This window comes from Manihot esculenta, chromosome 11 (genome assembly GCF_001659605.2).
Source record: "Manihot esculenta cultivar AM560-2 chromosome 11, M.esculenta_v8, whole genome shotgun sequence".
NCBI lineage: Eukaryota > Viridiplantae > Streptophyta > Magnoliopsida > Malpighiales > Euphorbiaceae > Manihot > Manihot esculenta.
The window spans coordinates 1,639,033-1,778,278 of NC_035171.2; the positions used below are offsets into that span (position 1 = coordinate 1,639,033).

The window sequence follows — 139,246 nt, forward strand, 5'->3', positions numbered from 1 at the left end:
TATTAATCGATAGAAAGTAAATCATAATATTTTATTTTATTTTTTAAAATTTAAAATAATATAAAAAATTATTAATTAAATATGTAATTTATTACCATAAAATAAAAAAATAACGGTTAAAAAAATTAAAAATTCAATCAATATGCATAATTTTTAATTTTAAAATAAAAATTTAAAAATCTCAAATATTAATAAATATAAATATCGTTCATCAACAAATTTAATTATATAAAAAAATTTAGTATTTTTTAAAAAACTATATTTTTTAAAAAATAAAATTTAATAATTTTCGAGTGGAGATAACAGTGGTGGCGGCATTAGAGTAGGAGAATCATTTGAATCAAAGAATCTCAATATTTAAATGCCGATCAACTTTTATATACGAAAGAGGATTGAATGTTAGTAGATTTGATATAGAATAATTGTATGAAGATTATATTTTTATAAAAATTGAAAAATTAAAATCACAATTATTAATATAATAAATTTTAATAATTCATATTTAACAACTTAATTATTTAAATTTCGTTATATTAATTTAGAGTATTAGAAACATTATTTTAATTTTTAGCTAAAATATCATTTTAGCCCTTTAACTATTAGTTAATAATTAATTAAGTATTTAATGTTTTTTAGGTTCAATCAAGATTCTTAACTTTTAATTTCAACCTAATAACTCCAAATTTAACGGTGTTAACTAATAGAGTTACATAGATTAATAAAAATAAATTTTTAATGATAAAATATTAATTTTATATTTTAAATAATTATAATAAAAATAAAATAAATTATAGACAAAAAAGAAAATTTCTTCAAATATAGTTTCACAATAAAACTCACTAAATTTCTAAAACCTTTCATGAAAAAAAAAAAAAATGAAGAGTGATATAAAACGATGTGAAAAAAAATGAGTATCATTGAAGTAAAAGATTTCACTGTGGAAATAAAACTTAAGTAGATTTGGATTTAGAATGTGGGAGAAACAAGGAAAGAAAGAAGAGGAAGAAGAGCAAAAAATTGTTCAATATTTTTCAAATTTAACACTTTAAAAATATTTTAAAAGGAAAATTTAACAGAATTATTTTTCATGTTATTGATTTTAGCTTAATTAGTTTAAATTATAATAAGTAGGATTAATTAGATCGAAATTAAAAGTTAAAGAGCTTGATTAAAATCAAAAAAATTGAAGGATTTAATTGATTATTGGCTAATAGTTAAGGGGTAAAATAAACCTTTTGCTTACTTTTTATTATACTTTAATTATTTATATTTATTTATTTTTTATATAAATTATTTTTATAATATTTTATATATTTTAATTGTGTTTCATTATGCCACAATTAATATTTTTATAATAATTTTAATCGATTATATATATTTATTCTATATAATTACGCATGTTAATCGAACAAAAATATATAATATTTATTAATTAAATTATATTAGATATAATTTTTAAAAATTATCAAATTATAAATTAATACTATTATGAAATAGTAAAAACATCTTTTTATATGATATATTTTTAATATTTTATTTATTATTAAAATAAAAAATACAATAAAACTTTATTATAATATTAGTAATATATTATATTAAAAGGTGGAAGAGAATAAAAAAATAAATAATTATCAATATAATAAATTGTATTTATTATATTAAAAAGTAGAAAATTAAAAAGTCGTACTTTAATAGTTATATAAAAATATATAAATTATATTTAATATATATATTAATTATTATTTTATATAAAAATAAAATTAAAAATATATAAAAAATTATAAATTTATATAATATAATATAAATAATCTCTCATATATTTATTATTATTTATATAAGAAATGGAAAACATGCATGTAATGTCAATTAATTAATAATGTTTGTTATAAATTTTTTTTGTAGTTTATTTATTATTAAAAATAAAAATAAAAATAAAAATAAAATACATATATTAAAGTTTTTATTTTATTGTAATTAATATATTATATTAAAAAAGTTTTAAGAAATAATAAAAATAATAAATTATATTTATTATAAATATATTAATAAATAATATTATTAAATATAAAAATATAATTTAAAAATAAAAATAAAACATATTAATTATACGACTTGATATAAATAAATAAATTTAAAAATGTTACTTAACTTAATTATATAAATTTAAGTATTCTATTTACCATTTCTGCATAACCTATTATATATATATAGATTAGAACTGATTGGAAGCTCAAACCAATTGGAATGGTGGCCAATCAATCTGATTTTGGTTCAGATTTAGGGTTGGTCTGTTGGCTAGGACTAAATGAGTTTCGATGCGATTTAAGGTTGAAGACTTGTAATCTCCACTTCTGCAACTATTTTATTGGGATATTCATCTGACAGATTGAGCCAGATGGATTTGTCTGTGTTATTGTAATCTTCAAATGTTAGAACCTCGTTGATCACTTCATCAGTGGACGACGGACTGCGACTAATTTTTAAACCTTTGCATTTCAGATAATTTTATTTATTTATTTATTTTAAAAAAACCCATTTCTGTTTGATCATTACAAAGTGCCATGCCCCTTAAGATATAGGCTTAGAGGATTAAAATAGTGTAGAAAATGTCCAATTAGTATATGCTGGTCAACAAGACCAGCCATTAATGGGTTTGTCTTGGCAGGATGAGAATCTGTCAACAGTTATTTCTTAGATTAATGATGGTCCAAGAATCACAAAATATATTATAAGAGAATTTTTATTTCTTTTAAAAAAACAGTAACTACAATTTGACCAAAGAATTAGGGATTAGGTGCCTGCAATTATTATGTAGATATTCAAATGGCCGGCCTAATACAGCTCTTGTACACTGTCCAAATGTAGACCATTCATTACATTAACAACCCAGCTGATGTTTGGAAATAAATCTTAGAAGTTAGAACTCTCTTCTCACCTGTTGATGTTTAACACATGAACATGAATCTCTTTGTCATACTATTCTGTCAATTGTGTTTGAAAAAATCAACTTTAAACTTATTCATAAGTCATAACCTAGGCAAATGCAAAAGCAAGGGGACAAATACAAGGGCTAGCCCAAAACAATAACTAAAATTAGTATTCTTGTTGCATCTTGCAAGTTATGTAGATATACGGTGTTTCAAATGACTATTCTCTCTTGTATATGCATGATGATGCTACAAAACAAGCGACATAATCAAAGTTCATTATCTCAATCAAACATTCATTACTAAGTTGAACCTTGTTCTTTTCTCTCATGGCCTAACATCTTTCACTCGTAACACTCTCCCTCGCAGTTCCCATTAAACACTTTCAATACCAATGGCAGATTCCTCCTTCGAAGTCGATCACTACTCCTCCTCTGGTCGCTCTCGTAACCATCATCACCGTAGACAACGTAGGCACAGAACAACTCCTGCCACCTCGCACTATGCTTCACCTTCATTTACACAGTTCAGCTCTACTGAAATATCCAATATTTCTACTCCGCGAAGGACTCCTCGTGATTTCTTACCGTCTCCGTTTGCCTCGGACAATGATATGTCATGGCAAGGTGACCTTTCATGGCAGTTTGAGCCCTCAGGGTGGCAAGATAATCGAAACTTCGGTGCATTGTTTACCCCGTGGGCACCTGGTACACCATCAAATCACAGTCGAGTTTTTAGAAGATCAGCTAATGATTATTACCTTTCTCGCACTTACTATGGTGGGTTTAGAAGATTTGCAAATCCATGTTATGATCATAATTCTAGCTACAGTTTAGTGACTTCTGGTAGGCTTGAGCTACAAAGCCATGTTGATGTTGCTAGAGACAATGATCAAAGTTTAGTAGTCCATGTCAAGAATTATAGTTCAAATGGTTATGGCAAATCCCATGATGGGGTTTCAAGATTTGATGCCAAAAGAAAAGATCCATTAGTTGGTTTTAGTCCTTTGGCTACATTGGATGAACTTAGTGTGATTGATTATCACACAGCTGAGGATGCCAAGAGTGAAGTGGCTGACGTATCTGAGACTGAATCTAATCTCCATGGAGGTAAAAACTCTCGTTGGCATTCAGTTTCTCATGCTCGTATGGATCTTCAGCATGATGGTACCAGTCAAGTTAATCATGGCATGTCGCATGGAGGGCATTATCATCATCATGATCATGGGATATTACATGGTGTAGTACATGAACATCACCATTCCGGGAAGCATCACATGAGGCAACAAAAGCATGATGATTACAGATTCACTAGCCATCATTATAGTGCTGAATCTGATAATGGACACCATGGCATTGATCGGATTTCGAAGTATAGCGATGATGATGATGATGAAGAAGATGATGAGGATGATGATTATGATGAAGAACCACCAAAGCAAGTTGGGCTATTTGGTCTGTTCAAGTATTCAACAAAATGGGATATTGTCCTTGTGATTCTGGGTTGTTTAGGAGCTCTCATAAATGGGGGTGCTCTTCCATGGTATTCTTATCTTTTTGGAAATTTTGTGAACAAGCTTTCCAAAGATGACAAATCCCAAATGATGAAGGATGTAGAGAAGGTACACTTTTTCACTCTCTGCTTCTTAAAATAACTAGTGGGAGCCTTTGCAGTGGGATTCCCTTTATATTCATTCCCTTTGCTTATTTTGAGAGCTTTAATGGTTTTGTATAAGCTGAATAGTGTTAATTTAATCTCTCTGTTTACTGTTTTTTTTTTTGGGTGTAATTACAGATTTGTGTGCAAATGACTTTACTAGCAGCAATAGTTGTGGTTGGAGCATATTTAGGTAAGAAAGATTGTAGTGTTATCACTGAACTCAAAATTAAAAAAAAAAGCATTTTATGTTCAAAATAAAGAGAAGCATTTTATGTTTTTCTCTGCATAAAATGTATGAAAGCCTCCCAAATTATGTTAAATTTTACTGCAGAATTTTAACGACTAAATTGACAGAATCAAAATCACTAAGTAACAAATGTTATATGAAACAGAGATCACTTGTTGGAGATTAGTGGGCGAACGATCAGCTCATCGAATTCGTACCATGTATTTAAGAGCAGTTCTAAGGCAAGATATCAGTTTCTATGACACTGAAGTAAGCACAAGTGATGTTATGCATGGAATTTCAAGTGATGTTGCACAAATCCAAGAAGTGATAGGGGAAAAGGTCAATCTTCATTCTCTTCTAACTATTTTCTCCCCCTAATCTAATTAATAGTACTTCCTTTTCATTTGAAAAGAAGTATACTACATTTTCTAATCGTGATTAAGCGTGCAATGTGTTTTTCTAATTTTAATAGGTCAGCCATTGAATGAGCTTACAGTGGCTGATAACTGGAAGTGCTGTTTGTGAACTTCTTTTACTTAACTGCAGATGGCACATTTCGTCCATCAGATATGCACTTTCATCTGTGGATATACTGTTGGGTTCTTAAGGTCATGGAAGGTATCACTGGTAGTTTTTTCAGTTACTCCATTGATGATGTTCTGTGGCATGGCTTATAAGGCCATTTATGTTGGTCTAGCTACAAAAGAAGAGGTATGGCACCAACCTAAAAAGAATTCTGCTGCGCATTTTCTGCTCATAGCTCAAAGAAGATTGTTTAACCTTTTGTGTTTCTTTCTGATTGTTACATATTAAAGGCTTCATATAGGAAAGCTGGTGGTGTTGCTGAGCAAGCCTTTAGTTCAATTAGAACTGTAATTTCTTTTGTTGCTGAGGATCATTTGGCTGAAAAATATGCTGATTTTTTGGTCAAGTCAGTGCCTATTGGGGCAAAGATTGGGTTTGCAAAGGGTATAGGAATGGGAGTAATCTACTTGGTTACATACTCGACGTGGGCGTTGGCCTTCTGGTATGGGGCTATCTTGGTTGCAAGAGGTGAGATCACTGGAGGTGCTGCCATTGCTTGTTTCTTTGGTGTCAATGTAGGAGGAAGGTAATGAGTTCTTTCCTTTTTATGACAGTTCAAACTTTCCAGCCACTAGCTCTTTATGCAATGAACTGAAATATTATCTTCATGTTTGTTAACAGGGGCTTGGCGTTGTCACTGACATATTTTGCACAATTTGCACAAGGCACTGTAGCAGCAGGCAGGGTGTATGAAATAATAGACAGAATTCCTGATATAGATCCTTACGGTTCCCAAGGAAGGACAATGGCAATTGTTCGTGGAAGGATTGAGTTTAAAGGTCTTACTTTTGCTTACCCATCTCGTCCTGATACTCTAATTCTCAACTCTCTCAATCTAGTCATTCCATCTTCAAAGACTGTTGCATTGGTTGGTGCTAGTGGTGGTGGCAAGTCCACCATTTTTGCTTTGATAGAGAGGTTCTATGACCCCATTAACGGTAATTCCTCACCATCAAATCAATTGCACTTCTATGTATGATGGAATTCAATCAACTTCCTAATAAGATTGTTTCTTTTTTTTTTTGACATTATTGCAGGAGTGATTACCTTAGATGGTCATGATTTGAAAACATTGCAAGTGAAGTGGCTGAGAGATCAAATAGGTATGGTCGGGCAGGAGCCTGTTCTTTTTGCCACTAGCATACTAGAAAATTTGATGATGGGGAAGGAAAACGCCACCAAAAAAGAAGCAATTAATGCTTGCATTTCTGCCAATGCCCACAGCTTTATCTCTTCCCTTCCATATGGCTATGACACTCAGGTAATCCTAGCATAGTTCTTGTAGAATTGCAGGCATAAGATTATAAACAAAACATACAGATTAACTCTTGCTACTTTTGGGCAGGTTGGAGATAGGGGAACCCAACTTTCAGGTGGGCAAAAGCAGCGAATTGCACTGGCTCGAGCCATGATTAAGGACCCTCAAATCCTTCTTTTAGATGAGCCCACAAGTGCCTTGGATGCAGAGTCTGAGTCTATAGTGCAGCAGGCCATTGATAAGATTTCTAATGGCAGAACAACCATTGTCATTGCTCATAGGCTGGCAACAGTAAGAAATGCTAACACCATCGTTGTTCTTGACCGTGGCTCTGTAGTAGAAATTGGTAACCATCGCCAGTTAATGGAAAAGGCCGGTGCTTACTATGACCTTGTTAAGCTTGCCTCTGAAGCAGTTTCAAAACCTACAATGAAAGAAATGGGTGCTGACAGGGAGGCAGAATATTCCATGCATGGAAAATCAATTGATGATTCAAGATCAAAGAATGTGGAGAAGACATCAAGATCAAGGCACTTGAAATCTTTGGATTTGGAGAACCAAGCAGAAGAGAAGAAGCAAGAGAAGCCAATGCCAGGAGAATATCAACTCTCAGAGATTTGGAAACTCCAAAGACCAGAAATTGTCATGCTTCTTTTAGGCTTCCTGTTTGGTATACATGCAGGTGCAATTCTGTCGGTCTTTCCTTTCCTTCTAGGACTTGCCCTCCAAATCTACTTTGATCCAGACTCTTCAAAATTGAAGAGAGATGTTGGACACATCTCTTTGGCTCTTATGGGTCTTGGAGTAGGATGTATTCTTGCCATGACAGGCCAGCAAGGTTTATGTGGATGGGCAGGAACCAAACTAACAATGAGAGTAAGAAACCTCTTATTTCGATCCATACTAAAACAAGAACCAGCTTGGTTTGATTTCGATGAAAACTCCACTGGTGTACTTGTTTCAAGGTTGTCAATTGAATGTATCAGCTTCAGATCAGTTCTTGGTGATAGAATCTCAGTCTTGTTAATGGGTTTAAGTTCAGCTGCTGTTGGTATTGGGGTATCATTCTACTTGGAATGGAGACTTACCCTTTTGGCTGCTGCTCTAGCTCCTTTCACTCTTGGTGCTAGCTACTTGAATTTGATCATAAATGTTGGCCCAAAGCTAGATAATAGCGCTTATGGCAAAGCTAGCAGCATTGCTGCTGGTGCTGTTTCAAATATAAGAACAATAACAACCTTTTCTGCTCAAGAACAAATAGTTAGGTCCTTCGACGAAGCCTTAGATGAGCCAAAGAAAAAATCTGTGAAAAGATCACAAATTCTAGGATTAACACTTGGTTTATTCCAAGGAGCAATGTATGGTGCGTATACCTTAACGCTTTGGTTTGGTGCCTACCTCGTAAAACAAGGCAAGACGGACTTTGGTGAGGTATATAAAATTTTCCTCATTCTTGTGTTGAGTTCTTTTTCAGTTGGACAATTAGCTGGCTTAGCACCAGATACTACCATGGCAAGGACAGCAATTCCTGCCATTTTTGATATTATTTATCGCAGGCCATTGATAGGTAATGATCAACAAAAACTCAGAAAGATTGACAGATCAAAACCATTTGATATTGAGCTTAGAATGGTATCATTTGCATACCCTTCTAGGCCTGAGATTACTGTGTTGCGGAATTTTTGTTTGAAGGTTAAAGGAGGTACTATGGTGGCATTGGTGGGTGGTAGTGGGTCAGGGAAGTCCACAGTCATATGGTTGATACAGAGGTTTTATGATCCTGATCAAGGGAAGGTGATAATGGGAGGAATGGATTTGAGGGATCTTAATGTCAAGTGGTTAAGGAGACAAATTGCTTTGGTGGGACAAGAGCCTGCTCTATTTGCTGGAACAATGAGAGAAAATATTGCATTTGGGAATCCCCAAGCTTCATGGGCTGAGATTGAAGAGGCTGCAATGGAAGCTTACATTCACAAATTTATCAGCAGCCTCCCTCAAGGATATGAAACCCAGGTAAGCTCTAAAACAAACCAGTCCTAAGTGACCCAAAACAAATTCCCTGGTAATCACAATTTTGCATTTCTTGATTGTCAGGTGGGTCAGAGTGGGGTTCAACTATCAGGTGGCCAGAAACAGAGAATAGCAATAGCAAGAGCAATATTGAAGCGATCAAGGGTGCTACTACTAGATGAAGCAAGTAGTGCATTGGACTTGGAATCAGAGAAGCATGTCCAGGAGGCACTCAAGAAGGTCTCAAAGCGAGCCACGACAGTAGTGGTGGCTCATAGGCTGTCTACAATTAGAGAAGCTAATATGATTGCTGTAGTGAAAGATGGTGCAGTTGTTGAGTATGGAAGTCACGATGCTCTCTTGAATTCCCATCTCAATGGTGTGTACGCTGGCTTGGTTCGAGCAGAAACTGAAGCTACTGCATTTGCTTGACTCATCTGCTCATAGAAATTCCGGTACTAATTTATTTTTAAATTCTCGGCACCGGGGGATCACTAAGGCTGACTTTCATCCCTGCCTGCTGCCATCTCGCTCGCCGCTACTACGGGGATAGCTTTCGGCTTTTTCTTCATTTAAGTGATGGGTTTCTTGGATTTGTTGTGCCTCTGCTTCTGCAGAATAGAGCTTCTATTGTATTGGGTTATAAATGTTAACCCTTTTTGCCAGAGCCCATTGAACCTAGATCTGTTTTGATTGTTTCTAAATGGATCCATAAGATCTTGAATATTGAACCTTCGCAGGAGTTCAGAGTTCCAGTCCAGAGCCACAGAATGGCCCCATGAAAATGAGTAAAGTTTACTTCTTGATTTTTCTTTTTGTTTGGTGAGACATAATTCTTTATACCTTTAAACGAAAAGATAGACAGTTCCAAGATTTTATCCAATTAAAGGAGAAAAATCAGTATAAAAAGATTTATGATTGTTAAAGTAAGCTTAATTATGATTGGTCAATATAATGATTAATTTTGGCATGCAAGAATAAGACACTTAATAAAAGAATAGACATCGAAATTTCCTCACCTTCCCAAAAACTCCATCCCCTCTAACTCCAAAAGTGAAATGCGACCACAAAGAGACCCACCACCCGTCGACCAAAATACCCACAGAATAGGCCAATGATTCTATGAAGAAAGTATTTGATAGTTGAGGTTACATTTGTCATTTCCTATCAAACAGAAATGAGCGCAATTTTCTCATATGTAATTAATAGCACTTAAAATTCATCTCTTGGCTTGAAAGCCAAGAGAAGATGATTACGTGCCTGTCATGCAAAGTTATAGAGATTTCGGAGCTTGCCAATGAGTTCTACCTCCAACACAACAACAGAGCCTTGAGTTGAAGTTGTCTACCATCCCCTTCATAAAAGAATCCTTCATCTTTCTCTGCCACTTTCTTTCTCGGAGTTCTGTGTTTCTTCTTAGAGGTATTCCTTTTGTATCTCTCAATCTCTCTATCAAATTTTCTGCTTGTCTATACTTCAGAATCTTTTTGAACATATGTAGCTTTGCTGTACATGCAAGTATCTCAATATTTTACGCTTTATCATCAACATGATTTAGCTGTCAAAGTAGCCTTCTGTGTTTATGCAGCAGTGTGCTCTGAATTGATATTGTTAACATCCAAGACCAAGAAGATAATTTCTGAAACTTGTAGTTAATTTGATTATCATATGAAGTCTAGAGGCAGCAATCGGCTGTGCATCTTTAATATTTGAACTGATTAAATATCTAAAAGTTGCTCTTCATGGTTCTTTTAGTAGTGTATAAGATATGACTAGTTCCATATATGCACTGTGAGAATCTTCTAGTCTAGTGTTTGAGTTGATTCAATTTGCAAGGCATTAGACTAATAGTTCAGTTGTCGAGTTCTGGGAATTGGGATTTTGATGCCTGACACCCCGCCCTTCAAAAAATTTTGATGTACCGAAAGAAATATGCAGTCCTATAAATTGTGAGGCCCTTCAATGTGTACTTATAATTATGATCTAACACTAAGTTTGGTGCATCATTCAGCTTTTCAAATTTGGGATAAAGAAAGGAATTTGGTAGGGAAAGTTCATATAAGGGAACGAAAGAGTATGGCATCTCTTACACCAGGAGTGCTTCTGAGGCTTCTTCAGAGTATGAACTCCAATGTAAAGGTTCGGGGAGAGTATCGGTCTGTTCTATTACAAGTTATCAGCATTGTTCCTGCCTTAACCGGCTCAGAACTATGGCCTAACCAAGGCTTCTTTGTAAAAGTATCTGATTCCTCCCATTCGACCTACGTGTCACTATCCAAGGAAGATAATGACCTAATTATGAATAACAAGTTACAACTTGGACAATTTTTCTATGTTGATAGAATAGAAGCTGGAACCCCAGTTCCAATACTAGTTGGTGTTAGACCAGTTCCAGGGCGAAATCCTTTCGTGGGGAATCCAAAAGATTTGATGCAAATGTTAGTGCCATCTGAGGGTCCTGTACCAGTTGAAAGTGAAGGAACTAATGGATCAAAACTGAAGGAGTTATTGGAAGGGAAAGAGGAAAGTCCAAGACAGAGAATTGTTATCAAGGAGGAAAAAGCTGCTGTTGCATCTAGATATATGCAGGGTGTTTTGACAGCAAGTCCTAAAGTAAGTGGAACGGAATCGAGTGGAGGTGGGAGAATCAATGAGATGGAGAACAATGGTGCAGGTAATAAGAAGGTTGGCTTAGTGAAAGAGAAACAACAAGAAAACAAAGGTCAGGTACGAAAAAGCTCGCCTAACATTTTGATCTTGCAGATATAGATAATAGGTTCTGCTACATGATTTTCTTTTAGATTCTGCCATTTTCTTTTCTTTAACAATATTATGTTGCTACTAAATTACATCTAGGAAGCACATTAAGGTAGTAATTAAGAAAATATCCATTAGTCCATTGTGCTCTTATGTGATAGATCAGTAGAAGTTTTCACCACAAATTCTAAATGATCAATGTTTTTGTCTGGTAAAGACAGCATTCATATCTTTTTATGGACGAAAAAATGTTAATCCTACAGCACAAAGATGTAAATGTCAATCAAGTGAGAGATATTACCATTAGCATTGCAGGCACAGCCAACTACTCCTCATCGAAATCGACCTGACTCAGTTTTGTTAAAGCCAGATGTTGGTTTATCAAACGCCAAGGAGACTCAAATGCTTTCCAGGAGCATGTCTGCAAAATGTTCGTCAAATAAACAGGAAACCACAAGCTTGAATGCAGACAAAAAATCTTCTCCTGAGATTTCAACATCATGGACCTCTCTCCCTCCAGGCCTCTTGAAGTCTGGAAAGGTTCACTTTTTTCTTTTCCTTTTCTATTTTGCTTTTTCAGTCTTTTAAGTTGGCTTTATATTGAAGGTAATTTTTTCTTTTCAATCTTTTGCATTATGATAATAATTTAGGCATATTCTTCAAAAGGCTTCTTGATAGTATCATGCATTGATTTTGAGAATGAATATAGGAAAAAAATATTGATGCAGCATTTTTTGTATCAGCTGTTATGTATGATACAGTTTTTTCTTCAATCTTTCTCCTCATTATTTGTTGTCATCTCATAAGGGAATGGTTAGAAGGAGATATTTAGCTTCTTTGGTTGCAGCAGAAGCTCAGAAAGAAGCATCTACAGCTGCAGTTCTTATCAAGTGCCTCAAGTAAGTACATATCTGACATGCCAAAACACAGTTCTTTTCAAGTATTTTATTTGATGTAATGATAATACTTTTTCTCATAAATATCCCTTCTCCGTAGCATGTTTGCCGATCTCCGCGCCTCTGCCTCACAAGAGAACCCCCATCTCTCTCTGACCAAGTTCTTCACACTGCAACAGCTCATCGACCAACCAAACGTAACAATCCCATTAAAAGATAAATCACTCAAGATATCCACTCAATTTTCATTTTCTGACACAGAAAAAACAAGCAAAAAGACAGGTCTAAGTCATGTTAAGAGTACATTGAAGTCTCCAAAGTCTTCAATGGAGTTAGGTGTACCTGAGAAGCTGGAGTGGGCTAAAGGAGATGGCACAAAAGAAATCAAGGAATTAAGGGAGACTGTCTTGAGTGAAACAAGAAATTGGTTTTTGAAATTCTTGGAAGGAGCCTTGGATACCGGGTTTCGGGTTGCTATCCAGGAGAAAAAGGGTAAGGACATTGCTGGTCGGAGAATGGAACCTGAGAACAACCATATTGCTGTGACATTGTCACAGCTCAAGCATGCAAATGAGTGGCTAGATAAACAAAGAAACAACTTGATCTCTGAAAATAATAATGGATTATTGGAGAGTGTTGATCGGTTGAAGCAAAAGGTTTATGCTTGTTTGCTTGCTCATGTTGATTCAGCTGCATCAGCTCTAGAGAATCGATCTGATCGAGTTCGATAGAGAAAGGGCGTTTAAGTTCATGTTTTATGCATCTCCATTGTCCAAAAATAACTTATTAGTGACATTGATTACTGATCCAGGATAAACTGAGCCAAACAATATTGCAGGTTTGCCAATCTTATTTATAAAGGGAAAGTATGTATGGAGTTTTATGTTCATGAAATAAGAGACCATTTGAAGGTCTACGGACAGATTTTTTTAAAGAGTAACTCCTCACTATGAGTAGCCATCAATATAACCAACTTATCAGAAGATTAATTAAAATTCTTACCTTGCAGCGGTAGTCCCGTGTCCATCTTTTGAACTTTATGCTGCTTGTAAGAGATGAATCCAAGCTGGAGAATCAGGGCACATGCGAAATTCTCAGATTATAATGCTGATAGATTTAGCATGTGCCCTGCTTCTCCAGCATGGCTAAACCCCTTCACTTTCTGCCATTTTGAATTTGAAACAGTGAGATCTTGGTTTAAAAAAACTTCCAAAACAGGTACACTTTTAAATGATGAACAGGGGAACTGCACTTGATTGGCCGTTATAGATATGTTGCATAATGCTGCAATCTGATTTGAATCCCACAAATGTGTTTAAGAAGCATTTTATTGGTGGAGTGGTTGATCTTTGTGGCTTTTGGAATAAGCATTTAATTTAATATATAATATTCTTGAAGCAAGATCCAGTGTCATGGTGAGGTGAACCACACAACCTTTGGTTATGTGACTGTTGGAAGTTAGGCTGCCAGAAAGGTGGTCAATTAATTAGAAGCAGAAACACGGACCTTTTATGGGATGAGGCCTACCAGATGCCAACAGAAAGGGGCCATCACAATCTATGGCAGCCACCCACCATGAACTAGTAGGAGATCTAAAAGAATCACAAATGAACACCTTTGCAAAGCCGATCTAAGATAACACCTTGATCACTTGACATATTTCATGTTGAGCGAAATTAATTCAAAAGAGCAGAGTTCCCTCAACAGGATATTTCATGTTACGCAAAAAAAAATAAATTTAAAAGAGATTCCTCACGAAAAAAAAGGATTATATTACATTTCCCCAAAATATGTTATGTCAAATAACAACAAAAAGCTTCAAGCATATCGAAGATTTCAATACTCTCTGAAAGTTAGATTTAAACGGCCTGGACGAAGATTTGTTTCTTCAAGCAGAGACTTCGGGGTAGTGTTGGGGTGAACTGATCTTACCCCATGAAATATATGTCTAGACTTCCCACCAAAAATCAGAACATCTCCTGATTCTAGTATAACTTTCATAGCATTCTTTTCATCTCTGTTATCACCATATAGGAACTCTCCTTCATCTCCAATTGAAAATGAAACCACAGGCAATCCTTTCCTAAGACTTCTTTCACTTTCATCTTTATCCTGCATGCATAAACAATCATGAGTATTTGCAACCTTAACTAAGAGACAGAGATCAAAAAGTGTATTAATCAATCTTGAAAGGAGGAAGAACATTTTTTATTTAACGGCAGAAGGCATCATGTTTAGCACAATTTAAAAATTCTGGTCATGCAAAAAAAGCGATGCAATGCAAGTTCAATTAAGACAGAAAACTATTTAAGTCTGTTCTCTACAATAAATTTTAAAAAATCTAGATCATTTCACATTCAAACAATTAAAAGAAATAATATTTGAGGTGAAGTATATCTAGACAATTGCAAACACATCACTGGTTGAGCACATTTGGACAATATTGAACTTGGAGAAGTAAGGTCCTAACAGGAATTATATGAAACTCCATTCACAACATCAACTAATTCACTCGTGTCTTCACTCTATGCAGTAATCCATGAAATTAGCATTCAGTCAAAATTCCACCCATGAAACAAAGTTCTTGATTCAAACCTGATGGAGACCAAGCCGCCCGCTTGCTGAGTAAAAATTTACAATACAGATGTCTGGTGACATCCATGGAAAAGTATCTTCTACACTGCTTGCTTCAGGATTTCTTTCTATAAGAGCACAGGTGTCTTTCATAGCTTTCTCAACCAAGCTACAAAATTCATGAGGAATCTTGGGTGGTTTAGCACCATCAATTGGTCTACGTTCTCCATACGAACTAGTATTAGGGTCCCAATTCCTACCAAGGCACATCATTCTTAAATGCATTTTTGCACCATCATGGTAACTAGGTTGGCAGAAACCTCCAGGGCCTATGCCAAGTTCTCGGCATAGCTTTACCATTTTAACCTAGAACCATATCAAGCACAAATAAATAGACGACCAAGAACATGAAGAAAATTAACGATAATACATGTTCCCAAAAGAGAAAAGATATAAAAGGAATAATAGAATTGCCAAAGAGAGATAATAAGAAAACATCAAGTGAAACCTGATCATCCATAGACAAGTATCTTTTCAGAAGAACCATCCCAGGTCTTAATATTTTTCCTTCAAATTCTATAGCTCGCTTGATCTCATTCCGCTTTTCTCTGTTCTTCGCAAGCAAAGAAGGCTTCAAAATTACTGGAGTACCAGTCCTTGGCAGAAAAATGTCAAACGTTTCAACCGGTGTTTGATGCTCAGAATCTCTGTTGCATTCAGTACTCTTAGCACGCTCTTGTTGCAATAGGTGGTCTTTAACATTAGAATTCAAGGACGGCAGAGGATGATTTTGCAGGGTAGAACTATTAACTTTGGAAGAGAGATCATGACACAATGTCCCCTCATTCACAGCTCCCGCTGTTGGCACTTGTCCAGCCTGAATTTTCATCACGTTATCATGCAAACTTGAACAAGCAGACAAAAAGGCAGAACTACCTTCAGGACCAGAATTGCAAGCCATAAAAGATTCCAGTTGTTTTGATTCACAATCACTAGCATTTGAATCATTTTGATCCTGCTGGAGCATTTCCGAATGGATACTCCCATCCTCTAAAGGCTTCTTTGGTCGATAAACTCGGGCAGGCCGATAATTTGAACGCCCAGTAAAACTACTGGGCGAAATAGGGTTTGCACTTCTCCTTCTGCTATGTGAGGTTCCATTCCTTCTGCTAAATGAGTCATCCGAGAAATCACCATCTGCAACAGCCATCTAGTTGGCAAAATAAAAGACAACAGGGAACTTGTCCATCAGACAATAACGTCAATGGGATACATAAGAACTACTAATTTATCAAAAACAAGCTAGCAGCTAAAAATAGGAAAAACAGTATTGTGGGTTTGATACAAGAATTTGTACATGTATAGATAGTGCATTTCGCTATTTTTTCAAGCTTGTAAGAACAATTCATACAAACGAAAAGTTCAGTTTCACAATTGCAATAAACATCTACAACTACAAGAAAAGAACGAAAATTGAATGAAGCCCAAAAGCTTGTGTGTTAAAATTAATCACTTACAAGTATAAAAGCAAACTGAATTAAATATAAAACCAAACATTAGAGATTACATACATGGCGGCCACGATGAGAAGAATGATCAGCGGCACGGGAGGATCGCCCTCCGGGAGAGGAATAATTGCTGAAGGAAGGAGCTCTGCCGCGATTCATGATTTGGCGAAGGAAGTTTTGGCGGTTAAAAGGAAAATCAAGGAGTGAGATGAATCGGTGAATTGCAGGTATGAATTCTGAGAATGGCGAGGCAACAGTTGCATGGAAGAAGGAGATGGAACATTTAACATATGGCATCTTTATAATTTCCAAGCGACTCATCCTTCGCTTTCCTACTCCTTTTAGGCTAAGGAATAAGAAATATTAATTGGCTATATATTTGGATTGAAATTGCTACAAAATTAATTTATTAATTTGGTTTTATAATTTTTAAATCTAATTAAAAAAAGTTTCTTATTATTTCTTTAGTATTTTTATCCATTGAAAGACCAAGTAATTTATAATAATAAAATGTAAAAACTTATAATAGTTTGTTTAAAATATTAGATATTAAAATTAAAAGGAAATTTATCAAATCATTAATAAAATTTATAATATATAATAGAAAGATTAAATAGTTATATTTTAAAAGAGTATGAAAATTTTTAATTGAATTTAAAAATTATAGAGATGAATTAATAATTTTTTTAACTAATAATAACTTTTTTAATTTTACTTTTATTAATACTAAAAATAATAATTTGTTTTTATTATTTTTATCTCTTTTAATTATTTCAGTTTCTTACATAGTGATAGTGCGTTAATATAAAATTATTTAATATTAAAATAATAAAATAAAATAAAAGATAATATAATCAAATTTATAAGTATTTAAAATATTTCTTAATTTAGCTAAATTATTATTTATTTCATTTAATTATTCAAGTCTTAATAAATATATTTTCATAATTTTTACCTATCATTTCTTTTAATATTTCAAATTATTATTTATTTTTTACATATAATTAATTAATATATATATTAACTATTATAATTCTATTTAATTTTATTTTATTTTAAAATAATCTCTTATTAATTATTAAATTTTAATAAAATTTAATATTTTTAAAATAAATTTAATTAAAAAATTATTAAAAAATTATTTTTTAATACATATAAAAAATAAAATATATAAAAATTATAGGACAGAAAAAATATATTTTTTAATTTAAAAAATAATTCACTAATGTAACAATATAATTAAGGAATATATTAAAAAAGGTAATATAAAATGTATTACTATTTTTACTATATTAATTTAATTATATATTTTTGAATATAGATAAAAAATAAATAGGATTGGATGGAGTTTGATAATAAATTATTAGTATCTTATATGAAAAAAAAAAAAAAAAAAAAAAAAAAACTCAAGGGACCTTAATTGAAAGCTATTTGGATATTGTACCTTTGGCCGTTTCAGTCTCAGAGTACAACCTCTACACAGCACCTGTTTTTAATTTACCATTATTATTTTTTTTCAAAAATATAATAAATAAACCCCCACTATACTTTTTCCATTTTACCCCAATCTCCGTTTTTGCTCGAGCATTTCACCATCGGCTCTCTCTCTTCCCCAGATCTCTTGCATCATCGAAACCATAATTCCAGATGCTGTAGTCAGGTACTTCTCATGATAAGCGTCTGTGATTGGATAATTACGTGTTTAGTTCCACATTGATTTGATAGTTATTTTGCAAATTTGCAAACAAATGCTTAAATGATTTTATCTGTTAGTTATTTCATCGGAGATAGATCACAGGTATCTTGTTTTATTGCTTTATTTCCTATTGCATTAGTCATGGTTAGCTTCAATGATTTTGTCAAAAAGAAGAACTGGGTCTCTCTCTCGCTCATTTGGGATTCTTTGCCATTCGCGTATTCAGCGTGTGGTTTCTTATCTCAGTTGAATGTTTTGCCAATTGCAAGTGATGCCAATTGCTAGTGATTCTTGATAATACTAAATAGAGAAGCTTAGGCTTCTTATTCTTGCTAAAACGCCAGTTTGAAAGAGTTGTTTTTTTCAAATTCATCTTGTTTGCCATCTCATGTATCTGGGTTTTCTATGTTTAACGAAATGCAGTTATTCTGTATATTTGAGGAAGATAGAAAGTAAAAATGGTGAAGCTGACAATGATTGCCCGTGTCACTGACGGGCTTCCACTAGCTGAGGGATTGGATGATGGTCGTGATGTGAAAGAAATTGAAATGTATAAACAACAAGTGAAGGCTTTGTTTAAGAATCTCACTACACGCCAAAATGAGCCTTCAAGGATGTCCATTGAAACTGGTCCTTATGTCTTCCAGTATCCTGCTTTGCTTAGATTTATTCATGGGATTGCCTTTTGAATTTTGGACTTATATGCTTTCAACACTTGCACACGGAAAGTATCTGTGCTAATGAGATCAATTATTTCTTAATGAGCTAACTTAAATCTCACTTTATTTATTGTTAATTTAACATTGTTTGTCCCTGGCTTTGAGCTGTGTGTTATCCTGTTCTAATGTTCATATGTAGTGCAATTATTCCATTCTATCTGTTAACTTATTAAAATATGCGTGTGGAAGTTCATCTGTGTCATCATTTCCTTTGACTTTAATTCTTAGTTATATTATTGAAGGACGTGTTTGTTACCTCACGATGTGTGACCGTACTTATCCTAAGAAGCTGGCCTTTCAGTACTTGGAAGACCTGAAAAATGAATTTGAGCGTGTTAATGGGGTTCAGATTGAAACTGCTGCTCGACCTTATGCCTTCATAAAGTTCGGTAGGTCTTTTCACTTCATTAAACTTATTTTTCATGCTTAATATTTGTTGATATTGTTTTCTATACCTCTGCTAGGCTTGACCTTTTGTTTCATGTTTATTTTTTGAAGATACTTTCATACAGAAAACAAAGAAATTGTACCAGGACACCCGTACTCAGCGGAATATTGCAAAGTTGAATGATGAACTCTATGAAGTTCACCAAGTAATGACTCGCAATGTGCAGGAAGTACTTGGTGTTGGTGAAAAACTAGACCGTAAGATACACCCCCTTCTATTTTCAGTATCACTTATTTTCTGTAGATTATGTTGTTCTTCTTTTGCTTAATGAATCTCTAAATAATAAAATGCTGGATATCATAATTAGGATGTGGGGAAGATCTCAGATTAAAATAAGTATCCGATATTTTTAATTACCCATGCTTGCAAGATTTGATGAGTTGATCAATGCATGCAGATGAAAACTGGTTTGACAGGTTAACCAAGTCGTGTTTCTTTGCATTATGATAAATAATTTAGACCTCAAGCTTGTTGGGTCTATTAACATAAACACCTTTGGTTTCCAGAATTGAAGGTAATAGAAACTGCAATTGCATGTATGACATTCTCTATAGGGGGAAAAGTCAAACAGCTTCCTTTAGTTACATTCGTCTGTTGTGATATCTTTAAGAGGAATACTATTTGCTGTATACATGTTTCTTTGGAAAATTCTGGAGGTGTTTGGTCTTGCTAGGGAAAATATTAGAAAGCTGAGTTCTACTGTATTACCTTCTTTGTTCGACTTTCATCACTCTCAGCCTTTGCAGTCAGTTCATTCAAATCACATGGGTCAAGGTTGGGTAAGCTAGAATACCATATATATCACATGTTATGGGAATTATTTTTTCGAAAACCTTGTTGCATGTGTTCTTTACAAGTAGATTTGCACTTGAGCTGTCCTATGTTATGTTTGTATTATTTTGTGTATTTGATGTTGGTCATCTGCTTCTGTTTTCTGACATTTTTTGAGAGCCATTAACAGAAAACACATGATGTCGTACTGAACAAAATGCACCTTACATGTTTTACTGATAATGCAGAGGTCAGCGAAATGTCAAGTCGGTTAACATCAGAATCTCGTATATATGCTGACAAGGCGAGGGATTTGAATAGACAGGTTAGTTATAGTGATCTAGTATTTATATTGCATGTGTAATACAACTGGCTGCTTTGTGTTTATTGGTCATGGATATGTGAATGTCTTAGGCCCTGCATGAGTACTTATGAATTTGAAACTTTTCATATCCAAAAGAAAGAAAGGTTGTGCACGAATTTTTGTAATGCCGCTTTTAAGCATGTACAAATTCTCGTGAGAAAATGAATGGAATTCAATATTAATGCCCCTTTCCTTTTACTACATTCTTGGAAGCATGAAAGAATGCATTATTAACCCAATGATAAATGGTAGGTCTATAATGGAAAAGGATCCTTACCAATTGCATTAATGTGGATCATGCGCAAAAATTTAAGTTAGATATTGTGCTTTTGCAATGGGATGGATTAAACTCTTTTCAAGCGTGCTTTTTGTTTGGTGGTGGTGTTCATTGTTTTGTTTAGTTATGCTTTGTGTCTTGCAGGAGATAAACATCTTTGATTGGAAAAGATATTTGAAATTTATTTGTCATGTTCTTCCTTTACACTGTTTGAGTGCAGGCCTTAATTAGAAAGTGGGCTCCTGTCGCTATCGTGTTGGGAGTTGTCTTCCTCCTTTTCTGGGTTAAAACGAAGATCTGGTGATCCAGTTGCCTTCCATGGTTTCTGAGAATTGTTGCATCATTTTCCTGGGTTTCTCTGTATTGCTGTCAATTATTTGTGTTCATGGGAATCATTTTGAACTTGAGGGACTTCTGATTGGGGCTAGATGCAGGTAAAGACTTGAATCATGTTTCAAGTTGAGCTGTAGTTTTTGTTCAGGGGACACTCTGTTTAAAAGGACTTGTACTTTAAGGAGCCCCGACAACCATTTGGAGCTGTTAAAGAGAGACCCTTTGATTTACAAGTTAAGGAGCTAAAATACATTGGACACAAGCAAATTTATATATTCTCAATGCTTTATAGAGACTATATATTGGTCTACATGGTTATGGCCATCAGTATGTGATCTACAATTACATTTATACACTTCCTAGAAGTTTTAAATTACGTCACGATTTATGTGTTGCCGCAATCTTTTATTTATTATCTGTTGGTAGTATTCCAGAAGCAAACAATTTGCCTTTTTTAGTTTTTGGGTGCTATCTGCATTAGTTTTTGTCACGAGCTTTGCTTGATCAGGAAATGTATTGCAAAAAAAGGGGCAGCCCTACGTGCTGTGTGCTGGTGAATAGGATCGTCACTGAAAAGCCTGGCAATATATTGTTTATGAGACTGCATACCATGTTTGATGTTTTTAAAACTGATTGCAGGCATCATACTTTTTTCTGACCAAGGCAAGGTGGGTGATAAATTTGAGAATGTGAAAATAGAGAAGGATTCGGCTAGGAATGTGATAAGAAGGTAGCAAAAGCTGTTGATGGAGCTACCACTGCAGAAACTGTCAAAAAATCCAATTGTAAATGACAAAAAAGCTGCTAAGTAAAACCAAAATACCATGATTAAATCAAGAGTTCAATTGTTTGATGAGGTAAAAAAGAAGAGGTAAATCTTGGTGGGTTTAATTCTGCAATGGAGAGGTGTACGATTTTAGACAATTACTCTGCATCACATACTATATATATGCAAGTTTCTTATGCCTTATATCTTTTAATGCTGTTCTGAATCTGCTTGACAAATAATTTGCAGTAATGTTCTCTTTCCACAGCATCTGATTCCTTTTACTAGCAGAGTTCCTCTACAGCTGAGTTGTTTGTTTAACAAGATAATGAAACCTTGTTGAACTATCTTTAGAATCAGTTGTATGATTGTCGGGAAGACCATGAAGTATGTTCAGATCAGAACCACAGGAAATTATTACTTATGCAGACTGCAAGCTTGTAGATTTCATGGATATGTGGAAAAAGGCATGTCAGTGTTTAGAACGAGGAAGAAAGAATCATCTTGTGGCTCATGCTTTTGTGTAGAAGAAAGTTCTGTCCGCTGAACAGAAACCATACGCAATGGAATTTGCACAGTTTTCAGTCTGTTAATTGAAAACCAGCGCAGTTTTTTAAACCATGCAGCATTTGTATTTAAAAGTCCATAATATAGGTTCTATTGAAGCAGTGCCAGATATAATTTGGTACTAAAGGTTCAACTCGTCCATCGTCTAACTAGGGTCGCGCATAACAATCCGGTATTCCATCTAAATAAGTTTTATATATATATATATTTATTATTTCAACTATAAATATATTGACTATTTTATAATTTTTAACTATATGATATGAGTGAATCACATATTAATAATATAACATATTTTTATATATTAATTATACATATATTTTTATATTAAAAATAGATAATTAATAATTATATATAAAATAATATAATATTTTTACTTGAATTATATAAAATATATATTAATATTGATATTATTATTGTTTAAATATTAATATTTTTATTTTTATTAGTATTTTGATATTAGTTATTTAATATTTTAAAATATATGTAATAATATTATAATTTTATTTATAAAAATTAAAATTTAAATTGAAATTAAAATTTAAAAAAATTAAAATAAAAACTAAAAACTAACCGAAACTATATTAAAATTATTTAAATTATATTAAAATTGTACTGAAATTTAGTTTTAAATATAAATTTTAAAAATAAAAAATAAAATATTTAATTTCAATTTTAATATTTAATAAAAACTGTAACAAACTCGTAATCCATCGGCCTACCTCTAACCCTTATAATTTTGGTAAAAGAAAATTTTCTATTAAAGATATAATTCATGCATTTGCATAAGACGGGGCAGTTATTCATTACTTATTTTGCATGGAAAATTATCAATATTATACTATAAAAATTTGTAATATGATACTGAAAACAACAGAAAATTAATAGAATTAAAACTAAATATTTCATATAAATTTTAGCATTTTAATTAAATATGTAGAAAATTTGATATAAATATTTAATATATTTTATATCGTAAAACCTCTATTAATATTTTTTAAAACATTGTACTATCACATTTAAGTTGAGAATAGTTATTTGTATTAAATTTGATTTATTACTAAAAGAATTAATAAAAGAATAAATTCAATTAAAAACCAATAAATCTATATTTACCGTCCAATCCGAGAAAAACTCCCCAACGGCTACATTTTTTTTTTGAAAAACACCCTTCATTTGTAACCCTTCAGAATTTGTGTTTTTGTAAACGAAGCACAAACCCTAGTTAGAGTTGCAGAATCAAATCCATAAATGGCAAACTTTGAGCAACAAAAACCCCAACATCACCGAGACCTTGAAGAGGAGGAGGAAGAAGATTACAGTGAAGGTGGAGGGTCCGATGCAGAGTATGATTCGGATATGGATCCAAGTTATAGCGTTCTTGAGGAGAGCACTCGATGCAAACTCGCTAAACTCTCTATCAAGAAGAAATCAAACTTTCGGTATGCTACCAAACTTCTTTTTAGATATCATTTTTGAAGTGCTGTCGATGAATACTAACAACCGTTGTTTAATTATTTTGGTCCAGCAATGGCAAAAATTTGGACATGGATGTCGATGTCGAGGTAGGCCCAGAAGAGGCGGAGATGAATGTGGGAGAAATTGATGAGAAAAGTTTTGAACAAGTTCAAGAGATCATAGGTGGTCAGTACTCGGTACAGGACTTATAATAAGACACTTTTTTTTTTGGTTTTTTTTCCCCTTTCGGATTGACAAAAATTGAGGTAAGTGAAAATGTGATTTTTGTGGGTCACAAATTGGTTTCAGTTGGGAAGCTAGAGAAGCTGAAGGTGGAGCAGTGTAAAGTATATTTGAGGAAGAATGGATTGAGATTGACTGGCAAAAAGGACATACTTATTCAGCGCATAAGGGAGCATCAAGAGTAATTTTTTACCTCTTCTTTGTTGATGATAAATATTTCTCAAAATCATTTTTGTTGTTTTTTATTTCCTTCCTGTCATTTTTTTTCCTGTTATTTTAGGATTTTGAATGAAGGAGGTGAAAAAAAGTATCCCGCATCTAGCTTTGTTTTGGATTGTAAAGGTAAGCTCATTATATCTTTAAATTATTATTAAAATTAGTTTAGATGTATAACCACCTTGGGCAAGAAGGGTAACCGTCAGATTATGTGATTAGTTAATAAGCAGTTCAATGGTCATCAGTGGTACTCTTGTGACGGGTTAAATATAATTTTTTTCCTTTACCCGGTGGCCGAAGGCAAGGATGACGCTTTCCTTCATGTTATATATTTGATCATTTTCCTAGTCTTTTATCAGTTTTATTATTCTATCTATATTTCGCTTTCGTTTCATGTTTATGCTTAGAAAACTGTCTTTTTTCTTTGGCAGGTGATGCATGTATGGGCGATGTTGTCATGTTTGAGCAGAATGTTTATGAACTGTAAGCCGTTGTACTACTTTCTTTGTGAAACAATTACTCTGCATATGATGGGAGTCCTTAAACTAAGTTTGATCTATATGGCTTTCTTGTTTGCATATGTTTCCACTCGTCATTAATCTTGTCTTTCAAGGGAACATTCAGTTCATTCATTTATTTTTCCTGTTAGAGTCATCACACTTATATTATTCATAATAACTTTTCTCTAATTTGGAATACATAGGCTTATCTGTTCCTAATTTTCTAGGTACAATATAGCATCACGTAGTGCCAGTGGTCCTCCTTGTGGCACAAGGATAGTTGCTGGTCGAATAGTGAAGGAAAGCTATGGTGCTGCAAAGCAACAGCATACCTTTACGGTGAGTCATCAGAATGCGACTGATAAACCTTGGTGCATCTGTGCTGATTTCATCAATCTTCTTGTGCTAATGGGTAAACTTTTGCTTATTTGATCAGATAGAGGTCCTTTGGAGCAAAGGAGAGAAGCCGCTCCCTCCACTTCATCCTCTCCTAATAAAGGGTCGCAATTTATACAAACTGAAGACTTTGAGACAGGTTTGTGACTGGTAAAAGATATTTGTTTTCTGTCATCTACTGTTGATCTAAAAATAGTGACATATCCTTCATCACCTTAGAGATGGGAAAACGAAGAGGAGAGACGTAAAATTTTGATTGAAAAGCACTCTAGGGGCTCTCTGGCTAGGCATGCTAGAGAAACCCGTATCCAGGAAAAGGAAAGAAGGAAAGTTCTCAGGGAAAATAGGTACTTAAATAGTATTTATTTTTATTGGAATTTGAGCCTAAGTATTAGGCATGCTGGTCTCTGGAAACTTGATTGTTCAAATATGCTTATATGCTTAAATTCTGTGTACTTAAAGGACTTTGACAAAGGAGGACAGAAACAGGAGGCAGTCTCAAATAAGTTCAACCTTAAAAGCAAATCAGGAAATTCGGGGTCGACAATCAGGTTCATCTATTAACTTACAAAAAGCTGCTCCTGAACCTCAAGTGTCAGGTTTATCTGTTGATTCTAGGAAGATGACAATTCAATCGCACGGCACAATGGAAAGTAGGCCTTTGCAGCCTGTAGTTCAACCTCAGAAATCAAGATCATCCATTGATATGTTAAAGATGGTTGGCAGGCCTCACTGGCTAGGAATCCAACATCAACGGTCAGATACATTGGCTGATTCTTTTAAACAATCAAATCAACCTCCTCAATGGTCAGGTTTTTCTGTTGAAACTGAGAAACAGCCATTTCAACCCAAACTGCAAACATACCGAAGGGAGAATGGTAATTCCCACGGAGTTCCTCACAACTTGGTTGATCATATCGGCACTCGAGAAGTTGCACAACACAACATTGAAAAAGTTGGTTCATGGTTCTCTAACTTCTATATGAATGATGATCATCATATTTTCAGCAAGCAACCCAACAAAATTGGGATAAACAGGTTATCAGAGACGCACCATCAAAGGCAGCCATTGACGAGCACGCACCATCACCGAGCAATGTACCTCGTGAATAAGCATGGCTACCAACAAGAGCAGCTATGCAAATTTTATGCTCAAGGAAGATGCTATTATGGAGAAAACTGCAAATTTTTGCATGACCCAAGATAGATTTGTGGCCAAAGGAAGCTTTACACCATTGAGGGACTGAACATTTTGTTTCAGTTTTTGATGGTATTGAGTGTCTTGGGCTAGATATTTTTTTGGAATTCTTAATTGGTGTATGAAATGAGAAAATTGTTGCATTGAGCTATGGGTAATACTTGCATTACAGTTGCAGAACTTCTGCCTGATCGCATGTTTACTCTTGTTGTGAGGGCTTTGAAGCATATTACATTTCTTTCTTTTGTTTGTTTCTTTGTTTACTCTTGTTTTGTTTTTTTCTCCTTTTTTGATAAGCTATTCCAAGTTTTCATCCTTCATCGTTGCATAAAGCAAGCTAGAGTGGAGATGCTACCAGAACATAGGAGAAATTTGTTAGATCCTGCAAATGAAGCTCTATACATTTCTCTTCGAGTATGAAGTTGATGGAAGCGGAAAATTACGGTTCCAAATTTCAGTCTAGTACTAGTAACATAGGTGAAAACAAAGCCAAAGTACAACTACGATCCAAGCAAGCAAAGCCAAATGTGAAAAACAAGAAAGTAAAAAGGTGGCAAAAGGACAAAAAAATTAAAAGTTTCTGTTCATCCTTGAATTGCTTGGAAACAACATAAATAAAAATGACAATTACAACATTGTTCATGCAAGAATATCCCACAATTGCAAACTCCTCTTCTGAGCAAACTTCCTCCTCTTGATATTCTCTCATCTCTATCGGTATCTTTAATCCGATATAAATTCTAACTATATTAGACACTAAGGTTCCATATGTTTATCTCCATGGGAAATACATTCTTAAAAGTTAACTTATTTTCCATTCATCTATTGATAATTTTTTTCACTGCGTCAAAAAATGTCAATTGAATCCAGAGTATTTTGTCATTGCATTAAATAAGATTTGAAGCCTCTGACTGCGTTCCCCTGAAGCTGTTTGATGGGGGACCACTTGAAACGTCACTTGTGAGCAGACAATGACAAAGGATAACAATCACAATACTCAACGCAACTTTAATTTCCTTTTTCCTGCCCAAAATTTACTTTCGTTTCATGATTTAATCCATCCACGTTTTGTCTTATCACATAACCACAACTCCGAAATACACTCTTACAGGCTTACAGCTCATTTTTCTGGTATTTCTTTGCTCTTATCAGGTTTGCTTTTCTTGTAGTTAGCTTGCTCTTGATCCTCTCGTGAGTTTTGGCCTTGATTGCCGGTAAGTTCTTGGTGGGTTATCGCCTTATCGGAGTTTACTGGCTGGTGCAATCTTTGGTGTCTCTAATACTCTTTTATGAAGATTTATTTTCCAGCTTTTTAGTTCTTTATTATCTATAAATAATGTAAATCCAAAAGCAGAAATGGTCTTTGTATACCATCCAATTCTCAGTTTCATGCACATGCATGTACCTAAAAATGCTATCTTTTTTCTTGAGAAAGGTCAGCTGAATTATTTGTACTGTTGTAATAAACTTGTTTGCAAATTTAACATATTATCTGTGAGAAGTCATTTAGGAAGTGCATACTATTACGTCTGCAGGGATTTAGCTATCAAAAACAAAAGCAATCATCTTCACAAAAATTTCTTCAAATTTTAGGGAATATTTTGTTTTCTTTGGAAATAAAGTAGGAATAATTATGTAAATCAGCATTTCCTCTTTCAAAGTTCCTATTTCAAGTTCATTTATAAGATTATTAAATATTATTTCATGAAATCTTTAAGTAGATGTGATTTTCACTTAATTTCACATAAAAAGTGGATTTCTTAAACAGCAAAAAGGAAAAAGGATATTCTATTCCTGAATTTGGTCCATTATTAAAATGAGTCAAATGTGATGATTCTCTGTTTTCAATCCTCTTTACCTGTTTTCTGAACTGAACTTGCTGCAGATGAAATTTGAGCTACTTAAGAACATATATGTAGTTGATATTGATCTAGTCTAAGTTACTGGGAAGATAGATATATAACTGTGTTTGTTTGCAGGTTAAAATGGCAGCTGAACCAGTTAACTTGAATGAATTCCAAATTATGGCTAAGAAAGTCCTGCCAAAAATGTACTATGACTTCTACACTGGAGGAGCAGAGGACCAGTATACACTGAAAGAGAATGTGGAAGCTTTTCAAAGAATCACGTATATGCTTGAAACTGATAATTGATAAACGTATAAAACAGGACACTTCCTTTTAGTAAATCATCCATTTTGGCTTCTCAGGTTTCGGCCTAGAGTTCTTGTGGATGTTAGCAGAATTGAATTGTCTACTACTATACTTGGTCACACTATATCATCACCTATAATGATAGCTCCAACCTCTATGCATAAGCTAGCTCACCCTGAAGGTCATAAATTCTCACTGAAGAATTCTTAACTGTGCATTTTTCATTTTCTGATGCCGGCCGGCGCCTGCTTTTTTTATTTTCACAGGAGAAATTGCTACTGCCACAGCAGCAGCTGCATGTAACACCATAATGGTATCCAATTAATAAATGTTAAGCTAATTCTCATACTTTAGGTGCTTCAATAATGACTTGTTTTCATTTCAGGTTTTATCCTTCTCTGCTACATGCAGTCTGGAAGAGGTTGCTGCAAGCTGCAATGCTGTTCGGTTCTTTCAATTATATGTATTGGCCTTTCTGAGTTCCTTTTAGTTTTGAAAGTCATAGATTAGATCCTTTTCTCTGTGAAAATTGTAATTTTACTGAAAGAACTGACTACAATTAAGCATACATCTGCGTTTAGGTGTATAAGAGACGCAGTATAGCTGCCAACTTAGTGCAGAGAGCTGAAAGGAATGGATACAAAGCTATTATCCTCACAGTTGATTGTCCGAGACTCGGTCGAAGAGAAGCAGACATAAAGAACAAGTGCCTATCATTTCTTCCCCTTTAAATTAGTCTGAACACACTCACTGTTATAGTTTGGTTGAAATGCTTTACATTATTAAACTATGTTCCCATCTCATATGAAAATTAAGTGCCATAACTGCTGCAGCATGATTGTACCTCAGCTGAAGAATTTGGAGGGTCTTTTATCAACTCAAGTTGTATCTGTGAGTACAATAATTGAAGTGGGTATTTCAAAAATTTACTGCAAATTTAAATTTAAATAACTTCGTTGTCTGCCTAAATTGGTGTTGTTGGTTTTATTATATTTTGGTTCAAAATCTTCCTTTTATTAAAAAGAGAACACATCACTTTGCTCATCTGAAGAACAATCTGCAGAACAAGTGTTATTTCTTTATAATGAATTTGCAGGACAAAGGTTCTAGCTTAGAAGCTTATGCGAATGAAACCTTTGATGCTTCTTTATGTTGGAAGGTGCGAAACATTAAACAAATCTTTTTGTTATAATTTGCAGATCTTGATGTCTGGGTTGGAATTGGTGTGGCATTTCTAGTGCAGCAGAATGAATTTACTATTGTTCATGTTGGTCTAATTAGTGAAAATTTTCAATGCAGGATGTAGGATGGTTAAAATCTATTACAAAATTGCCAATTGTGGTCAAGGGGATACTGACTCGTGAAGATGGTAAAATCAAGTGGCTTCTGATGTTATGTTCATTTCTTCATTTCCCTTATTGTTGTTTTCATGGATATAAGGAACCATTCAACTGCTATACTATAAAGAGTTCAGGACTGCAACCGCTTGACGAGAAAGGAAATTATTTCCCTTCTCTCTGTTTCATTTGTTAGTGAAGATACACCCACCAGAAGAGTATTTTGAGAGTTTACATGCATCTATGTTTGTGCCATGGTTGAATAGCTTGTTCACTTAATATTGGCAGCCATGAAGGCCATAGAAGTAGGCGTCGAGGGAATTATTGTGTCCAATCATGGAGCTCGGCAGCTAGATTTTACTCCTGCCACTATTTCTGCACTGGAAGAGGTGACCCAGTTTTGCTTATCTACATACCTTTGCTCACAAAATGAAAATATATATACTCATTGAAGTTATACATTTGAATCCCTGGACTTCAGGTTGTTGATGCTGTTAAAGGGAAAGTTCCGGTCCTCCTTGACGGAGGAGTACGCCGGGGAACAGATGTTTTCAAGGCATTGGCACTCGGTGCACAAGGAGTCTTTGTAAGCTCACTTGTCACTTCATCTACAAGAGTAAATATAATGTAATCAGATGCTGCTAGCTGAAAATAATGAACGTTTACTGCAGGTTGGCAGGCCTGCTATCTACGGGCTGGCAGTGAAGGGAGGACAAGGAGTGAGACAGGTGATTGAAATGCTAAAGAATGAGCTTGAGCTCACCATGGCCCTTTCTGGCTGTCCTAGTCTCAAAGATATTAGCAGGAGCCATGTAAGGACTGAGCGTGAGAGGCTCCAATCGATGCTCTAGTGCCGCCACAAAGTGTGCTTCAGCTAGGACTAGCATGTCTGCTAAGCTTTTCTTGTTTCTGAGCCTCTGTTAATGCCCAAGACAATGAGAAATATCAATAACAATTATAATAATCTCGATTTGGGTTGTCATCTTGATGCGTTTTACTTATTAGTTAAAATGATCATTTTATTAATGGGAGAAGAAAATAAAATATAAATCTGATTTTAACACTTTAAAAATTAATTTTTAAGTTACAAAGAATTGATTTTTTTTTTCATTCATAAAATGGGTAGAAAAGAAATTAGTTTAATTGAAATATTGTAAAATTTTTTATTTCAAATAAGAGAATTAAAAAAAATGATATTAATTGCTAAATTAAAAATAACTATAAATGAAAACATTAAAAAGTAAGGTAGTGAATAATATTACATCACTTGTAAGTAAACAACAGCATAAGATACCAAACAAAATAGTTAAAGTACACTCTTACAGGCTTGCAGCATAGCTTCTGCTCCTTAGACTTTGTCATTTTCTGGGATTTCTATGCTCTTATAGGTATTTGCTTTCCTTGTATTTTCTGTGCTTGCTTGATCCTCTGGTGAGTTGTGAGCTTGAATGCATATAAGCTGATGGGTTTTCAGGTTAAATGGCAGCTGAGCCAGTAACGTGAATGAGTTCCAAATAATGGCTAAGAAAGTCCTGCCAAAAATGTACTATGACTTCTACACTGGAGGAGCCGAGGACGAGTATAAGCTGAAAGAGAATGTGGAAGCTTTTCAAAGATTCATGTATGTTCTTCAAACTGATGACGGATAGTGTTAAAGAACAGGACACTTCCTTTTAGTAAACCATGTATTTGGCTTCTCAGGTTTCGGCCTAGAGTTCTTGTGGATGTTGGCAGAATTGAATTGTTTATTAGTATATCATTGACCAACCATGTATTTGCAGGGTGTGCTACCCATTTCAAAGAATTTACTGCATATTGAAACATAAACAATTATCACTATCTGCCTGAATTTCATGTTTATCACATTTTGTTTGAAGTTCTTGCTTTTATTAAAATGAGAACAAATCAATTCACGCATCAGCAATCTGCATAACAAGTAATATTTATATATAATGAATTTGCAGGACAAATAAGAGCTTTGATGCTTCTTTAAGTTGGAAGGTAGTTTTAACTTGCATAAGAATGGCGGCAACAGAACTCTTAATTGTACAGCAGCTAGAGAAGATGGATATGATTTAGAGAAAAATACTGCTTGGTTAGCCAATTAAGATGATTCTTCAGCCTTCTTGATGTTTAGGTTGGAATTGGAGTCACATTCTTGTGCAGCAGAATCAATTCACTGTTGTTCATATTAGTTTAATCAGTGAAAATTTTCAATGCAGGATGTAGAATGGTTAAAATCTATTACAAACTTGCCAACTGTGGTCAAGGGGATACTGATTCGAGAAGATGGTCAAAACAGGCAGCTTCGAGGGCATATAAACGACATCGTACAGGAAGCACTTGGACCCACAAAATGAAAATACGATTACAACCTTTTCATTTTCAATGATAGGTTTCAGTTCACTGAAGAGTTTCGAGATACTAACTTCATTTGCCAGATTAGAACATTGATCGTCTCTCAGTCACTTACCTTCCATTCTTTTTTCCTTTGACATTGTATTGTAAACTTGTCTTAGCAGTACTCTGATCTCTGTTTAGGCCAGATTCAAATACTTTCATCCAGGTACCCTGTTCTTCTAAACCAAGTTCTTGTATGTGTGTGATTTCTGGGTTCTTTTGTTTTTTTCTTATTTTTATGTTAATAAGTTTTGATCATGATCAAGTTATCTCCTTTTTCTTTCATTCTTGAGAAACTGAATGAGCGTAGACCTGTGGATGTGTATTCCTGTTTTGCTGGTTTTGAAGTGAGTTTGTAAGTACGACAAGATTGTGTTCCTGATTGTTCTAAGGAAATCAATAAGCTTTTTGACAAGAAATATAATTCTAGACTTGAATCGATGATTTATATCATCGACGAAAAGAAATTTTAAAAGACAACAGTATGGAAATCACTTGGGAGTAGTTCCTTCGAGCAAATGGTTCTTTTTGTTGAGAATTCAAAATCTTAGCTGTCGTATTTTGTTCTATTAGATTTCTGAATTACATAAGAGCTGTTTGTTGCATAACAAATTTAGCTGCTTAAGAGAGTCGACCTTTTTTCTATCCAGTTCCAGTCTGCATAATAATCTAACCTGGTAGTTTCCACATTTATTTTTGAAGAATCCAAGAGTAATCACCGAATTATACTATGTATTAAGAATTCATGCGACGAAGGTGGGAAGGTGTTCAAATTTTTGTATTAGCAATGGAACTTGTTATGGGTTTGGGTTAAATTGATTTAGCATTTTGATGATTCAGGACAAATGGGGAGTGAACCAGTGAATGTGAATGAATTTCAAGAGTTGGCTAAGCAAGCCCTTCCAAAAATGTATTATGATTACTATGCTGGAGGAGCTGAGGAACAGCACACACTGAAGGAGAATGTGGAAGCATTTCGTAGGATCAGGTAATGTCTGTTAATTCTTAATTGAAGAAATGGAAGATTCTTTTTTTCTCTTTTAGCTGATGAGTTATCTTGGTTTTCAGGTTTCGACCTAGAATTCTAGTAGATGTGAGTCAAATAGACATGTCAACTACTTTATTGGGTTACAGAATCTCTGCACCCATTATGCTTGCTCCAACTGCTTATCATAAGCTTGCAAACCCTGAAGGTTTAAATGTCCTGAAAGAATTCTCAATAAATATTTTTGATCCATCATTGAACTCTTTGTCTGTGTTTATTCCAGGTGAGTGTGCCACAGCACGAGCTGCAGCCGCATGTAACACAATTATGGTATGTAAACCAATAAAAAAATGAAATTGATCCGCCCACTTACAAGTATACATGCTGAATAGTTGATGAATAATCCGATGTAGATTTTATCATACATGTCTTCCTGCACTGTGGAGGAAGTTGCTTCCAGCTGTGATGCCATTCGCTTCTTTCAATTATATGTAATTTTCCACTTCTTTGTGTCTTTTTAGTTTGCAGGATCTAGCATATTTAGCTGCAACATTTTCATTATTGTTTCTTTTTTTCCTCACATGCTAGCTAACCTTCTGCACAGATGTACAAGAGACGAGATATATCAGCACAGCTGGTGCAGAGAGCTGAAAGAAATGGATACAAGGCAATTGTCCTCACCGTTGATGCTCCAAGACTTGGCCGAAGGGAGGCAGACATTAAGAACAAGTGAAAATACCATTCTTTTCATCATGTTCCTTCACTCTATATGTTCTTTTTTTGGGCACAGTTTGATATGAGCTGATACATGTTATTTTCAGAAACAAGAAGTTTTGGTTTCTAACATCAAAAGAAATGTCATTGCAGCTTTGTGTCAATCAATTGATACAAGAAGCCCCCTCAAATGAATCTCTTCTAAAAAGTACTTGTAACTTTTGCAGGATGGCTCTACCACAGTTGAAGAATTTTGAAGGTCTCATGTCAACTGAAGTTTCCTCTGTGAGTAGAGTTATTCAAATCTCTATTATTGCATTTATATCTACCAAGGTATAATGTACATCATCATGCTGTCCTTTATTTGTTTAAATAAGCCTTTTATTGAATCCCTCAAACCATGTATCTTTGTATGTTGAACTTATTACACAAATCGAATATTTACTATTTAGCATCTCATAAAGTCAAATTCTACTATTACTTCGTCATGTTTCCCTGGTGCGTTTACAAGCTTCATATACTTCAGAAGATTGTGCCATTTATAACTTTACTGTTGTGTACAAAAACTGTTTTGAGTTCTACTAAGTGTAATTTTGGGGTGTGATAGGTTTTAAATCAATTTTCTACTCTGAATTGACTGGTAATTCGAAATTTTGTTTCCAATGTTGGCATATTGTTTCCAACTGTGACCAATATATTAAATCTATAAAATAATGTTGAGTTTACTTAAAATAATTAGAAGTTTGCAGGATGAAGGTTCAAAGCTTGAACTTTTTGCCAAAGAGACTTTTGATCCTTCATTGTCATGGAAGGTATTAATTATTGTATTTGTTTCATCAAATTTCTGTTTACTTTTCAAAGAAGTATGTGGAAGGATAATGTCTCCAAGTTTTCTTATTATTCTGATAAGTTGTGACAATATCTGCAGGACATAGGCTGGTTAAAATCCATTACGAACTTGCCAATTCTTATTAAGGGTGTACTTACTCGAGAAGATGGTAAGATAAGCTTCGTTTCATCTCCATATATTTGTATTTCCTCGTTTTTCTCTTTGCAATAGAAGTATAAAAAAAGGAAAAGGAACAATTCAATCAATGACACTTGAAAGCTTACATGTGAAATTTGGACTATTGTTTTTCCTTAGTATCTACTGACATGTACAGTAGAAGGGACAGAAATCATGAAGTTCCTCAACTTATTCTTAGTATAATTTTTTTTTCGAATTCCATTTATAACAGGAAATTTTCAGAAGTTCCATTTATTTGAAATTCAAGAGAGAGAGTCCTTTTCATTAGGCATTTCACCGTTTTCATATGAAAATTGTTCCACTTCTCCTATATATAATCATTGCTAAATCTTCTAGTTGTGGAATCTCCCACCCAAAATTGCTCATTGTCCTACCAATTCTATAGACCTTTAAGCCCATGCATTTAAACATTGTCGCTTAGTTTACTGGATCATAGACTATCTCCTCCCCTCTCCTTTCGTGTTAATTTCGCTTCCTTTCAGAGTATATTCACATTTCTGAAAATATGGACCATTGGCAGCAATAAAGGCTGTGGAAGTAGGTGTTGCTGGGATTGTTGTCTCTAATCATGGAGCTCGGCAGCTAGATTATAGTCCAGCCAGTATCACTGTTCTGGAGGAGGTAAATATCTATTATGTTTGTAGTTATAAGAAAATTTTTGGGGTCTGACTTTGGGGTATCACAAATTTATGCTAATAAACACACAATCTTTAATGGTTCTCTTTTCCTTTTTGTTAAACTGCAACTTTTGGTTGTCACTATAAAGCTCTAAACATGATACTCTATAGTTGTAGATCTATGCTAAGTAGAGTTTAACAACAAATCTTTTGAGATTATTTTGCTACACTACAAACTAAATGGCTTACATAATTTTCCTAATAAGAAAGCATGTTAGACAAAGTGGCTTTCTCTTTTCTTAATGAATAAAACACTATTTGCTCTGCTGTGGTTGCAGGTGGTTCATGCTGTTGGAGGGAAAATTCCCGTACTATTTGATGGAGGAGTACGGCGGGGAACAGATGTTTTCAAGGCCTTAGCCCTTGGTGCACAAGCTGTTCTTGTAAGCCATCCCTTCACAACTTTTCAATTTAGTAGTCCAGTGTTTTGTTTCATGCTCCAGCGTGCTCATCGTTATCCTTGATAAGAACAACTATAGCAATAGATATGCAAAGATCAACACTAACCTTGTATAAATAAGAAATAAAACATACATTAAGAGGAAAATGTAATGAATCTTGAGCTGCTTTCTCATGTTATACTACCTGAACTCTGTGGGGTTGTGGTTTGTATGCTATTAAACGACATGCGAATGCAGGTTGGAAGGCCAGTTGTATTTGGACTGGCAGCAAAAGGAGAATATGGAGTGAAACGGGTCATTGAAATGCTGAAGGATGAGCTGGAGCTAACCATGGCCCTTTCTGGCTGTCCTAGTTTGAAAGATATTACAAGGAGTCATGTGAGAACTGAGAGAGAGAGATTCCAATCCATGCTTTAATATTCTTTTGAAGTATCCTCTAATGGTTTCAGAAAATCAGTTATGGTTCAAATTCTGCAAAAGAGCTTCTCTGAAGTGCAAGAGATGAACTTCATATAGAGAGCCTGTTCTCAACAGTGAATTCAATTTCCATATCTGTTTCACTTTCAAATACTACACTTGTATACGTTATGAAAAAAAAAACCCTTGCGAATGAATTCATCAGTATTATATGAGACTGTTAGATGTTGCAGCTAGTTATTGCCATTATGCTAGCAAAAGGGAGAAAAGGTTGTCCAGTTACACAATGACAAGTAATATTTAATTATAATTTCTTTTTTGCAACAAAACTAAAATATATAAATTTTAGTAAGTTATTAAAATGTAAAGTGTTGAACTGAAGGTAGCTAAAGTTGAAAATGGATTACTATGCTCATGACATTAATTGATCAGCCTTATCTCAATGGTTAAATATGGGTTCTGCTACAGCACAATTAATTGGAATATGCAGCTACCGTTTACCTGATCTCATAAGCAGATCCACTAACAAAATTGATATTCACATACCATCATCTAATTGTATGCCTATGATCAAACTAATAATAGCATATTCAAAATGTTTAACGCTTGCATTACACTGTACAAGGTTATATACCTACACGTCGCGTAGCAGGTTGAATATTCCAAACTGCAGCCTGGAAAATTTTCCATCAAGTAGGCAAGCAACCATTAGTCATTAGAATCACTATTTTATCCCTTTCATTATTAATCAGCTATACACACAAGAATTTTTTCCTTTTACCTTGCTTCATTTGATAGAACTCGATACCATATTCTGGCTGCACAGCCTTCAGTTTTCACTAAAAGAATAGCTCAGGTGGTGTAGCTCTCAAACTGGTAGACCAAATTTACTATGCATTATTAACAGAGATACCTTTGTTTACACCTTGGAGCTCCATTGAAGAATTTGCGATGCCTCCAACTGAGGGTTTGAGAACTCAACTGTGGACTAGTAGGACAAGCTTCTGGATTACCAGCACTCACAACATGGATTGCTCCTTTTTTGATGGAAAAATACTCAGACTTGTATTGTATATCGTATCATGAAGAAGAAGTACTTGTACAGTATATACAAGGCACCTATTTATATTAATCAAGAATACACTAGAACCTTCTCCAATACACTATAATTTTATTAATACTACATACTAACCAATCAGCTGTGTATCTTGGTTTGAACGCTCCTGCATTGGTGAATTGCTTGTTTTTATTCTTGTTCTTGAACCATTCTGGATAACCGATCAGCTTGAAGCATCCCGCTCGTATATGTCCATCCAAATTGCAGTAATCACAGTAGCTGTTCCTCGCATCATACTTCCTATAATCTCGCCTATTACCTTGAGATCGAACAACTAAAGCAATAACCTCAATACGCTCTGTGAGGTTGGTTTGGACTTCCTTTTGAGATTCTACTCGCAGAACCATCAAGAAGGCTTTGTTCACCGTCGTTAATGGATCCAGAAGTAATACTTGGCTGCGAACTTGATCAAAGGTGTCGATCAGCTCCATCAGAAATTACATTAGGTAATTGGCATTGTGAATTTCTGTTGCGAGCTTCTCAACTGCATGAAAGTATCAGCACAATATTGGCCAATTCGTCCTACAGTTGCTTCAATTTGTTGTAATACGTCGTCATTGAGAGATTCTCTTGGGAAATTGATGCTATTCTTCGCTTGATTTGATTAATCATAGGTCCGTTGCTCTCACCATACTTTTCCGCTAATTCGAGCTAGAGTTCTCGAGCGGTGGTGGCATAAAGAAAACTTTCAACCAGATCCTTTGAAATAGAGTTGAGGATCCACAATATTATCATGTCATCGCATCGTCTCCCTTTCTCATAATCTTGAGATCCATTCTCAGGCACAGTGAGTTTCCCTTCCACGAACGCGAGCTTGTTCTTGGCACCGAGAGTGATTTTCATCGCTCAATTTCAGCCTCTATGCCGTTTAATTGAATGGAGATGAGAACCATCGCCGGATTATCTGAGTTTTGCAGCGTCAAGATGTCTTCGGCGATCGTTTTGGAGCCGTATCTCGTCTGAAGCCAACCGGCTCTGTGACCTAGCAAGAGCTGCTCTATGCCATTTCTTAACCTAGGGAGATTTTTTGGGACGAGAGAAAAAAACTAGAGGCTAAAGACAAGTAACCTGCTCTGATATCATCTTGCTTTTGATGGAAAAATGCTTTACTTGTATTGTATATCGTATCATGAAGAAGTATTTGTACACGTATATACAGGGCACCTAGGATGTCTAGAGCTTAGAATCTGCTAACCAGGAATACACAAGAACCTTCTCCAATACACTAGAATCTTATTGATACTGCACAATAACACTCCTGAACTTAGCTGTGGACTCATTTGGGTTAGTTGGCTCATTTGTTGTGAGCTAGGTTGCTGCTGTGCTTCTTGGTTCAGTTGTGAAATTCCCATGGTTGATGGTGAGCCTACTTGTGGGGATGAAACAACAGCCTGTAGTGATGAAGATGGATCTTGCCGATGTTGCTGCATCTGTTATTGTTGCTGCTGTTGTAATTGTTGCTGCTGTTGTTGTAATAGCAGTTTGTTGTGTTAGGGCGAATTCCATCATCAACAGCAATGAAGACAGGTTTCTCATTTCCAGTTTTTGGGTCAACAATCTTGGTAGCCACAGGGATTATCTCATCCTTGAATCTTCCAGAAGCAGTAGCTGCAGCAGCCTTCCTATGAGACTCAACTGCAGCCGGATCCTGCTCCTGTCTAGTGACTCCAAAACGATGTGCAACATTTTCAGAGGTAACACCCATGGGTAAAAGTCAATTTTGGGCTTGCTCAAAGGCCTTTACTTTTGGATTCACATCTCCATCCCAAGCCATTGGATTAATTGTCATAGATTCCAAACCAGCTCCAATGCTAATGTCATAAAACCCTGCCTTGATGGCTGCACTGTTGTAGTTTAGTAATTGGGAAAGTTATATTTATTTAAATTCCAAAACTGCAAATTTATAGAGTTACAGCAAAATTTAGAATAGCTAAAAACTAGTGACCACTATTGCCACTTCTTGCTTAACAATAAAACAAAAAAATCTTGCTGAAAATCAGCTAAAGAATAGGACAATCCTAAAGACCAGGACTACATGGAACAAGTCCTGATTCACTTGCTAACATTCTCCTCCTGGATCAGGAGCTGCATACTCCCAGCTTCTCCATGAGAAATTCAAATCTGCTAACATGAAGTGATTTTATAAATATGTCTGCGATCTGATTTTCTGTGTTGCAGTACACTAACTTCACTTCACCACTGTTTTGGACTTCTCTCAAGTAATAAAACTTAACATTAAAATGCTTAGTTCTTCCATGGAACACTGGATTTTGAGACATAGCTATGGCAGCTTGGTTATCTACAAATATCACAGTGTTGTCATCTTCCTTCACTGCAAATTCACCATAATCTTCCTAAGCCATAGTGCTTGATTAGCGGCAGCTGTTGCTGCTACGAACTCAGCTTCCGCAGTTGATTGTGCCACAATCTCCTGTTTCTTGGAACACCAAGAAAAGCACCCTGACCCAAAAGTAAAACAATAACCAAAAGTGCTTTTCATATCATCAAAGGACCCTGCCCAATCACTGTCAGAATATCCATGAAGCTTGAAATTCTGACTTTTGTTGAATTTAACGCCATAGTCTTGAGTTCCTTTGAGATATCTAAGCACACGTTTAGCTGCCATCATGTGTATTTTGCCGGCACAATTCAAAAACCTGGATAGGACACTTACAGGATACAAAATGTCAGGTCTTGTTGCTGTAAGATACATTAAATATCCAATCAGGCTTCTAAACACTCCTTCATCAGCACGTTCAGCTCCATATTCTTTCTTCAACTTCTCTTTTTGATTCATTGGAGTATTCACGCTTTTGCATTCACCCATTCTGAATCTCTTTAGAATTTCCTTCAAGTACTTCTTTCGACATATAAAAATTTCATTCTGAACTTGCTTTATTTCCATTCCGAGAAAATAATTCATTTCACCAAGGTCTGTCATGTCAAAAACTTTCATCATCTCCTGCTTGAATTCTTCAATCTTTGCAATATTATTACCTGTAACAAGCAAATCGTCTACATAGAGAGAGATGATTACAATTTCAGAATCAACCTTTTTAACATACAAAGTTGATTCACTTAAGCTTTTTTTAAAGCCTAATTTCAGCAAATAATCATCTATTCTGCTGTACCAAGCTCGTGGAGCTTGTTTTAGCCCATAAAGAGCCTTTTTTAACAAGCAGACCTTTTCTTCATGTCCGAGCACAGTAAAACCTTCGGGCTGCTCAACAAATATTTCTTCTTGCAAAGTACCATTCAAAAAAGCCGATTTCACATCAAGCTGAAAAAGCTTCCAACCTTGTTGTGCCGCCAACGCCAACAGTATTCTGATTGTGTCCAGCCTTGCTACAGGAGCAAAAGTTTCAGAAAAAATCTACTCCTCAAATTTGTACATAGCCCTTCACCACTAGCCTTGCTTTATGCTTGTTCAATGAGCCATCAGGATTTAGCTTTATCCTGAAAACCCATTTCACCCCAATTACTTTTCTATCTTGAGGTCTTTCTACTAGCTCCCATGTTTGATTTTTTTCTATCATAGCCAGCTCCTCCTCTATTACTTTCACCCAATTTTTGTCAATTTTTGCTTCCTCATAACCAGCTGGTTCAAAAACAGCAACGTTGCACCTTTGATAAATGTCTGAGAGTGTTCTGATTCACCTGACAGGTTGATCATCTTCTAGTTCATCAGGAACAAAGGACACAATCTATTTTTTTATTTGAGACTCCTCATTCCAGTCCCATTGTTCACTTTCAAGGAATTGAACATCTCTGCTGGTTATAATTTTTTCTGTCCGAGGAAGAAAAATTCTATAGGCTTTAGACATCGAACTGTAACCAACAAAAACTCATTCTTCAGCCTTCTCATCAAGTTTGTCTCTTTTTACCTGTGGAACATGTGAAAAACAGAGACAACCAAAAATTTTAAGATTGGTTAAATCAGGTTTGACTCCACGCCAAGCTTCATATGGAGTTTTCTTTCCCACTGCTCTTGTAGGCAGTCTATTCAGCAAGAAAACAACAGTATTTGCCGTCTCTGCCCATAATTTTTTTGGAAGATGTTTCTCATGCAACAAGCACCTGGTCATCTCCATAATGGTTCTGTTTTTTCTTTCACTGACCCCATTTTGCTATGGAGAATAGGGGATAGTGAGTTGGTGCTCAATTCCAGCTTCTTCACAAAATAAATTGAATTTCTCCGATGTATATTCAGTGCCATTATCTGATCTAATGACCTGAATTCTGCAGCCACTTTGGTTTTCAATCCAATTTTTAGACTTTATGAAAATTTCAGCAACCTCCGATTTAAATTTCATAAAGTATATCCAACACATTCTTGTTAAATCATCAATAAAGACTATTGTAGAAGGATAATATTTGTTATCTTTCACAATAGAGATTACAACCTATTTATACATGAGAGACGGCATCTAAATAGGAAGAAAAATCAAGCCTATGATTATACAATCCCTAAGATTAAGCAACTGACCCATCTATCAATATTTACTTCCTATATTAACATATTTACTTTCTATAACTTATAACAACTATGTAATACCTGCTGCCATTTAGTGAAGGAGTTGACTGCGGACCACATAGATCAGTATGAATTAGCTGCAATTTCTCTGTAGCTCTCCATGTAGATGTTCTGAATGGAAATCTAATTTGTTTCCCAAGCATACAAGCTTTGCAACTTGTGAGATGCTCCTCCAGGTTCGGTAGACCTCTTGCAAGATCATTTCTCTGCATGAACAACAAAGCTTGATGATGAAAATGTCCCATCCGTTTGTGCCAAGTGTCTGCGGAAGTAAATTGACACGGAAAAGCCGTTTGCTCCTCCTCCAAAGGATTCAGAGAAAAACTTCTTTGCCGCATCTTAATTCTGAACAATTCTTGACCTCTAGGATCAGAGATCAGATACATTTTATTTTCAAACACAAGCTTGAATTCTTTCTCTAGCAACTGTCCCACACTTAGCAAATTTTGGTCAATTTCAAGAACATACAGAACTTCTGAAATTATTTTAATACCAGTAGGGCTTTCAATGGCTACCGTCCCTTCTCCTTCTACTGTGATGTAATCTCCATTTCCAATTCTAACCCTTGAACTTGCAGATTTGTCAAGCTCTCTGAACAGCTCCTCACAATTGGTCATATGGTTTGTACAACCACTATCAACAAGCCAATTTTTGCTTGATGTCTTTGACGCAAAACATGAAGCAACAAAGAGTTGTTCCGGCTCTTGTTGAGTTGCAACTTGAGCTTCACCCTGCTGCTGTGTTTCTTTCTCTTTGCAAATTATCTCTGCATGCCCAAGCTTCTTACACTTTCTACATCTCATGTCAGGCTTTCTCCAACACTTGTAATGCGGATAGTTTTTTCTGCCACAATGCTGACAAGGAGGGAATTTTCCTCCTTTGCTGCTAGTGTTGGAGTTGCTTTCAGTGGCAGCATTTTCTGAATTGCCTGCTGCTCCTTTCTTTCCTCTCCACTTTTTGTTTTTGTCTCCAGAATTCTGCTGCCATTTGGCTTGCAAAGCTCCCTCCGTGGTTCCTTATTGTCTCATCATTCTTCTTTGTTCCTGTGCCTGCAACGCACTTACTAATTCTGCCAAACTTATCTTTGACAAATCTTTAGTATTTTCCAAAGAAGCAATAGTTGTCTCATATCTTTCAGGTAAGGATACAAGTATTTTTTGAACAATTCTATTGTCCATAAATTCATCTCCAAGTATCCTTACCTTATTTGCAATGCCAGACAGCCTCTCTACATACACTTTGACCGTTTCTGACTCCTTCATTTGCTGCATTTCAAATTCCCTAACCAGATTCAGCACCTTCATTCCTCTGATTCTTTCATCTCCTTTATATTCTTTCTTCAGAAAATCCCAGATGGCTTTAGCTGAACCAAGTGACATGACCTTACTGAAGACGTTAGGAGAAACTGCAGCAAAAAGACAATTCTTCGTTTTGGATTTTTTAGTTTTTTTCTCCTTGTGTGTTTTGATCTGAGCCACCGTTGGGTTTCCTGGTAAATGAGGTACCTCATAATCCTCCTCTATAGCATCCCACAAATCACACGCTTCCAAAAAAGCTTCCATTCTTACTGCCCACACCTAGTAGTCTTCTCCATCAAACACTGGTGGAGCCACCACTGAGAAAGAACTCTCTCCTTCCATTAAAGGAATTCCTTACAGTAGTAGAATTTTAGATAAACACTCAGAAAAAAACTCACAAGTCACTCAAAAAGAACTCTCACAGATCCCGTAAGAAATAGGGCTCTGATACCACTGTTGTAGTTTAGTAATTGGGAAAGTTATATTTATTTGAATTCCAAAACTGCAAATTTATAGAGTTACAGCAAAACTTAGAATAGCTAAAAACTAGTGACCACTACTGCCACTTCTTGCTTAACAATAAAACAAAAAAATCTTGCTGAAAATCAGCTAAAGAATAGGACAATCCTAAAGACCAGGATTACATGGAACAGGTCCTGATTCACTTGCTAACAAAACAGAACCATTATGGAGATGACCAGGTGCTTGTTGCATGAGAAACATCTTCCAAAAAAATTATGGGCAGAGGCGGCAAATACTGCTGTTTTCTTGCTGAATAGACTGCCTACAAGAGCAATGGGAAAGAAAACTCCATATGAAGCTTGGCGTGGAGTCAAACCTGATTTAACCAATCTTAAAATTTTTTGTTGTCTCTGTTTTTCACATGTTCCACAGGTAAAAAGAGACAAACTTGATGAGAAGGCTGAAGAATGAGTTTTTGTTGGTTACAGTTCGGTGTCTAAAGCCTATAGAATTTTTCTTCCTCGGACAGAAAAAATTATAACCAGCAGAGATGTTCAATTCCTTGAAAGTGAACAATGGGACTGGAATGAGGAGTCTCAAATAAAAAAATAGATTGTGTCCTTTGTTCCTGATGAACTAGAAGATGATCAACCTGTCAGGTGAACAAGAACACTCTCAGACATTTATCAAAGGTGCAACGTTGCTGTTTTTGAACAAGTTGGTTATGAGGAAGCAAAAATTGACAAAAATTGGGTGAAAGCAATGGAGGAGGAGCTAGCTATGATAGAAAAAAAATCAAACATGGGAGCTAGTAGAAAGACCTCAAGATATTAAAGTAATTGGGGTGAAATGGGTTTTCAGGATAAAGCTAAATCTTGATGGCTCATTGAACAAGCATAAAGCAAGGCTAGTGGTGAAGGGCTATGCACAAATTTGGGGAGTAGATTTTTTCTGAAACTTTTGCCCTTGTAGCAAGGCTGGACACAATCAGAATACTGTTGGCGTTGGCAGCACAACAAGGTTGGAAGCTTTTTCAGCTTGATGTAAATCGGCTTTTTTGAATGGTACTTTGCAAGAAGAAATATTTGTTGAGCAGCCCGAAGGTTTTACTGTGCCCGGACATGAAGAAAAGGTCTGCTTGTTAAAAAAGGCTCTTTATGGGCTAAAACAAGCTCCACGAGCTTGGTACAGCAGAATAGATGATTATTTGCTGAAATTAGGCTTTAAAAAAAGCTTAAGTGAATCAACTTTATATGTTAAAAAGGTTGATTCTGAAATTGTAATCATCTCTCTCTATGTAGACGATTTGCTTGTTACAGGTAATAATGTTGCAAAGATTAAAGAATTCAAGTAGGAGATGATGAAAGTTTTTGACATGACAGACCTTGGTGAAATGAATTATTTTCTCGGAATGGAAATAAAGCAAGTTCAGAATGAAATTTTTATATGTCAAGAGAAGTACTTGAAGAAAATTCTAAAGAGATTCAGAATGGGTGAATGCAAAAGCGTGAATACTCCAATGAATCAAAAAGAGAAGTTGAAGAAAGAAGATGGAGCTGAACGTGCTGATGAATGAGTGTATAGAAGCTTGATTGGATGTTTAATGTATCTTACAGCAACAAGACCTGACATTTTGTATCCTGTAAGTGTCCTATCCAGGTTTCTGAATTGTGCCAGCAAAATACACATGATGGCAGCTAAATGTGTGCTTAGATATCTCAAAGGAATTCAAGACTATGGCGTTAAATTCAACAAAAGTCAGAATTTCAAGCTTCATGGATATTCTGACAGTGATTGGGCAGGGTCCTTTGATGATATGAAAAGCACTTCTGGTTATTGTTTTACTTTTGGGTCAGGGTGCTTTTCTTGGTGTTCCAAGAAACAGGAGATTGTGGCACAATCAACTGCGGAAGCTGAGTTCGTAGCAGCAACAGCTGCCGCTAATCAAGCACTATGGCTTAGGAAGATTATGGTGGATTTGCAGCTGAAGGAAGATGACAGCACTGTGATATTTGTAGATAACCAAGCTGCCATAGCTATATCTCAAAATCCAGTGTTCCATAGAAGAACTAAGCATTTTAATGTTAAGTTTTATTACTTGAGAGAAGTCCAAAACAGTGGTGAAGTGAAGTTAGTGTACTGCAACACAGAAAATCAGATCGCAGACATATTTACAAAATCACTTCATGTTAGCAGATTTGAATTTCTCAGAGAGAAGCTGGGAGTATGCAGCTCCTGATCCAGGAGGAGAATGTTAGCAAGTGAATCAGGACCTGTTCCATGTAGTCCTGGTCTTTAGGATTGTCCTATTCTTTAGCTGATTTTCAGCAAGATTTTTTTGTTTTATTGTTAAGCAAGAAGTGGCAGTAGTGGTCACTAGTTTTTAGCTATTCTAAGTTTTGCTGTAACTCTATAAATTTGCAGTTTTTGAATTCAAATAAATATAACTTTCCCAATTACTAAACTACAACACAGTTGTTGTTGCTGCTGTTGGTTCGCATAGAGATTCGCCCTTGACATCAATTTTGGTGGACCCATAGGCCCCATTGCATTCCGTGCATTGGGTTCATATTAGCTCGGTTTAGAGACTGAACCAGCATGGAAAGCCCAGCAGCACTTGGGTGCATCTGCCTGGCTCCTGACATTCCAGATATGCCTGCCTGAGGGCCCCCTAGCACACCTGCTCTGCTCTGTACCATCCTGGATTTCAGCAGAGCTTGTGCCTGAGTCATTTGTCCAGCTCGGATATGCTGACTTATTGCATTGGTAAAATTAGAAGTTTGACCCAGAGTCGATGGATTTTAGCCCACATTATTCATAACGGATATAGGTGTCATTGGTCCTTAGATTCCAGGTCCTCTTCCTCTTGCACCTCCAAGGCCCATAGTATTGCCCAGGGTTCCCAAGCCCCCCATGTTGCTACCCATATTTCCTATTCCCATTGTTGTACCAAGCCCCATCATCGCTTTCCTCTGCTGCTGTTGCTGTCGCTGTTGCCGTTGTTGTTGCTGCTGCTGTTGTAACAGCTGACGTTGGAGTTGAGAAGATTTGTTGACCATGTGATTACCCAGCTGCATATTAGCATTCTGCCCTAGTGTGTTCAGATGAGAGAGTGAACTAGATGGAAGTACCATTGGGAACCACTGGAACTGTGAATGCTGCTGTTGAATCTTGGAATGTTGATTCTGCTGCTGCAACTGTAGTGGTGGTTGTTGCTACTGAAGATGGTTGTGATTCTATCTGTTGTGGTCTTACAGGCATTGGAACCGTAAGCAAAAGACCTTAAGACATCGGCAAGGCTTGAGCATTTCCAGAAGGCAGCATCCTAGCGTTTGCTAATAGATTTTGGGATGGATTAATGGATGCATTACCAGTAAGACTTGGCTTTACATCATTGGATGCCTGACCTGAAACTGCTTCATTGTATTGTTGCATCTGAAAAGCTGAATTATTAGCAGGGATAGAGCAGCAGTAGGATGACTACTTGAGGAAATATTCATGCGGGTAGGCCTTGGCTGGGGATTGTCTTCCACAATATACCCTCCACGTATCATCTGCATAAGCAAAATACACCACTCAATTACAATTGCATGACAAACTAGTGACCCAATATCAAAGAGCTGAAAAAGAAATTAGTCGGATACACTAAACAGAACATAAGGAATATACTTGTCAGAATAAGCAAAGATTGGTATGAAAATTCAAATTGTAGGATATTGCAAAATATGATCCCATAATAGAGCTTTCATCCCATGCAAATTTTACCACTAATTGTCCACTCAACAAGCCTCACTGTTGTGGTCTACGCAGCCATATTCAACAGAACAAAGATGAGACCTCAATGCATTAAAGTAGCACCAGTCATACTGAATGAAGATACACTGAAGGATTAAGATGACTAGCTCAAATAACATCGGAGTAGATACATAAGAATCATTCTTGCCCATACCTGGTTCACGTGACTGGCAGATGGATGGATTTTTCATACAAATTGGTAGGTCCCACATGTAATAGATCTCTTAAGATGCCTTGGATCTATGCAGACAGGATTTTCCACTAAAGAAATCTATGGTGATATTATAAGCAGGGTCCAATGTGAGGAGAAAAAGAAAAACGTATATAATCTTATGTACACAACTGAAAAAAAAAATGTTTCCTTGAGCCAGTATTCTAGTTGCTGAGATGGATTTTCTTCACCTACTGAAGAGAAGACTTCACACACAAAATAAGAGAGGGAGATACCACTACTGGAGAGAAGAATTGTTTTGATTACTCCAAATAAGTGGCAAAAAGGTACTGTCCAATTCAATCTAGAGTTGGATAACTAAACCTCTATTATATCAAACAAATCTTGTATTTATAGAGAACTCACAAAATTAGGCAATGTTGGAAGATAATCCTCCACAGAAAGGAAATCAGCATCCTCTGGTTCTCCATAATGCATTGCTACAGTATCATCACTCCGCTTCACGTTATTCTACTGTGCGACCTATGAACATAAGAACCAACATTCCCTGCACAAATGAAATATCATTTAGGCAAGTGAATTAAGCTAAAAATTACTAGGCAAAGATCTTAAACTTCAGTTGACAACATTAAAAACCAAGAATTACTCGATCTGCCTGCAAAATAGTTATAACTCTCATCTTGCAAACATTCATGCAACCACCTACAATTGATTTTGATAATTTTCTTGCACTAGCATCATTTTTCACATCCTCACAATTGGGTAAACTGGAGAGACAAACCATCAGATTTTGATGCGAAAATGTGTTGGGTTTATCGACAGAGTAGTTATCAACCTTATTTTTCTTGCAATTGAATAGATGCCTGGAAAAGCACCCAGTAGAACATGAACAACATCAATAAAATGGAAGAAATGAAATACTCATTGAAATCACAAGGAAAATCATATTAAGATGGTATAGAGGACAAGAAGAATTATTCAGCTAAAGCAACTTACCAACAGCCCTTGAATGTACTTCAACTTGACTTGTCCCCAGATGAGAGGGAAAATAAAAGGTAAACAACTCGAATCATACATTCATGACAAACAAAATTTATACCTATGCAGAAAAAAGATATGATTGTGGTACTAAACCGACAATATTTTTTACAATAAGCAGAAAGGGGGGGAGGGGCAAAAACAAACAAAGCACAAAAGTGTATATTATACCTCGTAATCACCATCACAATCTTTGAGAACCTTTCAAGCATGGAGGGATCGGCCATGGGGGGAGTTCCAACCAAAGGAGTACTTGCATTTAATGGAACACCTATATTACTAGTACTTTTAGGGGAGCCAACTCCATTCATTACTGCGGTTTTTGAGAGTGAATTAGATCTTCGCTTTGTGTCAAATCGGGCCTGGTGTTGTCTTTGCAAGGAATCACTGCCACTGGAAATCAAAGATGGGGTTCCACCGACAGCAACAACTGAGGTGACAGATGACATCTCCTTTTGTGATGATCCAATTGCAGCATTGGCTGCCGCTCCTCCAAAGTGGGGCCCAGCAGAACCAGTAGAAAATTCCCCAGATTTTGATGATAATGGTGAATTAGGCAAAGTCCCAGCAGATAACACTCTTTTCCTCTTCTGGAGTTGTTCCTCCTTCCTTAAATCTTGGCTGAGATTGTTCCATGCTACCTGAGGGAAATTTGATCTCATCAGATGAGATGGTAATCCTTGTTGTAGTCGTAACTCTTGTGGGTCCAGATGGCATGTTTCAGTCTCCATTGTATCACTTTTATCCTGACCTGAGCCATCCAGCTTTTCTGCTTCTAATTGTTCTTTCTTGGGACCAAATTTTACACCCGGCTGTGCAGCAGAAAAAGGTGCTAGGGCAGCATTTTGATTCATGACCCCTTCAAACATCTGCTGGGGATATTTCTGAATGCTTGCATTAGCATAATGATATCCTCTTGCCATTGCTTGGTTCTGCGATAAAGAATTCCTCCAGTTCATTTCTGATGCATGAAGGCCATTAATGTGTGTTCCTATTTGCTGCTGTTGAAGTCCATTAGGACCTACTAGGGTGAGCCTTGTCCTCTTGTTAAAATTGGATAAGGGTGACATTTGCCCATCCTGATTGTCCCTCTTACCATGAAGAGAAGTGTCAGAATTCATATTGTCGCCATATGAGATCATGTTCAGCCCAGCAGGGGAAGCTCCTGAAATATTGACAAAAGACCTTGACCCTTGCTCCTGCATGCTTGGGGTGCTTACCCTATCTGATATCTTTGTTGTTGTGATACCAAAGGTAGTGGCGGAACATTGTCATCAGGTACAAAGCTTCTTGCTACTGGCGGCATGTTGCTTTGAGCAAGGTTTTGAGCTATCAGATTCTCTGAGAAACTTTGTGGCATCGGATTGCCAAAACAACTACAGGATCTCCTAACCTGCTGCTTGGGCTGGCATTCGATCTATACAAACTTTCTTCCCATGGATTCTGCTAGTAGATGTTACAGTAACTTCAGGTATCTGTCTCAATCTTTTCCTCTGCAAGCCACTCAGACCCAAATTGAGCTGCAATTGATTCTCAAAAGAGTTGAGAAACAAAAAAGTAATTCCTCAAGCCAACAGCAGTTGAGTGTGTCTACAAAGTTTATTACCTTTCTGGGAGTTGGGTCATTACAAAGCCTATCCAATTTGGGACTAGGGTCTAGAAAAAGTTGTGGTTGCAAGGCTTTCAATATCCGGGATTCCACTTCCTGCAGTCAACAAATTCAAATATGTGAACTATTGATAAAACAATCAATTTACAAGGATGAGGTTTGTTAAATGACACCTACCATCAAATCACCATAAGTTCAGGAATCATCTGAGATCAGATGGGATATCCTTTACTGTATTCTCCAATGACATCCTAAGGCACACCCTATTTACAATAGGGGATCCACCCATGGATGGAATACTAGAACTTTGCTCAGAAATGCACTTCCGATAACCTCAGACCTGTAAGAATTTTCAACATTGGCAAATTTAAAAATCTTACATATATATCTGCTTTATTGACTTCTTGCCTACCCACCAAGCATATACATCTCGATACAAATGCTTGCTTCATGTAAGGTAATTACTCATAGATTTCACACTTATAAGTCACTAATTTGAGTACTCACCTCACATACGAGTGTACCATTAACATATTTGCATGGTATATCATCCAGAATATCTCCAGGCAACTGGCCTGACTCAATTGCCTCCAAAAACATTAGTGCATACATGAAAAATGTGAGTCTAAAAAAGAAATATAAAAATAAAAAGAGAGAAACTGCTAATGATCTAAAGCATCATATGGAAACTATCAGTTTATGCCTGTGAGTGTGCATGTGAGAGAGAGAGAGAGAGAGAGAGAGAGAGAGATGGTTAATGATACCTAAGGTGGTAATTTGGTATTGGAATGCAGGTGAGAAATTTATGGATAGGCATCCTTATCATTTATTTTTAATTATTAATGAACTCTGAAGACATTTTAGACAATAGCAGATGTTTTCAAAGAGGGGCACAATGTGTTGCTGTACATCAAATTGGTTAAACTAAGATGTAAAGATAGCATGAAGTTCAACCATAAATTAACCTTCTATATTTAAACAATCAAAAGTGGGATAATTACTGTTTTCATATCGTGCCATTAATAAGCTCATGGCCATACAAACATATATCCACTCTAGGTGGAGCCGTGAATTACAAATAGAATATCTTATCTCACAATAAAACTATCTTTAAGGAGTAATAATAATATATCAATAAAAAGATTTGAAAGAAAGGAAACTAGCTGATATTTACCGAAAAAAGAGTTTCAGATGTCTTATCATATGGATGCAACAACTTTGGAGCATCTTGAAGTATATCCTGATTTGCAGCAGCCTCACTCTGAAAATCTTGAAATACATTGTCTCATAACCAAACTAAATAATTCATTGAAAAGGATTCTCTTTTCCTTTCTGTACACTTTCCAGATTTTATTCTAGAAAATCAATGTTCTTGAAACCAACCTCTGAAGCCTTTCCAACAGAATATCCATCAGGGTACAGGTTCAATGTGAAAGAAACTTAATGCTCTGGAAGAAGACATCCAAAAGATTCACAATTGGAACTTGAATCTGGAAGAAGATAACCACCAAACAAAGAATGTTATTTAAAATGCATATATTGTAAATCCGGTACCAGAGTTGGTTGAACTTAAAATGCCATAGACATTGATAGGAATCCAGCTACAACTCCAGGGGCATATTGGGTATACACTAGAAGAGGTAAAGCTGCCAAGAGAATCACCCTTGGGAATCAAGAAAAAGGAGGAGACACGTCACCACCAAGTTAGTTAGGAAATGTCAGTATAAATAGTATGTATGAGGAGAGAGGAACCATCTTTTGGAATCCATTATATCAGCAGAATTTCCTCTGCTCGGGCTTGTCCTGGGGGCTGGCTTACACCAGTCATCATTTTTTATCTTTTGCTCATTCTCTGTTTTCCCTACCTGCTGTAATTCCATTTTTGATTAATATAATCACAAATATTCCTCTCCACATTCTCTTCTCCTTATTCCCTGTTTATTGTTGGTTAACGTTCTCGTTTCTCCATCATTGGTCCGACCTGCCGGATCCGTCAATGCCCAAAACAAGAATGGAAAATAGAATCGAGTTCGTGGAGAAGAACGTTGCCAGTCTTGATGAACACCTTTCTGCCCTCAAACTTGATACCCAGAAACAATTTAATGAAACCCATAAACTCATTTCAGATCTCAACCAAAACTTCAATGAAATCAAACAACTTCTTCTTAAAGGAAAATACCCAGCTGACCCTTCACCAGATTCACAAACCACCACCCAAACACCGCAAACCCAAACAGATGTAGTCCTCCATACACCTGAAAAATCACAATCTTCATCCCAAAACCAAGTTCAAACCACACCCACACAACCCAACCTGTGGACAGACACCATTATCCCCCTCAAGAGAACTGACATGCCAGTTTTTGATGGTATAGATCCTGTTGGATGGGTAGCAAGAGCTGAACAATTTTTTGAGCTGCATCGAATCCCACCCACTGACCAAGTCGCCCAAGCCTTTGTTGGTATGCAGGGTCATCCTCTCCATTGGTTGCGGTTTATCCGACACCGGAACCCTCACCTGGACTGGGTTACATTGAAGACCGAGTTGTTTCAGCAGTATGGTGGAGATATTGCAACAAACCCATTTGAAATTTTGGCTGCTACTAAGCAATGGGGCTCAGTCACCGACTATATCAATGAGTTTGTTTCGCGCGCCGCCCAAACACCCGACATCTCCGATCCTCAATTAATCGGATACTTCTTGAATGGGCTCCAGCGTGAAATCAGGGTGCGCATAAGATCGACTGATACTCTTGATCTCTATCGCGCCATGAGAGTTGCGAGGGAGGTGGAGCAGGAAATAACTCATTTCGCTCCCAAGCCAACCTCTGGTCGTTCCTTCACCAGTGATGCTAACCCAAGCCACCACTCCAGCACAAGCCCAAAATCAATTACCCCCATACCGATCCGAACTCAACAACCGACCCTGACCCAATACCCATCAACCCGACCTGCACCGAACCACCCAACATCAACCCGCCAGCATGGGTTTCCCTCAAGACAACTCGCCCTTCCAGCACCTTCAACGAAGCCCACCACCGAACCCACAAGAAATAGGGGTATTAAACACTACTCCCACAAAGATTATCAAGACCTGAGAGCTAAGGGACTGTGTTTCAGGTGCAAACAGCCCTACTCCCCTCTCCATGTGTGCCCCAACAAATCACTTCGTGCTATAATCGCTGGTGAGGACGAGGAGTTAAATGAAGAAGAAGTCCAGGCTCTAGAAATGGCTTGTGAACCCATTAAGGGCACTCCATTAGAGTTAGAGCTTGATGAAGCTCATTTTGCCCAGCTCGATCTACCATTATTCTCTGTGGGAGGGCTGTCGCGACCTAAAACGATGAAACTCTGTGGCAAATTGGGGATTCATACGATGGTAATCATGGTGGATAGTGGTGCTAGCCACAATTTTGTTTCGACGCAGCTTGTAGAAGCATTGGGTTTAATGGTAGAACCTACTTCCCCATTCTTTGTTCGGCTAGGGGATGGCCATAGACTCAAATCTTCGGGTGTTTGCCGAAAAATGCGGTTGGACTTGGGCACAATGGAGGTCACTGGGGAATTTTACATCTTCCCACTTAGTGGCGTTGATGTAATTCTAGGAGTAGCTTGGCTGGAGACTCTTGGAGAAGTTAAAGTCGATTGGGGAAAGCTCACTATGAAAATCCAACGGCCCAACGGGGAAGTAACTCTTGCAGGTGACCCTTCACTTGTGAAACAGCAGATTGCTAGCAGGTCTATTCTCAAACTTAGAGATACTATTTTTACTGCTTTGCTGTGGGCTGTTTGTGCAGATCCTATGCCGGCATCAGTTGCTCCGGTGCTAGAACAAAACCAGCAGAAGGAGCTACAGAATACCCTTTCTAAGTTTGAGAAGGTTTTCTCAGATATCTCTACACTACCCCCTCGGAGGTCAGCGGATCATCGCATTATTCTTCAACCAAATCAAGGCCCTATATCCGTCAAACCTTACAGATATGGTCACCATCAGAAAGATGAGATAGAGAAGCTTGTCCAAGATATGCTCAATGCAGGAGTTATCCAACCCAGCTCAAGCCCATATTCAAGTCCTGTCTTACTGGTAAAGAAGAAAGATGGAAGCTGGCGGTTCTGTGTTGATTATCGGCAACTCAATCGAGTCACAATACCCCATAAGTACCCTATCCCAGTGATCCAAGAATTGCTTGATGAACTACATGGGGCAACTTACTTCTCCAAGCTTGATTTAAAGAGTGGATTTTTCCAGATTCGTGTGGCTCAATCTGACATTGAGAAAACAGCCTTCCGGACTCATTCAGGGCATTACGAGTTTTTGGTCATGCCGTTTGGGCTCACCAATGCTCCAGCGACGTTCCAAGCAGTTATGAATGACATCTTTCGACCCTACCTGCGTAAGTTTGTCCTTGTCTTCTTTGATGATATATTGGTTTATAGCAAAGATTGGGAATCCTACCTGAAACACCTGAAGGCAGTATTGCAACTCCTCGCTGATCATTCATTGCACCTCAATGGTAAAAAGTGCTTCTTTGGCCGCACCTCAGTTGAATATCTAGGCCACATCATTTCTGCAGGGGGAGTCTCTATGGATCCCAGCAAAGTTACGAGCATTATCAACTGGCCTACGCCCACTAATGTTAAGGGTGTTAGAGGATTCTTGGGTCTAACCGGGTACTATCGGCGTTTCATAGCTGGATATGGACAGATTGCTCGGTCGTTGACTGATTTACTAAAGAAAGAAGCACATGGGGCCTTTGTGTGGACTCCAAAAGCACAAGAGTCCTTTGAGAACTTAAAATCGGCAGTCACCTCCTCCCCAGTTTTGGCTATGCCGGATTTCTCCAAGGAATTTATAGTTGAAACAGACGCCTCTAAATCAGGTGTGGGGTCAGTACTGATGCAACAGAATCAACCCTTGGCTTTCTTCAGTAAAGCCACCGGCGATCCCGCCTTATCCAGATCAGCTTATGAGAATGAATTAATGGCTCTGGTTCTGGCCATTCGACATTGGCGGCCCTATTTGATTGGCAGAAGGTTCACGGTACGAACCGATCAACGGAGTTTACGACATCTGCTGCACCAAGAGGTTTCAACACCTGCTCAGCAGTATTGGGCTGCAAAAATTATGGGGTATGATTTTATAATCGAATACAAGGCTGGGAAAACAAATAAGGCAGCAGATGCATTGTCACGATGCAATGAAGAAATGGAAATTTGGGCAGTATCGAGAGCCCAATGGATGGATTGGGATGAGATTCAAGCTGAGATTGAACAAGACCCGCAGTTATCTGGAATTATCTCAGCATTGTCCACACCAACTCAACCAACTCATAGTCATACTCACTATTCCCTCATCCATGGTCGCCTCTTCTACAAAGGCAGGTTAGTACTTCCTTCCTCTTCTAAGTGGATACCCAAGCTTATTGCGGAATTCCATACTACTTCTGTCGGGGGACACTCAGGGGCCTTTAGAACTTACAAGCGAATTGCCGAGAATTTTTTCTGGCTAGGAATGATGAATTCAATCAAGCAATTTGTTGCTGCCTGCTTGATATGCCAAACCCATAAATATGAGGCGAAGTCGCCTAGCGGGCTGCTCCAACCTTTGCCCATCCCTCACAACATTTGGGAAGACATCTCATTGGATTTCATATCGGGATTACCAAGGTCAAAGGGGGCAGATTGCATATTAGTAGTAGTGGATAGGTTGTCTAAATATGCCCACTTCATTGCTTTGAGACATCCATTCACGGCATCTAAAGTGGCAGAGGTATTTGCGAGAGAGGTTGTTAGGCTACATGGCATTCCAAAAACTATTGTTAGTGATAGAGACCCGGTTTTCTTAAGCCATTTCTGGACTGAACTGTTTAAGTTACAAGGATCCACTCTATCATTTAGTTCGTCCTATCACCCTCAAACTGACGGCCAAACAGAGGTCACAAACCGCAGCCTAGAGTGTTACCTACGCTGTTTCTCCTCCGAGCAGCCTAGAAATTGGTCGAAATGGCTTTGTTGGGCAGAGTACTGGTACAACACCAATTTCCATGGGGCAACCAAGAAAACACCTTTCGAAGTTGTCTATGGCAGAACACCTCCTGTTTTACAACATTATTTACCGGGAGAAACTTGTGTTGAGGCATTGTCCCAACATTTACAGGACAGAGATGAGATTTTGAGACAGCTCCGCCACAACCTCCTAAGGGCACAACAGCTGATGGTGAAGTATGCCAATAAACATCGGCGAGATATTCAATTTTCAGTTGGAGACAAGGTTTTTCTCAAGCTTCGACCCTATAGGCAGCAATCAACAGCTAATCGCATCAATGCCAAGCTTGCAGCCCGTTACTTCGGTCCTTTTGAGGTAATTAGTAAAGTGGGAGCTGTAGCTTATAAATTGAAGCTCCCTCAATCATCAAAAATCCACCCTGTTTTCCATGTTTCTCAATTAAAGAAGGCAGTGGGGGATCATCTTGTTATGGAACACCTTCCCGAGACCTTGGAGATCACAGAGGAGCCACTACTTGAACCAATTAAAGCATGCCAAAGGAGGACCCTTCAACAAAACAACCAATCAATTCCGCAAATTCTAGTCCAGTGGCAAGGTCAAACAGAAGAAAATGCGACATGGGTGAACGAGGCTGATATACGGGCTCAGTTTCCTCATTTTAGCCTTGAGGACAAGGCTTCTTCTCAAGGAGGTAGAAATGATAGGAATCCAGCTACAACTCCAGGGGCATATTGGGTATACACTAGAAGAGGTAAAGCTGCCAAGAGAATCACCCTTGGGAATCAAGAAAAAGGAGGAGACACGTCACCACCAAGTTAGTTAGGAAATGTCAGTATAAATAGTATGTATGAGGAGAGAGGAACCATCTTTTGGAATCCATTATATCAGCAGAATTTCCTCTGCTCGGGCTTGTCCTGGGGGCTGGCTTACACCAGTCATCATTTTTTATCTTTTGCTCATTCTCGGTTTTCCCTACCTGCTGTAATTCCATTTTTGATTAATATAATCACAAATATTCCTCTCCACATTCTCTTCTCCTTATTCCCTGTTTATTGTTGGTTAACGTTCTCGTTTCTCCATCAGACATCCTCACTGTCCTCAACTAAGTCACCCTAATTTCAAAAATAAAATTCCAAACTATCATAAGCACAAAAAAGAAATAGAATATAGCACTGATACTGATTCTTTAATCAGCACAAAGATCATGTAAGGGCTCTCGATCTTAAAGAAAGAAGACCTTCCCTCTTTTCACAGAAGGAAAGGCAAAAAAGATGACGCTTTAAAAAAAAATGTTGGCCATGTACGATACTTTTTATGAAATAAGAAAAGGAAATGAAATCAACCTTCAAGTATCACCTCTTCAAAAGGAGAAAAGAAAAATAATACTAATGCCACATGCTACATATTTAGCAAAAATCTTAACTTTACCATGTGGGATACTAAAGATCCACATCTAGCCGATGTTAAGTTAAAATTTGCATTTTGCAAAACTTGTCGTACTCCAATTAGTGCGTAACAAACTTAATAAAAGACAGAGATCAAAATCTTGGATCTATTGTTTCTGTATCAGTGGCTTTGCAAACTAAATGGAGTAAGCAGCAGCAGGATGTTTAACTACCATCGGCAGGTATAGCATAACACTCTTCTCTACATGCAGGCTTGTTTAAGGTATAAGCAACATAAGTGACATGGGTGTGTGGAAGAAGACTACTCAAGCTCCACAAAGCAGCTGAGTGAAACTACAACAATGCAAAGATCAAAAAAGTTTAAAATTTGCATATCTTTACAAACAAAACAAAATTAATAACTAATCCTCAGTTTAGTTGTAAAAGAAATTCCAGATAGAAATTACAATTTCAAAGCTACCAATTATTATTATATCTTCCTCGAATATTAACAGTGCCTTCCATTGAACTAAGTCAAACAGAGATTTGCATGCCAATGCTCAACTGAATTCAACATCACTAAACATAATCTATCTTTGGCATGCATATGTACAGAATTTTGCTTCATTTATTTTCTTCCCTTTCTTTTAGATTCCACTTCTGCTACAGCGTCCTTCCGTCCAACAAAAGACTAATTAAGTTTAGATAATTACCTCGAGCTTTCTCGCATAGGATTGATTCTGAGAATCAATAAGGGAACCCTCCTTCGAACTCCCCGGAACCTCACTGAGAGCAGGCTCTGGTAGAATAACCAGCTTTGGGCAGAACCTTCTGCCAGTTTTTGAGACCTTAAAGGAGACCCCCATGTAAAAGCTTTGTTCCTCGGCGAACTAGAAGTCTCGTGTTGGTGTTTGAATCATGAGAAAGTGACAGGAAAATACCAGCAGCCCCCAATGAAAGGAAGATTCTTTGGACATGAATAAGCCTTTTGAGAGGTGAAACGAAGTACCCAGGTGGAGTTCTTTAAGGATTGATGACTTAAAGAGCTTAATTGAGACATACACTAGCCGGGTCTCTTTTTTCTCAATTCTCAACGAAATTGAGGTTTATATGGTATTTGGTTGCTGAAAAAAGGAGAAAATTTGGAGAAACAAGAATATCACACTCAATTCAAAACTAACATCAACCTTTCTGAGAAACTTGAGTTACTCAATGTTGATGGCCAAATCTGAAGAAAGCGAAGGATCATGAAATAACAAAGCGCAGTGTTGAAAGTAGAAACCTTAAACAGAGCAGTGACGAAAGGCTTCCTTTAATAAAAATAGAGATTTTTTGAGAGCGTTGAGACGCTGTGAGAAAGTGAAGAATGTGGGACTATAGAATCTCAGCCTGGAAAAGGAAAAAGAAGGTGGCAATGAAAAGGAAAACACAAAGGGACACTGAGCTTAAAAAGAGAGTGATTCTCTGCTGGACGTTGGACGAGTGATGTAATAAGGAAAAAAACAAAAACTTCTCCAATTATCATGCATTTAAGCATTAGACGATAATAGTCCACTAATAAAATAATTAGAATAAATACATTATTTTATGTTTATCTTCAATTCTTCATCATCTTTTAGAATTTTGTTTACTAAACCAAAACTACCTCGTTTGTTTTTCTAAATAAAAAAGAAAAGAAAATAAAAAATATGGATTCTTTTTTAATTTTTTTTAAGGAAATATAGAGTAAAAGAAAACCTTTTTTTGTTTTTCTATTCTCTATAATACTAAATTAGATGAGGCTTTGCGCAAAGGATAGTTCGTGGAATTGCGCCTACTTTCCTGCATTAAAATCATTTCTTTTTTCTATGGCAAACAAGAAAAATCACTTTCCCCTGTAATTTTTCCATGTATTTTATTTTTCTCCTTACTGCTCATATTTCTAAACAAATAGTTAATCACCCAAGTCCCAGTCAACCGCTTACGTGGGCAACGTGACCTCATGATGACCAGACCATATTAATTTATTTTAAGAATATCACATCACATCCATACTATAATGGGATGAAATATTCAAAATCCATTTCAACCTGTTTTAGGTTCTTTGTTTTTGTTGCTTTCTAAAAACATATATACAAAATAAATGACAATTCCGACCAAGATAAAAAAACACAAGACAATTAATCCAATGTCCAGTTTCTCATCCATCTCGCACATTTTCAACACTAAAATATAAATAAAAGGTAACTGATTTCATGTGTACAAAAGCTAATATGCTTAGTGCACAGACCACACTTTCCAGAAAATGGGAAGTTGTACTCATATGACTGCTAAAAGCATGCCTGGATTTCAGAAAACTGGAAGCAGTGTTAACGGAAATTGGATGAACTCAGAACTGTAATCTCACCATAAGAAACCATCTAAAGGACAATAGAGAAGATCTTGCACAGGAATGGCTGGAGAAGTGGGATTCACGAATTGTTGGAAGGGAATTAACCTCTGATGGATCTTCCTTTACTGCCAAGAAACCCCTAGTGATCCACGGGAGTAGGGATGCATGCGAGTGTTAAAGCGTTCCAAATCCACACGCATGCGACTAAGAGAACACGACTGATCTAATTATGCTATTGAAATTATTTGTAGTAATACTGCTCCATTGTGCTTTAAATCATAATGCAAATTATCAAGATGAGAGTTCGTCATCAAGCTCCATTTTGAATATTGTATATTCTCTTTCAAACAATAGAAATTCCTGCAGATGAGACAGCAGTTGAACATAGTCAGCTGAAACAATTAATTGTATAGGACATGCTCATCCCTCCCACCCCACAGGTCAACCCAGTAAAACCAAAATTGTAGGGAAAAGGTAAGAAGAAGATAAAGCAGTTCTAAGTTGAAAGAAATAAAATTTAAAAAAGTGACAGATTTAGTTGAAGATTTAGTGTTGTACAACTAAGCATTCTAAGAATTTAAAATTGCAATGCAAACATTAGGTGCAAGTCAAAGTTCGGCAGAAATCATTAAACCTGGCACTTCGGCAGTCATATGAACTTAACAATGCTAGATGCACATCATAAATATTGTTGCTGACAAGAACCAGAACAAAACCCAAAAACGAAATATTGCTGCATCTATCAGCCTCTAGCTAGAGTTTCTTTTCTCATTTGAAAATGATCAAATTGATAATTCACTTACCTGCAATTGTTGCTGACTAAATAAATGGAGGTAACCACTTTCTGGGCAAGCAACAAGTTCAATCAGCTCATCATGGTCTTCTGGTGGATTGCCCGACTCCACTAGTGAAACCGAAACCTAAGGAATAGCGTTGCTGTTAATTGCAACAGAAACTTTGGGAATGGCAAAACCCTTGGCAGTGCAATATAAACCACAGAAATGGTGATGCTGTCAGTCGCAATGTAAGGTTATGTTCAGTGCAATTATATTATGTTTCAGATTTCATTGTTAGGTTACTTTTCAATCTGTGAACGTGATAGAATGACATATATATATAGACACACACGCATACAGAAGCCATAGCTGTTCTATTATAAGTTCTAGTAGCGATTACATTAATAAATGGTTGGCAAATGATGATTAAAAGTAATTAAAGGGTTTCAAGTCCCAATAACATTTCTCAAAACTATTCTACAACACAAAATTAAAGGACTACAAATCACTGTAATATATCTACTTCAAACTGTTAGTCATTTAAGCAACAACTATGACAACGATGAATAAATCAACAAATAAAGAATAACTAAAAGGTGGTCTTGTTTTTAAACTGAAAGGTCCAAATTCAAAAGAGAATTGACTTCCATTTTCATTTTTAATTTGGCATATCAAGCAGAAATGGTCAAGGAACATTTATCTCAGTTAACATAGAAACAAATGAATGGGATCTCATTTCATTATCTCAATCCTTGTCATTGCTATACCATCAATCCACTCCATTCTAGCATGTGTAATTCTTTAACAAACATAAACTAAGGGCATTGGGGAAAAAAGTACTGCAACAAATAAATGATATAAGGACAACTCCAGCATATATGCCACAAATTTCTCATCTCCGAAGAACACAATTACCTGCATACATCGAAGAATGACTTCAGGTATACAACACGTACGACAAAGACCCTGCACAATATATGTTGCTGGCCCTTCCAAAGAACCCTCTGCACTTGAATACCAAGCATCTAATCTGGATATTTCCATTGTAACTCCAACTTGAAACCGAGGAAGTTCCCCTGCATTAAATAATTCAAAATTCAATTGGCACGGGCACTACTGAAACAGCACCTTGAACTTCCATAGAACTTATGTTAGCCTTAAGGTTCCTACTGTAGTTGCATGCATACTTATGTTTTCATTAACAACAGCACTTTCACATGTCTTTACAGTTTATAGAAAAACTTGCTTCCGTTTCTTTTATAACATTATCAACTATACGCATGATATGTCACGTGAGCTAATTATTATTCACACCTCATGATCATACTCTATATTTCCAGTATATAAGAGCAAATAACCAAATGGTGGCATGACCCAAGTAACTATCAGATTCTTTCTAGTTTAAACTCTCAAAATCCTCCACCTTATTCCACACCAATGTGTACACGACCTCATTTTTTCATATTTCCGCTTCAAGTGTTCTGCTCCAAAGTTCAGCTAGTCAAAATATCCAAGTTCACCAAAAGGCTAAAGTACCACATTTTACACAATGATAAAATGATAAATGTTAGAAACCAGTATCACGTACAGATATGTTGTATTAAACTCTAGCACATTTTAACTAGAGAAGAAAACTTAGTCTTATGCAGTAAATTATTCACAAAGGTCTGCTTTATAATCTAGTATCAATACTATTTCACTTTACGTTTCTTCATACATAACTGAAAACCACATAAATTGATCCAGAAGTAGATGTAATATTGTTTTTTACCTTTGAATCCAGCCGCCATGACAGTACTGAGAATACCACCATCATTAGATTGGTGTAATCCAAGTCCATCACCCTCCACTGCCAAACAGCGAAGAACAACCTCAATGCAGTAATTATCCCTTGTTGAAATGGCAACATTCACCTGTTCAATAAAATTGAAGACAATTACAGAGAGAAAATTAACTGAAAGGTTGATGTCTTTTTCGCAGGCCACGTGAAGATATCTCTCTGCTGTTTTCATTCTTGAATAAATAGCCATTCATGTTTGAAGAGTTTCCTCCTCGACCCCTCATAAAGACCAAATGAACCTTAGAATAACCGATGCTTGATCAAGAAGATATACAAGTTTGAAGACCACATAAAATGTTATGTCGCACCCACAACCCCATCAATCAACTACCTCCCCACCACAAAACTGAGTATCAGCCCCAAGAAACATTCCTGTTCCCTGCCTCAAGCATCCAAATCCAACAAGAAATCATAACCATTTAACCGAGGGACAACATAGAGCCAATTAATTTTATTTTCCTTCCATTTCTGATTTTATTAGGAAAAACTCCCCTTTAGCGATAGGAGTTAGTTGTTTTACTTTAGCCCCCAATTTTACTCAATAAGATAAACTAATTTGCCTACCCCTTGCTTCGCAAGTTATAATCCATAAGTATGTAACTGAATCCCATAAATTAGCCATCCTAAATCCATGCAATTATATGGACCAGCTAATTGAAATTAATCACTGAACTTAAATAAGTTCAAGGAACATTGTTGCATGAAATTAATCATCATCAGGTATCCTACACTAAAATGTATGAAAAACCATATTCGATCTTTTTTGGTTTTAATTAATAACTAAAACAAAATATTCATATAAACATACCATTAATTGGCGGTGTAACACACTTTCCTCGCTCACTGAGGAGTAAAGGGCACTCATCAATGCAGTACAAATGGTGGCATCTGGACACATACATTCACCAGAAGGCAGACAGAGCATAGCAGTGGCATGCAGTTCTAGAAATACAGGAGCCATTGATTCATATACATGATCTTCAACAGCAGCCAACCAGGGCTTATCTTTCTCTGTGGCAAGCATTTAAAGCAAAGATATCAAGACATTACTACCAGCCAAAAAGGCTCATGAATCAAAAAGAAGGCAACTAAATCCCACCACTCTTAATGACAACAATCATATGAGGGCGGTTACTTGCCAGTCCTCATGTGCACTTAGCACGCATAAAAGAAAAGGGATGGACATGGTCACTTACTTAACAGCAACGACAAAGATGAATTCAATGTTTCCTTAGCTGCTGTAATGGCTCTTTGTTTTTCCTCCACTGAGAGTTCAAGGGGAGGAACCTCTGCATTCGCTAATTCAATTTTGAGCCAGTTGCGATATGTTGCATCACAGGAGTAGTATTCGTTCTAATTAATACAGGATAAAAGGAACAAATATATTACAATGTAAATGCACATTAAATAGTCAGAAGATGAGAGAGTAAAAGAAAAAGAGTAATATGCAGACAGTATTAGTAATAAACTGCATACCCAGTCTTGAAACTCTTTCAGATTCTCAGAAATATAATCCTCAAGGGTATCAGGTATTTCTGAAAGCTGCTTCAATGGCTCAGCAAGTAAACTAAGCAATGCATGTGCACCTATTGGCATTGCTGGCACTCTCCACATAGAAATCAGAGCAAATTCTCTGAACAGGATGTTGCTATATAAAAAAACAAGAACTACAGGTCAGAATGATGCAAAGGAGGATAAACTGGACCATAAAGGCCAAGAGGAGACGATCATATCAGGAATACTACAAATAGTACACACACACACAGCCTTCAGGAAGAAAGGTAGCATTAGAAATGACAGCTTCTATTTCTCATTTCTCTTAGACAGCAACTGAACAACTTGAAGGTAACCTCCCCTAAATGTCACAAGACTTATGCATCAAACAACTGGACAACTTAATAACAATTATTCCCACGTATCAATAAGCAGCCACAAGAACACACTAATGGAAATTCACTTCTCAACTTTCAGAGAAGTTCAAATGTCCTAATCGTAGATTGAAGATCCTTGCTAGTAGCCAGAAATCCAACCATTGTCTGGGAATACTATTCATCATGAAGAATCCCATATTCCAGAAAAAATTATTTTGATCAAATACCTGTGCACTAATGCCCGCAGAAGAAGTTTGATACTGACATCTTTAACATTGGTAATTGTAGAGGGTGGTGTAAAACAGAGCCATTGAATCACCATAGCTTTTTGTAGACTCTGCAAACGGTGCTGCTCTGCAACCTCCGATGACTTATCATATTTTCCAACTTTGATTTCTCGAGATCTTGACAGAACCCTGTTGTGGTCCACCCAAATTAAAACACTAACTACAAAATGGTAACAACATAGTTTGCATGTATGCTCTCAGAATTTTTAAAAAAAAATGGCATGGTTTACTAACTTTTGAATACCTCTCAATGATTTCTTCAAAACTGCCTTTTGAATCATCCTCCATAGAAAATGGTAAGTACTCCATAGCAGAAAGGAAAATTTTATACTTGACATGCACACTGTTTCCAAGCAAAAAGAGGCAAACATTAGCACATCAACATAGTATACAAACAGGCTCTAAACTGACCAAAATGATAATCCAAGAGATTTTCCTTCCAGTGCAACATGCACCCCATAGAAGAAGGTTGCACAAAGCAATTAAAGAATACTCCTGTATGTAATCATACAAGTTTGTGCCTAAACTAACGGCTGCAGAAAAGGAAAGCCCATCCTAAAAACATCTCATCTAGTTTTGCAGATCTAAGGTAATTGCTTTTACAATTCAGACAGAATTATTTAGTAAGCCTGTTTACAATTTGTGGCAAACGAAACAGTGTATAAGATGCCTAGGCATTACATACCCAATTATCTAGTTAATCCTATTACACATGATTATCAATAATCTTTCTATTACAATCAACAAACTAATCAGAGGATGCTAAGGTCAAAAACAACACTAAAAGAAAATAAATGAAGTCTTCAATTTCTCCTTTTACACAATCTTAATGACCAGCCATACCTGCTATTTAGTCTTAGTTCCATCATGTGCACGAAAAGGTCAATGCAACGGTGACGTGCAAGCTGAGAAGCATAAATCCCAACTAACTCCTCATGTTGCTTTGAGAAAAGAAACATCACATACCTGAAAATTGAATTTGCAATAATAGACCATGAGCAGAAATTTGACTTTTCAGTACAAGCCTCTTTCCAAGACAAGACACAAACATGAGTAAACCACACAGTCCTCAAAAACACACTAAAAAATTAGTAGGATAAAGTAGAGCCAATCTACATAACCTTTTTATGCAAAAAAAGAACAGAACAAACTACCAAATTCAAGCAAGTCAGCTAAATTAGCAACTTATCTTTTTGCTATCAAAAAAGGATTCAATAACTAAACTTATGCAATATCAATTTATATTTGCATGCCATGTGAATGAAACATTTTAATGAAAAGAGGGGTCAATTAACCCCTCATTCATTAAGGTGCACCTGCCAATGATTGTAGAACCATGGCTCTGTCAAATAGACATGCTGGATATGCATATTCTATATAGCTTGATGAGTGGGTATTCATGTTACTCTATCCATGCCAGGGCATGTGTGCATCTCTCTTCTCTGTCCATGTCCTATTGATATCCAGGATTTAAATAACAAAATCAGAAATGATTTTGGAAGAAGAAAGTGTCACAGAATCATACTGGATAGGTTGCTGCTATTGTGAATTCAAGCTAGCCAGGACTGAATGGTCCAGTCCAGTCCCGTTCTATTTTGATCCACTTTTTTTGTCAAATCCAAAGATTGAGGTCTTCTAAAATTTCTTCCTTTTTCAAATGAAAAAATCATTTTGCCCCAAAACCAGAAGATTGATTCCAGTCCAGTTCAAGGTCAGTTCTCGATCAATTCAAGTTTGACAAATTTTAGTTCCGGGTTGGACCAGTCTAGTTTTGAACAAAACTCTGGCCATAACTAATTAGGTCTACTAAGTTTGCACAAAAAAAAAAAAAACTGTATCAAAGAAAGTAAGAAAAATGGGATAATGGTCCAAATAAAAAGTCAAAAGTCAAATGGTTTGTGTTAGAAATGATAACATATATATACATAAGGCTAAAACAAACACTAACAATCCCAACATCAATTTAAAGGGAAGCCACCATGCATTAGGGTCTGAAGCCTTATTTAGACATCAGACAGTTAGGAATTTGGGCTCAAAAAAGCATATCATGTTAGCTCTGCCCACTTTTCATCCTTCTTCTTCCTCTTCATTTTAAGGTTTAGAATTGGAGGAAAAAAGAAAAGAAGAAACGGAAATCCAGATGGTGCTGCCTTCCCACTATCCAGATCCCTCCCTAGCTTACCCCCCCCCCCCCAATGGCCAAGCCTTTACACAATTAGTGAAACAGGTTGCAATGGCTGTTCTAGCCATCATACAGTTACACTAGCATTTCTTAGTGACTTCCAGGTCATGAAAATGCACAGAAATACCATATTGGCCTTTAAAAATCTGCTAAGTATAGGCTGATACAGATATGTAATATCCTGATTGAGATATTTACCAAAAACTAGAAAGACATATCAAGTTAGAACAAGTGAATTTTCTATACCACAGACCAACACTGCATACTATGTAAGACTGTAAGTTTAACTAGAAAGTACTTACATATGTAGAATAAGATCACCAACATTCATAATCTTCTCTCTAAAAGAATCCTTCATTTCCTCCGCAAGTAAATACCTAAGCACAAGCACGAGGTGAGAGCCAAATCGAATCATTTGCGGATCACCATGAGGCCTGACAGGAAACAAAACTCAAATCAGTCAAGAAGTCAACTTAGAAGTTGTTAAATCAGAGACCTAAAATGGGGGGAAAGGAAAAGGAAATATGCAGGAACACATTGTTCCCTCCACACTCCACAGCCTCTATGCTGCAAAAAGAAATCAACTCGACCAACCCTAATTAACCACCTGAAGTTATTTTGATCATCTTCTGAAGGTGCTATCCATGACCAAATCATGTCCAGTAGATGTGGTATGTTACCCGACATAAGATCCATCTGTACAACAATGTGGTTTTAGAGATAAAAAGACAGGAAGAAAAGGTTACAACAAAATGTTTAAAATCAGAAGTAACTATATTCTTATTGAATAAGAAATGGAAATAAAAGTAAAAATAATTTACAAATACAGATATAGGAAACTCAAGGTTTTGTTTTTTTCTTTTGTAGTTTTACTGCCAAGAGGGGGGAAGAGGCAGTTCCGTTTTCTATGCATAATGTACAATGCAAAATTTGTAACATTATATTTGAAGAGAATAATTAGAAGACCTGAATGTAGTATTCAATTTCATATATAATAAATATTCTAACGTCCCAACCAAGAAACAAAATGCACATGCAAGTGTACAAATTCTTTTGTAAGAAGAGAAACCTCAATTTGCCGTTGCTGCTCCTTGCACCCTCGAGTAACAGCTTCGCTAACCATTTCACTAAATCATGCAAAAAGGTGGAGATATCACATAAAGCATAGCATACTGCCCAAGAATGAAATTGAAACAGTAAATTGCAAATATACCCTGAGTGCAGTTTCTGTAGAAGAGCAGAAAGGTTACGTGGTTGCTGGTTCAGAACGTGGAGTGGCCAATTTTCTGGTCCAATGGTAGAGTGAGAAGCACTATCCATTTGTCCAGGACTTCCATCAATACCATCTCCATAGCTTTTAAGCTGCTCCATTCTCCCTGGTTGTGAACGAGCTAACTCTAAATCCACCTGAACATCAAGCCAAGACTTTGCCATTGCCCAGCAAGCCGACTGCAAAGACATTGAGTATAAGATTCAAGCTACTCTAAGAATTGATAATGATAAAAATTGAAGGAAAATAATCGAGTAAAATTGATACTTGGTTAAGAAATATCACAATTAGATGCAACCAATTAAATCATACTACAAAGGTCAGTGAAATTCATGGAAGTTCTCAATTCATGGACTACTGCTCTTGGTGGATCACAATTGATTAGAGAAGAAGTAACATAAGAACAAAGCAAGAAAATATGAAACAAGTACAAAGAAGGTGACCAACTCTGCGCAAGGTGTGGAACCATAGGCAGCATATTAATTAATGATCCCACAACATAAACAGCTGTAGGACCAAAATCTATAGTACTCATTATATATAAGATTAAAACAAAAGGAACATTTCCAGGATTTTGCATCAACTATATATATATATATATATATATATATATATATATATATATATATATATATATACATACCTCCCAGTCTCTGCAAATTGGAAGCATACGTTTAAGATCACTGCATTGCACTGCATATACAGCAACTTCATATTTTCCACCGTTTTGCTCTGCAATTTTCTTCAAGACCAAACGAGCAAAAAATGGCAAACTCTGAGAAACTAATTGAACCATTTGTGTAAATAATGAAAGATAACACCACAAACTTGCAACATATTATTCTACTAAGGTAAAGAATTCATGAATCTCAACAGGGGTAAAAGTTCTGGTATAAAAACGAAAAGAAAACCGATATTATCACAAAAGAAAGTGCATTTAGGATATTCTCAGAGAAGAAATTTGGATAAATTCGGCATGGAATAAAAGTAGTAATGAAAAAAGAATATTATGTATTGGTGAAAGAAATTGGTGTAGAATATGTTAGATCTGAATTTAAGGATGCAGGAAAACCTTCTGATCTCCTCCATTGAACCTTACCTCTGCTGCACAGTAGGAAGCCCATTTCCAAAGACGCCATTGGTGGCCAATGCCACTCTCCAACTCAATGGCTTGCAGGGTTCTATTCTTCCCATTCTTCACCAGAGCTTCAACAGAAGGAGCTAGGTCCAACCCCCCAAAAGGACATAAAGATGCAGCTCTCCAAGGCTGCCAACAAGGATATGCATATCAAAAATGGCTAAGATAAAACACAATGTGAAATATTTCATGACCTTAAACCTTTAATTTTGAGTACCTGTCCAGCAGACCGGCAAAGGTCACATGCCTCGTCCAGTCTTCCTGCCCTTAATAGAGTCCAGACATCTTCGAGAATAGATTCATCTTGTTTCTGCACAGGTAAAATGCCAAAAGAATATTATGATTTAGGTATGTTAGAGCATACATTTCTAATACATTGAAGCAGCAAAAACCAAGTAAATGTTACCATAATTATTTAATCCTTTCACATTTCATTTTAAATTTGACATAAAATGGCAAAAATTAGCATCTATACATAAATAAGCAAGCATACTTTATCATCTGGTAGCTGATGAGCGTGTTCACGAGTTGGAGCATCAAAATCCAAATGCTGCACAGTATTTGTACCAGAGGAACCTTTCTTCAAAAGACGTTGAGTATGGTGCCAAATTCCTGAGTTGGGAAGATAGGTACCAACATGACACCCCCTCACCTGAATGTTAAGAAGTACGTGTCAAAAATAACTGATGAACTGCCGGATACGGTGATGCTTTAATACAAATCCCAGATTGCTGAGCAAAGGGGACCTATTGCTTCAAGACCACCTTCCACCAATAACATCCACAAAAATATGAATGTTCAGTTGAAGACAAAAGGGAATCCAGGGTATCTTTCTATATCTTAATCCTTTCAAAGGAGTTCAAAGTTGCAGTTACTAAATACCTAAATATGTAAGTTGAAACACCAAGCTACAGAGCTTTTACACTGTTGTAAAATCTAGGTTTACTGGGGCACACAGAACTAGGATGATCTGCAAGCAGAATTTTATCTCTCTCTCTCTTTTTATTTGGTGGGGGTTGGTAGGGGCATTGTGAAGAATGCTGGATCATAGGAAACCAATCCAATGTAATAGAAAGTGAAGAATTTCCAAGAGTCTACACTTGCATGCATCACATATCCTGCATACATGTACATGAAATCAAGCACATCTATTATATAGCAACTAGCAAGGCTAAGAATTTTTATTTGCAAAAGGCTGCACATGCTGATGTTGATCATTCTACATCCAGAGTTCATGGCAAAGAAAGTATGGTATGAGTACTCTTACTTTTGGCATAACCTGCAATACCAATTTTCCAGCTTACAAACCTTAATATCTCGGATGGACATTGTCCTCAACTAATAGCATCTTCATAACCACTTTACCTGTCTGTCTCAATTAAATTAGATATTGATTTATATTTGACAAGACAAAAGTGAGGCATGACTTCCTTCATAGATTTTGTATTGACCAGTTCCAGCTTCCAAATTGTCAATGTTTCCATGCTCAAGTTGAATGACTTCAAAAATACTTGCTTATGGAACATGACCCCGCTTCTCACAGCAAAAGATCACACACCAATAAAAGAAGGGAAATAGATGAACCAGGTCCCAACTCAACCATTAAGGATTGCTAAAATTGCATGAAGTTGAAACCCAAATGAAATAATAGCCTGCCTGATAAATGTTAACAGCTATTACCTTAAAGAAACAAAAGATGAAATATGAAAATGTATGAGATGGTGCTATCTGCAGTTAATAACGCTCAGTATGAATCTCACTTTAATCACCTCAAGCGAGCTATAAAATTCTAGAAATTTTCAGAGATAAAATTCTTTGGAAGAAATCCAAGGTGGGAGGACAGGGATTTTTCCAATCATCCAATACAATGAAACTATGTAACTTAATAACACTCCACGTACTAGTTAAGACTAACCAAACTAAAGAAATTTGAAAATTTATCACCTTGCTTTCCAAATCAAGGGCCTTAGAGGCTAATCCTTCCAGCCACTGAACAATTCGGAGACATAACTGTGCTGTATGATCATTCACAACAAACTGGCAAGCCTCTAAATGTGATGTTGATGGTGACTGAAATAAGAATAAACCCTTTGAATCATATAAAATGTCGAAGTACAAAACAATTTTAGAAAGGATGATATGTTCTTTTTCTATTTAACAACACATGGGAAAATAGAAGAAAATACCACAATAAGCTCTTCAGGGGGTTCCTCTGTCACTGCAAGAAGAACAAAAAATCATCATTAATGAAACCAAAGGCTCAAATAGGAACAATAAGTTTAAAATAAGAAGGAAAAATAAAAAATCAATCTCACCATCATAAATAAATTTATTGAACATATTCATCTACTTGCATAACTAATACCAAGTGCATTAAATATCTTCTAAACTCAAGACACAAGCATACTAAATTCGCTTGCGATTTGTGTGTAGGAATGCCCATGCACAAACATGTCCAAGAATATGCATGAACATTCATGGGGTATTCACACAATCATACAGCTCCTTAAGAACGTAATACACCCAAAAATATGAAATACTACAAACTCATCTTGGATGAATTGCAAGAAGTAAATGGTAAAAGGATCAAGATTGATTACCCTTCCCATATAGATACCAAAGAAGAGACCAGGTAGCCGCCTCATCAAGCAGAAGCTGAGCCTCCTGCCTCATCAATTTGTCCTCTATAACCCGATGCCGTATATTGGGGCCATACCTAGGAAACAATGCACAGTATTTGCAGTCATATAACCACGTAGGATGTTGATGTTACATAATTTACCAAGCTTTATGCATGAAGAGTTCATCCACTACCCATAACCTTCAGAAAGATCCATCATAACTTACATAACATGTACAGTTCATCTACTACCCAAGAAACTTCAGAAAGATCAATCAAAACTTATACAACATGGCTTATAATAGTACAGTCACTCAACACACGCAGTTGTTTATATGAGAAAATAATAATTCTAAATGCAGAATTCTCAGATCACAACAGAAAATAAAAGGAAGATAATTTCCACATCCATATAAATAAACTGGACAGCATGATCAAATTTTTTCATATCTATAAAACTCACTATCATAATAGCACTGCAACTAAAAAACCCTAAGGCAAGCCTTTACTAATAAAAACTGGTAAATGTTCTAATATTTTGACACACCTAATGGACTCTGAAACATTCCTGCATGATTTCTCAAACCTTAATATCAAATCAGCAATAGGCATCAACCCTGCAAAAAGACATTACCATGAAAATGAATGAGTGAATAATCATTATGCTTCCTCAATATTTGAGCAGTATAATAATTAAAAAATGAACAATGACTTTAAGAAAATGTGGAAAGCAGCTGTCTAAATCATATACTTTTCAAGGATAAGGAATTCCTTCCTATGAATGAATGACTCATCCCCCAAAATAACTGACCAAAAAATTGGAATTTTTACAAACTTAAGAATATGACCTGAGTAAACATTTACTATAGGGCAGGCATTTTTATGCATTCTTGTGGTGTTATAAATCTGAAGCTTTTAGAGGAGTAACTTGGCTAATATCTGGCAATAGTTAAACATCAACTTAATTTCAACAGATTTTTAGATTTCACCTGCAGCTATACCCTTTCCTGCAATCAATTTCTCCTTCCTCTTAAGATGACAAAAATAAATAAATAAATAAATAAAAATAAATAGCTGAAGAATTGCATCCTCAAGCACCAAATTTTTAACATTATCTTCCTCAGTGGAAAAGGGCAGCAATTACAAACAGCTCAAAATTTTTTGGCAGAATTGACAAATAAAACATTAACATGAAATTCTTAGAAAATCATAAAATTGCTTCAAAGTATATCAAGGAAACTTGTGCATTCTACAACTGCACAACTATAATACATATCAAGAATTCAGGTATAGCACTAAAATGAACAAACTGTTATTATAAGACGTTTTGCCATCATTTTTTTCCTTTACTGTACACACAAAACAATTCACAATAAAAAAAAAAGAAAATGATATTGAAACCAAAAAAAATGCACACCAAAAATAATTATACAATTCCCATGCCTTTAACATCATATAAGGTCTCATATATCAGCATGCTTTCCATAATATATATTCTATTCCAGAAGCTACGTTCTTGATTGACCAATATGGAGTACATAAGATTTTTCTTTTTTAAAATCTGAATTGAGAGGTCTATTGTCCTTTCTCTTAATCATTCTACAAGTGAATAATAAAAGAAAAGATTCCTGGATGATCTCCTTATCATGAACCTAGCAAATCGATCACTCCATTACCAGTTCCAGTATGTCCATAATCATTTTGAGTTTTAATAAAAACAGTCTGCAATACTATACTATGAATTACCAACAGTTACAACAACCAAAGCAATTTGTTCATAAGTACAACATTTTGCATGTTTTAGAACTAAAGATTGAATAAAACTATTTATTTCAAGCACCTTGGATAGAAGAATCAATAAGAGATGCGAATAGACCAAAAATTGTCTCTCCACTATCCGTCAATGACTCATCTTCTATCTTGCAAGCTTTAAGTGATTCACTTCCAAGCCGTCTTATTGAATCAACACCAAGATCAACCTCTGAGATGCCATGACTATCAACGGAATATCTCCTCTTAAAAGCAGAGTGTGTCCTCGCAGGTGTACCTTCTATATGATCAGTGTCAATACTATCAGCCTCTTGTTTGATATTCTCAAGAAGAAGTGCAGCATTTGTTGGGCTGTGGATACTCTGCCCCTCATACAATAGCCTGGATTCCTTGAACTTGGACACTGGAGTGTCCTGGTACGGTGATACACTTGAAGTTGAGTGCCTTTTCCTGCACATAATCCATGCGTTGAGTGCCAACATATGCAGCACGGAACATTGCATAACAAATAGAAAGACTTCCCAAAATAATATCAAAAAACAGCAAGCAACATTTAACCAATCGCAACAAGAACAAAATATAATAGAATGAGGAAAATTGCAGAATGGAAAATTATTCCATTGTAGCACTCTGAGGTTTCTACAAGTTAGTCCCCCTGTATATACTTATTTATTTTCCCATTATTTACATAACCAACCTATAATTTAGGCCCTAGCTTTCTTTTCAACTTAAATTCCAAAAGGTGTCATCATCAATCTGCTTTGTTTTCTTCGTCTTTCACATTTTCACAGCTATTCACCAGATTTCAATTCAACTAGCTGCTGATTGAGAAGACACTGGGGATCTTTTTTTTCCAAGAAGTAACTCAAAATAAGCTGCCCATAACTAAAATAGCTATAGAAAACTGTACCAATCACCTAAAAAGGAAAAAGAAATTTCGTTTCTTTTCAATTCACCACCAGCACAGATTTTTTTTTTTTTTTTTTTTTTTTGCGCACACAGAGAGAGAACATTACATATTGAAAAGCAAACGGAAGACATGATAGAGAGAACAGGAATTATACCCATAGCGGCGGAACTGTTCTCTGGAGGTGAGATCTTCGGGATCGAAATAGCTAGGAGAGGCCTCCATTTCAACATCCATTTAGTGCCCCCAACAGATACCACCTGTGCGCTCCCAAACCACGGTCGAGAGGAAAAAGCCTGCAATTTCAGAAATCAACAAGGTGGAGCGAAAACCCCTTGCCCTAGACGCTTGAGCGCGGGAATGTAAAGGGCAAAAGGTTTTGAAGTCGCATAAACCCTACAGACCAGTGAGTCAGTCAGTAGCACTAGCACATGAAAATTTTCGAGCCAGAAACCGAAACAAGCCCGCATGCCAGCGCGGGTTTGAGATGATTCTAACCGCATCGTTTCTGTTTTTCATAAATATTTATTATTTAATTTTGAGATATTAGAAAAAAAATTTAAACGTAATTTATATTTATATTTAATATTTTAAATTTTAAATTTTGAATAATATAATTAAAATTTTTTAATTTATCAAAATTATAATTAAAAAAATTAAATTAAATTAAATTAGTAAAAATTAGTAGAATATTTATAAAAATTAAATTAGTAAACTCAAACTATTTATATTAATAATATTTAAATTTATTTTAAATTAATTAAAAATAATATAAATTATTTGAATTTATTCTAAAATCTAATTATTATTATAGTAACATGAAGGTAAGTAGATAACTTAAATTCACATATAAATCAAATAAAGTTAATAATGTAAACAAAATGATAAATATAAAGAAAAGATATGAAATAAAATAAGATATTGCTTAATTTATTTTTAAATTTAATGATTTTTTTTAACCTCATGATGGCTTAATTTATTATATTTTAAAATTTAAAGAATTAAATTCATATATCTTAATAGTTAAACCAACTATTTAAATCTTAAAAAAGATGCTAAATGGATATTAGGCTTAAAGGGAAAGGCTAAAAACGGTGCGTTTTGAGGCACATTGGTGCATCTTATCCCATTGCGCTCGTGTTCTGTCAGAAAATCTAATTTGTGTATGCATATTAGCCCACTGCAGCATCGCCAACAGTCGTGTCTTCTTCTTCTTCAAACCAAATGGCTGGAGTAATCCGTTGCGCTTGCTTCATTGCCCGTCCATATTCCGTCACTTCGCCGTCGTCCGATCTCGTCATCTCTGGCAATTCTCATCTTACGGGTGTGTACTTCCTCGCCTCACACTATTACTTATGTCACTTCACCACGTACTTGCTTCATTTTTGTTTAATGTTTACCCTTGTATACTTGATCTTTTGATTTCTGTTTCTTTATCAGTTTGTTTCCCGAAGCTCGAATTGTGGAATATAGACGTTATTCTTTACTAATTTTCCAGTTCAGTAGCATTTGCTTGTATTTTTTTTTCTGAAAACTAAGGAAGGAATAGGATAGGAAATTTGTTAATATTGTATAATTTTTATCAATTTTTTGTTACAAGTTTTGAAACCTGTGTAAATTTAATAGATGGATTTGGTAGGTCATGTCTTGATGATCAATTAGTTGAGCATGATTTATCCGATGCCTTCGATTGGAAATAAAAAAAAATGCAGTAGAAATATTCATACATGAATCTGAAATGAAATCTTGATCATGCTAAACCAGGGAAGTCGGGTTCGCTTTTGTTTAAAGTGGAAAAGTTTGCATCATCATCTGTAAATGCCTCCAGTGTTCCCTCTCTTTTTCGCCACGAGTTAACAAGGGGCGAAAGTGTACATCTGAGGCCTGCAGTGCAAGGAGAAGTCGTTCAAGTATCACCTATTTGTGAGAAATTCTTTGAGGAACTATCAGCTCATCAGGTATGATGGTGAGTCTGTTCTATTTTCTTTTGTTTATTTATGAGTATTTTAACGAGTTTGTTCCTGTTGTTTAAGTACATTAATATTCAGGACTATAGCAGAATATAATCTTTTGCTATTTAGCACATGAGCACTGTATCATATTATTTACTAGCAATTCCAATAAAACCACCCTGCTGTTTTGCCTAGTTCATATGTTGCACAAGATGAAAGAGAAAGCGGGTTTAGTCCCAACCTTTATATCATCACTGGAAATGAAATTCATTAGCAGATAAGTAAACTTACACAATCAGCGCTCCATCTCTCATCAGATATTGCCAAAAACATAAGCAGGGAACAAAATAAAATCCTTGACATATGAAATATTTAGAATTCCAGGCAAGTATTCGCTTTATGTTGCCTTTTGTATGTCTGAATTTCTTTCCATTAAGATGTTCTAGGCTTCCATTCCAGTAACTACTGTTACAACAAGAATTATATCGTTATCCCCATTGACATCATATTTCACTGTCTGACTGAATAATACACCATTGCCTTTGCAGGGCATTTTAAAATGTAGATCCTCGGCATTGGCATTTTTTGTTACTAATGCCTTGATGTGGATTGCACCTTTTGAAGCTTTAGCTGAAACATGTGAGGCCGACAACTCTTTTTTCAACATGCCTTTGCTGCTATTTGTGGCTCTCATAGGAGCCACAGTTGGAGGTATGGTGCCTTTGATGTGAGAGGAAGCTCTATAACTTGATTACAAGAATTGCACCAATTAGTATATGTAGAAGATCAGTGTGGGAGGGAGCCTCTAATGTCTTCCCATGCTTCTTCTCAATTGTATTTGATGGTCTTCTTCTCACGGTCACATTGAAAATATTCACTTAAAGCTATATAATGAACATGAAACTCATTTCCCATAGTTCTTGCTGTAAAAACTCATTTCCTATGCAATAGGATTGCTTGCACGACAGAGGAGAGGGGAATTGCAGCGGCTGAATGAACAATTGCGCCAAATCAATGCAGCTTTAAGAAGGCAAGCTAAAATTGAGTCCTATGCCCCCAGTTTGAGTTATGCTCCTGTTGGTAGTAGAATTGCAGAGAATGAAGTGATTGTTGATCCAAGAAAGCAGGAATTGATTTCTCGGTTAAAAACTGGAAAGAACTTTTTGAGGAATCAAGATCCAGAGAAGGCATTTGTAGAGTTTAAGACAGCTCTTGAGCTGGCTCAGAGTCTGAAAGATCCAATAGAGGAGAAGAAGGCTGCAAGAGGTTTAGGTGTGTCTCACTCCTTTGCCATGTGATATATTCTTATATACTTGATCAACAAATAAAGAAGTTCTTGTTCCATATAGTTGTGCATTTATTGAGAGTGCTTTAGATCTTGTTATTATTAAAAAAATTGGGTCATTGGTAGGGCTGTGCAATTGAATCGAACCGAAAATCAAAATTTAAAAATATTAAAAATTGAACTAAACCGATTATTAATATATAACCAAACCGAATCAAATCGATAAAAATCAGTTCGGTTCGGTTTGGTTATATCAAAACTGAAGTTTGCAAATTTAATACGTTTGGACTTAGATTGCTGATTGGGTTGGGTAAGGGAGTGGAAAGAGATTGGGTTTGGACTACTGGTTAGGTTGGGTAAGAGTTAATATAATAGTATATAGTAAAATCGGTTAGTCGGTTATTTAACACGTTTAAATTGAACCGAAAACTGAATAATCTAAAAAATATTAATCGAATCAAGTTAAATGTTTCGGCTAATTGAACTGCTGAATCGAAATCGATTGGTTCGATTCGGTTTGGTTTGAACCGAGACATGCTCTCCTCTACTCATTGGCACCTCGGCTTTTGTGAGTCCTTGGATAGCCTCGTCGAGATGAATCTAGTTCAAGTTTTTTGTATCTATTGGCAACTTGTGGGTTTTCTCATTTATATCTCATTTGGAGCTTGCAAATATACTTGTGTCTTTACATTGCTCGTTTTTCATCTGCAAAGTCAAACTTTTCATTGCCTGGCCTGTATTTCTGCATAATCTAAACCTGCTTTGTTCAGGGGCCTCACTGCAAAGGCAGGGTAAGTATCGTGAAGCCATTAAATATCACTCTCTGGTTCTTGCAATTTCTGAACGAGAAGGAGAGAGCTCTGGGAACACAGAGGCTTATGGGGCAATAGCAGACTGTTATACTGAGCTTGGGGATCTTGAGCGAGCTGGCAAATTCTATGACAAGTACATTGCGAGGCTGGAAACAGACTGATTAGATTTCATATTTTTCCATCGCTTTTACCTTTATTAGCAGGGTAGACCATTATAGAGGCTCATTATCGATTGCAGATGACTTTGTTCTTTCTTCACTTTGATTTGTTTCCTTGCAAGTTTGTAACCCTGTTTCCGATCAAATGGAGAATGTTACCTCTAATTAATGTCTCCAGTATTTTTGTTTCTGTTTTTTCATCGGATCACTGTTAATCTTCTATTATAAAATTGGCAACCACTTGCTCGTATTAATTCCAGAAATATGATTTGTTGGCCAACTGTGAATGTGCATTCTCGAACTTCAATGAGAAGACTTTAAAATTATTGAATTATTCGAGTAAAAAGCATCTTGAGGCATAGACCCACCCCCTCGCCATCTTTCAGGACAAAGTTGGCCCTCAGCAAGGTTATCTGAACCTGTTACATGATATTGCTCTAGACACATAGAGAGAGTACAATACAACGAAGGGGGAAAAGGCAAGCAAGCTAATAAGCTGCACATTCCATACTCATGCTCAACCACCACATAATGTGAAACAACTCTTAATAAAAATATGCGGATACAACAGAGAAATGTAAAGACAGTCAAAGCTATTAAAGCAAACTAGTGTCCGTACTAAGCTCATTCCCTCGCCACAATCACTCAACCCTACTTGGTAGATGACTCATCCCCACATGATAAAAAAAAAACAAAGAAAAACATACATAATATGTATACATCCATACAAATGGCACGCATATGATATAATATGCAGATAACAACCACACTGCTGGATGAAGAGAAAACAAAGAAGACTTCCTAATTCTTTAAGACTCGAATAACACCTGCAAAGGCAGGACACAAAGGTATGATGATAACTCAGTGTGTTACTGGTAGTACATGAGTTGCTGTGCAGCAGCAACATTCTGAAACCCACCATCATATATTGCCTGGCTTGCTCCAGCTGCACCCATTCCCATTGCTGCTTGTTTAAGAGGATGCTGCCCCTGAGGATGCATCAACGCATGCACACCACCCATCTTGCTCATTGCTAATTGTCGCTCATATGTCAAAAGGTCAGTAGCTGAGAGGCCTGGTAAAGGTGCAGCTGCAGGCGGAGGGAGCGGGTTAGAACTTGTCCCTGGTGGTGTAGGCTTGCTGCCCCAAGAGCACTACAAAAACAAGAACAACATTTGAAAATAAGTTTCAACTAAAATGGAAAAAGTGTTCCTTCAGGTTTGCAACATGAAAATATATCTCTTTCCAAAAAATCAAAATTACAGAGACTCAAAAAGGTAAATATCACAACTTCACATACCTTTATTTGTTTGCCACAAAGAATTGACTGATTGTTTCCCACCTGAATAGCTAGAGCTGCCTCAGCATGAGTACTGTATCTCACAAAACCAAATCCTTTATCCCTCTGGACTCTGACCTCCTCAATAACTCCGGCACCAAGAGAATGGAAGTGGCGGTGGAGATCAAGCTGGGTAACCTGCAAAATAGAACATAAACTTCCACAAATCGTAAGCCAGATCTTCTACAAAGGTTAATTTTTCTAAGATATCACAAAGTTTGCTGGCTTCTGCAGGTTAAATAAGCAATAATATTTTACTTCCAATAAACACATTACAAACAATCACCTACACACCCACACCCTGAATGAGTGTCAAACCATGTATAGATAGAAATATTCTTACTTCTGGAGCAAGATTTCCCACATAAACAGTTGTATACTGAGGGTTATTTTCAGGAGCCTCATTATTAGTGGTCTCTTTACCATCTTCTGCGCAACCAAAAGGGGCAGGTGTTAGTTAAACTTACATGCTTGTTTGCCTGTGGCATGAGAATTACATATATCAAGCTCTACATAAACAAAAGGACAAGATAACATGAAAGCAATTATCATCGCTCATAAACTATTGGGCATTGCTGCATTCAACAAGATAACAGAAATCACCATATTCCAAAATGGAACAATCATGATGCGCACAAAACTCAGAAGATAAAACCTAGAATAACTAAAGACATGCACCATTAATTCTCATTATCAAGATCCAGCATAACTAACCTGATGTGCCATTTGTTAGTTCCACCACACTTTTGGCATCCAAGCTTTGTTTGTCATCATTGGTCCCAGCACCTTTTGTAGCCCAGTTACAACGTATCTGTCTACTCCCAAGCCACTTCCCTAAAAGTGAGTCAGACAAGCATGCATTATTGTCATGTATATGGTGCAAGTGAAGTTAACCCCTCTTCAAACATGAAGAAAAATTGAGACTGGTTAAAACTAGTATATGTACATCCAATATTGCTAGTATTACATTACCAATTGCAAAGATATTTATATACATACACAACTTGCAAGAAATTACATAACAAGTATATAACAAGGCAAAGTGAAGATAAACTTTGCCTCCTTCCAATTTGAAAAAAAGTATTAGATTGAGCAAAAATTACTAATTTTAACAATGTGATTAAATAGAAAAAGAATTCCTTAATTGGACTTCTTTGAATAATCGTTAAGGCATATGAATATTAATACTAGAGTAATAATCCTGAAACTATTGAATAAACTTCAGTAATCTCTACCATCCATACCTGTTAGGTCATTTATGGCACTTTGGGCTTCCTGAACATAAATACAAATGTTAGTGTCATGATAAGAGCTAATTTAATATTGACAAGCAATGCTCATGCTGAGAACACTACCTGTTGATTTCGGAAAGAAACAAACCCAAAGCCTCTTGAGCGTCCAGTCTTCTGATCCCACATAACCCTTGCATCTCTAGAAACAGCAAAAAGTTAGGGATGGTCCTCCACTGCGAACATCAATTAGATTATCAAGCACATAAATATTTAGTGTGGATAGGACTTACGAGCAACTGCTATAAACTGAAAAGCAGGCAAAGAGTGTTGCATCAGTAACCTCAGGGCTAAGATCTCCAACAAATATGTTGTAATGACCTGCACATCATAATGAAGCTCAAGCTAATAAATAATCAAAATTACACAGAGATATTTAAGTATGAAAATTCAAACTCTACATAGAACCAACCTGATGTATCCTCCCGCTGACCACTAGCATATGCCCAATTAACTTTGATGGGCTGCCCAAATCTGCAAATCACAAAACAACAAGATGTGAGGCCAAAATAAAGTAATTGAGAATCAGTATTAGTAGTAAAGCAAATCAACAGAAAATTGAACGCCAGCTACATACAGATGCCTTCCATTAAGAGATAATATAGCAAGAGCAGCTGATCTGCGATCAAAGTAGTGAATAAATCCATAGGATGACTGCACAATATGATACAACAGAGATGTCAACAACATTGGAAAGAGTGGGCATAAATTGTAAGACAATGGCCAATTAAATCTTTCATATGAATATACAATAATTAACCCATACAAGAGACTAATAAAAGGTCAACTCTATTTAGCAATTGACATCATACCTTTTCCTTTCTAATAAGCTTACAGCCTTCAACAGGTCCAGTACTTGCAAAAACTTCTTGGAGAAGTGGTTCAGTTACCTGTGTGTGGATATTCCCCACATAGCTGCATTTTTTCAAAAATAAAAAAACTAGAAGATTTTAAAAAAGAAAAAAAAAAGGAAAATAAATAAAATTATAAGTGACATTTTTCAATTATCAAAAACAAGTGAAACACACAAGTAGCTATCACATTTTTATGTAGTTTGAAGTATTGTTAAAGAAAAGTACAAACATTTAGTATTAATTCCTATTTCCTAATACTAGACAATGTCAACCTTTACAAACAACCAAGCTGAGGAAGAAAAGCACCACCACTTCATACACAAGTGGCATGTAGACGAGATGGTAAGAAAACAAGGAAAGAAAAAAGAAACAAAATTTTAAGAAAATAAAAAGGGAAAGGAAAAATTTCAGGCAAACACTCACACACTGCGGCAAGTGCTAGGATCAAAACCAGGAGGCAGATTTCCGCTGGGAATTGGCTCAATCTGCAAAATGAAAATGTAAAAACGAAAAGACCAAAAAAAAAGAAAAGAAAGAAAATGAATTAAATAAAGAAGAATTCCCTCCATCATCTACCCAAATCTAAGTTTAACCAAAAACAGAAGTTTATGAAGCATTAATGACTACGTTGCAAACTTATCCAAAAAAAAAAATCCCCCAGTCCTACAGAAAATTATGTGTGTTAAACAAACCTAAAAAGGATATGATACATGGTTCTCATAGTAAATCTAAATTATGGCCTGAATGGCTCATAACTTGTAGAAGACACACACATACAAAATCTATATTCTTTTAAGTTGTAAATGATTACGCTCCAGTATTCTTTTTTTTCACTTGTAAACTGTTCAATTCATTGGTCGAGTTAAGAGCACAAAATGTAAAAAGAACCCATTGATTGATGGAACTCAATCTTCAGATCCTTAATCCAACACAAAGTAAGCAAATTGTCTTGTGCTTTTCTTAAATAACTACCAGAAGGCAAAGATCAAAATCGCACTTTTTTAGTTATTTACGGCAGAGAAGTTAGCAAGATAATTGCCAAAAAAAAACAAGGCTTAGTCTGGTTTCAACAAGTTACTTATGACTGAGAAATTATACACTTTCCATGTAATCAAAAAGCCACCACAGATTTTAAATGTTGTAAGCACCAAGGAGGGAAAAGAAAAAGGAACTAAGTTTTACATTTTCTTGAGAGGAACGTGGAAAATCAGTGATATTAGTTGTGAAGTACTCAAGACTGATAATTAAACTTGGACTAATGTAATAATGGAGTATACACCAATCATTATTTCATTTTGACATGGACTGCACTTGCTCATAAGTATTTGGACAAGCATGGACAAAGTGTGAGACTGAGACAAGGCACCACAACAATGCCCAACAAATTATGTCAATAAATTTCAGTGAGGATCAAGAAACAAATTAAAGACCAGCAGAGTACTAATTTAAGCAATATAGCAAAATAGGAGAAAACAAACCTTGTTGTCATCAAACAGTAGTCCGTATCACTACCAGTGTAGGAATATAAAAGAAGTGAACAAAATTAAACCGGTTTAACCATTCTCTAATGGCACCTTATGGCAAAGCCCAACTAACATATTGGGTATCATGGCAAAGTTATCTTCCCATTCATTTGTTAAAACAACCCCATACCCACAGAGAGAGAGAGAGTTGGGTGGGTTTTTTTTTTTTTTTTTTGGGGGGGCGAGGGGGGGGGGGGGGACTATAAAAATTTCAAGAGCTATACCAAATTCAAAACCCTAACATTACAATGAATATACCAATAAAAAACCTAAACCGAAGAACTAAAAACCGCAAATGCTCCAGAATCACAAACAAACCAAATCTCTTAGCTACCAAAACCTAAACCTAGCTCGAGCAACCCAATCAAACACATAGTAAAACAAAAACCTCGAAAACAATGAAAATCAAGCACATAAAATTCAAAGCGGAAACGAAATTCCATCAATGATTCGAGAAGCTGAGAAATTGAGGAATATAAAATAGAGTGAAATAACCTGAGGAGGAGCGAGAAGTCCAGGGTGATAGAGAGACTGTTGTTGAAGGAGAGCTTGTTGCATCAGAGCTTGTTGCTGCTGTTTAAGCCTCTGGTGCTGCATTTTTTTTTTGTGTTGTATAATGGGAAATCGGAGTGCTTGTTTCCCGAGAAAAGTTGGTGTTTCCTTCCTTTTCTTTTTTTTTTCTTTAGGGTTCGAAGTAAATGGGGCCTCACAGGGAGAAAAAACCGAAAATGAAAGAACGAGACAGGGATAGACGCCTCTCTGAGGGAGTGCGCGAGAGAGAGAAATGAGTGGCTCCAAGTAAAGTATTTATACTTGGATTTATATTTCTTCCATGACAGGATGATAACCTCACTATGCTTCTGAGAAAGTTTAATGAAGCATCCAATAACAATGAGAGACGTGTCACTTTGATTTATGAAAGGAGATTGCTTGCGGTCATACTCCCGTGAACAAAAGCAGTCGCCTGAGGAGTGAGCGGGACGTCAGGACGCGGCGAGATGTCATTGGGGGAATGGGAGGGCGCAGGTTACCGATATTTATTTTTGAAAAGGTAAATTACACTTATAATTAATATATAATTTTTATATTTTTAAAATTATTAATAGTTAAAAATGTAAAAGTATTATATTTTTAAATAAATAAATTATATTGATATTCTTATATTTATATATTAAATTATAATTTAAATAATTTTTTATTTTTTATTTTAAAAAATTATTAAATTTTTATTTATTTTTATTTATAATATTTTATTTAATTAATTTTTAATATTTTTTATTTTTTAATGTTTAATAATTATAATACTTTAATATTTATAATTTTAAAACTTTTAAAAATTATTTAAAACTCTATTTTTAAGCGATATCAAATAATTTTTAAGTAGATTATAAATTTATATCAAAATTATATTTTTAAAAGAAATTTAACTATTCACTTACTTTAAATTAATATTTATAATAGATAAAAAAAACTTTACTTTTGGATGAATTAAATAAAAAAAATTTAAAAATTTAATTTTAAAAATATAAGGACCGATTTATTAATTTTGTTAAAATTTAGAGATTAAAATGTAGTTTATACCATATAAAACTTTTTACAAAATAATTTAAGTGTTGATGAAAGTATTTTAAGTATTTGAAATATTTATTTTTAATTTGACGAATTGGCTAATGAGATTATAGATGAAAAGACCTCTAATTTGAATAAATTGATGATATATAAATATTTCATTTTAAAAATAAAAGAATTGATCCGTTTAGAATCCAAACAAAACAAATTAAGAGAATAAATTGGAGCTCTAAAACCCATCGATTATACCTACAAACTAGCTCTTTGATTCGATAAAAAACTATGTGCAACAGCCGTTCATATTTTCAATATGTAACACCGGATATCTAAATATTTAATTAGTCGAGTCGGAAATGTCATAGTTTTCTTATTTTTCTTAGAATCTAACCTTAATTCCCTCAAACTTCTTTCAATAATCAACACAATTTCAATTCAAATAAAATACTTCATATATTCTCTCATTAATTTCACCCAAAAATTTATAATAAAAACCATATATTTACCCTAAAATAAAAAACTCTAAATACGTCTAATTCACAACTCTATATAATTTCATGTCTAAAATTTTATGTGCGTGTCATATTTTTCAAAATCAACTTTATTCAAATTTTATAAAATATACCTAAAAATAGCTAATGATATAATTTTAACTTGATCGATGCATATCTTAATCTACTACTCTTTGAAAATACAACATACACAAAAAAAAATAAATTTTTATGCGCTAAGCAAATTGTTTAATGGTGGTCAATATTTCTTATAAAATACTTTGTAAAGAAAGTTTGGGAAGTTGCTAATTATCTTTAAATTACAATGTAAAAAAATACAACATAATGATTTATTAAAAAAACTTAAATGAAATATTTATGTAATTCTAATATTAGCTAATATTCGCTCTCCTCTGGATGACTTTTCAGAGTTTGGATTAGTTGTTTCTGATTGCAAAGATGTTATGCGGTCTCAGGGTAACATTCATGTTTATTGGGTAAAGCGTTCAGAAAATAGAGTCGCCCATTTATTAGCTAGAAAGTCTATTCATAATGGTAGATTCAAGATTTTGATTGACATTCCTGATTGTCTCTTGGATTATTATTCTACAAGATAAATAAAGTTCTTCTTGATTCAAAAAAAAAAAAAAAAGTCAATCATCATATTCAGTTAACTGCTCATAACATAGAATTTTTTTATTTTGCATATAATTAAAGCCAAATACTTTATAATGTCATTAATAATAATTCACACTTTTATGTGATAATAAAAATCTAACTTTAAAACTACATCATATATGGCAAATTTAAAAATCTTTCAAATATCCTTTTAAATTATTATTTTTCTATAATAGAAATTTAAAAAACAGTCTTAATCTTATTTTAAATTAAATTAATAATATATATTTTATTATACATTCATATTTAATTTCAAATACATTACTTATATTCCAATATGTTTTATTTATCTTATACTTTGCTAATATTTCTACTACTTAAAATATTTCTTTTTTATTATACAAATAAATTAATAATCAAACAATATTTTTTAATCTTTTTCTTTTTTTTAATTATATTTTTTTTAAGTTCTAAACATTTCTAATGTCCTTTTAAAATACTAAACTATATAAAACACTTACTTTAAGTTCATAAATATGAGTTTTCTAACTATTTAGATGAAAAATCAATAATATAAAAAATAATTCTTTTAATTCAATAAATAAATTTTATTATGTATATTATCGAAAAATTTCTTATATACTGTATTAATTTCTTTATTTATGTACTTTTTTAATAATTTAATTTTTTATTATAACAATTCTATTATTTTTAATCATTATAAATTTTTTAGTTTTGACCCTATAAACTCTACTGTGGGGTCCCAAGCGCCGAAAATGTAGGGCTCGAAAGACAAGACAGTAAATAGGGATGGCAGACGGGCGGTTTTTACGGGCACCTGATCCGCCCAAACTCTATTAGGACGGATTTGAGTTTTTACAAAACGGATTTGGACGGATTTGGATTTGAAAAATTTTACCCGTTTCGGATTTGGGTAGAGTTCGGGATTAGGTAATCGGATACCCGTTATCCGAACCCGATTAGCTATACTAACAAACCTAACCCTAATCCCTAATTCCTTTTTTTCATTTTACTCTGCTTTCCTCTCTCCGTCGGCGCCTCTCTCCCTTGCTTCCCTTCCCATAGTTCTCAGTCGACGCCTCTCTCCCACTTCACTGACGACTAACGGTAGCCTAGTCAGCACCGGCGACGTTTCCTTTCTCTCCCCAATCAACGATAAATCTTCTCTCTCCCTAGCGATATCTCCTTCTCTCTCTCCAGCGGCGACATCTCCAACTTCCCAGTTGGAGACAACTCTTCCCTCTCTCCGGTCGGCATCGGCGATATCTCCTTCTCTCTCCCCAGTCGATGACATGTACTCTTTTTAAGAATTTTTAGTTGCTATTAAAGATTTTTAGAATTTATAGACTGTTAATCTGATTATTTGGATACTGTTCAAAAATCTAATTATTTGCTATTTAATTAATGTAATACTGTTGATTTTTAGAATTTATGGACAATTAATCTGATTATCTGATTATAAATCATTATTTGTTAGGTTACTGAGTTGCTGGTTCTTGTCATTGAACCATTTCTCCTCCTACTGCTGGTTTGCTGGGTTGTGCAACTGTTAGGTAGTTTATTTGGTAGTTTTTGTCATTAAATTGAATTTAAAAAATCGGGTTCGGGTATTGTGCAGATATTGTTAAACGGGTTTGGGACGGGTTCGGATAGTAAAATTAAAATATTAAACGAGTTTGGGACGGTTTCAGAAATTGTATATATAATTGGGTTCGGTTTTGGGTACTCTCAATTTTACGGGTACCTTACCCGTTTACATCCTTAACGGTAGGGCTCGAGAGCCTATACTGTATGGTACTCCTACATCGAGTACCCATATTGCCTGTAATGCAGTATTGGTAAATCTGTATATGGCATGTCATACCCTTATACTAATTACAACTCTAATTATATTTATTAGAGTCAAGGATTACCATTAATTGTTATTTTCTTACTAACATGTTTATATTTGTCAATTACATATATTTTATATTAAAATAAATGAAATTCTGTGACTCATGTACTTTTCAATATGATCATTTATTCCATAACACATATTATATAAGAAAATATTAGATATTCTTATATAAATCATATTATTTTATGCATGTGAAAATTTTCAATTGTTTCGTGCATATATTTTTAAAAATTTTAAATTATATATGTTCCAACTATATACATTTTATTTTGCATGTACATATGCAAATTTTTTTTTCTAATTTTTTTGGAAATATTTAAAGCATAAAATATACATTAATATATGTTATATGTAATTTTTTTACTAATTTAACTATTATAGCTAATACATGTTGAATTAGATCCATATTTTGCCCGAATAAATGATGATGTTAAAAAAAGTCAAAGAAACACTAAACATAACGTTGTTACATGTTTTCCTTCCTCTCAATAGAATGCCTATAACAACACCCCTGCAAATGTTAATTTGACAGGCAACAGTGAAGCTGTTCATCCCGTCAAAAGTCGAGATAGCCAAAAGCAATAATAGTTCTGTGTTGGAGCTGCTGAGAACTCGGTAATTCTCGACCAGTTAATGTATTAAAGGATTTGGTTACTAGTTACAAGTCGGACATTTTATTTTTTATGGAAACAAAAACTCTTAGTTCTCATATATTAGACTCTATAATTAATATTTCTATTAGATGAGTTCGTCGTAATACTACTCTAATTGCTCATACTTTGGTTAGAAAATCTATTAGACATAATGATTTCTCTATTTGAATTATATCCCTCTTTAGTTAATAAAATTTTATTAGTACACTTAATAAATTTGCTTTAAAAAAAAACTATCATAGCTTTTTATTATACATACCTTCCTTATAATCTTATAAATATAATTTATATACTATTTACTTTAATTTCATTAAACTTATTAAATTTTTAATAAATAGTTTATTTAACATAAAAATTTATAAATATACTTTAAATTCATATCACTACCATTTAGTCCTTTAAAGTTTTTTTATTTTTATTTTTTTTTTCGCCTTTAAACCTTTATCACTAATTTTATACTTGTTTAGTAACAATAAAACTAATCATTTTATCAATTTTTTAAAAAATATAATTGTATAGAGGATTTCTATGCATCATATACACATTTTTATTGTGATTTTGAGATGCACATGAAATTCATATATTTGTATTTGATATTTTATTTATAATATATATCATATTTATATATAGCATAGAAATTAGTGTAATTGCATTGACTCATTAGTTTCTTTTTTTTAATGAAAATAATTTGCATGTTGAAAATATTTTATATAAAATATTTGATTATAATATTAAAGAAATAAATAACATTCATAAATTTATAGAAAGTTTATTAGTATTAATAAAATTTTTAAAAATATAGAAAATAATTTATTTTTTAAAAAATAAATAAGTTATTTTTACTTAAAATTGACTTAAAAATATTTTAATTTACCGTTTTCTAAATACTATCAGAAACTAGGAAAAATATTTTATTTTATTTTTTGAAAGAAATAATGGAGTCTAGATCTGTAAAATAGTTGGATGAAAACAAAAGGAATTAATAATTTGGGGTATAAATGGTAAAAACAAATGATCGCCCACTTGAATATGATACAGCTTCAACATGCCACATGCTATATATTGCATACCATCCCAGCATAGACAGATTCATTATTTGCTTCAACATGTTGTTCATGCCTTGTGGTCCCAATCCACAGTTATTTAATATCACATCTGCTTTCACGTGTTAAATTCATTTCCCCACTAAAAAAAATCAAAAAATTGAGGAGTCTAATTTTTTTTAAATTTATTATTTAATTTTTAAATATTATCATTATTAACAAATTAATTTTTATATTTTTAAAAATATATTAAAACATTCTTAACGAAATAGTTATTCCGTTCTTTTTTTTATTTACAATAAATAAAGAATAGAAGAAAAAATTTTAAAATCTAATTTTATTTTCAAATAAAATCTCTTTATTTAATTTTTGAATATTGTTATTATTAACAAGTCAATCCATATATCAATTATTTTTTCTTATATCTATTCAAATATTTTTATCATATTTTTTCGTCAATAAAATAGTCTCCTCCTAAAAAAAGAAAAAATAAAAAAGAAGAAGATGACGGTGAAGGAGAAAATTGAGAAGAAAGAATAAGAAAAATTGCCCCCTCCTCTTCGAACAAAAAGAATAAAAGGAAATATCGAAAAAGAATTAAAGAAGAAGAAAAAGAAGAACCAATAAGAAGGAGGATGAGGTAATTTGGTCTTTTATTATATTTTTAACGATAAAAATTGATATAAAGACTATTTTATTTACAAAGAGAAAATATAAAAATATTTTAATAAATTTCTAAAAATGTAGATATTGATTTATTAATAATTCCGATACTCGGATTAAATCGTAAATCTTTTCACTACCACTAATCTTTAATACACCCAACTAATCGCTTAAGGTGTTGAATTAAAAATCTGCAAAATATCATAATACAGAAAGAATAGAGTTCGAAACCTATAATTATAGGATTAGTATGAAAAATAGTGATTATAGTTAATGTATGAATGATTAAATTACTTTGCTTTCGAATTCAACCTAAATAAACTCCTGCAATAAAAAATAATTTCACTAAACTCAAAAAGATTCTCTTGTCTGACCCATTATTATCTCTAGCTCTTAATCCTAAAGCATCAGCACACTTTGAGCTCAAAATTCCCCTGTTGAAATTCCAAAATACCATCACTTGCCATTGTCCCAAAACTGATTTTCTGTGCATGTTGGCAAATACTAGCAATAACATTGCATTTCAATAACCCAACAAGGAAGTATAATTAATTAGACATAAAAGTAAGCAATTTTATACTTTTATTACCGTTACAATTTTGTAAAAAAGGTTAAGGTCAAATATTTTTAAAAGGATTTTTTCTCAAAAATTAAAATCATGACTCGAATAATTAATTAAAATCAAATCTTCAGTATATTGATTCACTTAATCAATACAAGAAGTGACTTTACAAAATTATATATACGAGCTGTAAAAGTTAGAAAATTTAAAAATTCACTAGAATATATAGCCTAAGTTGATCATTGAACAAATCAACTATAAGTTAAGATCAAACTGTTTCGATGATTGAGCTTCTAGATCAATAATAAAGGGATTGCTTTCATCATCAGGTGTAGGACGAGCAGGTGATGATGGGTTGTTTACTTGATATGGTGCTTTTGATGCTACCCTATCTTTCCTCTTCTCTAAGAACCTATGGAGTGAAGCTCTTCTAGCAATTGGCAGATCTGCAACAACACAACAACCCCAGAAACAAAAAATGTCAACAATTGCTTTCAAATGAAGTTTATGAAAATGTTAAACAGGTAGAAAAATATGATTACCTGAACCATTAGCTTGAGGATGCAATTGAATTCCTCGTGGAGCATTGTTATTGGAGGGATCAGTGAAATTATTAGATTTATCCACAGCAGAAGTGGAAACAGTGCAGCCATTTTTAGAACTGGAGCTTCCTTTGCTTGCTAAAGCCATGATCTCTTTAGCTTTATCAGCAGCAAAATCCTCATACACTATCACCTGGCCGGCGTAAAATATTGTCAGCTGGGCAGTTCCAGGATCTGCTTTCGATGATTTCCTGATACCAGATCTCTGATTTAATTAATTATTTTGCATGAATTTTAATTTACAGGAAAGCAAAAGAGCTACTGTGTATGTACACACCTCAAATCAGCAGGCTTGTTAACAGTGGAGTCATCTTCAGTGGGATTTGGAGAAGCAGAAGCTACAAATTGTGGGAAAAATTCCTTGGGTTTTATATTTGCAGATGGGACAGAGTTTTGTCTTGAAGTCTCAGCTGGATTTTCGATGTTGGTCAGGAGATTCAGTGTTGTTGCTGGTGGTCTGGATGCTTCAGGACCTGATACATTATTGCCAATCAGACAAGATAAGCAAAAAACTAAACCTTTTTATATGTGTGGTCTGAACAAAAGACTCTTATATATTGACAGACTTGTTTTTTAAAAACTCCATAAAAGCCACAAAAACTTAATCAAATCCCAGAAAAAAATTTCCAGAAAAGACAATAAGAGAAAGAAATAAAGGAATTATATATATGAGATGAGCAGGAGAAGGAATTAATTATGTACCTTTAGATTCAGGCTTTCCATTAATTCCGAGGCTAAGATCTCCAAAGCTTACTCTTTCCTTCATATACTGGCTCAAAAGATTGCATGTCTGAGCAAAGTTTGATTTCTCCGGTACCGACTTGCCGTTGCCGGAGGATTTCTGGGGCAAATTCGCCATAAGGCTAAAGATGATTTATCTCTCGACTATTGAGAGAATTGAGAAGTACAAGTTTTGTTGATCAGGAATTTGATTTCAGAGTGAAATATTATTGAAACTGAAAAGCGAGAGGCTGCTGGGTATATATGAGGAGTAGGGTTTCTTTTATCATGTTCTTTGAACCTGATTAGCCCATGAGCTGTAGAAGAATAGCTGTTCTTTATCTTCCCATATTTTAATAAAATTTTATATTATTATTTTTTTCAAGCACGTTTTATTTGCATTTCGATTTTCAAAGAAAAAAAAAAAAAAACAGGAGAAGTTGGGAACACCGGCACGTGTCAGGTTACGGTTCTCAGAATAAGTCAGTACCGAGGGATTGTATTCACACTTAATTCACAATATTACCCTTCCACGGTAACGCCCATAAATATCTATTTTCTTAGTCAAATATTTTTATTTATATTTTCTATTCAGCCACTGATATTTAGAAAAACAAAAAGTTAACGGCTAGAGTTTGTTGACTTATAAAAAGATAAAATAAGATTTTGTGTTCACCTATAATAGTTTTTTCAAAATTTACCAAAGATTTAAAAAAAATAATTATTTTTCACTTTTTTTATAAAAAAATTATACTATAAAATTTACATAACTAAAGTTAAATAATTAGTTTTAAAATATTTATTCATAATTATAAATGTAATTATTTTATTATAAACAAATAAATAATACATGGTAAAAATTTCAAAAATTAATTAATTTTTTAAAATAGATTTTCAAACTATTTATTTTTAATTGTAAAATTTATGAATATTTTACCATTTTGAATCAAAAATAATTTTTATTATTAATAAATCAATATTTTTTTATATCTTCACTTATTTTACATAATAAAATAATATAATTTAACTAATAAAATAAATAATGAATAATATTAATTATTTAAATTGTCATTCTTATTTCCTCTGAGTTGACACCGAATTACTTCGATTCTATTAAATAAAGATTTTTTCCTATGACTGAATCAAATTAAAAATTTAATTTTCAATTAAATCAGTTGAATCTGATTTTACCATTAATACTTTTTACCTTTCATAAAAAAAAAAACAAGGGGTTTATTCGTGATTATTGGATCTTCGTGTCCTTTAATGTCATTGTGGACACTAACGGAGAGCGTCAGTTAACACAGTCAGTTAGGTGAAGGAAAGAGCCAGCCGACGAGGACCGACACACAAAAGTAGGACCCACGTGAGTGTAAATTAAGGCAAACCCGAAACCCCGCTCATCACGTTTCTATGTAATGTATTCCGCTTTTGACTTGTTATATGCTAAATAAACTAACAATAATATTGCACGTGATAAACAACTCTGCGTCGTTGGTTAATTTGGTAAATGCACTGCACTTTTAGATGAAACGTGGCGAGATCCTGTTCGTTTGAGTTTGTGTGGTGCACAAAATTAGTTGACATGCTATGCTAGTGTGCGTCGACGAAATACGATTCACGTGGTTCCTGATCGTCTGATACTGACCCCTCTACCATTGATAAATTGAGAATCTTTAAAATAATAGACACTTCAGTTTGAAAAGCCTAAAGGCATACTTTCAAAAAGAAAAATGAAAAATTAATAAGGGATTTCAAATTTTAACAAAATTAATTAATTAATCATTAAAATTTTCAACCGAGTTAATCAATAAAAAGGGACAAGTCTTTTTAATTTACACAGTAGTTTGGCTTTAATGACCTAGTCTTTTTGTACTGATGATTTTATCAATTTATTATCAAAATTACTAACAAAACACTTCATTGTTTTTTTTAAAAAATAGAGGTATTTTAATTAAAATTAAAAAATATAAAAACTAACTAATTAATTTTATTAAAATTTAAAGATTTTATAATATTTTATCAAAAGAAAAAAAAAGAAAAAGATATACCGATTACTAAAGAAATATTAGTCATAATTTAATTGAAAAACATTTTTTGTAATATAGTTAAGAAAATTATGATAATCTTTTTTTGAATGGGAAGGTATCAAATTGACAGCATACAAAATACATAGGATACATGTTTTAAATTAGAATTCTTTTTCTATTAAAATTTGGTGCATAAATAATATTATAAAACTAGATTATCAAAATTTTTATTTTTTTATGGTTAATTAAAGCTTAATTAATGAATTATTATTTCATATACTTTAATTATTTTTAACTAATAGCTATTATCTAAAGTCGAAAAGCTCCTATGATGGTATTTAGATATGTTATAATTTATCAGACTATTAATTCTATTTTAGCATCCATAAAATTAAAAAGAAAACATATCATTTAAATAAAATTCATTTAATTTAATGTAAAAATTAGAATTTGTAGTATTCGATTTAAATTAAAAAAATTAATTAAATCAAATTAATTTAAAATTTTAATTTTTTTTATTTTGACTTGATTTAAAATTTTTATTTTATAAATTTTTATTTTAATTCGATTCATAACTTATTCAAACACCTGCAAGCAAGAGGAATTGCAGCAACAAACGCCAGCAATACAGAGACTCATACTAGACGAAGATAAGGCGAATGATGACCATCTCAATTTTACTCTTCAACTGCTAGCCAATATAGACTCAAGGGCTTTCACAACTATCAAATGAGGGGAGGATGATCGGATTTTTCATTGAAATTAATTCAAATAATTATTATCTATAGCGAGAAAATTTAGCCTTCTATATGAAAAATATTTAGATATTTTAGAAAAAAATTATTTCAATTCAAGTCATTATAAAATTAAAGTTTCAAATATGTGAGCCACATTTGATATTTATATAAAAAAACTTAAATATTTATATATTAACTCTAAGTAGATCTAATATCATAAGAAATTCAAAGGTTTCTTAGCTTTTATTTTTTAAAAATAGGTTTGATAGCTTTTTTAAAAATGAACTATTTTGGGGGAGTGATATGACTCAATTTGACAATATAATATTGAATCCAATCTCAATTATTTTTTTACATTTAAGATATAAAATTCATTTATGATGAAGAAATAAAATCTTAGACTTACAAACAGCTTTAGCACTAAGAATTAAAGTCTAAAAAAAATATGTAACAATATAAGAGAAAGCCCAACCTTAAGTCCGACTAAAATATATGTCTTAAAACCTAGAAAAAACCCAAGAAACAACAAACTCTAAGACTCAAAAAAAAAACTTGATCCATAACTCTAATCCGGCAGCAACAAAGCAGCGGCCGCTGCTCTATTTGATAAAGAACTATTTAGACTCCGTCAGGAATTTTAATCAATATCGTTTGACTAAGACGAAATAAGAGAAAAGATAAGATAGAAAACTAAAAGTCTTATTGAAATTCTTCAAAGGTTGAAAAGTGCATTTCTAATAGCCAAGAGAGGTTATTTATAATAGAAACAAAATCCTAATAAGCAAAATTACAAAAATAACTAAAATATCTAAAAAAATAATTAAAATGCAAAATTGACTCCCTAAACGATGGAATTTCTATATCGAACTTTGTGATAGGTCTACGGCCCTCGTCACACTTTTGAAAGTCGTGCGTCTTAAAATTCCCTTTTCGAAAAGCTATCGTGGGTCTCTATCGGACGTCGACAACAAAAGTTAGGCCCGGTCCAAGTCTGTCGTATAGTCCAAGGCTAGTTGCTCCATGTCATTCCCTTCTATTTGTAAAGAACTTGACCTCGAGTTGTCATCAGCAGGGTAGTACTGAAATAGATCTGCCACATTAAACGTATTGAAAATTTTCATTTCATGTGGGAGGTCAAGAACACATGCATTGTCATTGATCCTCTGAATGATCTGAAATGGACCAATCTTCTTGGCGTTAAGATTTTTTTGTCCTCCACCACGCTCCTTGCGTAAATACACCATAATTTGATCACCGACATTGAAGGACTTGAAATGCCTATGTTTATCAGCTGTAACTTTATATTTGTCATTGGCTTCTGTAAGGCATTGTTGTACCTGTTTGAAAACATCCACGTGCTGCTTTGCCAAGTTGCTTGCTGCAACACTATTTTGAGTACCTGTGGGAAGGGCAATAAGATCAACTGTATGCGCTGGGACTTTTGTAACGGCCAGCTACCTGCTTCTGGTGCGGAAGTCGTCCCATATCGGAAGATGATGGAAATTTTGAATTGTATATAATAGCTAGCATGAAACTACTAAATAACTTGGATTAACCATTTTGGGCCAAGTGAAAAGTGGGCCCAAAAGTTATTTGGGTCAGTTTGGACCGGACTGTTTCAATTGGTATCAGAGCCACCCTGGGTCAGACAAATTATGCGGAGCTAGTGGGCTTGTGAGGAAAGGGCTACCCGTGAGAGACGAGATGGAGTCGCCCGAGGTACTAGCGAACCAGAATACCCAAGGGTTTGGTCCTGGTTAGCAATTGTAACTGATTTAGTTGCGACGAGTGTTGGGAAATCTCGAGATTATTGCAATCCAGTTGCGCAGCGGAAAAATAAAATCTCTGTTGATTTCCTTTCCCAGAATCTGAGTGCTTCGTTTAATTAATAAGATGGATATGAGACTAACCTGTTAATCTCGTCAAGAAGAAACAATGCCGGACTGATGGTACTGCCTTTTCAAATGAACACCCTCAATGGTATCCACACGAACGTCTTCTATCCTTCTAAAGTGCTAGCTCTCTCAAAGATGGATAGATTATGTGCTCCACAATCTGCAATCTTTTAGACTGAGTTTTCTCAAAAACACGTACCTTCCACAATTCGTAGAAGGGGTATTTATATATTTCAGTCTTTTGTTTTCACACAAATCCTTTTCCTAAAAGGAGTTATATTTTTCCCACAACTCCTTTTCCTAAAAGGAGTTGTGTTCATAACTCACTATCACAATCTTGCAGATACTCAAATATCTTATGTGATAGAATCCTTTATCTGTAACAGTTACAGATAGACTGCAGATTTTTTAAATATTATTATCTCATAATAATAAATGATTAATAATAATAACACTTTATTATTATTAAATATATTAATGATTAATAATAATAACACTTATTATTATTAATTATATTAATGCGCTTTGGGCTTTTAGCCCATTAATATGACATAGCACATCAACAACGTTCTTTTGTGTGTGACCCAATAGGCTCACATTAATTGGCAATAGGCCCAGTCCCACAAGGCCCATAAGTCATAAGTGGCCTCTAGCAAGACATTATGACTACCCAACTAATTATGAGGATCAATAGTCTGATAAAGCCTAATAGAACATGAATTAATCCCTTTGTCACACGATATCTAGTTTGAACATAAGTCATGGTCAATGTCAAACTTATAATGTTCAAACTTATGATTTCTCGATCTATAAGTATATTGATAAATTCAAATGATATTGATCACACTATCAATTCATTTGAGCATGGCCATGCATTTTTCAGTCTCACTTATCGATGGGCCCAGAAGATATCTCTCTCATAGAGAGGGACAAATCCTATCTTGATTGTTCATTATCCTCTACATAATTTATGTCCGATTAAAGACAACATTTGATTATGTCAAAACATAATAGTCCTTATGTTGGAAACTATGATAATCTCAAGTCAAAGGATTAAGACATAACTATTTTGAGATTCACTTATGACAATGACCCATGTAGTGATCTTAATGTGGGTCCATCCTGTAATACCCAGCTAGACTCCGGTATCGGAAATTCCCACCGTCCGGTGGAATCTCAGATGTCGGAAGCCTCTAGTAGGGTAGAAACATGTTTTCATAAAATGTTTTAAGGTATTTCATGATTTTAGGTATAAAAATTAAATGAGTTTTGCATGAGAAGTCTTTGGAGGAAAACCTAGGTTCGGCCGCCGAAAGTCAAGTTCGGCCGCCGAACATACATGCGTTTTGGAGGCACGTTAGGCCCCCGAAAGCATGAGTTAGGGAAGTCCAGGTTCGGCCGCCGAAAGTCAAGTTCGGCCGCCGAACATTGCATGGATGCGGAGGCACATTCGGCCCCCGAACGTGGCCTGGCCAACCACCTATAAAAGGGGCACTTAGCCGAAATGGGCGAGTTTCCTCCCATTTTCGGCCACAGCAAGCTTCTGACCTTCCCTTTGCAAATCTTGTGTTCTTCCTCCAAATCTCTTCCATTTTCCTTGAGTTTTAAACACACATTGCAAGTTTTGAGCATTTAAACCAAGTTTTGGAGCTTTGGGAACTCAGGAGCTCATTTTCGTGGATCTCCAAGTTTAGGTCGTCTCCCTCTCGATCTTCAAGAGGTAAGAGCCGATCTTAAGCTCCTTATATGTTTTAAGTAAGTTTTAAGTTGTTTTATGGGTAGAGATGCATGTTTAGGCTTGTTGATGAGTTTATGGGTTTTGATGTTTTGATGAACAATGTATGTTGTTTGTGTGTGTTGAAGTGTTGTAGTTGGGGTAATTGATAGTTTGAGACCCCTAGGTGTGATGTATGGTGTTTATGCATGTTTTAGAACAAGTTTATGCATGATTGGTGAGTTTGAAGGCAAAAATGCTTAAGGGAACCAAGTTTCTGCCCTTTAGCAGAAACCAGGTTCGGCAGCCGAAGGGAGTTTCGGCCGCCGAACATGGCTTGAGAGGCAGCTTTAGGCTGCCGAAGCTTGCCCCCGAAAGTTGGAGTTTCGGCTCTGTCCGAGACTTTCGGCCGCCGAAGGTGCCGCCGAACATGCATGAGTTTCGCCTCTGTCTGGGAGTTTCGGCCGCCGAAGGTGCCGCCGAACCTGCCTGACTTTCGGCTCTGGAGGGACTTCCGGCCGCCGAAGGTGCCGCCGAAAGTGCCCTGTCCAGCCTTTTCTTGCATGCTTCCTAGGAGTGTTTTGAGGTGTTTTTAGGAGGTTTTTGGGGGTATGTTTAGAGTTATGTTCTTGTTGTTTGGTGCCTCATTTGAGTCCACCTGTGTAGGTTCGGACCCGAGGAACCGAGACCCCCGGTTATGAGATAGTCGTTCAGAGTTCGTTGTTAAAGCTTCAGTCACCAGGTGAGTGGAACAACCCCTTAAGTTTTAAAGTAAAGTAAATGAATAAATGAATGAATCGTAAAGCATTGCCCATGCATCATTATGCCATGCAATATTTTAGGATGTTTGCATTAGAATTCACGAATATGCTGCATTGCATAAATTGATGTTGATGTGGATGGTTGTTGGGTGATCCATAGTCCTCTGATGTTATGTTATGATGATATGTTATGGAAGACCAGCGAGGCCCATTCTACGCCCCTGGCACTATGTAAGAGAAAGACCAGCGAGGCCCATTCTACGCCCCTGGCACTTTAGAAGGTTATGTTATGTAAGAGAAAGACCAGTGAGGCCCATTCTACGCCCCTGGCATTTGGAGATGTTGAGGACTAATGGTGACAATACCATCCTTTATGTGATTAGCTGTGATGTGTTGCATTTCATGAAAGCATGAATAAGAAAAAGAAAGAAAAAGTTAAATAATAATAATAATAATAATAATAATAATAATAATAATAAAATGAATAATAATATACCTAAAAATGGAGGAATTAAAGCAAATGTTTTTAGTTTCTGCTCATTGGGCTTTATAGCTCACCCCCTCTCCCCTAACCCCAGTCTTGCAGGTGCAGAGTAGATAGAGGAGTCAGCAGAGTAAGAGAAGTTTATGTAATAGCTTAGCTGTGGACATGGTTTGTTGGTAATGTAAAAGTATGAGATGTAATGTAATGTAAGTTTGATAATGTGCTTGACTAGAGTCTGTTGTATTCCCTGTACACATGGTCTTGTATGAGATATAATGTTTTTATGATGCGTATGTAATCCAAGCCTATGTTATGTTATGTTACCCCATTGGAGTATTTGATGAGGACTCCAATGAGAGGTTTATGTTATGTTTGCGCATGCACAGGCTAGGCTTGGCAAAGAAATGTTTGAATGAAAGAAAAGTTTTTTTTAATTTTTTTTATGTATGTTGTTGACCATGTATGGGATTAAACAGGTTCACAGGATGTATGTTTGGCTTGCTACGGGTTCTGGCGGCCTTAAGCCGACCTGAATCCTAGCGCCGGTAGCGGTCCGGTTTTCGGGTCGTTACAGAGTGGTATCAGAGCCCTAGGTTCATATGGTCGGACCTAGAGTGTCGGGCTCATAGATGTGATAGAAAGTCAAGCACAATAGGAAATCATGTCCACTAGGATAGGATGTAGAGTCCTGTCTAGAATGAAAGTATGATATGCCATGAGATATGCTATGTATATGATGTGGGTTCATGTGTTTCCACATGAACCATTGGATGCTAATGTTTTGTTATCTGTGCTGTTTTTCAGTAAACAGAATGCGAGGAACTCGTCGATCAGCTAGATTGACTAGAGTACCACCGGAGGATGAGGGCACGAGCGTCCGTCCTCCAGCATTGCCAAGGGCAATGTCAAGTAGGTCCAACAGGGACAGAGCAGTGGGAGACCCTAGAAGATCTCTGGATCTGGGTAGAAACAGATCAGTAAGAGGAACGGTTCAAGGAGACAGGTCAGTGGATGTGGGAGAAGAGATGGATGTGGACCAGAGGAGGGATAGTAGTCTTGGTGTGAGCATGCCAGAAGAGGGCATGGGTGAGTCTCAGGGAGGCACTCAGGCCTCGGGGTTTGTTCCACCACCCCAGTACCCACCTTTTTCACCATACCCCGGGTATTCGATGGGAGGTACATCGGATTACCCCAGTTTTAATCCTTACCCTTCTCACATGCCATACCCACCTTTCTACCCACAGTATCCACAGTACCCTATGTACCCACCTCCATCCTTCCATCCAGGCACAGCAAACCCTATCCCAGGGGATGCCGCACCTCCACCACCAGCAGAAACCGCAGTTACAGAAACCCAAAGACCTCAACCTACCTCATCTGGAGGGAGCAAGGCCAAGATGACCGACTATATGAAGTTGGGTGCTCCCCAGTTTGATACCGGTGATGATCCGTTTGTGTACCTGGAGAAGGTCAAAACGATTACAGATAAGATAGGGGCTGATGACAGTAGAGCCATTCAGATGGCTGGTTTCACTCTGAAATGCAAGAAGGCACGAGAGTGGTTCAAGAACTATGTGAAACCAAGGGTGGACAGTCTGTCATGGGAGGAGTTTGCGAATGAGTTCGCAGGATGGGCTTTCCCTGACAGTTCCAGGGAGCTGAAGGTGATTGAGTTTGAACAGCTGAAGCAGACAGATGAGATGGGTGTCGATGAGTACACCGATAGATTCTTAGAGTTGTTGCCGTTTGCTGGGCAACATCTGGACACAGATCCGAAGAAGTCGAGGAGGTATATCATGAGGCTCAATTCCAGGTATTCCTCTTTGATTCAGTCAGCTGATAGAGAAAGTTTCCATGCCATTATAGACATGGCCAGGAGAATGGAGGCTAGTGCCGTAATAGAGGGAAAAGTCAAGCAGTCAGTGGCACAGCCTTCTGGTTCTAAGACCCCAAGTGGGGGAAGGATAGACCCTTCATCCTTGAGTTCAGCTAGTAAGAAGTGGGGCAGTACCACTAAGAAACCAAAGAAGAATAAGTTCTGGAGCAAGATCAAATCAGGTTTGGGATTAGGAGGTGGCTCAAGCTCTGGTGCTGATAATGCAGTGTGTGCAAGGTGTGGTAAGCTACACAGGGGGTGTGGGCAAGAGGGACACATGTCTTGGGAATGTCCGAGAGCAGTTCCTACGGCACAGCCCCAGCAGACAACTTCAGGTAGCGTAGCACAGCCAGCAGCTTCAGCCGCAACACAGGCTAGTGGCAGAGGCCGAGGGAGAGGGTCAGCCTCTTCTTCATCAGTTTACAGAGGGGAAGGTCCGTCAGCTCCAGCACGGATCTTCACAATGACGCAGCAGGAGGCAAACGCATCCAACACCGTGGTGTCAGGTAATATCATCATTGGTTGTTCAGATGTTTATGCCTTAATGGACCCGGGTGCATCCCATTCTTTTGTTTCTCCGAGAGCGGTCGAGAGGTTGGGTTTGATGGTCTCTGGGTCAGAGTGTCCCCTATGGGTCAGCGGACCCAAATGTGACCCGTCAGTGGCAGAGTCAGTCTGCCAGTACAGTCCAGTTTTCATAGAGGGAAGATGCCTATCCGCCGACCTAGTGGTTCTAGACTTGACAGATTTTGACGTCATTCTAGGGATGGATTGGCTATCTACCCATGGTGCTACCTTGGATTGCAGAGACAAGGTAGTCAAGTTCAGATGTCAGGATGGGTCAGAGGTTGTCTTTAGAGGAGACAGGGGGAGTACACCTAGAGGTTTGATATCAGCCCTACAGGCTCGTAGGCTGCTCAGGAGGGGTTGTCAGGGTTATCTAGCTCATGTGAGAGAGCTAGACAGAGATGTCAGAGAGCCCGCCTCGGTGCCTGTGGTTAGAGAGTTCTTAGATGTTTTCCCAGACGAGCTGCCAGGTTTACCGCCTCCTAGGGAGATAGAGTTCGAAATAGAATTGATGCCAGGAACCAGACCGATCTCTATCCCTCCCTACAGGATGGCGCTAGCAGAGCTGAAAGAGCTTAAAGAACAGTTGCAAGAGCTGGTAGACAAGGGTTTCATCCGACCGAGTGCCTCACCTTGGGGTGCTCCAGTGTTGTTCGTGAAAAAGAAGGATGGATCCCTCAGACTTTGTATCGACTATAGACAGTTGAACAAGGTTACTACCAAGAACAAGTACCCTTTGCCTAGGATCGATGATCTATTCGACCAGCTAGCAGGAGCAGGTTGTTTCTCCAAAATAGATCTGAGATCTGGGTATCATCAGCTGAGGATCAGAGATGAAGATGTGCCAAAGACAGCATTCAGGACCAGATATGGGCATTTTGAGTTCCTAGTGATGCCGTTCGGGTTAACAAACGCCCCTGCAGCATTCATGGATCTCATGAACAGAGTATTTAGCCAATACCTGGATCACTTCGTTATTGTCTTCATAGATGATATCTTAGTGTATTCCAGGAATGCAGAAGAGCATGCCCATCATCTGCGGTTGGTCTTGCAGACTTTGAGGGAACATGGCTTGTATGCCAAGTTCTCTAAATGTGAATTCTGGCTGAGGAGCATTTCGTTCTTGGGGCATGTAGTGTCAGAGAATGGTATTGAGGTGGACCCCAAGAAGACAGAAACTGTGGCTAACTGGCCTAGACCCACTTCAGTGACAGAGATTAGAAGTTTCTTGGGTTTGGCAGGTTACTACAGGAGGTTCGTTCAGGACTTCTCAAAGATAGCAGCTCCTCTGACCAGGTTAACCAGGAAGAATCAGAAGTTTCTGTGGACCGACCAGTGCGAAGAGAGTTTTGAAGAGCTTAAGAAGAGGTTGACTTCAGCACCAGTTTTAGCTCTGCCATCTAGTGATGAGGACTTTACAGTCTTTTGTGATGCGTCCCGTGTGGGACTGGGTTGTGTACTGATGCAGAATGAGAGGGTGATTGCTTATCCTTCTAGGCAGCTGAAGAAGCATGAGTTGAATTACCCCACACACGACCTGGAGATGGCAGCAGTAATCTTTGCACTCAAGATGTGGAGGCACTACCTCTATGGGGTAAAATGTGAGATCTTTACAGATCATAAGAGCCTGTAGTACATCCTGAGTCAAAGAGATTTGAATTTGAGACAGAGAAGATGGGTAGAACTGCTCAGTGACTACGATTGCAAAATCCAGTATCATCCGGGTAAGGCTAATGTTGTAGCTGATGCCTTAAGCCGGAAATCACTCGGCAGTCTATCCCACATCACAGCAGAACGAAGACCAGTAGTAAAGGAGTTCTACAAGCTTATCGAAGAAGGGCTACAGTTAGAGTTGTCGGGTACAGGTGCCTTGTTGGCTCAGATGAAAGTGACACCCGTGTTCCTTGAGCAAGTCGCTCAAAAACAGCATGAGGACCCCGAGTTAGTGAAGATTGCCAGGACCGTTCAGTCAGGCAAGAATGATGAGTTCAGATTTGACAACAAGGGGATCCTCCGCTATGGGAGTCGATTATGTGTACCAGATGACATAGGGCTAAAAGGAGACATTATGAGAGATGCTCATAATGCAAGATACAGCATTCACCCCGGAGCCACCAAGATGTATCAAGATTTGAAGAAAGTTTATTGGTGGCCAGCGATGAAGAAAGAAGTGGCACAGTTCGTGTCAGCCTGCGAAGTGTGTCAGAGGGTGAAGCTGGAACATCAGAAGCCAGCTGGAATGCTTAACCCGCTACCGATTCCAGAATGGAAATGGGAAAACATAGCTATGGACTTCGTAGTAGGGTTACCGGCGACGTCCAACAGAGTGGACTCCATATGGGTGATTGTGGACAGACTCACCAAATCTGCTCACTTCATCCCTGTCAGGAGTGGCTACTCTGTGGACAAGTTGGCGCAGGTGTATGTGGATGAGATTGTCAGGCTGCACGGGGTTCCAGTGTCTATAGTGTCTGATAGAGGGCCCCAGTTCACTTCCAGGTTTTGGCGGAGTCTGCAGAGTGCTATGGGTACCAGGTTAGACTTCAGTACTGCCTTCCATCCCCAGACTGATGGACAGTCAGAGAGGACCATCCAGACAATAGAAGATATGCTCAGAATGTGTGTGCTAGATTTTGGCGGTTCTTGGAGGCAACATCTACCCCTAGTGGAGTTCGCCTACAATAACAGCTATCATGCTAGCATCGGGATGGCTCCATATGAAGCTTTATATGGGAGGAAGTGCAGGTCACCTGTTTGCTGGGAAGAAGTTGGAGAAAAGGCCTTGGCAGGGCCTGAGCTAGTAGAGATCACCAGCAGGGTGGTACCAATAATCAGAGAAAGAATCAAGACTGCTGCAAGCAGACAGAAGAGTTATGCAGACATCCGCAGAAGACTAGTAGAGTTTCAGGAGGGGGATCTGGTATTGCTTAAGGTGTCTCCAATGAAAGGAGTGGTTAGGTTCGGGAAGAAAGGTAAGCTAGCCCCACGATACATCGGACCCTTTGAAATCTTGCAAAAGATTGGGAATGTGTCGTACAAGCTGGATTTACCTGCTTCTATGGAAAGAATCCATCCGGTTTTCCATGTTTCCATGTTAAGAAAGTACGTGTCAGATCCGAGCAAGGTTCTTAGTGAGCCTGATGTGGAGATCCAAGAGGATCTCACTTATGTTGAGCAGCCAGTGCGGATCCTAGACACACAGATCAGAAAGTTGAGGAACAAGGAAATCCCGATGGTGAAAGTCCTGTGGAACCACCACAACTTGGAAGAATGCACTTGGGAGACACGAGAGTCTATGCTCCAGCAGTACCCTCATCTCTTTTAAGGTTAGATCCCTATGTGTTTATGTGCCTTGTATGTGTGTTATATTCTTTGCCATGCTATGTGTGCTAGTGAGGAACATTCGGGGACGAATGTTCTTAAGGGGGGGAGAATGTAATACCCAGCTAGACTCCGGTATCGGAAATTCCCACCGTCCGGTGGAATCTCAGATGTCGGAAGCCTCTAGTAGGGTAGAAACATGTTTTCATAAAATGTTTTAAGGTATTTCATGATTTTAGGTATAAAAATTAAATGAGTTTTGCATGAGAAGTCTTTGGAGGAAAACCCAGGTTCGGCCGCCGAAAGTCAAGTTCGGCCGCCGAACATACATGCGTTTTGGAGGCACGTTAGGCCCCCGAAAGCATGAGTTAGGGAAGTCCAGGTTCGGCCGCCGAAAGTCAAGTTCGGCCGCCGAACATTGCATGGATGCGGAGGCACATTCGGCCCCCGAACGTGGCCTGGCCAGCCACCTATAAAAGGGGCACTTAGCCGAAATGGGCGAGCTTCCTCCCATTTTCGGCCACAGCAAGCTTCCGACCTTCCCTTTGCAAATCTTGTGTTCTTCCTCCAAATCTCTTCCATTTTCCTTGAGTTTTAAACACACATTGCAAGTTTTGAGCATTTAAACCAAGTTTTGGAGCTTTGGGAACTCAGGAGCTCATTTTCGTGGATCTCCAAGTTTAGGTCGTCTCCCTCTCGATCTTCAAGAGGTAAGAGCCGATCTTAAGCTCCTTATATGTTTTAAGTAAGTTTTAAGTTGTTTTATGGGTAGAGATGCATGTTTAGGCTTGTTGATGAGTTTATGGGTTTTGATGTTTTGATGAACAATGTATGTTGTTTGTGTGTGTTGAAGTGTTGTAGTTGGGGTAATTTATAGTTTGAGACCCCTAGGTGTGATGTATGGTGTTTATGCATGTTTTAGAACAAGTTTATGCATGATTGGTGAGTTTGAAGGCAAAAATGCTTAAGGGAACCAAGTTTCTGCCCTTTAGCAGAAATCAGGTTCGGCAGCCGAAGGGAGTTTCGGCCGCCGAACATGGCTTGAGAGGCAGCTTTAGGCTGCCGAAGCTTGCCCCCGAAAGTTGGAGTTTCGGCTCTGTCCGAGACTTTCGGCCGCCGAAGGTGCCGCCGAACATGCATGAGTTTCGCCTCTGTCTGGGAGTTTCGGCCGCCGAAGGTGCCGCCGAACCTGCCTGACTTTCGGCTCTGGAGGGACTTCCGGCCGCCGAAGGTGCCGCCGAAAGTGCCCTGTCCAGCCTTTTCTTGCATGCTTCCTAGGAGTGTTTTGAGGTGTTTTTAGGAGGTTTTTAGGGGTATGTTTAGAGTTATGTTCTTGTTGTTTGGTGCCTCATTTGAGTCCACCTGTGTAGGTTCGGACCCGAGGAACCGAGACCCCCGGTTATGAGATAGTCGTTCAGAGTTCGTTGTTAAAGCTTCAGTCACCAGGTGAGTGGAACAACCCCTTAAGTTTTAAAGTAAAGTAAATGAATAAATGAATGAATCGTAAAGCATTGCCCATGCATCATTATGCCATGCAATATTTTAGGATGTTTGCATTAGAATTCACGAATATGCTGCATTGCATAAATTGATGTTGATGTGGATGGTTGTTGGGTGATCCATAGTCCTCTGATGTTATGTTATGATGATATGTTATGGAAGACCAGCGAGGCCCATTCTACGCCCCTGGCACTATGTAAGAGAAAGACCAGCGAGGCCCATTCTACGCCCCTGGCACTTTAGAAGGTTATGTTATGTAAGAGAAAGACCAGTGAGGCCCATTCTACGCCCCTGGCATTTGGAGATGTTGAGGACTAATGGTGACAATACCATCCTTTATGTGATTAGCTGTGATGTGTTGCATTTCATGAAAGCATGAATAAGAAAAAGAAAGAAAAAGTTAAATAATAATAATAATAATAATAATAATAATAAAATGAATAATAATATACCTAAAAATGGAGGAATTAAAGCAAATGTTTTTAGTTTCTGCTCATTGGGCTTTATAGCTCACCCCCTCTCCCCTAGCCCCAGTCTTGCAGGTGCAGAGTAGATAGAGGAGTCAGCAGAGTAAGAGAAGTTTATGTAATAGCTTAGCTGTGGACATGGTTTGTTGGTAATGTAAAAGTATGAGATGTAATGTAATGTAAGTTTGATAATGTGCTTGACTAGAGTCTGTTGTATTCCCTGTACACATGGTCTTGTATGAGATATAATATTTTTATGATGCCTATGTAATCCAAGCCTATGTTATGTTATGTTACCCCATTGGAGTATTTGATGAGGACTCCAATGAGAGGTTTATGTTATGTTTGCGCATGCACAGGCTAGGCTTGGCAAAGAAATGTTTGAATGAAAGAAAAGTTTTTTTTAAATTTTTTTATGTATGTTGTTGACCATGTATGGGATTAAATAGGTTCACAGGATGTATGTTTGGCTTGCTACGGGTTCTGGCGGCCTTAAGCCGACCTGAATCCTAGCGCCGGTAGCGGTCCGGTTTCCGGGTCGTTACAATACTTTGTTCTCTAACAAGTATTTATGATTATTGAATTATATCAACATATACATAATCATCTCATGATTATCAATTAATAATCATACCAGTTATATTTTATTATTATCAACATAATAATAAGTAACCAGGGATGATAATCATTATTATGTAACATGCAAACAAATAATAATAATAAAAACCTCTTTTATTAATAACCAAAATGACATACAAAAAGGTCCAAGAACGAGGACGTCGCAAATTTAGCTGGACCGAGTATAATAGCTAACTGCCTGCTTTCGGTGCGGAAGCCATCCCACATCAAAAGATGATGGAAAATTAGAATTGTATATAATAGCTAGCACGAAACTACTAAATAAATTGGATTAACCATTTTGGGCCAAGTGAAAAGTGGGCTCAAAAGTTATTTGGGTCAGTTTAGGTCGGGCTGTTTCATGGTGCATTCTTATACTTTTTGCTCTCACCAATAAAGCCAGTGTACCTCCAGATTTCTCAACTGCGCTTGATAGCCTCTACACTCTCGTGGAAACAGCAACAACATTCTTCCCTTCCACTTTAGAATGTTTCGCAGAACCGGAAGGCAAGATAGTAATCTTCTTTTAATTCCACGTGAACATGTATGAATTCTCCTTCCCCTTATGCAAAGCATCAATATCGAATTGCTAAGGGCGACCTAGCAAAATGCCACAGCAATCCATATCCATAACATCACAATTAACAGGTTCAGTATAAGATTTACCGATCGAGATAGGCACGTTGTAGATTCTGTTGACCTCAATTGTCGGACCTTCTTTAATTCATCCGACTTTGTATGGCGAAGGGTACGACTGTGTAGGCGACTGTAATTTCTCCACCAATTACTTAGCTATCAGATTCTCACAACTGTAGCTATCTATAATTAGCCTACAAATTGCCTCTCATACTCTACACTTTGCCTGGAAAATCTTCCTCCTTTGTGTCTCATCCTTCTGTTTTGTTGAGCATAAGATTTTCTTTACCACATAGGTGACTTCTCCATCTTCAGAACTAGTAATAGATTCGTCATCGTCATTCACTTCCTCGTCAATTTCGGCCACCTGCTCAACTATATTAATTTGTCGGCGATCAGTATTAACTCCTCTACATTCTGGACAATTATTTGATCGATGACCAGGTTGCCTGCAGCGGTAACATATGTCTCATGTTGGCTTATGATAAGGATTGGTTCTGCCTCCTTTGTCTGCTGTAGTGGTAACTGCCTTTCCTTTATTGTCTCTCCTTTCTTCCATGATATTATGAGGATTGCCAAAATTTACAGTCTTAGAAGGCTGCCTGCTGTCATTGCCTCTATACTGCTGCGTCCCTGTCGAACTATAATTTCTGTAATTGAAATTTCGGTTGTTCTACTGTTGTAGTTGCCAATCAACACGCTCTTCTGCCCTTTTTGCCACCTCAATAGCGTCTGCCAAGGTGAAAATCGCAGCTACTCCCATCATACAATGAATTTCGTGATTCAGGCCCTTCTGATAATGAGCAACCTGTTGGGCTTCGTTCTCACAGTTTTCACACCTCGCCTGCAACCTCAAAAACTCTTCGGTATATTCATCTACCCTTTGGTTCTCCTGTACACAGTCATGATACCAGTTATACAAAACTTGAGCGTGATCGCTAGGTAAGAACCGTTGTTCAAACATTTGCTTCATCAACACCCAGTTTCGTATGGGTTCCAGCCTCCTCCGATAGCGTTCATTTTGAATCGAATTCCACTAGGTTGCTGCACCCCCTTTTGGCTTATAGGCCACAATCGAAACCTTGCGATCCTTTTCCACGTTCATAACTTCGAAAAAACGTTCAACCTCTGCCAGCCAATCAAGAACAGATTCCACATCCAGCGAACCAGAAAAGTTTTGAAGGTCTATCTTGATCTTATAACTTTCCTGATAATTCTGATGGGGATTTGCAAGCACAATATTAGCGACCACAGGATTGGCGACTGGCTGGGGGTGTGCGGCGGCGGCGGGTTGGTGGAGTCCGTGCTGCAGGGTCAGCTGTACGATCATCTCCCTTAATTCTGCCAAAGTTGCCTCAATCGTAGCAAGTCGTGCCTCTTGATTCTCTACCTTGGTCGAACTTTGCTCTGATACCAATATGATAAAGGACTATTTAGACTCCGTCAGGAGTTTTAACCAATATCGTTTGGTTAAAACGAAATAAGAGAAAAGATAGGCTAGAAGACTAAAAGTCTTATTGAAATTCCTCAAAGATTGAAAAGTACATTTCTAATAGCCAATGGAGGCTATTTATAATAGAAACAAAACCCTAGTAAGTAAAATTACGAAAATAATCAAAATATCCAAAAAAATAATTAAAATACAAAATTGACCCTCTAAATGATGGAATTTCCATATCAAACTTTGTGACAAGCCTATAATCATTGTCACACTTTTGAAAGTCATGCATCTCAAAATTTCCTTTCCGAAAAGCTATCGTGGGTCTCTATCGGACGTCGACAGCAAAAGTTAGGTCCGATTCAAGTCTATTGTATAGTCCAAGGCTAGTTGCTCCATGTCACTCTTCCTGTGAAAGCTCCAATAGCTTCGTCAACGATACCAACAGTGAGAGAACCCCAATGAAGGGCCAAAACCCAAACATACTAAACGAAGAACAGGTGAATCTCTCCTAATCAAGCAAAAAAACAACTAAAACTTATACCTTCCGAGAAAAAATAAAACCTCCATAAAACATACATGCAACGCTGGAGACAGATGGTCGGTGAGATATAGATGATACCGAAAGAGAAGAGCGACTTCTTCAATCAACTCTGAAAACCACCACGCTTGAGACGAGAGCTAAAGATTCTAGATTAGGAAAACCCCTCAATGGAGAGCAGAGAAGCTCTTATCTAATCCAGATTTATAAGTTGCTACCATTGTCCATGACTAGAGAAAAGATCTTAAATAGCACAAACTATGAGAGCTTTAAGATTTACAACACACTATAAAAAAAGACAAAAAAATACAAAAGGAAAGAAAATGACATTCAATTAAAACAAGTCTCTCTCATCAAAACACTGATACTTCAAAAAAAACAAAAGAAAAATATATATCTCCATTCGGCAGTGGAGAGACAAACTCACAGTCGCATAGAGAGGAGGCTCCCTCAGTCCGTAGGGATAAAGAAAGCCTCCAAAAGACAAGAAGACCAGTGAAATCCAAAAAAGTAATTGTTTAGAAGGCCATTGAAAAAGAAAATTCACTTCTGACGAAGAGAGAGGCTACGAAATTTTAACTTTATCTTTTGGTAGATAATAATAATAATTTTAACGTCTGAAACAGTGAAATGCTAAGAAGTTAAGCCATCACCAGGATTCAGGGCTTCACTATTCTATGCTCGTGTAGAAATACCATTGTTTATTATTTTATTTCATTTCATTTTATTTTATTTTACTTTACTGAGCAAGAGACAATTGATTCTTGACTTTAATGATAACCACTCTAATTAATTTCATGTTTTCTTAATGATGATAAATTAAGAAAATTTGTCAATTCAGAATATTGAATTCTCAGTTTCAGAATTTTGTTTTTCTTTTTCTTTAGTAATTATTATTGAACTTGTAATGTTTTTGTTCTTTTTAAGCCAAAATATTTTAAATTCTTCTGGTTTTCAAAACTTCCTTCTTACTTAATTAGGCTCTGTTTATTTTCTATAAAATGATTTAGATGTGAAAAATATTTATTAAGAAAAAAATTTATTAGTTAGCATATTAATAATAATAAACGTGTGTTTGTAATTTTTCAAATATTTTAATAAACTTGATAAGGTGTTAAAAATCGTTTTATGTTATAGAAAGATAAAAAAATGTTATTGAAAATGATATAATTTATTAGTTTGATAAAAACATCCTTTATAATCAAATAAGAAAAATGTTTTCAAAATTATTAGTAGACAAGGATTGATTTTTTTTTTTCAGAAAAAGATATAAATATTTTCTTTTTAAAAAAAGGCTGTAATTTTTTGTGATATGACAAAAAGGTAGTGTTTTAGAACGTGATTCCACAGTCAAGACTTATTGAGCAAGTTTTTTAGGAATAACGTCATTTTTTATACGTCATTTTAGGTATTGTTGAAAAATATAATTTATTTTATATTTAATTATTTTAAACTGCTGGTATTTAAAGGATTCTTGTTAAAGCTGGGAGCTTTGGATCAAAAGAGATGAAGCTTGTCATAACCTTGTGTTTTTTGCTGGTTTCAACGCTTATGGAGATAAGAAAAATTTAATAATAACCTTAAAAAAACCGAAAAAAGAAAAATAATTGATAATGTGGGAACTAATAATAGACTTTAATGTTTGAAAATTCAAACCTTCCAGATGAAGAAAAGGCACGACGGAAAAATACGACCACGTTATCATATGAGCCACAAAGACTCCTTGTAGATGAGCCACTTGCTTAATCAAATATTCAATGTAATCAAAGCCAGCAGGCACTAGTTAGTCCGGGTCATGCCTTGCCTTGGACTATAGGCTCACTTTGTTCTTTAATTTTAAAATTCTTAATGCCTACCTCCTAATTATTTTCAAAGTTCCATGCCCATCAAACAAGAAAATTGATTATAGTCCTACCACCACCTTGAGTAAGATACCATCTTTGTCTTTGCCGATTTTTGAAAATATATTTAAAGCATATTTATTTTGAAAGCAAAACTAATGATTGTATTAATAAAATTTCATCAAACAAAAATAATATCATTCTAAACAGAAAGACGATTATACCTGATAGATTCTCTAATCAAAGTATGAGCAGTTAGAGTAGCATTACGACGAGCTCATCTAACAGAAATATCAGTTCTAGAGTCTAACAAATATTTACAATCATTCAAAATCAAATCTCTGTATAAGATAATTTAGCAAAAATATTTCTCCTTCTTTCTCATCTCTCGAGCATAAATAATTAAAGTCTCTAGAACAAAGTCATAGAAGAGAGCTTCTATGAGATAAAACTCGAATAAGGTTCCCTGACTGACGTCGTCGTTGCGATTCCGAAACCCATAATAACTAGTAAACCTCCATTGAACATTACCTTTCGAAACAACCGAATCAATAAAATTTAAAGAAAAGCAAACTATAGAAATAGACACATACTCTTCCACATTAACGAAAGATCTCCTCCCAATCCTTGCCTATTGACTGAGAAACAACGATCAAAATGTAAAAAATTACGAAAAAATTTCATACGAGAGCTAAAAATTTTTGTTTCTATCAAAAATAAAATGTTCGGCTTGTAACTGGTAACCAAATTCTTCAATGCATTAATTGTCCGAGTATTGCCCCCATAAATCTGCCATCTGAAAATTGATTGGATTGTATATGAGAAACATCTCTACCTTACAGAAATCATAAGTGACGATCGAAATATCACTGGAGCTCTTAATAGGGACAACATCTTCTTCTTCATTGATAGTCAATTGACGCAAATCGTCTTCCATAAGGAAGGGGAAAGAAGAAGTTAGGTTTAAGAAAGAGGAAAATGCGAGAGTATCGAGTCATAAAGGGACCATAGAGGAAAACTTGCGTTGAGAGTGATGATCTGAGATCCAATAGAATAGGGTTTTACAAGGGTTTTGTATTACTGAATAAGGCCTAAGCTTTCTGAGGAGGGGACTCCTCTTTTATACATTGTCTTGCTTGCTGGTGACGTGTAAAGGTCTCTCCAGGATTGGGCCACGCGTCTCTGCCATGCGGATTCGGAGGTACTAGGGTATCAGCTGCCTGCTCCATGCGTAACGGCCTCTGATTCTCCTCGTGCGTACGTTCGAGCGGATCTGCCAGGCTGTCTGGTGAATATTTCTCTGGATCCTGGGCTGGGCCGAGAGTTGGGCCAGACGCTAAGCCTGAATGGAGAGGGCCTACTTCGTGTGGGCCAGGCCGGCTTGAGTGAAGAAGATGGGTCGAGCCCGGCCTTGAGGGTCGGATGAGCCAGGCTTGTTCTGTATATCAGGTGTGTGGGCCTCTACGTCATGGGCCTTGGGCTGGGGTCAAGCCCCTGGTCCGGGGTGAAGGAATCCAGCGGTCATCAATTGCCCCTTCACCTTCTCGGCAGTTATTGCTCCAACTGCCGAGGGGGTGAATACCAAGAACTATTATGATCGCGTCTGTTCGGGTTCAGGTGCCTTAATAACATCCTTTCGTCTTTCAGTCGTTGCACAGTTTCTGAATTCTATCTGCTCTTTCCTCTTTCTGTCTTTTCTCTATTCTTCTTGTCCTCTGTCGCCTTTACTTTCTTGTCATCATTATCTGGACATCTCCTTTCTTTCCTTTTCTGTGAATATCTTTTAGAAATCTGACACCATTAGCTTAGAGTCTAGTGTAGTTCTGCCCCGTGCTAAATCCTCAGGCTCCGGGTATATATCAGCGCCAGCTTTTCTTCATTCTTGAGCCTTCTGTTGAAATGAAAAATTCTTGTTTTATCTGTGGCAGGTCTATTCGACGCCTTCTTCAAGCAGATTGCCTTGTGCCCCAGAGGTTTGCTTTGATTTTGCTCTTATCATCTTAGGGGAGAACTGTTTCTGACTTGTCACTGTTTTGAAACTTTTTGCAGTTCCTGAAATAAAAATGGGTCAGTTCAAAATTCTTGAAAATTTGATGTTACCTCTAAAGCGTCTGGATGGTGCATTGAAGATCCTTCGGGTATGGCAGGCGAAGGGCGGGACCATCCAGCAAGCTGCTGAAACTGCTTTACCCAGGTCGTCTGGCCGGCCTCCTCTTCTGCTTGTTGTCCGGGCTCCAGAGAAGTTCTGGACTGTTGAGGGGTTCGATCTAACTTCGCCTTTTTCCACAGAGAAACAGGGAATTTCCTCGATGCCCCTGTTGTCCTCTTTTGATATAAATGGGAGTGGCGCCGGCGCTCAGCTTGTTGTTCTTTTTGGTGTGAAGTACCAGTATTATTATTCCCTTTGGTGTGAAGTACCAGTATTACGTGAGACTGGGATCTGCTGTACTCAGTCAGGTCTCCAGCGATTTTTTCGAATGTGTACTTCGCGATCTCTTCGGGGTCATAGCCTCGAAGACTTATGTTTTTCATGTGTGGTGCAAAGCCGGCATACCATTTCTGAGCTTGTTCGAATGTACCGTGCATCACATTTGGGTAACCGGACGTTCGCCCAGGGGAACAGTGAGAAATGCTTATGGGAATCAACTTGTTCAGTTCCCCTGTAATAGCGAGACAGATCTTGGCCTTTTCCGAAAAACTCTCATTCCGAGCTACGAGAAGTCCTCCGAGCTGAAGACTAGAATAGTAGGGTAGGTGATAGTCGTAGATGAGGAAGTATCTGGATATGTAAATTCTTTAAGGATAGTCTTTCATCCCGTAGTGTAGGCCTTTGTAACGTGCTGTAATGTGCTTTTCTTTTAATGAAGTTCTTGTTCTGCTCTCATGCTTAAGCTGTTCTTCTTTTATTATGTGTGAAATACTTTAGATTGCTCGCCTTATAGTTTTAGCCAACTGAGCTCTGTCCTGCTTTTTCCCGAGCTAATCTAACCTATCTGCGAGCTTTGATGAGTTGAACTCCGGATCCACTTAGTCAACTGGGCTTTCAAGTTTTTCGAACTGGACTGTCTGACCGACCTGTGAGCTCGGTCTTTACTTCGATGAATTGAGCTTTGAGTCTCCTTCATCCGAACGGGTTCTTAGGTCATGTTGTCCGAGCTGAACTGGCCGACCTGAGAGTTATGTCTTTGTTTAGTGAGATGAGCTCTGAGTTTCCTTTAGCTGGCTGAGCTCTCAAGTCATGCTGTCTGAGCTGGACTAATCCGACCTCTGAGCTCGGCTTCTGATGAGTTGAACTCTAAGCTCTCAGCTTTGTATGACTCCGAGGTGCTTTTGGCGCCTCTTTCCGATCTCCCACCCTTTGTTTAGTAGCGGTAAATCAAATCTTATAACTTTTTAAGTGATGCGCAAGTCTGACCTTTATCATGCTCCTATTTGCTTGTACTGTTGAGTCTTTTCGTGACTTGCCCCTCTGTTTCCTCGGCATTTACCATAGGGATGGTAAAGTAGTAGGCTAAGTTGCTCTAACTGATGAGTTGGGCCTGTACTATGTGGATGGCGAATGGGCTTTTAAATGAGGGACTGTCATCGTATACTTGGCCCTTGATAGATGTAGAGAGGCCCAGCGATCGTCCTTTTGCCCCTTTACCGTCTCGCCGGTTATTTCCTAACTGTCGAGAGGGTAAACTTCGAGAACAATTAATGATCGCGCCGCTCCAAGACAAAACTGTTCAGTATCAACGCCTTGCCTCATAATAGCCTTTCTTTCTTTCTTTTCGAATTCCTTCTGTCTTTTGAAGAACTAGTTCTTGGTTGCTCTCTGTCTTCCTGCAATTCCTTCTACGTCTCTTTTTTCATCCTATCGTGTTCTCAGGTACGCTTCCTTGTTCTTCCATGGCAAGTTTAAAGCTTCCTGATGTTTTTGACCTTGAGTCGCATGTTACCCCTTCCAACATAACTAATCACATTTCTCGGAGGCTTTTAGATACTCCGTTGTATCTTATTCGAGCACCTCTTCCAAATGAGAGGATAGTGCTTCCTTACCCTCGCCCACCTGGTTTAGTGGATCCCCAAGAGGTTCGTAGCATAGTGTTTTTCCTGAAGCAGAGAGAATTTGGTCTACCGCTTCCTTTTACCCCTTTCTTTGTTGAGGTGTTTGAATACTTTGGGGTAACTCCTCGAATGTTATCCCCAAATTCCATTTTGTTCATGTCCTGTTTCGAGTCTATCTGCTTGGGTTGGGGTTTCGCCCCTACGGCCTGTCTGTTTGTCACTTTTTTCCGCCTGGTTAGGGCGAAGCAAAACTTCTATTACTTTTCCCCCCGTAATGGGCTGTCTCTTCTTACGGGCTACAAGGATTCTATAAAGGGATGGGTAGAGAATTTCCTTGTGGCGGAGTTGAAATTAGGGTCCTGCCGATCATGGGAGGTGGACCTAAGGTGGGGGGAGATCTTTCCGGGCTGTAACGATCTGCCCGAATTGAGTCTTATTGAGCAGGTCGGGCTGCTTCGACTGACTTCCGTTGAGAGGAAGTATGATATCGAGAAGTGTATGTTTGCGTCCAACCTTAGGGATATCCGGGACACGGGTATAGTGCTTTGTCCGGCTATTCTGTTTCTTCTTTGCTCATGATATCAGGAAGTATGCTGACTCTTTATAACTTCTTGTTTCTTGCAGCGTCTGAGGTTAGAATGGATGGCATCAAATTCCCCAAGAATTTTGACCTGTCTCGGGAGAACATGCATGCAATTTTTGACGCCTTTGGGGATGGGCGTTCTGTAACTGAGATTGCTGCAGAGCTGGCTCAGGCCGCTTCCTCCAAGAAGATCAGCCGACCTCCCGTCAAAGCCTCTTCTCGAACTTCCAAGCTGAGCTCTCGCAGCACCAAATCAGCTCGGTCATTTAGCCATGGTGGGTCGAGCTCGACCTCGACGCCTGCTGAAGGGTTTAGATCCGTTCCAGCCTCCTCAGAGGTCATGAGGGAAACTGCCCTAGCTGTTGTGGAGCAGACCCAAACTACTGAACAAGTGGGGCAGGGTGCCGTTCATTCTACTGAGGAGGTGTTAGGGGGGAAAATTAAGTCCCCTGTTGAAGATAAGGAGATCTCTAGGACAGGGATGGAGATCATCCTCCTGGAGGAGCAAAGCCCGGAGGTTTCTGGTGAAGGTGCCCCTGCCCCTGTGAGGACTGAACCTGAGGGATCTGAGGGTGTCCCCTCCAAGACTGGGGGCAAGCGTCCGACCCCTGCTGGAACGCCTGTCCCATCTCCTGCTCCGAAGAAATCCCGGACTGCTACAGGTCCTTCCGCACCTCTTCCTCCCATGGGGAAAAGGAAGGGTATTTCTGCTGTTCGTTCATCGTCCCCTACTGACAACATTCTGGACCTGTCAAGCATTTCCTCGGAGTCTCCGGCCTCCGCTGTTGCCGCACTTCTCCGGGAACGGATGTTTGGCGGGATAACAGAGGCTTCGGATCCTCGTCTTCTGGCCCTGACTGGTCACTTGGCCAGTTCTACCAAGGAGCAGGTGTCCTTCCAATCTCGCTCTCGTGAGGAGCTCGGATCCACGATTGGAGAAATGTTGCTGATGGTAAGTTATTTTTCACCTTTCTTTGAGTTTGCTTTGTTTCTTTTCTTGACAATTGTTTTTCCGTACTAGGTGTTAGACCTGGTTATGGAGGTGGATGCCCGTGATCTCTCTCTCCGGGAGTCCGTGGACCGCCGGATCGAGGAAGCGCATCGTGATGAGAACCTGACTGCCACCAGCGACGCGAGGGGCCACCTGGCAGCTGCCCGGGAGCAGATCCAGTCTCTCCGAGTGGAGTTGCATTCTGCCCTGGAGGCCTCTAAACGAGCTGAGGACAAAGCAGTTGAGGCGGCAGAGCATAGCAAATCCCTGGAGTCAGAGCTATCTCGTACTCGCAGAGTTCTCCAGGAGTCTGATGAGAGGGCAGCTGAAGTGGAAACTCGTTGTGTAGAGGTTGTAAAACAGCTGTCCTCTATGACGACGGCCCTTCAGGAGAGAGATGAGGCTGTAAGTCAAAGAGCCGAGGTCCAGCGCCAACATGAGGCCTTAAAGGCTGATTTTGAGGGGCTTCAAGCTCACCTGAGTGAGGTGAAGGCTCAGAAGGAAAGTGCCCTAGCCCGGGTGGAAGTCCTTGAGCAGGAATTGGGCACAAGTTCTGAACGTATCAAAGATCTGTCTTCATCGGCTGAAGAGTTCAACCTTCGCCAACAACAGCTGAAGCATGAAGTTAGGGCTTTGGAACGTAAATGTTTAGCCCTGCTTGAGGTGGTAAAGTATGCGGAAGGGAAGGCTCAGCTGAAGCGTGAACAGTATATAGCGGAGTATCAGGAGTCTGATGAGCTGAAGGTTAAAATTGATCAGGCCTGTGAAGCTCATCTCCAGGACTACAAAGACTCTTCTGAGTTTAAGGAATTTGTGGCTGAGGCTTGTGAAGAACACCTTGATGAGTATAAAGCTTCTGGTGAGATGAAAAAGGCTATCCTTGATAAGGCCTACCGAATGTATGTAACTGGCTACAATCGCGGTTTAAGAGAAGCTAGACAGGCTCCTGATATTCCTTTGGCCAAGCTTCGTAGGCGCGAGGTGGACTCAGATGGCGAGTCAGTGCTATACGGGGAGGATGATTTCCCTTTGCCCCGAGGAGATTCTCGGAGGAACATAGACCGGACAGCTGAGTCTTCGTCAGGGGAATCCGAGGTGGGGTCGGAGGAAGATGATCTTGATTCTGAGAAAGACGGCCTTCACCTTAGGTCAGAAGTTGCCCCTACTATTAATGTTGAGAGCTCTGGCCCAAAGGACACCGAGCTTCCTTCGGAGGTGGCTGTAAATAGAGATAATGCAGTCGAGGGTGTTCTTACTGATGTAAGTCCCTTAAGGACTATTTATCCTCCTTCCTCGCCGGAGAAATAAATTGTAATAGTCATTAATGAAATATTAGTTTCCTTCTTGTTTTTCATATTTCTTGACATTTATATCTACTCTTCGTATTTGTGATATAAACTACATATTTTTATTCAGAAGCTCTGAATTAATCTTAAGTTGCGAGCTCAGCTCTTAGCTGATAGTCTGAGAGATCAAATCTCGTACCTTTTTAACTATCATGTCAGTTTTTGGCTTTTAGTCCTTCTTTCTTCGTTGTGACTTCGTATATTTGTTTCAGATAAACTGGTTGAGGCTTTGATTATAGCCTTTTTATCCTCCTAAGGATATCGTCATTTATGAGTCCTTCTATGGAGGGAGCTCGACCTTTTTCTTTGGCCTTCGTATCTCGATCCTTTAAGGATATAAATCTATCCGAACTGAGAGCTCGGTCTTGGGCCTCTTTTTTTTTTTTTTTTTTTTTTTTTTTTTTTTTTAGCTCTGGGCTCTTCTCTTTCCGAGGTCGGAATTGGATTTTATAAGTTGTTCCGGTGGAGAAATTTTTCATTTTGGGAGGCTCTTAAGTCCTTTACCGACCTATTTTTGTTTCCTGGAGATCTTATGGGATCCTGGTTTTCTTTGAATTTTCGGGACGACCGCGGGGCCTCGCCGGTTGTTTTTGTTTCCAGGAGATCCTACGGGATCCTGGTTTTCTTTGAATTTCTGGGACGACCTCAGGGCCTCGCCGGTTGTTTTTGTTTTCCAGGAGATCTTACGGGATCCTGGATTTCTTTGAATTTTCGGGACGACCGCGGGGCCTCGCCGGTTGTTTTTGTTTCCAGGAGATCTTACGGGATCCTGGTTTTCTTTGAATTTCCGGGACGACCTCGGGGCCTCGCCGGTTGTTTTTGTTTTCCAGGAGATCTTACGGGATCCTGGATTTCTTTGAATTTTCGGGATGACCGCGGGGCCTCGCCGGTTGTTTTTGTTTCCAAGAGATCCTACGGGATCCTGGTTTTCTTTGAATTTCCGGGACGACCTCGGGGCCTCGCCGGTTGTTTTTGTTTTCCAGGAGATCTTACGGGATCCTGGATTTCTTTGAATTTCTGGGACGACCGCGGGGCCTCGCCGGTTGTTTTTGTTTCCAGGAGATCCTACGGGATCCTGGTTTTCTTTGAATTTCCGGGACGACCTCGGGGCCTCGCCGGTTGTTTTTGTTTTCCAGGAGATCTTACGGGATCCTGGATTTCTTTGAATTTCCGGGACGACCTCGGGGCCTCGCCGGTTGTTTTTTGTTTCCAGGAGATCTTACGGGATCCTGGTTTTCTTTGAGTTTCCGGGACGACCTCGGGGCCTCGCCGGTTGTTTTTGTTTTCCAGGAGATCTTACGGGATCCTGAATTTCTTTGAATTTCCGGGACGACCTCGGGGCCTCGCCGGTTGTTTTTTGTTTCCAGGAGATCTTACGGGATCCTGTTTTTCTTTGAATTTCCGGGACGACCTCGGGGCCTCGCCGGTTGTTTTTTGTTTCCAGGAGATCTTACGGGATCCTGTTTTTCTTTGAATTTCCGGGACGACCTCGGGGCCTCACCGGTTGTTTTTGTTTCCAGGAGATCTTACGGGATCCTGGTTTTCTTTGAGTTTCCGGGACGACCTCGGGGTCGCGCCGGTTGTTTTTGTTTTCCAGGAGATCTTACGGGATCCTGGATTTCTTTGAATTTTCGAGATGACCGCGGGGCCTCGCCGGTTGTTTTTGTTTCCAGGAGATCCTACGGGATCCTGGTTTTCTTTGAATTTCCGGGACGACCTCGGGGCCTCGCCGGTTGTTTTTGTTTTCCAGGAGATCTTACGGGATCCTGGATTTCTTTGAATTTCCGGGACGACCGCGGGGCCTCGCCGGTTGTTTTTGTTTCCAGGAGATCCTACGGGATCCTGGTTTTCTTTGAATTTCCGGGACGACCTCGGGGCCTCGCCGGTTGTTTTTGTTTTCCAGGAGATCTTACGGGATCCTGGATTTCTTTGAATTTCCGGGACGACCTCGGGGCCTCGCCGGTTGTTTTTTGTTTCTAGGAGATCTTACGGGATCCTGGTTTTCTTTGAGTTTCCGGGACGACCTCGGGGCCTCGCCGGTTGTTTTTGTTTTCCAGGAGATCTTACGGGATCCTGGATTTCTTTGAATTTCCGGGACGACCTCGGGGCCTCGCCGGTTGTTTTTTGTTTCCAGGAGATCTTACGGGATCCTGTTTTTCTTTGAATTTCCGGGACGACCTCGGGGCCTCGCCGGTTGTTTTTTGTTTCCAGGAGATCTTACGGGATCCTGTTTTTCTTTGAATTTCCGGGACGACCTCGGGGCCTCGCCGGTTGTTTTTGTTTCCAGGAGATCTTACGGGATCCTGGTTTTCTTTGAGTTTCCGGGACGACCTCGGGGTCGCGCCGGTTGTTTGTACAAAATTCAGGCTCATTGGCCTTACTGTCGTTTCGTCATCTCAGCTGGTTTTTGTGCCTAACTGAGGTCTTGTTTGCAAGGGATCTTTCTGAGCCCTGTTCTTTCTTTATCATGGAAAAATGTTTTTCACAAAGATAATCACATTGTATAAACAATTTTTATTTATTCCTTTTTGTCAAAATACAATGTTTTTTCTTTACAAATATTTCAAGGAAAATACCTTTTTAAGTGCTGGATGTTCCAAGCGTGGGGCTTGGGATTTCCTTGCATATCTTCAATTCGGTATACCCCGGGCTTAACCACTTTTGTCACCTTGAATGGACCTTCCCAGGTCGGTGCTAGCTTGCCGGCGGCTGCTCTTTTTCCAGTAGCTTCCAGGTTTCTTAAAGTCAGGTCTCTCACCTTCAAGCTTCTTTCTCTAACTTTTTGATTGTAATATCTTGCCGCTCGTTGTTGATAAGCGGCAGTTCGGACTTGGGCTTCTTCCCTAACTTCTTCAAGAGCATCTAGGTTGCTCCTTAATTTGTCCCCATTAGCGTTCTCACTAACGAATTGAACTCGATGAGTGGGGATCTGCAATTTAACTGGGACTACAGCCTCTGTTCCATAAGCAAGTGCAAACGGGGTTTCTTGAGTGGGCGCTCTGGGAGTGGTTCGGAGTGCCCATAGAGTGCTATTGAGTTCTTCTGCCCAATTCTCCTTTGCGCCATCCAGCCGTTTCTTTAATCCTTGAAGGATAGCTCTATTAGTGACTTCCGTTTGGCCATTAGTCTGAGGGTGAGCCACGGAGGAGAACTTATGCCATATGCCCATGTTCGTCGTAAAGGCTCTGAAAGTGCTGCAGTCGAACTGTCTGCCGTTGTCTGAGATAAGTACTCTTGGTATGCCAAATCTGCAGATGATATGTCCCCATACGAAATCTATCATCTTGCGAGCTGTGATTGTGGCTATTGCTTCTGCCTCTGGCCATTTCGAGAAATATTCCACAGCCACCACTACGAATTTCCTTTGCCCCGTAGTCTTGGGGAAAGGTCCCAGGATGTCAATTCCCCATTGTGAGAAAGGCCATGGACTGGATATGCTTGCTTGAGGAGTGGCAGGGGTCCTGATGGTATTGGCAAATCTCTGACATACGTCACACCTCCGGACAAACTCTTCTGCTTCTTTTTTAACAGTGGGCCAGTAGTATCCTTGCCTGAATATTTTGTTAGCTAATGTCCCTGCTCCCTCGTGAGCCCCACATAGGCCTCTATGTATTTCCTCCATTACCTTTGCAGCTTCTTCCGGGCTCACGCACCGGAGCCATAGGCTGGACTTCCCTTTTCTGTATAAAGTTCCCCTTATTACTTGGTAATTGGCAGCTCGAGCTGCTATCTTTTTGGCTTCAACTTTATCTTCGGGGAGTTCGCCCTTTTCCAAGTATCTCAGGTATGGAGTCATCCAAGTTGGGCTCTGCTCCACCTGCAATACTGTGTTTGTCTTCTTGAAAGCAGGTGTGCCGACATGCTGTATGTATACTTCATCAGGGAGTTGCTCTAACTCTTCTTTGGTCAGTCGACTAAGCAGGTCTGCCTCCTCATTTTCATCTCGAGGTATCCTCTGAAATCTCGTAATAACTCCTCGGCTCGTGAGGTCGGCTTCCACAGTTTTTACTTTATCAAGATAGCTCTGCATGATGGGATCTCTGGCCTGATATACTCCCGTCACCTGGTTGATCACCAGCTGAGAGTCACTATTTACTTCGAGGTCGGTTACCCCTATTTCCAAAGCTACCAACATTCCGTTCACCAAGGCTTCATATTCGGCCATATTATTAGAAGCTTTGAAGTCTAGCCGTAAGGCATAACATACTTTAAAGCCCTCCGGCCCTTTAAGTATTATCCCAGCGCCACTGCCCTCAGAGCCTGATGCTCCGTCTACATACAGCTTCCAGCTGGACTCTTGGGAAAGCTCTCCTTCTCCTTCTTTTCTTGGTATCTCCGAGGATGATCCTTCCTTCTCCTCGTTGAATGAGCATTCTGCTATGAAGTCAGCCAGCGCTTGAGATTTTATAGCTGTCCGAGGTCGGTACTCCAGACAGTAAGGGCTGATTTCCACGGACCATGCTAACATCCGTCCTGAAGTTTCCGGCCTACGTAGGATCTTCTTTAACGGTTGGTCCGTCATCACAACTCCTTGTTGGCCTTCCAGATAAACTTTGAATTTTCGGACTGCTAGCAACAAGGCATACGCCAATTTTTCAATGTTCGAGTATCTGACCTCAGTGTCTCTGAGTACCTTGCTGACATAGAAAACAGGTTTCTGCTCCCCTTCTTCCACTCTTACTAGTACTGCGCTGACTGCTTGCTCTGAGGCTGCCAAGTATATCAGGAGTTCTTCCCCTTTTATAGGACTGCTGAGCACGCGAGGCGAGCTGAGGTATTCCTTAAGCTCTGTGAAGGCTTTTTGGCAGTCTTCTGTCCATTCAAAATTCGGAACCTTCCTCAATTTTTTGAAGAATGGCAAACACTTTTCTGCCGACCTTGACATAAATCGATGAAGCGCCACTACTCTCCCGGTTAATCTCTGGACGTCCCTTACACAGGTCGGCTCTGGCATATTCAATATGGCTTCCACTTTCTCCAGATTGGGCTCAATGCCTTTTCCACTCACCATGTACCCCAAGAATTTTCCTCCCCTGATGAAGAAAGCGCACTTTGCTGGATTCAGCTTCATCCTGTATTGATCTAACACCCCAAATATCTCCCTTAAATCTGTTATATGTTGTTGAAAAGTTGAACTTTTAACCACCATGTCATCCACATACACTTCTACATTCCTGCCGATCTGATTTTTAAAGATTTTATTCATTAATTGTTGGTAAGTTGCCCCGGCGTTTCTTAATCTGAAGGGCATAGCTCTGTAGCAGTAAGTCCCGTCTTCAGTTATAAATGAGGTCCTCTCCTCATCCGCTTTTTCCATTGGGATTTGGTGGTAACCAGACATAGCATCCAAAGAAGACATATAATCAAAACCAGCCGTTGAGTCGACCATCTTATTAATATCGGGGAGGGGGTAACAATCTTTAGGGCAGGCCTTATTCAGGTCGGTAAAATCTATACACATCCTGTATTTGCCATTGGCTTTTTTGACTAACACAGGATTTGCCAACCACTGTGGGTACATAACCTCCCTAATAAAGCCTGCCTCTTCTAGCTTCTGCACCTCTTCCTGGGTAGCCTGCTGCTTCTCTCTTCCCACTACTCTCTTCTTTTGCTTTACTGGTCTGGCCTCGGGGAGGACATTCAATTGGTGTGTCATCACTTTGGGGTCAATTCCCGGCATGTCTGAGGGCTTCCATGCGAAGGTCGGCGAGTGACTTCGGATCAGGGCCATGGCTTCACCTTTTTGTTCTTTTGTGAGGCCGGCATTGAGACTGAAGACCTTACTCGTTTCTTCTTCTGATAGGGAGAAAGTCTCCAGCTCTCCAACGGGCTCTGTCCGGGCTTCCTTTGTCTCATCCCTGACCTCTAAAACTTCCGAATCAAGCGCTTCTCCGGTTGAGTTCGGTTCCGTCACTGTGACCAAGTATACTGCCCTTGCTTCTTCCTGGCTTCCCCGGACCATTCCCACTCCTCCTTCCGTTGGGAACTTGAGTGCCAAATACCTGATGCTAGTGACAGCTTCGAAACTGAACAATGCCGGCCTCCCCAAAATCGCATTATAGCTCAGTGGGAGTTTGACCACCAAGAACACCTCATAATGGGTGCGAGCTTTGGGTGCTTCTCCCAAGGTAAGGGCCAGCTTCACCTTCCCTTCTACAAGTACCGGTGCTCCTCCGATCCCTTTGATGGGTGACTGGTCCCGAACCAACTGTTCCTCTGGGATTCCCATCTGCTGGAAAACCCGATATGGCAATAAGTTAACCTTACTCCCATCATCCACCAAAACCTTCTTCACCCGAAAATTATGGATGACTGCTTCAATGACAAGCGCGTCATCATGGGGCATCTGAATGCCCTGTGCATCCTCCGAAGAGAAAGCGATGGTCATGGGAGAGTGTTCAACGATCTGCATAACCTCGCCATTACTGGTCTCCCCTTCCCGGTTTCTCTTCTTTCCTCGACGGTTCATCCGTCCTCCAGTTCCTCCAACAATCATATTAATAGTCCCACTGGACCCATCATTCACTGGTCCGGCTCTAGTTCTCCTAGGCATCTGGGCTGCCGGACCGGGTTGAGGCCTCTGCCCCTCCGGTTTCTTCACAAAATTTTTGAGATGCCCCCTTTTTATCAATCTTTCAATCTCCGCGATTAACTGAAAACAGTTATTTGTATCGTGGCCATGCGTCCGGTGGTACTGACAATACTTGTCAGGATTCCTCTGATCTGCTTCCGATTTCAAAGGTTTGGGCCACTGGAGAAACTCCTTATCCTGGACAGCCATGAGCACCTCGGCTCTGGACGCATTTAATGGAGTCGGTTTCTCCGGGACCCAAGGAGGGAGCACTCTTGGTTCGAGAACCCGAGGAGGAGGAGGCCTTTGATCCCTTCTTTCCCAGGCCTGCTTGTACGGCTCAGGCCTTTTTCCACGCTTCTTCTCGTGTTTCTCCGACCTCCCCTCCTCCGGGGCTTTCTCTTTTCCTTCCCCCCTTTGGCAAATCTACTCGTTACTAAGGCGTCATCCTGCCTTATATACTTTTCCGCCCTCTTCATCAACTCGGCCAGTGAGGTCGGAGGTTTCCTGCTCAGAGAACCAAAGAACTCGGCCGAGGTTGTTCCCTTTTGCATGGCCTCTACCGCCCTTCCTTCGTCAAGCTCGGGAATCTGCAGGGCCTCCGTATTGAAACGGGCGACATACTCTCTGAGGGATTCACCAGCTTTTTGTCTCACTGTTTCCAGATAGCTCGTCTTCCTATCTGCTGGCACCCCGGCTACGAACCGGCTAATGAAGCGGGTGGCCAGATCTCTGAAACTTTTAATGCTTCCGGCCTCCAGGCTGTTGAACCATGCCTTCGCTGGCCCCGAGAGCGTTGTTGGGAACACCTTGCACATCAGAGCATCTGACAGAGTTTGCAACTCCATGAAGGTCTTATAGTTCATGACATGCTCTCTCGGGTTACCAGCTCCATTATAGGCCGCCATCGGCGGCATCATAAACTTTTTGGGAACGGTCTCCTGCTGCATTAACTTTGAGAAGGGAGAAGAAGTAGGCAAGGAGGTTTGACTCTGATCTTTCTTACCTAGCTCGGCTAGGAGCTGCTCCTTCAACCTTTTCAGCTTTTGGTTCATTTTCTCGTCTTCCGGGCTGGATCTTTTGCCCAAACTGCATTCTTCCTCCTCTGTTTCAGTTCCCGTTTCTCTGGTTGTTTCGGCAGAATAGTCGTTCACCTCTTCATTTTCTATCAACTCTTTTGCCCTTCGCCCATGAATTCGGGCCTCCGGTTCTTTCTCTTCTCCGGCATCGTGGTTGTTAGTTCGGAGGCGGGCAGAGGTAGGTTGGGGTTCATCGGTTCTGGGTTCCTCCACTACTGGGAGTGTGTTTACTGGGGTGCTAAGTCCCCTTTGTTGCATTATCTGGCCCAACCAGTGAGCAGTGGTTTGTAGCTGGAGAGCCATGGTTTGAATGTCTTGGTTAGACAGGGTCATGGTGGGAGTATTCCCTGCCAGGCTTGGCGAGGGATTAAGAGAAATAGGTGTTTGGTTATTCAACGTTGTAGGGCTAGAAAAAGAGAACTGCTGCCCATCTTGGGCAGAGCTCAGGTCATTTGGAATATTAAGGTTACTGTCTTGGTGGTTTGCCATCGTGGATCTCAGTGGGTTTTGAAAGTGAAAACTTCGGTGATGAAAAGATCTCCTTCGTTTCCCACAGACGGCGCCAATTGATGATCTAAGATCCAATAGAATAGGGTTTTACAAGGGTTTTGTATTACTGAATAAGGCCTAAGCTTTCTGAGGAGGGGACTCCTCTTTTATACATTGTCTTGCTTGCTGGTGACGTGTAAAGGTCTCTCCAGGATTGGGCCACGCGTCTCTGCCATGCGGATTCGGAGGTACTAGGGTATCAGCTGCCTGCTCCATGCGTAACGGCCTCTGATTCTCCTCGTGCGTACGTTCGAGCGGATCTGCCAGGCTGTCTGGTGAATATTTCTCTGGATCCTGGGCTGGGCCGAGAGTTGGGTCAGACGCTAAGCCTGAGTGGAGAGGGCCTGCTTCGTGTGGGCCAGGCCGGCTTGAGTGAAGAAGATGGGTCGAGCCCGACCTTAAGGATCGGATGAGCCAGACTTGTTCTGTATATCAGGTGTGTGGGCCTCTACGTCATGGGCCTTGGGCTGGGGTCAAGCCCCTGGTCCGGGGTGAAGGAATCCAGCGGTCATCAGAGAGTAAGAATTAATGCAGAGAAATAAATGCATAGAAAGTTACTTTGTTCTTCACTCGGAATCTTGGTTTGATCTTTTAGAGTAGGATGTGCTTTATCTGTGAGACTTCTGGTTTTCCCTTCTCCTTTTTGGTGGTTGGCTACTGTTGGTGGGAGGCCTCTATTTTTCATCAATGAATAACTCTTGGATTTCATACCAAGCTTACATGTTTTCATGGTGACTTTCATAGCACAAATCTGCAAAAGGAACTTTATCCATCACCCTCTCCAGGCAACTATGAAGTTGTGGGTATATCTTTAACCTAGATCATCACCTTCCATGACCTTCGCTTATCTTTAGTTGCCCTATGATCTTCCTTAGCACCGTCACCTTTGATCTATCAGTTTAATGAAATTTCTTATGTTTTGAACTCTTTTTATTTTTTACATGTTTGAGAGATGCTCGGGTAAAATGATTTTGGTCTTTTTAGATTTCAAGATTTTATGACGACAACAACAATAGTGTGAAATAATCTTATATCATTTAAATGGATCTAAAATGATTTTAAAATTATATAATATGATCCAAATATATTTGAGGCGTACTTCAATTCATATGAGACAGATTAGATATAATACTTACAATTATGAATTTAAAGAGCATAATTTAGTTTATGGATCAAATTTATACTTAGAAAAGATTTTTGTGAAAATCCAAATCTTTTGAATCTAATTAGAAAGTATAAAAGTCTATTAAATCATATGGACATATTTAAAGAAACATGTGCAATGTATGTATAATTTAATGCATGTACACAATTTAGGTAACATTGAGAGACGTGTTATATATATTATTTGGGTCTTAATAATATATTTTGTAATTATATTTGTTTGGATTAAATTTATACTATTTTATTTGTCAGTTAAGTTTATACTATTTTATTTGGTTTAGTATTGCTAGATTAGTTGTTTGGCCGCTATTAAATTTGACTAATCTTATTTGGGTAATTTAGGATTTAGTTTATATTTATTCTTTTAAAATTAAATTTAGTTTTTTCGATATAAATTCAAACTGTCCTTTGCAATTCAAACTGTCCTTTGCAAGAGAAGGACCTTTAATCAAAATTTATAATTATTCAAACTATTTGCATGCATTTATTATTACGAGAGTGTAAAATTGTACTTTTTTAATTATATCAAGAATCAAAATAAATTTATCAATTTAATTAGCGCATTTATCTTATTTTTTTTAATATTCAATTATTAACGTTCTTGTTATTCTGAAATGCCATAAACTAAAATTTATTATTAATTTTTAGAGTTATTTCATTTTATCATAAAATTTTTGGTCTTATCAATAAAGTTGGGCGTCATTAAAGAAGGATGGTTGTACTAAATTTGTTGGCCTTGCTTCATGTAGCGTCTTCTCTTAATGTGCTTAGATTTTGTTTTTGTGGTGGTTTTGGGAGAAGCTTGTGTCACATTGTTTTGGCCTTGACGACTGACAAATGCTATTTCTCTTTTTCCCTTTCCTCTTAGCTCCAAGGTATGATTTATTGGGCTTTGAGCCTTTTGTATTTAGAGCTCTATTTTTCGGAGATTCAAAAACCCATTAAGTCTTGATTAACGAAACTATTGAGTAATAATCATGAAAATTAGTTTTATACTATCTTAATGATAGATTAACTAAGTCTAATAATTAAGAATTAAATAGAAAGTATGCCAATTTTGATGTTAAAAAACTAATTGGTTAATTTGTGTTGACTTATACTTCCTAAGACGTATTTAACAGAATGCTTAATTAAACCATAATTGGCATTTAATAGCGGCTCTTTTAGCTTAATAACAACGTTGGTTAACAAACATCCAAATCAAACCAATTCGGATGCGCTAAACAATGTTGTGATTTGACAAAATTGCCCCTTGACATTTTAGTTTATCTGCTTTGTAACTTCGAAATGGAGCCATAGCCTTGGAAGGTCCTTTTCGTAAATAAATACCAACGGTTAAAACGGTTTTTTAAGCTGAACATTTTCAACCAAGAAAAATTTCCCTCTTGTCTAAGGCTTATATCTTTCAATTCTAAGGCGCTCTTGTACTTGCTCAAAACAAACACCATGAACGAACCAACGAAAATCGACACAAGGAGCGCAAAACCAGCAAAAACAACAAAACCCACAAAAATTCTACAGCCAAAGGAAGATCTCTCATTTGTTTCCACCTGAGATATGGCCTTGGATTGGCTTCTCCGGCCAGTTCTTCATGTGTTCATCATCATTTTCATATTCCAATTTACTTGTGCGCCTTCAATATCTGAATCCGAAGCCTTGATTAAGCTCAAGAGTTCTTTTACCAACGCTACTGCTCTTAGTTCTTGGGTGCCTGGATCAGCTCCTTGTGAAGGAAACACTAAGTGGAAAGGACTTGTTTGTAGCAATGGTATTGTCACAGGCATTCGCCTTGAGGAAATGGGTTTATCAGGAAAAATTGATGTTGATGCATTGGTTGATATTTCGGGACTCAGAAGTTTAAGCTTTGAATATAATTCTTTTTCGGGTTCGATTCCTGAACTCAATCGTTTAGGCTCTTTGAAGAATATATTCTTGACAGGAAACCAATTCTCAGGCGAAATCCCAGCAGAGTTCTTCTTGAAAATGGCGTCGTTGAAGAAAGTTTGGCTTGCGAATAACAAGTTTTCAGGAGAAATTCCACCATCATTACTGCACTTATCCAATCTTATTGAATTGCATCTTGAAGACAATCAGTTTAGTGGGACTATTCCACCTGTAGTGCCATCAAAATTGAAAAAATTCAATGTGTCAAATAACAAATTAAGTGGGGAAATTCCTGATGGTTTAGCCAAATTCAGCAAGTTTTCCTTCGAGGGAAATGCTGACCTTTGTGGAAAGCAGATTGGTAAAGAGTGTGCAGAAGCAGAAGCAGAAGCAGAAGCAAAAGCAAAAGCAGAAGCAGAAGCAAAAGCAGAAGCAGAAGCAGAAGCAAAAGCAAAAGCAAAAGCAAAAGCAGAAGCAGAAGCAAAAGCAAAAGCAGAAGCAGAAGCAAAAGCACCAGACGCCTTTGCACCAGCCCCTGATATGATTATTTCCACCGACAGCGTTGGTAACATTAAGAAGACAGGTGCAGGGATTATAGCATTGGCTGTCATGTTGTTTCTAATAGGAGCTGTGATAATATGTAAAATGAGGAGAAAAGATGATGATGAAGATGATGAAGAAGACGATGCAGCTGATCAGGAGATAGTAGAAGTGCAAGTTTCCCTGCCAGTTAGACAGAAAGAAGTGGACTTAAAAAAAAAACCACTACCAACTCGCAAAGCGCCACCTGCTGGTGCTGCCAGTGGCGGTGTAGGTGAATTAGTAATTATGAATGATGGAAAGGGTAATTTTGGGCTGATGGATTTGATGAAGTCTTCTGCAGAAGTGCTTGGAAATGGGGGATTGGGATCTTCATATAAAGCTTTGATGGCTAATGGTGTGACAGTGGTGGTTAAGAGATTGAGAGAAATGAATGCATTTGGAAGAGATGGATTTGATGCAGAGCTGCGAAAGCTTGGAAGGCTAAGGCATCCTAATATTTTGCCACCATTGGCTTTTCATTTTCGGAAGGATGAGAAGCTCTTGATCTATGAGTACATATCTAAAGGGAGTTTGCTCTATTTGTTGCACGGTATATATATGTATATATATATATATATATACATAGGGAACTACATTTGTGAATTTACCTGTCAATCTATCTTTTTCCATGATCTCTAACACTAGGTAATTTTTCAGGTGAAAAGGGAGCCTTGCGTTCTGAGCTCAATTGGCCTGCTCGTCTCAAGATCGTCCAAGGAATTGCCAGAGGGTTGGGCTATCTTCATACTGAACTTGCTTCCTGTGACTTGCCTCATGGAAATCTCAAATCAAGCAACATCCTCCTGAATCCTGACAATGAGCCACTGCTTGCAGAGTTTGGATTCAGTCCACTGGCCAACCCTTCAGTTGTAGGACAAGCTCTAATTGCCTATAAGGCCCCAGAAGTTACGGAATCTGGGGTATCCCCTAAATGTGATGTATACTGTTTAGGACTGGTGATTCTTGAAATCCTCACCGGAAAATATCCCCATCAATATGTTAACAATGGCACAGGTGGGATTGATCTAGCCCAGTGGGCGGAAACTACAATTTCAGAGGGGGAGGAATGTGAAATACTTGATCCAGAAATTGCAAGCTCCTCAAATTCACTTGGGGAGATGAAGCAGCTCCTCCACATCGGAGCTCTTTGTGCTGCAAGTAATCCCATGCAACGGTTAGAACTAAGAGAAGCAATTCAAAGGATAGAGATGATAAAATTGGAGAGTACTGCAGCTTAATCACGTAACTTGTCTTTGCTTTTCATGAGCAAATGTTGTACATTGTTCTAGGTAGCTCTCACTACTTTTAACAAATATTTGATGAACTCTCGTAGCTGAGAATTGTTTAGACTACACATGATAGTTTCATCTATTAATTGAGATAGCCATTTGTATTAACTTTGTTAATTAGTTTCAAACAAAAATGGAATTGATTTCGAGATTTCGAATTCCATCCCATTCCCGCTTTATACAGTTTTCAGTGCACAATTTTCTGTGAACTGGGTGAGGCCTAATTCAAACAGTTAAGTGAACCTCAAGAATGCATCCCATTGGGAGTCCCAATGTACAACTCATTCACAGATTAAAGACAAGATGATAATCGTAACTCAACAGCTGGAGCCTGGAGATACCAAATTTAAAGGATTCTAAACTGGCACACAGCAATAGCTCACCTTTTGGCTTTTGCCCTGAACATCACATATGACTTTTAAAATTTTCCAGTGCTTTCATTTAACAAATCCACTGGCTTCCGTATGCTCACTCACGGCTTCAACCAGGCCACACCCAGCCACTTGTATATATGCCTTGTTGCAGCCAGAAGCTGTCAGGATTTCTTGGATAAATATATTGCAGAAGCAGCATTTGGCCAGCTCATTCTCGAAAATCAATCACTTAAATCTGACTCGTGCAACGCCATTTTAAAACCAATTTTTTCACCTCTGGATTGTTTACGACAATAAATTAAATTATATATTCATATTTCTGAATAAGTTTTTAATTTAATCATAAAATTATTAATTTTAACTGAAATTAATCTCGTACAATTCAAATCTACTCGAAAATATCTCATCTGTAGTTATCCCTTCGTGCAAGCATGTGGCAGTAATATTAATTGAATTCATTAACTTGTTAATTAAAATTCATTAATTAATGATAAATGGGTTTTGTAGGTGGCTTAGGCGACAGGTGTAAACAGAAATGATTGGGCTATGTACAGTGTGCATTGTATCAGACAGCCAGCACGTTAGGCTCTTCATTGATTGGCTGTGCTTATTGCTTAATTAACACTTGATGTGATCTCTAATTTTCTGCTAATACAAAATGATTAACTTCTGCTTTTTATTCTTTATACCTTAATCTTCCTTCTCATTAATTTGCTAATCATATTAATCAGTAGTAGGAAAAAAAAAATCTTATTTTAATTAGTATCCAAGGCTTTTTTTGTTTCGTGTAATTTTTGTAAAGCCATTGTCTCTTATAAAAATGATACGGTGAGCATTCGGTAGATTCGATTTAAAATTTAAATTAAATAAATTAAAAATTAAAATTTTAATGTTTATAAAAATTGAATCGAACTAATTTTAATTAAAAATTAAATTAAATCAAATCGATCTGATTTGGTTCGACTCAAAATTAAAATTGAATTAAACTGAATAAATTAAAAACTAAAATTTTGATATTTATAAAAATTAAATCGAATCAATTTTGATCAGAAACTGAATCAAATCAAATCGATCTGATTCAATTTGATTCGATTCGATTTGATCAATTTAAATTTTTAATAAATTTTTTATTTTTTATACTTTATTGTTAGTATTTTAAATTTTAATTGAAATATTTTAATTTCAATATAATCTCATCTCTCTTTATTATTGAAAATAGTATATTATTATCGTTAATCAGTTCAGTTCAATTTTTTTGATTTTTTTTTCGAATTAAATTAAATCGAATCGAAATAATCAAAAGTTTTAAAATTAAAAATCGAATCGAACTAAAATAAATAAAAAATCGAATTAAAATTTTAAATTAATTCAATTTGATGAAATTTTCAGTTTGAACTTACCCTCCCAACAATCACCTTCTTTTAACTATCTAATGTTTTTTATTTTATTATTTGAAAAGTATTGATCTATTTTATTTATCTAATTAATTATTAATTATAATATTTTTTTATTTAATAACATAAATTTATTTGATAAATAATATATCTTTAATTAAAATAGGTAAAATTGAGAGGGTATTAGAATGTCAATTTCGATTTCAGTTCCTCAAGACCTTAAATTAATATACATTTTTTTATAGGTCCAACCATTCAATTGAGCAATTAATTTTCTTTTGCAAAACAATTACAGACCCCTTAAAAATGCAGTTGTTTAACTCATTTATAGAAGTACATTAACAATTTAAACGATTTATTTTGTAAAAAAACAAAAAATTGTTTCTTAATTCTACAAAATTTCTGAATGGTTTTTAAAATAAAAATAATTAAATATTTTCATTTTAAATAAAATAATTATTAAAAAAGAAATTCATCATGTGAGTTTTCACATGGATATTTTGAGTGTTAAACAATAGATTTCATAATTCAGAACCGGAACTTTTTTGGTTTCTGCAAGAGCAAGTTATCGCTTTTCTATCTGTTTTTAGCAATAACAACTTGTAGTTTTGCCAATTATAATCATTGCAAGAAGAAATAATTGTATAATTATTATGAAAGGGAAGCCCTACCCACTTTTGGTATGCTTGTACAAATCCACATAGATAATTAGTTTTCACATATCTATATTGATGTTCACGAAAAAGAAATAATTTAAATTTAACATATGAAAAATATAAAAAAAAAAAGAAAAAAAAATAAAAAAAGCGCGTTTCATAGTCGTGGTTTCTTTGTCTCTCAATTGATAAATTTTGATCTTGGTTATGGCAAAGTGATTCATTTAACTTTGATAAATTTTTTTGTTGTAGTTTGTGTATAATTTGAATTTTGATATTGGTAGTTTTCAGTAAGTGTTTTGACTGGATTTGATTTTATCTTTATTCAGGATATGCGTGCGTGTGACAGAGTCTCTAATTGTATGATTCTATTTTTGTGTCTCAAATTTTCTATTCGGTCAATTATTTTTGTGTCTCAAATTTTCTATCCGACCGATTATAATCGTGAATGGTGTGAATTGATGGATCAATTGGCGCTGGAATGTGGCACTTCCTTCTTATTACAGCTCTATAGCTCTCGAGATTGAAAAGACTGATATCAGTTTTTCTTTTTTATTTTTATTTGACGATTTTAATCCTGTTGAATATGTTATTGGTTACGTGTCGGTATTTATTTAGTTTATTTATTTTCTTTTTTATTTTTCTAGCCGTTCCTCTTTCAAAATTGTATTTTCGTTTTGAAATTTTTGACTTAGTAGGCTTGACCTTTTTCTTTAGAGTGTACAAGTATTGGCAATCTTTTTTTGGTTTGCTGCATATTGCAGAAACGAGAGACGAGATGGTGATTATTCCAACACAATTTCAAAATGGGTTGGATTTTGTTTGAGTTTCGGGCCATGAACTTTTTTTGTTTTTGAGTCAATTTGACTTTTTAATCAATTATTCTTTTGGATTTTAAATACAACTTAACTTATATATATATATAAAAATTCACATCTCACTTTTATTATCATTTAAAAACTTTTATACAATAATTAAAAAATATATTTCATAGCTCAGTAAAAAAAAGTTCATAAAGAAATATATATTTTTTGAAAAAATAATTTTAACAAAAATATCAAACAAACAGATGTTAAATCCATAAGCCTCAGCAATCAAACCAGAAATGGGCTTGGGCATCAATATCAGCATCTAAAATGGGCCCAATTGGTTGCCAGAAATCAATCCTATTAAACAATAATTTCAAACAATATATATTAAAAAGAAAGAAATACGTGGCTGTTCACCGGAATATCAAAGAGATCCCACCGACGGCGAAAAGTCAAAATTGTCAAAAAAAATTTTCCTTGGGTTTTTTGCGCTTCTATTTTTTTCCCATTTTCTCTTACAATATAATCACATTCAGACAAAAATCCTCACAGCTGCCTTCCGAGACCACACCAGGCAGCGAAGTAAAAAGCTAAAATTTCCAAGACTGTACGCAGCCTCACCATCTCACCCTCAATCAAACATCTACTCTCTGTGAACTCTGAATCCCTTCTACCATCTCCACTCCACAACCACCGTTGCCACCGTCACCGTCACCGTCACCGCTACCCAAAACCCCCACCACCTTTCCAATAGATTCTAAAATACTTTCAACCTTTGGCCTGTAGAATCAGCCTTTTTTTTTTGTTAAAGCTTTTGAATAACTTTTCGTCTTTTCCTATACTAAAGGAGAAAAAAAATCTTAACTTTTCCGTTTCCAAAATTCATCACCAACGGCCGAACAAGGCTGCTGTTAATATCTTCAAGTTTTGGAAAATATAAAGTCTTCATTTTTCTTAAAAGATCCTGCAAAAAGTTTGTATCTTTAAGCTTCTAGTGCCAAGTTGTATCCAATCATATGGAACCACCAGAGAATAGTAACGCTTGCGGTGGTGAGGTGGCTGTTGAGGATGCTCAGAAGATAATTCTCCGGTGGGATTCTACAGCGTCAGAGGAAGCCAGGGAGAGGATGATCTTCGAAGGCGACCGTGAAGAGGTTGATCGTTACTTGAAGGCTGTTGACGATATTCAAAAATCCATGTCGTCCACATCCATCTCCGATGATCAAGACAAGGTCAACAGCAACACCATCCAGATCGCTATGGCCAGACTTGAAGACGAGTTCCGCAACATACTTCTCAGCCACACAACTCCCGTTGAGTTGGACTCACTCGCCGCCGCTGATCCCAGCTCTTCAGTCCACTCCTCCGCCGCAGTTGAGTATGAAGAAGACGATCATGTGGGTGATGACGAAATCCAAGATCAAATCCAACGAGTAGATTCATCTGCGAGTAACAGCACCACGAGCTATCGATCCACTAGCAGTATTCGCGAGATCGATCTGATTCCACAGGAAGCAGTCGGCGACCTCCAGTCCATTGCCAAGCGGATGATCTCTGCTGGGTACTTGCGGGAGTGTATCCAGGTGTGTGGGAGTGTACGGAAATCTGTTGTAGACGCCAACTTCAGGAGACTCGGGATTGAGAAGCTGAGTATTGGGGATATACAGAGACTCGAGTGGGATGCATTAGAGACTAAAATCAGACGTTGGATTAGAGCAGCTAAGGTTTGTATAAGGATTTTATTCGCGAGCGAGAAGAGGCTCTGCGAACAGATTTTTGATGGGATTGGTACCGCTGTGGATGATGCTTGTTTCATGGAGACAATCAAGGGTCCAGCAATTCAGCTCTTCAATTTTGCAGAAGCTATAAGTATAAGCAGGAGATCTCCGGAGAAAATGTTCAAGATTTTGGACTTACATGATGCTTTAATGGACTTGATGCCTGACATTGAGGTGGTTTTCGAATCAAAGTCTGCTGATTCAATTCGAGTCCAGGCTGCGGAGATTTTGTCAAGATTGGCGGAGGCTGCAAGAGGGATTTTATCAGAGTTTGAGAATGCTGTTTTGCGAGAACCTTCTTTGGTTCCAGTGCCTGGAGGGACAATTCATCCCTTAACAAGGTATGTCATGAATTACATCAGTTTGATTTCAGATTATAAACAGACCTTGATCGAGCTTATTTTGTCAAAACCATCAACGGGGTCAAGATACTCCGGTGATTCAACCACCCCAGATATGGAATTTGCTGAGCTAGAGGGGAAAACCCCATTAGCCCTTCATATGATTTGGATTATTGTGATTTTGCAATTCAATTTGGATGGCAAGTCCAAGCATTACAAAGATGTATCATTAGCCCATTTGTTTATGATGAACAACGTTCACTATATTGTTCAGAAGGTTAAAGGGTCACCTGAATTGAGAGAAATGATCGGAGACGATTACTTGAGGAAACTAACAGGGAAACTCAGGCAGGCAGCCACTAGTTACCAGAGAGCTACATGGGTGAGGGTGTTATATTGCTTGAGAGATGAGGGCTT

At 37.2% G+C, this 139,246-nt stretch overlaps 15 protein-coding genes across 26 annotated transcripts in view; 10 read left to right on the forward strand and 5 right to left on the reverse strand.

Moving 5' to 3' along the window:
• Positions 1-2,880: 2,880 nt before the first annotated feature.
• On the forward strand, positions 2,881-9,417 carry LOC110625739 (ABC transporter B family member 19). Its single transcript, XM_021771364.2, has 9 exons — positions 2,881-4,548; positions 4,722-4,776; positions 4,979-5,154; positions 5,362-5,526; positions 5,631-5,926; positions 6,022-6,338; positions 6,438-6,661; positions 6,746-8,671; positions 8,753-9,417. Exons 1-9 carry the CDS (start codon positions 3,322-3,324, stop codon positions 9,098-9,100), a joined length of 4,734 nt encoding a protein of 1,577 aa, XP_021627056.1. The 5' UTR covers positions 2,881-3,321; the 3' UTR covers positions 9,101-9,417.
• A 488-nt stretch (positions 9,418-9,905) lies between these two features.
• Positions 9,906-13,233, forward strand: LOC110626145. Of its 3 annotated transcripts, XM_021771908.2 has the most exons (5): positions 9,906-10,090; positions 10,680-11,395; positions 11,741-11,965; positions 12,233-12,324; positions 12,422-13,233. In XM_021771908.2, the coding sequence occupies exons 2-5, from the start codon at positions 10,745-10,747 to the stop codon at positions 13,050-13,052; spliced, it is 1,599 nt and encodes a 532-aa protein (XP_021627600.1). In that variant the 5' UTR covers positions 9,906-10,090; positions 10,680-10,744; the 3' UTR covers positions 13,053-13,233. The 3 variants fall into 3 exon arrangements, with proteins under 3 accessions (XP_021627600.1, XP_021627599.1, XP_021627598.1); XM_021771907.2 differs by lacking the exon at positions 9,906-10,090 and having other exon boundaries at positions 10,098-11,390; positions 11,796-11,965; XM_021771906.2 differs by lacking the exon at positions 9,906-10,090 and having other exon boundaries at positions 10,099-11,395.
• Positions 13,234-14,073: 840 nt separating this feature from the next.
• On the reverse strand, positions 14,074-16,750 carry LOC110625818. Its single transcript, XM_021771472.2, has 4 exons — positions 16,467-16,750; positions 15,404-16,105; positions 14,917-15,261; positions 14,074-14,433 (listed from the first exon to the last, which is right to left on the reverse strand). The coding sequence occupies exons 1-4, from the start codon at positions 16,722-16,724 to the stop codon at positions 14,158-14,160; spliced, it is 1,581 nt and encodes a 526-aa protein (XP_021627164.1). The 5' UTR covers positions 16,725-16,750; the 3' UTR covers positions 14,074-14,157.
• Positions 16,751-17,911: 1,161 nt separating this feature from the next.
• Positions 17,912-21,405, forward strand: LOC110627207 (25.3 kDa vesicle transport protein). The gene is made up of 6 exons (XM_021773490.2): positions 17,912-18,063; positions 18,523-18,745; positions 19,047-19,207; positions 19,317-19,463; positions 20,286-20,362; positions 20,899-21,405. Exons 2-6 carry the CDS (start codon positions 18,558-18,560, stop codon positions 20,980-20,982), a joined length of 657 nt encoding a protein of 218 aa, XP_021629182.1. The 5' UTR covers positions 17,912-18,063; positions 18,523-18,557; the 3' UTR covers positions 20,983-21,405.
• A 1,986-nt stretch (positions 21,406-23,391) lies between these two features.
• LOC110626161 (zinc finger CCCH domain-containing protein 62) lies at positions 23,392-26,615 on the forward strand. The gene is made up of 9 exons (XM_021771933.2): positions 23,392-23,786; positions 23,873-23,988; positions 24,112-24,226; positions 24,326-24,387; positions 24,693-24,744; positions 24,989-25,100; positions 25,198-25,296; positions 25,377-25,504; positions 25,620-26,615. The coding sequence occupies exons 1-9, from the start codon at positions 23,596-23,598 to the stop codon at positions 26,362-26,364; spliced, it is 1,620 nt and encodes a 539-aa protein (XP_021627625.1). The 5' UTR covers positions 23,392-23,595; the 3' UTR covers positions 26,365-26,615.
• A 462-nt stretch (positions 26,616-27,077) lies between these two features.
• On the forward strand, positions 27,078-32,412 carry LOC110625860 (peroxisomal (S)-2-hydroxy-acid oxidase GLO4). Of its 9 annotated transcripts, none has more exons than XM_021771536.2 (15): positions 27,179-27,580; positions 28,335-28,483; positions 28,565-28,689; positions 28,775-28,821; positions 28,894-28,971; positions 29,090-29,214; positions 29,342-29,417; positions 29,605-29,667; positions 29,808-29,877; positions 30,134-30,234; positions 30,327-30,431; positions 30,517-30,732; positions 31,320-31,546; positions 31,810-31,982; positions 32,068-32,412. In XM_021771536.2, the coding sequence occupies exons 2-12, from the start codon at positions 28,341-28,343 to the stop codon at positions 30,694-30,696; spliced, it is 1,113 nt and encodes a 370-aa protein (XP_021627228.1). In that variant the 5' UTR covers positions 27,179-27,580; positions 28,335-28,340; the 3' UTR covers positions 30,697-30,732; positions 31,320-31,546; positions 31,810-31,982; positions 32,068-32,412. The 9 variants fall into 9 exon arrangements, with proteins under 9 accessions (XP_021627232.1, XP_021627228.1, XP_021627230.1 ...); XM_021771538.2 differs by having other exon boundaries at positions 27,180-27,507; XM_021771537.2 differs by having other exon boundaries at positions 27,188-27,486.
• On the forward strand, positions 31,363-32,205 carry LOC122725127 (peroxisomal (S)-2-hydroxy-acid oxidase GLO4-like). Its single transcript, XM_043961858.1, has 3 exons — positions 31,363-31,466; positions 31,810-31,846; positions 32,068-32,205. The coding sequence occupies exons 1-3, from the start codon at positions 31,363-31,365 to the stop codon at positions 32,203-32,205; spliced, it is 279 nt and encodes a 92-aa protein (XP_043817793.1).
• Positions 32,413-33,090: 678 nt separating the features above from the next.
• LOC110627015 (peroxisomal (S)-2-hydroxy-acid oxidase GLO4) lies at positions 33,091-36,681 on the forward strand. Its single transcript, XM_043961878.1, has 11 exons — positions 33,091-33,233; positions 33,314-33,438; positions 33,514-33,560; positions 33,644-33,721; positions 33,835-33,959; positions 34,172-34,229; positions 34,694-34,756; positions 34,873-34,942; positions 35,492-35,592; positions 35,927-36,031; positions 36,287-36,681. Exons 1-11 carry the CDS (start codon positions 33,091-33,093, stop codon positions 36,464-36,466), a joined length of 1,095 nt encoding a protein of 364 aa, XP_043817813.1. The 3' UTR covers positions 36,467-36,681.
• Positions 36,268-59,470, reverse strand: LOC110627016 (protein PHYTOCHROME-DEPENDENT LATE-FLOWERING-like). The gene is made up of 7 exons (XM_043961880.1): positions 58,597-59,470; positions 50,669-51,981; positions 50,489-50,587; positions 49,054-50,402; positions 48,250-48,391; positions 47,285-47,431; positions 36,268-36,393 (listed from the first exon to the last, which is right to left on the reverse strand). The coding sequence occupies exons 4-5, from the start codon at positions 50,085-50,087 to the stop codon at positions 48,367-48,369; spliced, it is 1,059 nt and encodes a 352-aa protein (XP_043817815.1). The 5' UTR covers positions 50,088-50,402; positions 50,489-50,587; positions 50,669-51,981; positions 58,597-59,470; the 3' UTR covers positions 36,268-36,393; positions 47,285-47,431; positions 48,250-48,366.
• A 554-nt stretch (positions 59,471-60,024) lies between these two features.
• LOC110626255 (nuclear pore complex protein NUP107) lies at positions 60,025-75,398 on the reverse strand. Of its 2 annotated transcripts, XM_021772053.2 has the most exons (24): positions 75,073-75,397; positions 74,079-74,458; positions 72,786-72,855; positions 72,219-72,334; positions 71,805-71,836; positions 71,563-71,688; positions 70,112-70,270; positions 69,836-69,928; positions 69,580-69,747; positions 69,124-69,222; positions 68,424-68,659; positions 68,280-68,337; positions 67,818-67,906; positions 67,513-67,644; positions 65,872-65,994; positions 65,273-65,371; positions 64,969-65,157; positions 64,347-64,518; positions 64,067-64,223; positions 63,679-63,881; positions 62,802-62,943; positions 61,946-62,106; positions 61,058-61,174; positions 60,025-60,614 (listed from the first exon to the last, which is right to left on the reverse strand). In XM_021772053.2, the coding sequence occupies exons 1-24, from the start codon at positions 75,150-75,152 to the stop codon at positions 60,546-60,548; spliced, it is 3,270 nt and encodes a 1,089-aa protein (XP_021627745.1). In that variant the 5' UTR covers positions 75,153-75,397; the 3' UTR covers positions 60,025-60,545. The 2 variants fall into 2 exon arrangements, with proteins under 2 accessions (XP_021627745.1, XP_021627746.1); XM_021772054.2 differs by lacking the exon at positions 69,124-69,222 and having other exon boundaries at positions 75,073-75,398.
• A 666-nt stretch (positions 75,399-76,064) lies between these two features.
• Positions 76,065-79,322, forward strand: LOC110626358 (protein FLUORESCENT IN BLUE LIGHT, chloroplastic). Its single transcript, XM_021772200.2, has 5 exons — positions 76,065-76,239; positions 76,680-76,873; positions 77,416-77,578; positions 77,819-78,139; positions 78,923-79,322. The coding sequence occupies exons 1-5, from the start codon at positions 76,140-76,142 to the stop codon at positions 79,123-79,125; spliced, it is 981 nt and encodes a 326-aa protein (XP_021627892.1). The 5' UTR covers positions 76,065-76,139; the 3' UTR covers positions 79,126-79,322.
• Positions 79,323-79,651: 329 nt separating this feature from the next.
• On the reverse strand, positions 79,652-84,923 carry LOC110626357 (oligouridylate-binding protein 1B). The gene is made up of 12 exons (XM_021772199.2): positions 84,623-84,923; positions 83,028-83,089; positions 82,563-82,665; positions 82,328-82,404; positions 82,163-82,224; positions 81,984-82,071; positions 81,817-81,892; positions 81,706-81,736; positions 81,176-81,295; positions 80,805-80,890; positions 80,423-80,599; positions 79,652-80,276 (listed from the first exon to the last, which is right to left on the reverse strand). Exons 1-12 carry the CDS (start codon positions 84,722-84,724, stop codon positions 79,992-79,994), a joined length of 1,269 nt encoding a protein of 422 aa, XP_021627891.1. The 5' UTR covers positions 84,725-84,923; the 3' UTR covers positions 79,652-79,991.
• Positions 84,924-91,750: 6,827 nt separating this feature from the next.
• LOC110625898 (protein TIFY 10A) lies at positions 91,751-93,285 on the reverse strand. Its single transcript, XM_021771585.2, has 4 exons — positions 92,946-93,285; positions 92,521-92,716; positions 92,184-92,434; positions 91,751-92,087 (listed from the first exon to the last, which is right to left on the reverse strand). Exons 1-4 carry the CDS (start codon positions 93,100-93,102, stop codon positions 91,897-91,899), a joined length of 795 nt encoding a protein of 264 aa, XP_021627277.1. The 5' UTR covers positions 93,103-93,285; the 3' UTR covers positions 91,751-91,896.
• Positions 93,286-131,103: 37,818 nt separating this feature from the next.
• On the forward strand, positions 131,104-133,637 carry LOC110627037 (pollen receptor-like kinase 3). Its single transcript, XM_043961669.1, has 2 exons — positions 131,104-132,738; positions 132,846-133,637. Exons 1-2 carry the CDS (start codon positions 131,280-131,282, stop codon positions 133,424-133,426), a joined length of 2,040 nt encoding a protein of 679 aa, XP_043817604.1. The 5' UTR covers positions 131,104-131,279; the 3' UTR covers positions 133,427-133,637.
• A 3,554-nt stretch (positions 133,638-137,191) lies between these two features.
• Positions 137,192-139,246, forward strand: part of LOC110627043 (exocyst complex component EXO70A1) — a 2,685-nt gene continuing 630 nt past the window's right edge. The window contains exon 1 of the mRNA XM_021773264.2: positions 137,192-139,246. This exon is cut by the window's right edge and continues 630 nt beyond it. Within this exon, the coding sequence (XP_021628956.1) occupies positions 137,727-139,246 (1,520 nt within the window). The 5' untranslated portion in view covers positions 137,192-137,726.

Bases quoted from the DNA above. Each gene is read 5' to 3' on its own strand.
- LOC110626255 (XM_021772053.2), bottom strand. From the start codon at position 75,152: ATGGATGTTGAAATGGAGGCCTCTCCTAGCTATTTCGATCCCGAAGAT. The intron at 74,459-75,072 runs GTATAATTCCTG...GATTATGTGCAG, and splicing joins GAACAGTTCCGCCGCTATGG to GAAAAGGCACTCAACTTCAA. The intron at 64,519-64,968 runs GTATTTGATCAA...TTTTTTATATAG, and splicing joins CTGCGGGCATTAGTGCACAG to CAACATCCTGTTCAGAGAAT.
- LOC110625739 (XM_021771364.2), top strand. From the start codon at position 3,322: ATGGCAGATTCCTCCTTCGAAGTCGATCACTACTCCTCCTCTGGTCGC. The intron at 5,155-5,361 runs GTCAATCTTCAT...ACTTAACTGCAG, and splicing joins AAGAAGTGATAGGGGAAAAG to ATGGCACATTTCGTCCATCA. The intron at 6,662-6,745 runs GTAATCCTAGCA...ACTTTTGGGCAG, and splicing joins CATATGGCTATGACACTCAG to GTTGGAGATAGGGGAACCCA.
- LOC110625818 (XM_021771472.2), bottom strand. From the start codon at position 16,724: ATGAGTCGCTTGGAAATTATAAAGATGCCATATGTTAAATGTTCCATC. The intron at 16,106-16,466 runs GTATGTAATCTC...TTTGCCAACTAG, and splicing joins CTTCTCATCGTGGCCGCCAT to ATGGCTGTTGCAGATGGTGA. The intron at 14,434-14,916 runs GTTTGAATCAAG...TTATGCATGCAG, and splicing joins GGCGGCTTGGTCTCCATCAG to GATAAAGATGAAAGTGAAAG.
- LOC110627016 (XM_043961880.1), bottom strand. From the start codon at position 50,087: ATGCAGGAGCAAGGGTCAAGGTCTTTTGTCAATATTTCAGGAGCTTCC. The intron at 48,392-49,053 runs GTATAATATACA...TCATTTGTGCAG, and splicing joins ATTGTGATGGTGATTACGAG to GGAATGTTGGTTCTTATGTT.
- LOC110625860 (XM_021771536.2), top strand. From the start codon at position 28,341: ATGGCAGCTGAACCAGTTAACTTGAATGAATTCCAAATTATGGCTAAG. The intron at 29,215-29,341 runs GTGCCTATCATT...TAACTGCTGCAG, and splicing joins GAAGCAGACATAAAGAACAA to CATGATTGTACCTCAGCTGA. The intron at 30,432-30,516 runs GTAAGCTCACTT...CGTTTACTGCAG, and splicing joins TCGGTGCACAAGGAGTCTTT to GTTGGCAGGCCTGCTATCTA.
- LOC122725127 (XM_043961858.1), top strand. From the start codon at position 31,363: ATGGCTAAGAAAGTCCTGCCAAAAATGTACTATGACTTCTACACTGGA. The intron at 31,467-31,809 runs GTATGTTCTTCA...ATGAATTTGCAG, and splicing joins GAAGCTTTTCAAAGATTCAT to GACAAATAAGAGCTTTGATG. The intron at 31,847-32,067 runs GTAGTTTTAACT...TTTTCAATGCAG, and splicing joins ATGCTTCTTTAAGTTGGAAG to GATGTAGAATGGTTAAAATC.
- LOC110627015 (XM_043961878.1), top strand. From the start codon at position 33,091: ATGGGGAGTGAACCAGTGAATGTGAATGAATTTCAAGAGTTGGCTAAG. The intron at 34,230-34,693 runs GTGAGTAGAGTT...AGAAGTTTGCAG, and splicing joins TGTCAACTGAAGTTTCCTCT to GATGAAGGTTCAAAGCTTGA. The intron at 36,032-36,286 runs GTAAGCCATCCC...ATGCGAATGCAG, and splicing joins TTGGTGCACAAGCTGTTCTT to GTTGGAAGGCCAGTTGTATT.
- LOC110626145 (XM_021771906.2), top strand. From the start codon at position 10,631: ATGTGTACTTATAATTATGATCTAACACTAAGTTTGGTGCATCATTCA. The intron at 11,966-12,232 runs GTTCACTTTTTT...TCATCTCATAAG, and splicing joins GCCTCTTGAAGTCTGGAAAG to GGAATGGTTAGAAGGAGATA. The intron at 12,325-12,421 runs GTAAGTACATAT...CCTTCTCCGTAG, and splicing joins GTTCTTATCAAGTGCCTCAA to CATGTTTGCCGATCTCCGCG.
- LOC110626358 (XM_021772200.2), top strand. From the start codon at position 76,140: ATGGCTGGAGTAATCCGTTGCGCTTGCTTCATTGCCCGTCCATATTCC. The intron at 76,240-76,679 runs GTGTGTACTTCC...ATGCTAAACCAG, and splicing joins TGGCAATTCTCATCTTACGG to GGAAGTCGGGTTCGCTTTTG. The intron at 77,579-77,818 runs GTATGGTGCCTT...CCTATGCAATAG, and splicing joins CATAGGAGCCACAGTTGGAG to GATTGCTTGCACGACAGAGG.
- LOC110625898 (XM_021771585.2), bottom strand. From the start codon at position 93,102: ATGGCGAATTTGCCCCAGAAATCCTCCGGCAACGGCAAGTCGGTACCG. The intron at 92,717-92,945 runs GTACATAATTAA...ATAATGTATCAG, and splicing joins TGGAAAGCCTGAATCTAAAG to GTCCTGAAGCATCCAGACCA. The intron at 92,435-92,520 runs GTGTGTACATAC...ATCTGGTATCAG, and splicing joins AACAAGCCTGCTGATTTGAG to GAAATCATCGAAAGCAGATC.
- LOC110626161 (XM_021771933.2), top strand. From the start codon at position 23,596: ATGGCAAACTTTGAGCAACAAAAACCCCAACATCACCGAGACCTTGAA. The intron at 24,745-24,988 runs GTAAGCCGTTGT...CTAATTTTCTAG, and splicing joins GAGCAGAATGTTTATGAACT to GTACAATATAGCATCACGTA. The intron at 25,101-25,197 runs GTGAGTCATCAG...TTATTTGATCAG, and splicing joins AGCAACAGCATACCTTTACG to ATAGAGGTCCTTTGGAGCAA.
- LOC110626357 (XM_021772199.2), bottom strand. From the start codon at position 84,724: ATGCAGCACCAGAGGCTTAAACAGCAGCAACAAGCTCTGATGCAACAA. The intron at 82,072-82,162 runs GTTGGTTCTATG...TATGATGTGCAG, and splicing joins TCAGCGGGAGGATACATCAG to GTCATTACAACATATTTGTT. The intron at 80,600-80,804 runs GTAAGAATATTT...TCTATTTTGCAG, and splicing joins TGGGAAATCTTGCTCCAGAA to GTTACCCAGCTTGATCTCCA.
- LOC110627037 (XM_043961669.1), top strand. From the start codon at position 131,280: ATGGCCTTGGATTGGCTTCTCCGGCCAGTTCTTCATGTGTTCATCATC. The intron at 132,739-132,845 runs GTATATATATGT...GTAATTTTTCAG, and splicing joins TTTGCTCTATTTGTTGCACG to GTGAAAAGGGAGCCTTGCGT.
- LOC110627207 (XM_021773490.2), top strand. From the start codon at position 18,558: ATGGTGAAGCTGACAATGATTGCCCGTGTCACTGACGGGCTTCCACTA. The intron at 19,464-20,285 runs GTAAGATACACC...CTGATAATGCAG, and splicing joins TGTTGGTGAAAAACTAGACC to AGGTCAGCGAAATGTCAAGT. The intron at 20,363-20,898 runs GTTAGTTATAGT...GTTTGAGTGCAG, and splicing joins CGAGGGATTTGAATAGACAG to GCCTTAATTAGAAAGTGGGC.